The sequence below is a fragment of the Peromyscus leucopus genome, chromosome 13 (genome assembly GCF_004664715.2).
Source record: "Peromyscus leucopus breed LL Stock chromosome 13, UCI_PerLeu_2.1, whole genome shotgun sequence".
Classification (NCBI taxonomy): Eukaryota; Metazoa; Chordata; class Mammalia; order Rodentia; family Cricetidae; genus Peromyscus; species Peromyscus leucopus.
This window is the reverse complement of record NC_051074.1, coordinates 45,249,517-45,393,695: the sequence shown is the minus strand read 5'-3', so window position 1 is coordinate 45,393,695 and position 144,179 is coordinate 45,249,517. Positions and strand designations below refer to the sequence as shown.

Sequence of the window (144,179 nt, the reverse complement as noted above, 5' to 3'; positions counted from 1 at the left end):
CATTTTCAGATCTTGTCATCAGCAGAGTCTTCTTTTTAGGCATCTATAGTTTAGTGAATCCAAACCACTCATTATCTTCAACTTAAACATTCCATCAAAAGAGTCATATTGGAATATCTCAGTAAGACTTACTATAATATAATATTCATGGATAGGAAGGGTGTTTCCTTAAGGCAATTTAGTGACCTGCATCGGGCATGAAAAGGCTTAGCTAAAAGTTGGGCAAAAATGATCAAATTCATGAATAAAATGGGCTGTTACACTATTAAATCTAATCTGTTTTTATAATGTGTGGCATTATTGCATTCTTCAGATAGATGAGACACTTTGATATGGGATCATATTTGTGATAAATTCCAACTGCTTGCTTTCCTAAAATTTTATTGATCTTTAATAAAGTTAAAACTTATATTTTCTTCTATGCTCAAATATAAACTAAAATTATTCACTTGTATTCATAAAAGTCAAGTTCTTACGTTTTTTTAGGAATAATGAAACAACTGAACATTTTAGGACTCTATTGACCACGTCATGGGACCTACAGATCTCACTTTGCTTAATTTAGAAAGGAGGGAAACAAAAGACATAAACACTAGTTGATTATTATCAAATAAATGGTGGCATTAGAATTTAAATTAAAATGGCATAACTGAATCTGCCATTGCCTTTTGAAACCAGAATTGAATCTCTTTTCAAAAGTAGTTGTGCTGGCTTTACACACAGAAGACAGGAAGATAGACATCTTTGTTTCTCAAGTAAAGTAAGTTATTTTGTTCTGGCCTGCTGTCAAAGGTGTTCCATTAAGAGGTGGGAAGATTATAGTATTTGTCTTCTGTTGAGTTTTCAGTGTCTAAACGTACCCATAAAAGAGTTACTCTGGGTAAGTAAGTCTATACTGATGAACATTACATAAGTTAATCTAAGGAGGTAGGTATGAGCAGTAAAGTCAGCTGTTAATCCAAGTTCCAAAAACATCCAGCAGAACCACAAATGTTAACAAAAAAAGGTGATCTAGTGATAATTGCTAAAAGCACAGTAATAAGGCTGTGTTATTGACCATTGAGATACCTATTGGGATCATCTCAAAGAGGTCTTGTAGTGGAAGAGAAAGTCTGGGCTCAACTCTAAAATCATCATGAGAAAGTAGTAATTTATAGAAGAGGAGCAGTGTGGGATAGATACTGAGTCTAGAAAATCCATAGGAAAATATCATGAGTAAGAGGGTATTCCACTGACCTGAGTGGAGTCTTCTAAGGCACATCAGTACTATTAGATGTTTGTTACCTGGGGGATGCGAGACAATGAAGATGATTATAGTAAGGGAGATTAAGGATGCAGCATTTTGGCTGAACTGACTTAGCCAGGCTCTTTCTAAAGATGGATTTTATAAGGAAGTATATAGAAAGGATTAGCAGGAGGTTCAGATGCCCAATTCATGGTGGGTCAGACAAAGAATGTTGTCACAAACACCATCTCTCTTTGTTGGTAGTCAAACTTGAATTCAGTCTCTGCTGTATTAAATATTTAGTTGACAATCACCTCCTTTAGGACTAACTGGAGATTCTGTTAAAAATTCAGAGTCCTAAGTCAACCTTTGTGTCCCATACTTATAATCCAAGAATCTAGGACCATGAGATAGGAGGATTCCAAGTTCAAGACGAGGCTGGGCTATACCATGAAATCCTTTCTCAAAAAAAAAAAAAAAAAAAAAACAAAAAAACAAAAAACAAAAAAACAAAAAACAAAAAACCAACAGAAAAAAGTAGATTTCCAAGTCCAGTTACTGCAGTTCAAAGTCAGTCAAGACAATGGGTGTTTGTTTGTTTTTTTGAGACAGGGTTTCTCTGTGTAGTTTTGGTGCCTGTCCTGGATCTTGCTCTGTAGCCCAGGCTGGCCTCGAACTCACAGAGATCCTCCTGGCTCTGCCTCCCAAGTCCTGGGATTAGAGGCATGTGCCACCACCACCTGGCTAAGAATTTTATATTTTAACAACCATTCCTTATAGTTATTATATACAGTAAGTTTTTGAACTAGAGCTGCCTTTGCTAATACCAGGAAACTACCCTTTGAGAAAGCCTGGTTTGTATGTTTTAAAACATAACTGATAATGTTGTCCTACAAATGCCCCTCAAGTCAACAATGTAACAAAACGGCAAGGCCAGAAATGTCTCTGGGATGTAACTTGCATTTTCTGGTTTCTGATTTTGAAGCAATGATGACAAAAGGGATGAACTGTCTGCACGTTGAAAGATCATGGCCTGGGGGCATAAGGCCCTGGGGAATCAATTTTAGCCTTAGCAGGAAAAGACAGTGGGGGTAAAAAAAAATCTACGAACTTCGCAAAACAGATAATTCTGTTCATTTCATAAATTTGAACAACACTCTTCTGCCAGCCGTTTGCTCCTGTGGTTTCTATTTAGCATTGTGTAATGGCCTCTCAATTGTCAAGTGATTTCCTAGTTATTTTAGGCTTTCTATTTCTTTGGCACTTATCATTCTGTGCCTACTGAAAAAGTGAACAATAAAAGTAATCAATTGGGAACATTTTAATGAGGCAATCCAATCCAAAGCCTTGCATTCTCCCATTTGTTCAAATTGGAGGAGGTTATAGCTGCAAGCTCTATTTCACTTGGCCTAACCAAAGAGAAGAGATAAAGAGGAGAGTTTCTGCTAATGTTTTCTTGGTAATGTTTGGGCATTGAATCCAGGGCTTTGTAAACCATAAGCAAGTCTTTTCCCACTGAACCACACCCCCAGCACAGAAAACAGGTGGCCTGTTGAGGTAGAAGTCTGTAGTACAGTGGTCCTTGATTTCTTAAGTTATTTATAATTCACCAACAAAAAGACTTTGGGAGCAATGTTATAACTTGTTTGTAAAAGTTAAAGATCACTGGAACATTAAAATTTAAGCACAAGCTGATACCTGTGCCCTATTTGTGGCATATGGTTTCTAGAGTGCATAGTTCTTGTGAGATGGACACACTAAGACAATTCAGTTATTATTTACAGGGGAAATGTGTACCTCCATGTTGAGGTAGTAGTTTTGAGTTTGTAGGATAGTAGATGAAGATTTCCTGGTTGCTTAACTCAGAACTCTTTCCAAAAGCAGTATGGTTGTATGACCACCGAAAATCCCACAAGCATTTAGTATTTTTATTTAGCCATGCTTTGCATCATCTCAACATCTCTACATAGTACCTTCCACACAAAACCTCCTGGATCCAAGCACAAGCATTTCATCAGCAGTGTCTTGGTCACCAAGAACTCTAAGGCAATTTAGAGAGTGTTGAAAGAATCTTAGTGGACGATAAAAGACAGCCTCAGACTTAAATGTGATACAAAAAGATCTGCATTACTGCCAAAATTCAAGTGACAAAGTTAATTAATTTATTGACTAGAGAGTCATTTGGAGGGCAAGATATTACTTTGAAAGTATTAGATTAAAAATATTATGAAGAATAAAGATATATCTGGATAAAATTCTAAGTAAAAAGCTTTATATGTAGTATTTTAAAGTTCTCAATTGGTTTCTTGTTCTGAAATAATTGTGCTTATGTTCTGAAGTACATGTAGACATTTCTGTCTTCCTTCACTATTTCCTCTTAAAACTAAGGTGATGGCTTGAAGGAATACTTGGAAATGGTAGTTGATAGATATGTTGGCCTTTTAGAACTAAAGGTTACTAGATCAAGAAAGCCAAATGCCTTAGCTTCTTCATGTGGTTGTATGCTCATAATTCTGGTGTTTATAATGTTGTATTGTTCTATAGAATTAAATTTTTTAAGGTTGGATTTGAAATTATTTAAAATTTCTGTTTAGACGACAACACTATGAATAACATATAGGTCTGCCAATGAGTTTAATGTTAACAAAACAATCCCTATTTGTGGTGCATTGTAATTGGCAAACAGTTTTAGGAGTTGGATCAAATGTTAACTTGCAGTCCAAATAGGAGGAAGAACATGATGATTTGGATAGGATAAAGTTCGTGTGTGCGTGTGTGTGTGCGTGTGTGTGTGTGTGTGTGTGTGTGTGTGTGTGTGTGTGTGTGTGTAGACTAGAGGATACCATTCCTAAGAACTCCATTACTTCTTTTGTGATAGGGTTGCTCCCTGGGACCTGGGGCAAACCGATTAGGCTAGGCTGGATGGTAGGCAAGCCCCAAGGACTCTCCTGCTTCTGCTTTCCTAACTCTGGGATTGCAAGTGTGTGCCACTACTTCTGGCATTTTTGCCTTGGTTCTGGGGAATCAAATTCAGGTTCTCCTACTTGCAAGGTAAGTCCCTTCCTGACTGAGCCGTGCCCCTGTCCCCATGACTCAGTTTTAAGGAACTCCTTTTCTGGTGATTTGGGAGTCTTTTCGCCTAAGAAAAATCATTGTTATTATTGAGCTAACATATAGAATAGTGTAAGAAGTGGCCAATGAAATTGAGAAAAGCTTGGAAGAGCAATGCTAAGAAGTCACTGTTCAGACTCCTTTGGAGAGCTGTTTAACCATGAAAGACAGAGAACTGGTATCTGATGAGGCTTACCACCATCTTTCTCAGGTTATTTTGTATAGATGGGGCTCAGTGGAGGACACCATAAGATATGGAAAAGGTATTTGGTTTTCCATGTGCTGAAAGTTAGATATGAGGTTGAGACACTGCAATCTCATGAACAAAGGATCTTGAAAACTGCAAGGCTAACAATAGTAACAGTAAAGAGAAGCTAACGCTCTGTGGAATTTCTCATAAGTTAGGCAGAGTTGTATGCATGCTGTGCAGATTTCATTCATTTAGTCCTCACCGAGACCATGGTGTATGTAAGTTCTTTTTCTAATTATACAGACCAGGCACACTGAAGGCCATTAGGCAATTTTTCTAAGTTCTCGTATTTAATAAATGGGTGAACCAGGGTATACACTAAATAGTAATGCTCCTGAGGCTATGTTCTCTCTCTTTTATTGTGTGTATATATGTTGTTGTGTGTGCATATACATGTGGAAGCCAGATACAGATGTCAGGTATCTTTCTTAATGTCTTACTGTTACTCTTGCTGTGATGAAACAGTATGACCAAATCAACTCAGAAAGGAAAGGATTTACTTGGTTTATGCTCCACATTACCCTCATGGAAGAAAGTTAGGGCAGGAATTCAAACAGGGTAGGAACCTGGAGGCAGGAGCTGACACAGAGGCCATGGAGGAGTGCTGCTTCCTGGCTTACTGACCATGGCTTGCCCAGTCTGCTTTCTTATAGAACCGAAGACCATCTGCTCAGGGGTGGCCCCACCTGCAATGGGCTAGGTCCTCTCACACCAATCATTAGTTAAGAAAGTGCTGTATAGGCTTGGCTACAGCCCAGTTGGATGAAGACATTTTCTCAGCTGAGGTTCCCTCTTCTCCAATGACTCTAGCTTGTGTCAAGTTGACATAAAACTACCCAGCACACTCAAATGCCCTCCACTTTACTTTTTAGTGTTTCTTACAGATTCTGGAGCTTACTGATTCAGCTAGACTGGCTAGCCAGTGGTCCTCAGGAATCCTCCTGTTTCTGCCTCTCCAGCACTAAGATTATAGGCATGTGCCACCATGCCCAATTTTTGTGTGGAGATTCAAATTCAGGACCACCTCATACTTACATGGCAAGCACTTTCCTGACAGGCACCTCCCCAGATCAAGTTTCTTAAGATATGCATATATCAATTAAAGTTTTGCCCATCTAGATTCATTGTAGTGGACATGAAAGAACAGGTTTATATCAGCTCTTTGTAAAATAAATGCTGATTTTTAAAAAATTAATTACTTTTTTCTTGCTTGCAACTTGGGGGCTTCTTGGATGTTCTATATACATCTGCTTCTAGAAGAAAGCTCAGGGATCTTGTGACGGATAAGGGCTTGGTAAGGGAGATCGGCCAAATGATTATTAGTGAACCCTGGAAGTTATCTCATTTCAGGAAGCAATCATTCATTTTTCTTGTTCTTCAAGGAGAGTGGTTGAAGAACAGGTAACTAACCTTCAGCGCTTGCCCACCCCTGGTTTGATCAGACAGTAAACTGTTCAATTAAGCTTGTGTCCTTTGCTGTCTTTTTCTAGCTGCTCTTTGATCAGTGAAAGTGTAATTTGAGTGGTAGAGCCATGTTGGATGTTCCTGCCACATGTTCTGATGAGTTAGCACGCTGCTGTTGTCACACAGCTTCTTAAAGGAAGCATCATGCTATCCTGTGGGGAAATAAGCAGTGTTTTGATTGCAAATAGACTGCTCATGGAGGGGCTGCCCGTGGTTGCACATGTCGCTTAGGCACGCAGCCAGCCTGGGAGTGATTGATGGGTACTCTGCTCCCTCCAGGTGCACATTCGCTTGTGCTGGGAAAGGAATGAAGGGCACCTTTGGAAGAGGAGGGACTGTGGTAATCATTTCATCTTTCTTCTGCTCAATGCACACTCATTCTTGAAGCATATATGAATGCCCACTCTTGTAGCAACTCTCCTAGACCATTACTCTATATTGCAGGTTCAATTTGTTCATTTCTAGTACTGTTTCACAGTGACCATTATTGACTCTGGTATATCGCCTGATTGCATGCTTCTGTTAACTTGAAAGTGTATAAGAAGGATCAGAAAGTAAGGTTTCAGTGGGTGATGTTACCAGGGAATACACAAATGAGAAGTCATCATACTGGCTTCTGAATTTATGCTTGAAACTCATGGGGATCAGAGAGAGGCTGAGCTTTTCTGTCATTGAAGTTTGCCTGGTTGCCTGGAAATAGTCACCCTTGCCAGTCTGACTTGATTTAATTATGTTGGATTTGTTCGGTCCCATGCTAAGTTCTCTTCTTTGTCTCTTCTGTGATAATCTTCAGAGAAGATCATCTCAGTCACACATTGCCAGGTAGCACGAAGGCCACACTGGCACTCGGGGGAGTGAGCTATCCCTTTGGTCTCCTCTGCCTCTTCTGTTTTTTTTTTTTTTTTTTTTTTCTTCTGACTTTATTGAACCATCGAACTCCTCTTGCATCCTTTGAGCTTCAAAGTGAGCATCTGGCTGTGTTTTTTTGTGCATGGGAATTTGGCTAGGTTTCTGGATCTATATTATACCTCATAACCAAACTCTGGCTGGCTTTCATGGACACACCCTCTAAATACTCTCTTGTTTTTTTCTTTTTTTTTTTTTTTTTTTGGTTTTTTCGAGACAGGGTTTCTCTGCGTAGCTTTGTGCCTTTCCTGGAGCTCACTTGGTAGCCCAGGCTGGCCTCGAACTCACAGAGATCCGCCTGCCTCTGCCTCCCGAGTGCTGGGATTAAAGGCGTGCGCCACCACGGCCGGCTCTTGTTTTTTCTTAAGGATACTCAGGAGTTTGTGGTTGCTTTTGGTATAGACAGTGAACTCTGAACCTCCAAGAAACATTCCCTGGCTCATCTGTGCTGAGCTCTTGGGGTGGCTTTCCTGCTGTATTGCTCTGAAGCCATGTTGAACAAGCCTGTAGTATTCGCTGGCTGTACTTTGAGAAACAAAGCATTAGGTCCCTTCTCTAAGTGTGGGGGATGTCTCCAAATCTGGGAAGGGAAATGTGTACACAACAGTCATTATCTGCCCACATTAGCATGCGGCAATATACTGAACCTCTTCAACAGAGACTCAGTTCCTACTGCCCCTCCCCACAAAGGTTTTAAGCAGTTTTTAATATTGGACTCCTTTTTATTCTTGCTTCAAGTTTTGTTCTAAAAAATACCTTACTGAGTCACTGGAGTTCTGGCCAACTGGAATTTATAAACCCATTTTCTTATTTTACTGCCTGGAAGTCTTGCTTTCTATACTTTTTATCTAAGTTACTGGCTTTAAAGTGTCAGATTTTAATACCAAGGCCATGACATGACAATGTGGCTCTCTGCTGCATTTACACTGTCCAGGAAGTAAGTATTGCTGCTGTTTCATTTAGTGGGTAGGGTAGGAAACATGGCACTCACTGAGACTGAAACACATTTGCTACTATTTCAAAAATAGCATCCAGCTATAAAGCAGTCATTTTTTTTTACTACATACATTAGTAAAAAGAGTTGACTATTTCCCCTCATCCATCCATTCATTCATTCATTCATTCATTCATTCATTCATTCTCTCTCCCCCGCCCCCCCAGAGGAGACCTGAGATGTGCTCTTTTATAGCTCTCCATCTTATGATTTGGAGAGATTATGCTGAAGTTCACTCACCCTGGGACAAACGTATGTCGGTTGAAGCTACACTATCATCACCAGTGTAATTCTGTGTCCACCCTGAGGGAAGTTAACCACACACATCTTGAATATATCCCATGAGGGACAAGTTCCCACACAAGGGCTTTATGTGCACACAGTCTTTGAAAACGGCACATAACTTCCAAGTTTGAAAGAAATTCATTATTTAGTACTAAGAATCTCAATTTTTAAAAAATATCTATCTGTGTAGTCTGTTTTGGTACAAGTTCAATGGTTTAACAACCCAAAATGGGCCAGTGGGTCCCCAAAGACTACTGGGACCCAACTGCGGTTATCTTTTGTCACAGTGCTTTTGTAGCAAATAAATTAATTTGCTGAATAGATCTTGTATCCAACAGGCGAGAAATGAGAGTAAAAGAGAAAGAACACAGAAACAAATGACTGCCTGGGAACCTTGACTGATTTCTGGATTGCTTTGTGAACTAAAGCTAAAAAGCATGAGGCAAATGAACACAGGGAAACAAGCATTCATAAGGCGAGGTCTTTGCTTCATCGTTTCATGATAGAAATGATGGCTGTTGAAAGACTGTGGTAAGTTTAAATAAGATTGGTGAACACACCAGAAAACCAGAAAATTCCAACGTTCACCATTCTCACCAATGATACCAGAAGCATTTTGATGGGAATTTCTTCAGCTTTTGACCTTTGAAATGCTGATAAGCTGCCAAGGTGTATTACCTATTATCTAAAGGTGAATTATCAGTTTTGGATTTTTATTTCCTCAAGTCACCAAAAGGTTCAATTGTAGCACATTGCTAAGGGGTTAATTTTCAAACCAATGAGTGGTAGGAAGGGCTAGTGTTAAAAGAAAAAAAAAAGAAATTATAACTGATAAAAATCTTAACGTGAAAGCAATTATAACTGGCAAAAATCTTCATGTGTGAATGATTTTCTTTTACATTTCCTATGTATTCTGGAGGAATGGCAATTTCCTGGTTCAGTCTGGCGGGAGTGATAGGTAAACGCTGGTGAGCCTCTTGTAAAAGGAGCTGTCATGTTCCACCACTGCTGTCTGCCACACACAAATAACACAAATAACACCTACCAAAGCAGCTCTCTGAAGTCCTGAGTGTTGACACATCCTGCTCTCTAGGTGTTATAGCATCATTGTTCAATTGCAGTCTTAATCAAATAGGATACCTTGATTCAAAAGTGCGTGTCTATGTCACCAACTTGTGGTAAGCTGCCCCACTTCCCTAAACAATGTGGCATTTTATATAGGAATTATTAATCAGCTGTGATTATTTTAGAATCAGAAGTGGTGTGATTCATCAGCTCTTGTTTGCAGAGGATGTGCTTATGCTGAGTCTGGCCTTGCATGGAGACTAAAGTAATCCACCAGCCTATCAAACGCCTGCTGTTTCTTCTCCCATGCTGCTCCCCAGAACTACTCATCTCTTCTGGCTGAAATAACAACACATACATCTCTCTCTCTCTCTCTCTGTATATATATATATATATATATATATATATATATTATATATATATATATCTTTCTATCTCTCTATCATATATCTATCCATCTATCAATGTATGTATAAATCCTCAATCCATCCATTTATCTATCATCATGTATGAATATATATATATATATATATATATATCATCTACTTATATATCTATTCTATCATCTATCTATCTAACATCTGTCTGTCTGTCTGTCTGTCTATCAATCTATCTACCTACCTACCTACCTGTATCTCCTTGTTGTACAGAGCAGGCACAATTTTAAAATGTAAATGAATAACCTACTTAAGTGGCCTTTTTTTCTCTCTGAGCAATGGTGTTGTCATTCATTAGCTTTCACACATCAGTCATTTTTCTTTGTTTGTGCCAGGACTTAAAACAGGAATAAAGATCATGTAATTATATATCAAAATTAGTTTTGCAATTAGTGAGGTGACTTTTTTTAGGTTTCTTTCTTGTTGTAATAGATCATTCACATTTTAAAAGACATTTGAATTTTGTAAGAACTTATATTTAATAATTAAGCATTATCTTCATTTCTTTTCATTTTATGCATAAATTCACAATCATATCATTTCAACATATTCTGTTTTGTATGTTGCAGATTACATAGTAGAACCTATACAGAATGAGGGTGCAATCGCTCTTTATGAGAAATCAAAACTCTTGTTTTGAGACAGGGTTACTATGGAGTTCAGGCTAGCCTCAAATTCATGATCCTCTTGATTTAACTTCCCAAGTTTTGGGATGACAGGTATATACCACTGTTCTTCTTGATAAATTAGGAAACTATAATTCTATAATAGCAAAACTTAACTAATTCATTAAAGTGAGGCATATTTCTGTAATTAATTTTAGTAAATGACTCCCAATTCTTTTATTTTTAATGGAAATTATCTTGTCTATCATAACCACTTTGTGTTAATGTTCTTGAGATTGACATTGTTCCCTATTTAACTATTATCCTGTAATTATAAATCAATGGGAACCACTGGGAATTTTAGGGCAACACCATGGCATTATTTTTCAATAGCATCCAAATACTTCCCCATGTTTACATATAATTCTGTAATAAAACATTTAAATAAAGTATAAAATATTACTAATATCACCATACTCTTGGTTATCATATTTAGCATCATTTATTTTATCTGATTTTAGCCACATGAGCAGTACATTGCTATATTCTCCATGTGGAATAATTAAATTGTCAGAGCTAAGTTAAAAAATAAATCTTCCCATGAAACAATAATTCTTCCAAGTACAGAGGAAAACACGATTATCTTTAGCACATCTTTTTAGATTTTTTTCCTAGTCATTCACAGATAAAATTATAAAATGTGGGTATGTGTCTGAATGCTTTACTAATGTTATACCATGCACATAACTCTGTATAATTGCTTTTTTTTAAAAAAAAACTCATCAGTGTGCCTTAGAGATTGTTCCATTCAAGTTCTATCATAATAGATAGGGGAACCTTGAGAAGACAACTTAGCTGTGTCTCTGCTTCAGTTCCCTCATATGTATGTGTAGTGGGAATAACAATCGTGTCCACCTTGTCATATTATTGAAGCATAATACTAGTTAATGTCAACGAAACCCTCAGAACAGAGCTGCCATACATTAGTATTATGCCAGTGTTTAAGTCCAATCTGAATTTGTGATATGCTGCAGAACATTTCAGTGTGGTCCTATTATTATTTTTTTTTTTTCATAGAAACATCTCTATTGATTACTTTGAAGTAAGACTTGGAATTCCCTGCAGGTGGCTCAAATGAGCAATGAAGTTGTAGATTCTTAAATAATTTATCTGGTCTATTTCATCGACTAGAAACACATCTTTCATTTAACGTGCTAAATTCTCTTCTGGGGTGTAGTGCTGTGGTTCAAGAACTCTGCTTAGGTAACTCGCTCCCCCATTCCTCTTCATGACAGTCCCTTAGCTCATGCTGTTGGAAGGCAGAGAAGGGAAAGGCGCTGGGGACCATCGGCATCTGCTGGACCATCCATGATTTCTACAAAGAGATGAACGAGCTGTCAGGGACTCTGTATTGGTCCTCGGTGTGTTGTTCGCTGCTCAGTCTGTTTTTTTGGATTCTGGTTGGGCCGAGTGTTGCTTGTTTGAAGTGATCTGCCTCCAGGAGTCTTTTTATCTGGATTCCAGGCCTCTCCATTCCTCTTATTCTTTCTGAACTTCTCTGGTGTGACACTGAGGACTTGGATAATTCTGGGAGCTCCATTTGTTTCTTGGCCCTGGGCTGCCATGGGCATCAATCTCCACTATTGATGGTCTGTGGCCGTTGTTAACTTCATCTTTTACTTCTCTGAAGAGTGGTCCTTATTTGTGGGCTGGGTTCAGGAGTGTAAATAAAGGAACTAATCTGACACTTGTGTTTCCATTCTTCATATCCCTTCACTGCCTAGAAGTGGTGAATTTGGACCATGCTTCATTTATGCCATATCTCCTTCTACCCTCTACTCCAAGACCTTGCAATGGAAGTAGGAAGTAATTAACTAGCCTTTTAGTGATATGCAAGACTGCTAACTAATTTCAATCATCTAGGCTGGGTCAAGAGAAATTAACAACATTTAAGGTACAGAAAGTTCCTTCTCCCTGGACATGGCTGACTGTTTAGAACTATTGCCTTCTGGCTGAAATACCATTAGGAAACTAGAAGAGAAGCACAAACTGTTTTAGTCCTGTTTTTCAATGATAACAATCCTAAAGTAGCTCAAATAAATGAGTGTGCGGATGGACAAGGCCAGTAAGACTAGTTTCAAAACAGAAAAGAACATTAATACATTTAAATGTTATTTGCATGGAGTCATTGCTGGCACAATGCATATATATCCATATTGCATATACATTTATAATTTTGTGCACATATTTTTGTATCTCTTTAAGTTACATATTGAGAAGTATAATTGCCATAGGATATGCATATTTGATATTTTACTATATAATGGCGAATTACACTAGACCATTTTTTAAAATTTCATTTTATTTTGTAGTGTGTGTGTGTGTTACACATGTGGAGGTCAAAGGGCAGCTGTGGGCTTCCGGTCTCATCAAGTGGGTCCCAGGATCAAATTAGGGTTTTCAGACTTGGTGACAGGAACTTTGACCCACTGAACCAGCTCAGCAGCTGGGCTAGACCACTTCGATACTCTGTTTCTAAAAGAGTGTTGCTTGCTAATGTTAGACATTTCATATAATGTGTTCATACAGAAGTCCCCCAACAACCCTCCACAGCTGTGATCATCATATTCCCATTTTACATATTAACAAACAGAGGTTTGAGCAGCTTGCTGAAGGGTGACCAGTTTGGGAGGCTTTTCAAACCTAGCCTAAGAATTATACTAACTCTTCTTCATACAGGAAACAGGTTGTCACCTTGAGCAAATTCTCACAACCTCGACTGTTACTGTTTCCCTCACAACTTCATAATCTAAGATAAAAGTGGAAGATCATATTGTAAACAATGTCCTCCGTGAGCTCAGTTTAAATAGCTGTTTAGTGGTCAAGGGCAGGTTGTTGGCCGCACGTCCTTTTGGCCCACAGCCCTTCAGTACACAGGGAAAAGGCACAAAACTCAGTTGAATTGGGTGTGAGATGAGTTTCAGCACTAGGGACAGTGAGACCTCAGGCATTGTCCTGAAACTGGAATTGTGAGGGGTGTACTCTTGTCCCGAGGGACCCATATTGTTTGAAGTCAGCCTCACACACTAACTACTACAGGCATTTTTTTTTCTTTAAATTGAGACTGACAGAAGCCAATTCTTCAGATCAGAGAAAGAGAAAAACTCTTTGAACTGAGCTGTGATATTTAAAAATCTCTCCTTTCAGGTCTGTCGCCTGGCGCCTATCAAGCTCCTCCAGGAGTAAATTGTCGGCTGATGAAATGCACGTACTGTGGCCCGGAGTGTGTCCTATCTGCAGGGCTGCCTCCAGCCTGAGGCACACACATCTCTGGCTGCCTTTTTTTCTATCTATAAGTTAGAGCCGTGGCCTCTGCAGGCAGAACACCCTGTTCAGCAGCTGCAGCTCGTTATCGGCTTTATCCAGAATAACAAACAGAACAAACACGTTTTGCAAGGGTTCCTGCCCCCCCCCTTATGCAGAGAAGTAGGAATGAAGCAATCAGCGAAATGCTGATTGATCAGTGTGCTGACTTAGAGAAGTCCAAGGCCACATTAGTACTGTTAACCCCGTAAAATAAAAAAAAATAAAATAAAAAAATAAAAAAAAAAAACCACAAAAAATTTGCTTAGAACTTATTTAAGCTAATGTTTCTGTGAAGTTCAATTTTGTCCAAAGGGACAAAAAAATGAAGAAAAAAAAAATCTTTTGCTTCGTTTATTATAATCTACTCATGTGAATTGCCTTGTAGCTAGTTTTTATAAAGAGAATTTATAGTATTTGGCCAGTGTTGTTTGACCAGAGAGAAGTGGAATTGTGTAAAACGAACTGTATAATGAGAAAAGATTGTCAGTGAACCAGCTTAATCATGTCCCACCAACTCCCACAGGCACACCCTGACATCTTTACCAGAAACTGAGTCATCTTTAAAATCCAAACATCTTTATTCTCTCATCCCTTCCCCTATTTTTTGAACTCTTGTATTCACTGTATGGTTTCTTCAGATCTGCCTAAATAGTTCTTTGAGCATATTTTTGTGCATGGTGGGAAGGTTATGGGTGTGTGTGTGTGTGTGTGTGTGTGTGTGTGTGTGTGTGTGTGTGTGTTGTATATACAGACATGTGGAAGCCAGGTACGGATGCTGAGTGTCTTTTTCTATTGGCTTCCACTTTGCTTTTTAAGATAGTGTCTCTTATTGATTTTGTAGATCACCTATATGTTGTAGATCACCTATTTGGCAAGACTAGGCACTCAGCATGTGTTAAGGAGACTCCTGTCTCTGACTTTCTAGTGCTGAGATTTCAGGTGAGAACCACTACTTTTTTAAAAATTTTTTTGAGATAAGACTTCTTTGTGTAGCCTTGACTGTCCTGGAACCAGCTCTGTAGACCAGGCTGTAACTCAGAGATCTGTCTGCCTCTGCCTCCCTGGTGCTGCGATTATAGGCATGTGCCACCAGCATCTGGCTGCCATTTTTAAAATTTGCTTTTATTTTTTTTTAATGTGGGTGATGGGGATCTAAACTCTGGTCCTCATGTTTGGATGGCAAGGACTTTGCTGACTGAGACATCTCACCTTTGAGCAATCTTCTCATTTTTCTTAGAACTTAAAGTTTATTGTGGTTATTCTTTTCCTCCCATTTCACAGTCCCATTTGTTTCTGTCTAGCCAGGCAATGCTATTACCAATTACTCACTGGTGAGGAATATGCCATCTGCTAGGCTGCACACATGTCTTAGAAAATATCTGATGACAATCATGTTCATGGATATTCTGTCACGATCACCATGTCAGATGAAAATTTGATGCTATTGGGTCTTGCTGTCATACTGTAAGGAGCACAGGACCCTACTTTTCTGAGGAGTTTTCTTTTCTTTTTTTTACTGTTTGAGAATTTCAGGTATGCATATAATATGTTTTGATCTGTCTATCCCCATTCCCTTCCCTCCAACTCCTCCTCTATTTTTCCCATCACTAGTCCCTCCCAATGTCTTTTTTTTTTTTTTTAAACTTACTGAGTTTGCTCAGTGCTGCCAGTGTGTGCCTGAGTAGAGTCATCTACTGTACTCATGGGTAGCCTATCAGGGGCCACATCCTTCAAAAGAGTTTTCTTAGACCTTGCAACCGTCAATGGAAAAAGATATCATTCAAAAGTGGAAGCTGTAAGGTAGCCATGCTCTCTTCCTTACACTACTGAGTTTATCACTTCCAGCAAGGAGCAGTCATCTATGTCCTATATCCTCCAGTTATAACTAATGGAAATATACCCCACTTATCAGAAGTAGTCACTTTTCCCCCTGCTCTTCATATTTCCTGATCATTTTCCCTTCCTTGTTTGCCATCTTTCCGTCCCACCAAACAGTGCCTGGAAGGAGCCATCAACTTTTAGTTCAAACCCTTCACACATGATTTTTCTTCTAGTTGGGATGACTTCTTTTCCACAGTACCCACTTAATTTATATGTACCACCCCATTTCATCTGCCACTAGCCACTCAGATAAAATTTGTTCCCACTACTATTGTCTATCAAAACACCCCAATTTTTCTTGCTGTGTTTATAATCAAATATAATATGGGGTGTGACTGATTATTAAACTCTCTTAATGCACTGGCATCCCCATGTAACACTGTTTTCTATTTCTGTAACAAAATACCAGAGGTAGTTTATAAAATAATCATTTCCCTAATGGTTCAGGAGGTTTGAGAGTATGGCATCGATGTGGATTCTGTTGAGGTAGACACTACAGTGGGCATAAAAAGGAAGGACCATATTGTCAATAAAGAATCAGGGATGTGGAGAAGGGCTAGCACCAGCCTTCTAAACTTAACCTCTCATAGGTGAAGCTAAGATTGCAACATTGTAGACCAAGTTTCTAAACTATGAAACATGGAGAGATACACTTGCATCACATAATGTTCTGCTTCTGACCTCCCATGTTCGTGATCTCAAACAGCAAAATTCATTTTTTTTTTAAATCTCCACTATCCATAGTCATCAAAGTCTTACCTATCTGCACATCATTCAAAGGTACAAGTTTAGTGTCCCGTCTGAGGTTCAAGGAAAACTACTTTACCACAAATCTTTGTAAAACACAAAACCAATTTATATAAATACAAGAGGAAATGATGCAATGGGAACAGGAATGTCTGTTCCACAAGGGGGGCGTGGTCAAAGAGAGAAGAGTAAAATTGCCCCAGAAGCAAGACTGAAACCCAGCAGAGCAGACAGTAAATCCCTAAGTCTGCGATTGAGAACCCCGTGATGAAGAGTGGGTCCCCAGAGCCTCGGGAAACCCCACCCCTGTGGCTATGTGGGTTGCAGAATGTTCCATGACTGGAGCCTGTAGTAGGTTGCTGATGGTTCTCTTATTTTAGGGTCGCCATGGTCATGGCTCTGCTATGCATGATCCCATTGGGGACCCTCTGCAGGAGCTTTGACTCCATGGTAAGCTTCCACCTGGAAACTTTCTTTTGAAGTTAAAATGCAAGCTGGCATGCCCTCACGACTCTTGCCCCTTTAACCTGAAAAATCAGCACTGTATGGATGCCACCATGGTCTGTCACTCCACCAGTGCCTAGGCCTATTGGAACTATGGATATGTGGAACATTTTGTTGAAAACCCATGAGGTGTATCTTGAGGTAGCTCTGGACTGTGAGCCTGTGGAGGGCGCTTCAAGGCCATTTCCAGAAACAACTGTGCCCTGGACCTAGGATTGGAGTGGAACTTTGAAGATTTTGGAGATGCACTTGAGACCTTTTCCAGTTGTGCTGAAGGGAAGCTAATGACACCCATTTTTTTTTTTCTGGGAAAATTTCTTTAGCAAACAGGTTGCTGAGCTGACCATGGTTTTATTCTCCAGAACATACCATTTTCTCTTTCTCTGGTCAGGCTGTGAGTACTTCAGAGGTTTCTTTTCTGTTTTCTCTTGCTCCTGGAACTCATTACTTGTCTAACTAAACATGCTCAATAATACCAATGCTGATATCCAAGTGCTTTGTTGCCAATTCTGTTGGACAAAGTACTCTATGGCTTTTAAGCTTGGCTTTCTACAGAGTCTTTGGGCATGGTAACAATGCAGCTAAGTTATTCTTCAGTGGGCCTAATAAAGCTAGCCTCTTCCTCAGTTTTCAATAGGATCATTCTTTCTATGATCTGAGCTCTGCTACAGGTTTCAATCTTCCAAGTCTTCTACCCAGAATCTTTGTATTGCCTTTTCTAGTACTCTTCCAACTACTGCCCATCCCATTGCTCCATAGCCAATTCCAGATGTTTCAGGCATTGTAACAGTGATGACCTTACTTCTCAGTACCCATTTTCTTTTCTTTTCTTTTTTTTTGGTTTTTCGAGACAGGGTTTCTCTGTGTAGCTTTGCGCCTTTCCTGGAACTCACTTTGGAGACCAGGCTGGCCTCGAACTCACAGAGATCCGCCTGGCTCTGCCTCCCGAGTGCTGGGATTAAAGGTGTGCGCCACCACCACCCGGCTCAGTACCCATTTTCTATATAGCTTGGTTTTCTGTTACTGTAACAAAATACCCAAGATTGAATACTTTTATTACAAAAGTGGTTTATTTGGCGCATAGTTTTAGAAATTGATAGACATGGTACTGGCATTGGCTCTAGTGATATTCCCACAGTGGTTTGTATTACGGAGGGATCCAGAGTGATAGGAGCTGAGGTGGGGCTAGGAAGCACCTTTCCTCAGTGTCACGTGTTAAAGACCTCGCAGCTTCCCAACATTACCTAACCAGGGACAAGCTTATAGCATATGAATCTTTAGGTGATATACTCGAACCATGTCTGATCTCAGCACTCTGATTCACTTATACTTGTTAATACCCATGAGGTGGGAGGTATGAGAGCATGCCAATGTGTTTCTCCTTTGTATAATGGAATATCTGGTATACAGTAAAGGCTACTCAACTTTCTGGTTGAATGGATGTATGGATAAATAGAAATGAGAATGAATGAGTTAGACAAACAAAATAAGGGTTCAAAACTATTTATCTTCACTGATTATTCCTTAACAATAACAAGTCTATGAAGGAGTTCAACATAGATTGTACCAGGTGAGGTTTTATCAAATTAGTTTTTCTTGGGGTGGAGACACAGCTCAATGGTAAAGCACTGATCTAGCATGTGAGAGATGCTGCATTCAATCCTTAGCAACTCAAAAAATTGTTGTTTCTTTGATGTTTTCTCTCAAGATCACAGAAAATGATAGAGATTATCTCAGCAACTTATGTATCTCTGCCATTTTGTGACGTTGATTCGTTCAGATTCTAGAAAAGCTAGGCTCTGTGCTGATGAATTGATTTGGCTGAGAGTAGAATGGAGTCATGAGAGAGCCAGGGGTAGAGCTAACCTCTACTTTTTGACTAGCATACTATGCTGGCTTACTTACTAGTAGTCAAAAAAAAAAAAAGGACTGTGGGACTGACTTTATATTAAATTTGTGATACTGGCAGTTCCCTTCTGAAATGTGTGACTGTAACCATGCCTTCTCTCCACACCTAGATCTGGTGAGATTACCTTATGCCCCTGACTCTTTCTCCATGAACGTTGATCTTTCTCAGTTTTCCTACGAGAAGGTGATATATACAAAGGTTAAAGAACTCAACCACTGTAAGGGAATGAATTCATAGGAAAGCTCAGGTTTAGGATGTACTGTTGACTTGTGTAAGTACATGGTCATGCTTTTAACCCCCATTTTAAACATTTAATATTAAAAGCGCCTAACTCTACTGATCACCAAGATTTAATAATATCAAGGGAGATTAATGGAAACCAGGATGCCTTGCTTCCTGTAGGAGAAACATTTATGCATATTTTACTTAATTGAACATCATTTATACATGTACATGTTACTTAAAACATTTTAAGGCCATAAAAATGTTAATATTCAACCCCATCTAATTAGAATTCTTCTATTAGTATAAGAACATACATATTCCTTCAGATGAATTTTTTTTTTATCAGGTTTGAGATAAAGTTGCAAGTTGGAAAATATTTCTGCTGGTTAAATCATTCTGAAGCACACTTGATGTGCAGGCCAATAGTTGCCATTTAATAGTGACATTCTGTAAGACATCTGTGAGCATTTTCACTAAGGAAATATGCTAATTTTGGATTTTTTAATTGGATAAGTGTTGGGCACATTCCCTCCTCTGGTAATTGTAAGTCAGGTGATCCGACAAGGGCTCTGATCCTATTGGCACCTGCAATATGGCTTGTCTCCTGGACTTTGAAGCCATTTCTTTTCTCCAGATGAGATAAGGAAAAGTGTTTCATCTTAGGTCTGGAAGAAACACGGGAGCCCAGTATCCAGGTAGTGGAGTAGTTATTTTCCCAGACATAGCCCAGAGTTTCCAAGCCTGAAGAAAAAGATTAATCCGCTTTTAAAAAGGACTGTCCTGACTTGGGCCTGGACATGGCAGTCTTGTTTCCAGCCATCTTGAGTCTAAGCTTTAACAGTCAAAAATTTGCATGCTTTGACTTTGATGTGGCCCATCTTTTCTTAGCTGCTCACATTCAAGATTTGGAAAAGAAGGAACAGTGGTGAGCTGAGTACTTCATTAGATTCTGATGAGGAGTTCTTGAGAAATTTGATTATTACTGAGCTTACAAATCCTTATAACTTTAATATAACATTGGTATGAACCTTTATATTTCTCTATGTCTTTTGGTAATTATATTGTGGTGTATTTGTGGGTTGGAACAAGCGCTGAAGATTCATTTTTTTCATGAGTATTTGGGGTTTTATTTAAAGATTTGATGCTTTTTAAATGTTTTGACTCACGTGTTTCTAGCATTGAATATTAATCTAAATTCATACTGACATATACTTATCCTGGACTTATGTTTCATATACTTTTAGAAAACATCTGTTTTTTTAATTACTTATATGAGATTTCATTTTATATGTTGTCTTTTAGTCCTGCATATGCCAAAAGTTTAATTTGCCCAGTGTTGATAATCAGATTTTTTCAGCCACATTTGTCTGCTTACAAAATCTGGTTCTTTTTATTTTCTGAGAAGCTGTGGGATCTGAGGAGCTTCCTAGGGTGTGGGTCAAGTCCTTTGGGATGTGGGGTTTTTTGATTTTGTGAAGTGTACAGACATGTGCTCATACTTCATCTTCGCAGGGCCGCTGGAGAGGAATATTGATTTGGTCTGTTGTCCTTGGGTCTTGGGGGTCTTGAGCTTCTTAGGTTTGCAGTTCTCTTTTTCTTTCTTTATTGTTCTGTTGACACCAGAGAAGATGTGTCTGTTTCTGAGAATAAACTCTAAAGGCTCTTTGAGTGTGAGCTTTTGCAGGGGCAAGCCTATCTTCCATTCTCACTTTTATTCTCAGAATTTTTAGCACCACTCTTGGCCTGTAAAAAACTTTTAGTCAACACTGAAGGAAGGAGAGATTAAGGATTACCCCTCATGGCTCATAAGAAGTGATACATGCTACTATTTCCTATTTGTTGATGCTAAACAGAGGCAGGGAAAAGATTAATTTAGGATCACACAAACAAAATTTGGAAGAAATCAGACCAAAGCTTTGGAAAACTGGAACATCTTGCATTTCTTAGTTTTGCCCTGTAGTTAAAAAACAGCATGGAGATATTTATTAATTTTATTCAGGATAGTAGTGTTAGCATAGGACATATTGTTATAATGTGGTGACTGATATACACATGATGTTCATGAAGAACGTGTCTCAGAAAAAAAAAAAAGAGCACGATTTTGTAGGAATTTGAAAGTTTGATAGAATACAGGCAAACAGAGAAAGTCCACTATCGTTTAGCTTCAGATTTCCTCATAGGGCAAAGCATTGCATTAATTTATGTTGGCTAAGGGAGTCCCAGTCTGCTTTATTTGTCTTTCCTCTGTCAATTCCGTTTTGTACCGGGAAAACTTTAGCAAACACAAGTTGGATGGTTTTTGACACAGTGAGTGTCAAGTCCCGGTGAAGACTGAGTTATGTCTTTTATATGTGTTATTTTATAATCATGCGCTTTTCCTTGGACTTTTTTTTTCTTTCTTCTACTTGGTCTACCATGTCCTGAGTACTTTCTCTGGTGAAATTTGTGTGGCAAGAAGAGAAAAATATCATCCGGGATCTTGAGTACTAGGACAGATTGGAGTCCAGCCAGCTGCCCTAGTGGCAGGTGAAAGAATTCACAGAACTGGACCCTCCCTTGCCCTAGTCTCTGCCAGCAACCTGACTTAACAGTCATGCTGGAGAGCCATTTTGACTTGTCACCATCCCGGCCCACACCTAGACTATGAGCCCAAATTCTACTTACAAACTCTAAGGGCTGAAAAATAGCCACTTAAACAAAGGAATGATGCTAAATGAACATATTTGCCAGTTTTTTTTTATTGTATTATATAAGCATTTAGTTCAATGTAATCATTATTTAGGAGAGGGCTGCCTCTTTAAAACATGGACTTTCATGGCACTTAGTCTGGCCTCATAGTTAATTAGCTACAAGTGCAATTTGTATACGTAGACAATTTAGAACTTAATTCTGAGATAGTCTAGGTGTTTATTTCCATATTTGCAATTCCTGTTTCTCAGGTCACTACAGCATTTCGATTTGCTGTTAGTAAGACAAGTCGTGCTGTGTTTTTGCAGTAAGTAGCTGCTTTGTGTATTGAAGAGGAAACTAAAATGGAAGCCTAACAAACAACAAAGCTTTTATGTTGTGCTCAAAGAATCACTGAAATGTTTTGATTCACTCGTGAATAAAAATTACAGTCCTGAAAAGTACCTGGGCAAAGGCATGGGGTTTCCATTATGACTCAAGTTTTCTAGCCTTGTCCCCTAAAGAGCAAAAGAACAATGAAGTGTTAACAAGTGATTTAATTTAAAGTATGTTTGTCTTTTATTTAAAGGTTTGCCTATGGATCAGTCTGTCCACAGGGTCTACAGTTGTATGGACATTTGAGATTTAGAGTTAAGTTTGATCCATTTCTGAGAGATTCCTCAGTTTCTGTGAGAGTAACCATGGTTCATACCTGGACCTTTGCATTCTTATATTACAAGCCTTTCCCCCCAAAGTCCTCCATTTATCTTTGATTTAAACATATATAGATTGTAACAAGAGAAATGCTACCGAGTGAACAAATTACAAATGAATTGGTTAGAAAATAGTAGAAAACCAGACATGGCAAGTGACTTTTTGAGTCAGAACATTTAATTTTTGAAGAATGCATTCACCATTGTTAGGCTAGGTCTTACTCACACTTGAAAAACTTTTCTTTTTCCAAGCAACATTAATGAGCCATCTAGACTAACACAGTACTACTTAGTCTTTGATCACGCCATCTCTCCTACTCTTTAAAACTTGTCTAATTATTCTTTTTGTTGAACTTCCAGAACTACTGTTCAACCTCAGCATCTCATTACAGTCAATTACATTTATTTTTCTTTTTTGAGACAGGGTTTACTGCAGCACAGCCGGCCGTAAACTTCCTATGTAGCAGAGACTGGCCTTGAACTCCTGGCCTTCCCATCTCCCAAGTGTTAGGATTTTACAGGCACATTCCCAAATTCCAAGCTAGTTAGTTAACTTTTAAACATAACACTTTGAAATTTTTTCATAGTTTTTAACTTAAAAAAAAATGATTCCTTTGCTTTTGCAGATTCTGGAGTTTCTAAGAACACCCTTTATTTCCTAATCCAGGATCAATTGATGGAAATATATTTTCTTCTTTCTGAGCTGTAAATGATCTAAATGAAGACGAGCACAGGTTATGGATGAATGACATCAAGTAAACAACACCAGAGTAAAACACTTAATTCTCCAACATTCAGCCACACCAGGAATTGCCATTCAAGGAGGACGTTGACTAATTTCTATCAGTTAATAGAATTCAAAGATCAGCATGTTGGTTTCTCTTTTTTTCTCCTTTTGTTGCTATTCATCTCTGTGTTATTATCATTTTCCTTTCAGAACATTCATTTTCTAAAAAAAAAATTAGTCTCTATAAACAACAGTATCACCACCTCCACCTCCACCACCACCACCACCACCGCCACCAATGACAACACCACAATACTCAATGCTTTATAATAATACCATTCACAACCTACAAGACTGGAGGGAGAAATAATTGTACATTGCTTTCCTGGCGATCCACAATAACATTTTAGGATAATGGAACTTAAAGTTTGTGAAAGCATTCATCCAGTTTCCGAGAAGGTGAAACACATCTTCCTAGATTAAATTCCCTTGAAAGTAGGAGGCCTCAGAAGGTGTCAGATTTGATATATAAACTGACCTGTTGAATAGAGTGGAATAGAAATTTGCGTAGATGGCCTGTTTAAAAAGTCCTCAACGTCATTCTAAAGTAAATGGCTCTCTCTTGCTTCACTAAGTCGGTACCTTCAAGCCCATTACACAACATACTTCTAAGCTGTGATCATCACACATGTTTAGTTTAAAAGGGTCCAGTAGTGTCCTGGCACATGACCCGAATTACCACCTCTCCTCATGGTGAAGGTTGCTCTTTAGAGTCTTGCAAAATCATTTGTGTTTACTCTTGACAAGTTGAGAAAACAAGTCCTTCAGAGCAGTTTGTTCTGTTCAGCACATTATAAGATCGGAGGCTTTTGGCAATAATAATCATTGTGCAAAGAAGGCTGCTGATGAATTCATTTTTTTCTTTTTTTACATTTTCGTAGAAATATTTTACCAGTTAGAATAAGCACACATCCAATGATTTAGCCATTCTACTCTGTGAAATTTCCACTGTAAGCATGTTAAGGTCAAGTTTTAAGAAAATGCTTTGACCAAGATTAGCTCAACTGACGTAGTTATTATCATCTTTCCTCTTGCTATTTAGTATTAACACTACATATTCAAAACATTATTTTTATTTGAAATAATTATTCACAAAATTATTTTATTTAAAATGTGGCAACTATTTGGAGCTCAAGTCTACATTGACTCTTTTCAAAACTAAATTAAAAGCTTTTACTAAAGGCCTCAGTAATGAATAGCTCAAGAATAATGAAGTGACTATATATTTGCCTATATGTCAGTTTCTTAAATACACAAAATAGCCGGGCGATGGTGGTGCACGCCTTTAATCCCAGCACTCGGGAGGCAGAGCCAGGTGGATCTCTGTGAGTTCGAGGCCAGCCTGGGCTTCCAAGTGACTTTCAGGAAAGGCACAAAGCTACACAGAGAAACCCTGTCTCAAAAAACCAAAAAAAAAAAAAAAAAAACCCACAAAATAAAAGAACTAGAAAAAATATTTTAAAGGTTTCTTCTAGCTATATAAAGCTATCTATATAGTTTATACTTTTTGCCTTTAAGAATTCAGGTGAGGCACTTAAATGTCAACTTTCTTGAAATCATTTTTAGGTAAAGCCAATTCTATTTCCTGATATATATCGTTTGGTTATACTGGCACATTTTTTAACAAATACTTCTTGAATTGGTTATTTTTTGGTTATTCTACATCTTATTTCCAGATGAATATGAAAATTCAATGACACTAAATGACTCTAATTCTTTGGTTCTAGAATAAGGAATTACAAGCAATGAGCTATAAAATAGAAAACTACAGAACATGATTTGCGATTTTAGTTAAGTCTGGCCATGTTTCAGTCTGACCTGCTTGATCTGGATTGCAGAAGAAAGATTGTTAGTGTATTTCTCACACTATTCTCCTCAATTTAATATTTAAATGTAATATCCAGAGTCACAACTGCTTCATGCTCTCATGATCTGACTTTTATTGAAGTTGTATTATCTTCATTTCATGTGATGGTGTAAAGACTTCTGAGCTCCGAAGTCTGATTTTTTGCACTCCCACTCTTGGGCATGCGTTCTGTCTTGCTGGTTCTTGTCCAGCCTGCTCTCTCCAACTGCATTCTATGCTGTGATGCCTGCTTTCTCCAAGTACAACCAACACGGAGGGAGAGGATGAGCACTGGCTAAGAGCTGGATTCTGATGCTGGCTTTGCCACTGTTCGGTGCTGTTAGACAAACTGCTCACAATGCTAGGGCACACGGCTAGCTATAAAACAGGAACAGCAGTTGATGATTCCAGGAATTGCTTCTAAGCTTTACAGATAAGGTATGCAGGTGCCTAACAATGAGATAGATGGCAAATTGCTCAACATTATTCGTGACTGGAACTATTAAAGTAAATTTATTTAAATATGTATTTATACATACATATGCCCACCTCTTTACATAAATATGTGTGATATGCTAAAACACCGTAATCATAAACTCCAATGTTTTAGCTTCTTCTGTAATATCCTTTAAATTTATCATTGGATAATTTCCTTTTTTTCAGCATTAAGGAGGACTGAATTTGATTAGTAACCCTACATGCCTTGATTTTAACTTTTAATAGCCACTGTCAGAGTAGTAATTTTAAATTTTTATTCAATATTTAACTTTCCAATAAACTTTCAGTTTTGTTTCTTAAATTCTCTCTAGATTCTGTTTTCTAAATATGCTTTATGCAAGTATTGTCAGATATGACTAACTTAGGGCCTCTTGCTATTCAGTATTTACCATACACATGCCTTCTTTCCCCACATCAATCCTCTACAGCTTTTCTTTGCAGACATTTTCCTTCATCTTTTGCGATGACTTACATCTGACCCCACTTGGACTTCACTTCACTGTGTTTATGTTTTACTGTCTTTGTTTTGCCAAGGTTACTTGAGTTCCAAACCAACTTTCTAAGGAATTGTCTACTCTCTTTTCTTTTCACTTGTCCTTGATATACTTGGCTAACTCACTTGCAACAGCTATTTTTATACATTCTCTACAAATTGTACATGCACCCAATGTCAGCCTAGAATAAATCTGATACTCTTGTATTAAGGTAGATTGCATCTGATATTTTTATTTCAACTAACAATAATGACATTTAACACAATTATGAGTACAACAAAATTTATTGTTGTTAAATATAATTACATGTTGCATATGTGGATGAACTTGTTCTCTTTAAGGTGTTTTCAAACACTTGGGGGCTTATAAGTGATTGCTTTTTTATTATCTTAGGCTATAAATCACATGTACCTTGGGGTTTTATTGCGTGAAACCAATTTTACAAGGTCTCTTCTCTGAGTTCATTTTTCAACTTCTTTTATATCACTTCAACATTTATGTTATCAAATGTTAGATTGATAAACACATTCATCATAATTGGTTCCTTACTTTATAGCCCTCAACATGTCAATGGGATCTTAATGGACATGTTTTACTTGATTGAATTTCCAAAGACACTGGGTATTATAAAAAAAAAAAAAAACAAACCCTTCCTTAAACTACTTGATATCTGTCCATTGTCATTATCAACATCTGACATGTTAGCAAGCCACTAAAACAAGTTGAAATCTTCCTGCTTAAACTTGAGGGAACATTCTATCAGCATGCCCTCACTTCTGAGCAAAGAAAGTATGTGCCTTTTATGTGGGTATAGTTGTCATCTTTTTCTTTCAAAGCATAGCCTTCCTTGTCCACATCCTTACTGTGACTGTGGGCCTGCTGTGTTCTTTGGCTAATGAAGCCACAGACTTGACTTGGCCATTCTTCCTTGTGTATTTCATTTTCATGCATTCCCACTTAAACACAAGAGTGGGGATTTCTTCAGGGAGTTTTTACATCTCATTTACTTTGAATTTTTTGCCTTCCAGTCATGCCTTGCTTCTAACTAATTTTTTTTCTAAAGATACTTTTGTAAAACTAGAACTTTTTTTCTTTCCTGATTCCTAGTCATCGTTATTTCATCCTGGCTTTATTGATGTAAAATTTTGTTTGCTACTTCTCAAATAATCGTCACAGATCAGCCAGGAACTCAGTACATATAAATTCATCATCATTATTCATTCATTCATTCATTCATTCATTCATTCATTCATTCATTCATTCATCCAAGTCCCCGAAGTCTCTATTGCACAATTGCTATCTAGATGGCTTTTTTTTAAAAACAGAAGCTCTCTTTCTTAGAATTGTTTCTGATTCATTACCTGGCAAGTCATGCTTCAAGGACTGGCATGTGATAGTTTCTGTACACTTGAAGAAGAATTGCTAATACCATTATTTATTCTAAACCTTTGGTGTTAATTTTCCACAAGAAGTTGTTCACTTTTCTGATTGGTCGGAGGTCTCTTCTTTTGACAAATGAAGAAAAGACATGGTCAGCATCTATACTAAGGGTAGTGGTTGTGTGCTTTGAAAGGGGAACTTCATTTGCAATTGGTAAGTAAATGAACATATTTCCTTTGGAAAGAAACTTAACAATATTGATCAAAACGGCAATATTGATATGCAATGCATTAGCAATAAGAAAAAAATGAAAGCAGAACCATTGCACCCTTTTCAGGTTAAGACTTATAAAGGATTTTATAACAATAATAAACATGTTTTTGATATGATTTTGCTTCACAAAACACTATGTAACTTCACTGACGTCTTTGTAGCTTTGAAATTTACATAGACATAGATGTTATAAGAAAATATACAAAATTATTGATTGAGGTAATATTTGGGGTAAAACAGTTATTTTTCAAATTTCTTTAAATATAAAAATGAAAATAAATTAATCACAGTAATCAATATAATGCTATTACAATAACAGATACCCCAGGTGCAAATTTCTAAACTGAAATACTTTGGAAGACTGAATGCTTCTATTTTATAAAGAGATGATAAGTAATTGTATTATTCAATGATCATATGCACACATATGTATATTGTACACATATACTCTTATTTATTTGTGTGTGTGTGTGTTCCTGTGTGCTACAGTACATGAATAGAGGTCAGAAGACAATCTCACATGTTGGCCATTGCCTTCCACCTCGTTTGAGACAGGCTCTTGCTGCTTTTCACCATGTGTGCCAAGCTAGCTGATCCATGAGCTTCCTGGGATTCTCATGGCTCCATCTCCCATCTCACTGTTGGATCATTAGGGTTGTAGATGCAAGTTGTCCTGTCTGGCTTTAGATGGGTTCTGGGGATCCAAACTTAGGTACTCATGTGTGCACAGCAAACATTTTACCCATTGAACTGTCTGTCTTCCCCACCAGAAGGGAGAGGGAGGGAGGGAGGGAGGGAGAGAGAGAAAGAGAGAGAGAGAGAGAGAGAGAGAGAGAGAGAGAGAGAGAGAGAGAGAGAGAGAGAACATTTCAAGATTTTTTCTTTCAATTTATGGGAAGGAATAAAACACTTTTAAAGCATTAAATTAAAAGGTGCTAGAATGTTTCTAACTCTTTCAAATGTGAGAAGTGCCTTGATTTATTTTTTTCAATATGGGATTATATAGAAGAAAATAACTAAGCTGTAAACAGTGGCAGCTATGGTAAGTTCATAAATAAAAGAGGGAAAGTCCATGCAAAATAGTTTAGCTTTTGCAGACAAATAACTTATATAAGCTTAGAGGACCTGCCCACCATGACCCTGCTCATGAGGAGTAAATTTTCTAAAACAATTCCATTTACCCATGTCTGTGATGCACTCTGGTCAGCCCCCTCAGCTGAATGTAGGCAGCTTATGTGAAGAAATGATCATAAGAATGCAGTAAAGAAGAGGAGGAAATCAAAACCTGAAGAATGTCTTTTGTGAACGTGTACTATTTCTTTTAAAATTTCATTGCCTGACTTTCGTGATTCCCTACCCATCACCTGCTAAGCCCCACCCCTCTGACCTGCCCAAATGCAGGTTCCCTCCCTCATGCCATGGGGTTTGGCAGTTTGGTTGTAAATTCTATCCGTTGTGGGGCTTTCCAATCTAGAGAGGTTGGTTATAGAGTCACAACATACGAATTTAGCCTAAAGATGTTTATACATCCATGCATCAAGACAGAGGATTTAGTTTAAACTCTGTTTTGAGATTTATTTATTTATTTATAGACTTGTATTCCCCATTCCAGCATTGATACCATGTCAGTGGAATTGCCATATCTTTGTGTCATCATTTTCACCATGGAAATCCTAATGAATAAGTCTCCTGTGCTTTGCCTTCAAGTCTATCTGAGCATGATGCTGCTGGGCTTTCTGCTCTTTACAGACCTGGGCTTAAGTGAGATGCCTTGCCAGCCAATGTGACCCTTTGACTATCTATTTTTTACCTTTGGCTAAGGGATAGACTGAGTAATTTTATATAGGTCAAAACATGAACGCCCATTTTGGATTATTCCAGGTGACATTTTAATTACTAAATAATTAAGATGAGTGTTTATATTAAGTTATTTTCCATTGTTCCTTTCACGTTTTACAAGCTTGAGAGATTTAGAGTTATATAATAGAGTAGGTGCCTTTGCCCCAACTGTGTTCTGATTAATGTCATTGATAGCTTTAAAATCTGGTGAAGTAAGAAGAATATAATACACTACTTCACCAGTGCCCCTCTTCCCAAATAATCCAGATGGCATTCTTGTATATCTGTGGGAAAAGTTCATTTTGATGTTTTCTTTACTGTATGTGGTTTCCATCACCTTTTCCCAATCAGAAAATGTCTAGGGTTGGGTTTTCTTGAAATCCAAATATCTTCTGGGGTCAAATCTTACGTCACTTGCAACACAGAAAAGTGTTTGATCTTTCGCATTATTAGAAAGTTACTGCCCTTGGAGTGAGGGGGACAGCTAAGGCTGGTCATCTTATTCAGCTGCATAAGCAACTCCTTTGATGGGCTGGCTGGCTTGCTACAGCATTAGCATTATTTTCACAGGGGAAGGTTGCATTTGTGGTGTTGCAATTTGTATGACATGTCCTTTAGAACATCTCTGGACATCAGCTTGTGGGGAGGGGCTAAGGGGAGGAGGAGCTGTGGATAGGACATTTAATGGCAGAATGAATGGGAAGTCAAAGATCGCTGTGCAGTCAGCCTTCAGCCACGACTGCGTGGTCCCCCCCACAGCTTTCTTTCACATTGGCTAAGAACAAGTGGGATAACAAAAATCTCATGAAAATATTTGTGATTTAATTGTAGCCACAAAATCTCTTCAAAATGACGAGGATTTTGACAGCTTGCAAGGTGGTGAAGACACTGAAGGGTGGCTTTGGTTTTGCCAATGTGACTGCGAAGCGACAATGGGACTTCTCCAGACCTGGCATCAGGCTCCTCTCTGTGAAGGTAACCCCCCTGTTTGCTGTTTCTGATAACACCGCACAGGGCACAGTTTAGCAGTGAAGCCAGCGGGGGGGCTGACAGAGCAAGCACCGCTTCGAATACAGTTCCAAAGTGTTATTTATTAACAACTGCTTTGCCATAGCATCTATTGATTTAGCATGATTTTTATCTTCTCTGAGTAAAAGTACAGTCATCTTTACCAAATAGAGAATGACCCCAGTTCCTATGAGCATATAAAATATAACTGTGCTATAAAAAAACTTAAAAGTTATCATAGTTTGGTTTGTGCCTCGATTTTATTGTGACTTGAATGAATGGGGCAGTTCCTATGTACACAAGTTGAGCCCTCGCACACAACGTTAACGTTAAGCCTTTGTTATAAAATGGACCACTGGAAAAGTTTCTCAAGAGAGAAGCTTTTGAAGATTTTAAATATTTAGAAGGGAACTATCTATGGATTTTTAACTTTGGAAGTCAGTACAGGGAGAAACACAGCATTTCCATGTTCTTTCTTGACTTTCTTATCAGAGGACAAATTTATGATCTTCATTTTTGCAGAATCAGATTTTGAGGCAAACAGCAGCTGACACTCTGTCTGTGCAGGTGTATCTACAGCTAAGGGGTCAAGTCCAGAGTGGAACAGTGCATAGTTTCTCTCCTATCCACCGCCTCTAGTTATGAAATCCCTATAGGAACCTCCACCCTTTCCTATCACACTGTGAAACTATTTCTTACTGGAGAAGTCTGAATTACTTTGTGGGAACTTGGCCAATGAAGAGCTTCTTTATTGAATACAAAGTTTAACAAATCACAGTAGCTTCAACATACTGCTTTTTTAGTATAAGGAGCTGTAAAGAAAAAAGAAGTAGAAGAAAAATCCTCTTTCAATGTTGTGTAAAAACAGGTCAGAGTATCATAGGACATTCTGCTTACACTTCATATGCATAATAGGCTGATTTAAAAATTGTCCTGGTGCTCCTTACATTCTATTGCTTTACGTTGCTTTGGTCAGGATTCCAGGGGCTTTGGATTCTGGTACCTGCTGGGACAAGCAATTTCCATAGGTTCTTATAGTTTCTGGGGATAGGAGTTGGGCAGGAAAAGAAATAAAATGAAAGAGAGGGGGAGATATGGAGAGATAAGAAGAGAGGTGGGAGAGAAGAAAGAGGGAGGGAGGGAGGGAAGGAGGGAGAGAGAGAGAGAGAGGGAGAGGGAGAGAGAGAGAGAGGGAGAGAGAGAGAGAGAGAGAGAGAGAGAGAGAGAGAGAGAGAGAGAGAGAGAGAGAGAGCTGTATTCATATCAATGGTGTGGTTACAGCTTGAGCCTGCTACCCTGAGAAGATCCCAACAAAGCCTAAGAAATTACCATTTGGGATTCATTTGGATTATAGGATGGAAGCCAGAAAGGAGAATGGATGTTCTGAACCTCCAGCCAAGGCAGTGACTAGATACAGGCTGAGAGTAATGATTTGATTTTAGTTAAGTGTTTTCAGTGCCTTGGAGACAGTCACATGCCCCCTTGAAGAGAAGAGATTCTAAAGGCAGCAGTATCACCTACAGTTAAAGTGCTTTGTGGTATTTTAATATCGGGTCTCTTGGGACCCATTTTCTTCTCACAGAAGTGGGTAGGTAAGGATGAGCATGTCGCCGTTAGACACCCAAAAACAGAGCGATGAAGTGACCAGTTAAAATGGTAGGTGCAACGGGGATTAGAAAAGTCAGTCCCCCTCGGACTCAGCGAGCACTCTACACAGCCATAACCACACAACAACATGAGCTAATTATGTGCACAGACCCCTGGGAAAGCAGTTCTAGCTCGTGGTGGTAGATCTGTTTCAAGGGTCTTCCATAGTTCACAGCTAAGGATGACAAATTTGCAGGGGGAACAAGCCATCATTTCAAGGTGGACAAGCCATTACTCACAGGTCGTCATTACTGGCCGGAATTTTGGAGGAATGCCAGGCACGAAAAATGGAGGTTCTTAAGCTTCGCACTAGGGAATTAAAATCCCAACAGGTTCAAGGGGGGAACCTGTGTTATTATTCATTTATTTTGAAATAGTCCTCTAATTTTTTAACCTTCTTTTAAAAAACTTAGTTCTCTAAGAAATACATAACCAAATTTCTTCTTTTGAGATAGGCACAATATTTTAAAGACAGTTAAAAATCATGAGAAGGTATTTACATAATTGTCAGTGAAGGGCATAGGAGCAGTTTGGAAAGGCTGGTGACATGGCAGCTGGTTACAGATAGTAAATGGATTGTGAAAGACGCACGGACCAGACAGCAGTACCCTGTGAGCCAGGTTGCCTTTCCATTGTCAGTGGAGGTCATTTTTCCCCCTGTGGTGATAAAGGGAGGGAGTACAGCAGTCACACACTTGTATTTCTCTGTGACCCTTCCTTACATATTTGCATGTGGTTAATATTTGCAGAGTGAGTTTTGCCACTGGACACAACTGCATTTCACTCATAGGGAAGAAGAAAGAACTTCAAGGTGTTCCTTGTCTTAAAAGAAGTTGGTGTCAAGGGTATAAATGATCAACAACCATAACATATGAAAGTTTTAGAGACCATAATCTTTTTTCTATTAGTATTGAAAATGCCCAGTGCGCATTATTATACTCAGCCAGTTGTAACAGTATTGTAGAAGATACTGAGGCTGGGAAATAAAATAAAATATGGATTCTAGCCTCGGTTATACATTTCCTATTACTTTGACCTTGGTAATTCACTTATTCTCCAGACTTAAATTTTATCATAGGTAGTGTAGAAAGGGAATGCATGAGCACCATACAATACTAAAGCTTATAGGACACTAAAATGAAAGATGGATACTTAAAAATTATGTTCCATTCATTTTAGTAGTAGGACTTAGTACAGGGTTAGATGATGTCCTCATCAACTACAAATTATTTCAATGACATGATACCTGATAAGAACTTGTACGCATTTATGAAGATTATTTTGCTTTTGCTTAAATATTAAACTTATCCCTAAGAAGATGTTCCTTATAACGAATATGGCTCAAGGACCAAAAATGGTCATTTTTTTTATTATAAATAATGCAATATTAAAAGGCAGAATGTATACCAAAATGTCCAATTTTGTCCATCAATTTATCCTGTTATTAATTATTGGACAGATTACCAAATTATATAGAAGAATATATGTAATATAGAATAATATGTAGAATATATAATGTAGAAGAATATAGGAAGAGGAATAGGCAAAATCAGATGGTAATGAATGTATAGTCTCTGATTTCAATAAACTTAAAGGTTTAAGAATTCTGAATTCACATGTCTTAAAGAAACCAAGACTGAATCATTTTCCTTGTACTTATAAATCAATTTGGGAACCAAAGGTATTCAACTGAGGAGGCTAAGTTCCCTGTGAATAGGAAAAATGTACAATAAGTACCACTTATAACATTAATCTACCCACATTTAATCTACCCCAGGACCTGTGTTCTTTTAAGCCAGGCACCTAATATCTGAGTATTCTCTCTATAAATCTGGATGTGACAGAATTCTTTGAAGGGTATCATTTTGTAACACTATATTCTGATTCCAACACAGAAGCCCCTCTTTAGCTCAATCAGGAGGAGCCATTGTCATTTGAGTAGAAATTGGTAACTACAAATAGTCCTACAACTAGAATCATCTAGTTATTGTATAATTATCCTAAGGATCATCCATGAAAAATAAAATTTATTAATATATTGGAGCCTTTTGTACAATATTTGGGGAAAGGATCAAGAGAGGGGTAACTTATCATACATATTCAAGGTTTGCTATTTTATGAGGATCTTATTACATATATGTTAGGGATGGATTTCATCCACAGTAATGCAAATTTTGCAATAGAAATTATGTTCAAGCCCCAAGTAGGTATTGTCTAATTAGTTCAGAGGAGAGGTAACTTTATGTGTTTTTGATGCACACTTCTTCTGTAACTGGGAGGCATCCTCTCTTTTACATTCCTGTGTATGTTATCCACATTTCGTCTCCTTGCAGCATACGTTCTTTTGCTTATCTTTGACCATGTTTTGTCCATTTGAGCATCTTTGCATACAACCATTGGGAAAGTCACAAGACAGGGTAGTGAGTGAGACTCCAGGGGCAGAACTTCCGGGAGCAGGGGCTCTTTATTAGGATCACAGGGTGTTTCTCCTACTGCTGAGCCTTAGGTACCTCCTGGCCCTATCATCATTCTGGTCTGGATCAGGAGCTATGAATTCTGGTTTAAGAAGAGTCTAATGGTCTAGCCTGGTCTTGATCTATATGTTTCCTTAGCTTCTCTTCAAGGCCTCCTTTGCCCATGCTTGAGAAGGTTTCTTAATGGTTTATAGGTGAAGTGAGGTGGCTTAGCTGCTGTGGAAATGGAAATCATCTCTACACCATCACATCTCTATTAGACCATCTCTGTATTTCTGAACTTGAGATTGTGAGCTGCAGTGGTGCTATTGGTATCCCCTTCGCTAGATCTCTCTTTCAAGCCTCAGGAGGATGTCACCAGTATTTCCCAATGTCTATACAATTATGGGGCCTCAGAGAAGGCTACATGGGCCAGGGTCAAACTTGCTATGACTTTGTTGCCTAGAAATCTCTGCCCCACACTTGCTTTTCTTCATGTGCACAAACAAATTCAAAACATGATCATATTTTTGAGGCCACTCTCCCTTCTTTATTCTTTTCAACTTATTAAACACCATCTGGGAAGCTCTTAAATTTCTTTTTTTTTTTTTTTTTTTTTTTTTGGTTTTTTCGAGACAGGGTTTCTCTGTGTAGCTTTGCGCCTTTCCTGGAGCTCACTTGGTAGCCCAGGCTGGCCTCGAACTCACAAAGATCCGCCTGCCTCTGCCTCCCAAGTGCTGGGATTAAAGGCGTGCGCCACCACGCCCGGCCGCTCTTAAATTTCTTAAGCAAGCTACTTGGTGTCATCAATTGTCATTAATTAGTCAACAGGGATGGTACATGGTTACAGAATTTTACTGGCTATATTTCACCTAAGTTATAGAACTAAATATCCGACCATATTAATTTATAAACATAAGGTAAACATTTGCCAAAACTATTTTAGATCCTCCCAAATTCAAAACCATTTGCCCTATAGCATATACTCAGTCAGAGATTGTTAAAAACGTAACTTAGGAAGATTTGTAATGGAATCTTTATAAATACTATACTTTATGAGAAATACAATTAAAACAAAAAATATTTATGAATCTGGCTTTTTTGTTCATCAATGCCTGGAACATAGGGCTGTACAAAATTAACCTTGTGATTTTTATCTTCTACACTAGCTTATGTTTAACCAAAACCAAAGGACTTTGACGCTGGAAGTCTTAATTGATTGCTACAGCTACAATGTTCAGACATCTTGAAATGTTAAGCATTCATAAAGACAAAGAAGTACATCAAATATTTTAAAGATAGCAAATTGTGGTGTAATTATGAATTTAAATATTTATATTTTGAAAGCATAGCTCCAAGAATGAAAAGACATTCTTTCATTGGACAAGATTTCACTTGCCCAAAAGAAAACCTCCTGATCTTAAGTTTTTACTGTATTATTTACATAATAATTGTCTGAAAAAAAAATCTGGCTTTAGGCTTCCTATTTTCCAAAGCTTAGTTCAGATATATGTTTTAGGAAGCTGAGTACTGAAGTGAACTAATAGCTATGAAACATCAGGTAAGCCAGAAATCAAATATATTATATAGCTTGAGGCTGTGGTGAAAATGGAAATAAACACACAGGGCCTCCATTTTCTCTGATATGCAAATGACCTACTTAGATAAATGACTGAACAGCAATATAGTCAGATCCCCAGAGTAAATCATTTTCATTTCTCCTACTGGCTTAAGGCGATTATTAGCTCTATAATGCTTTATATCCAAATCTTTTGTGGACCGTATTACTCAGTTAGCTTAAAGCTTTACAGACAAAACATTTGCAAATACTAATGCGTAGAGGTAGCAGCTTCATCTCTCCTCCCATTTCACAGATGTGCAAGTACCAAAATTAACAAGATGGTTCTTGTTCACAGACTGAGATGTTCTTCAGAAAATGTGATTGGAACTTCAAGCAGACCCCAATCATCAGACAAATGTTTCCTCTTTGTTATTTCTCTTTCTAGACTAAAGTCTAACTGCACAGCTTCCCCCCTTCTCTTTCCTCCCCCTAGACAGATATTTTCAACCTAACATTTATCACATGCTTGTGTTTCTGGGGCTGCAGCCCTTGACGCCATCACCAGAACCTGTTGAATCAGTTTCCTTTCTGGGATTTTATTGTTTATGGGAGAGCCTCCACCTACCTCAATTTTATCCCAATAGCACATAAGTTTGCATTTTCCTTTCTTTTATTTTATTGGACGTGCAGAATAGGTTTAGATCAAAAAGTCAATAAGGGTTCCCACCCTACCTGGGTGTCAGAAATTATACAAATAGGGTGTTTCAGGACAGTGATCTTTAGAGTCGATAGTTCCCTTCCCCTTCAATGAAATCATTGTTGTGTGGCTGCAACAATATGTGCTGCTTTTCAGTTTCTAAATAGTTCCTTTTTAAAAATTCATCCAGTGTGCTCCCAAATGCAAAAGGCCAAGGCCATTTTCAAATACAAGAAAAGATTCATTCTACTTGTTTCCTGTGTCTTGAAATAAAGGATTCAAAACATCAACAAACCCACAAAGTACCTGATTCAAAGTAAAGGACCGATATCACCCTAACCAGTGGAACAGTACTGGGATGCACAACCTTGAAGGAGCATCCCTGGGTGATTATACACAACATTATAATGAATACCAAAAAAAAAAAAAAAACCAAAAAAAAAAAAAACAAAAACAAAAACAAAAAACACCCAGCAGTAATAAACATGAGGCTGATTGGAAATTTTATGGGCTAATTATAAGTTCTGTCTCAATTTAGTCTTCCTAGGACTAACCTCTCTAAATTATATTAGCATAATCTCAGGGACACTTTTGAGGAGTTTTTTGAAGGGAAATTTAACTGTGTGATTTCAATTGTTAGTTGTCACATTGTTCTTATTCTGGAAAATTCTTTGAAGCCTTGACTCTCTTAAAAGCCTTGACTCTGAGAACCTTAAAGTAAAGAATTCCAGCCAATAAGTTACTTCATGCAAAAATGAAAATGAACCTGTAAATGTAGTTTCAAAATGAATTTTAATTTTGAAAACAAATTAAAAGCCCTAAAGAGAAGAGTGGTTTGGGAGTAATGTGATAATATTTGCATAATCATACTTCAGAAAATTTCTTTAATGGAATTAAAATATTTTGTAGCATGGTAGAACAACACTGAAATCTGTGCAGACAAACCAAAAATAATGTGAAAAATGGAGTTACTAGCCATAGACAAATCTCTTGCACAAAATTACATTTTCATAAAAATTTCTTCTAAACGGTGAAAGAATTCCAAGGTTCACATTATTATAAGACACAGTATTAGACTTAGTATAGGATGTTCAACCTAAAGGTAATGTAAGAATGGGCATTATATGGATATTTATATAATACAGTTTCATGGAGATGAGTATTATATCAGGCAGGGGATTAAAATGGAGTAAAGTATTAGATATTACTTAAATTGCAGTGAAAAGGAGTCAAGTATTAGATGTGTAGAAAAACAGCTATAACTTCATGGAGAGTCCTACAAAAATTTGTAGTTAAACTAGCATTTAGCATTACTAGGCCGTGGAGAGTTTTGCATTTCTTCTTCAGCCTTTAAATTCCTATCAACAACAACAGAATGCAGGTTTCCTTCTGTGTGCATCCACACACAGCCTGGATCGTTGATTTGGTTGAAATGCCTCCTGTGAGTTAGGATCTCTGAGAAAGCCACTGGGATAATACTGAGGAGGCCGCTGTTGACTTGCTTCAGCGAATTGAAGTTTCTAGAAACAGCATTTTGTCAGAGACACACTGGGGGACAAGTGTGACAAAACCATTGTCCACCCAACAGGAAGCTGTCATCTGTCAGTTTCCCTCATTGAGTCTGCTCCTTGGTCCCCTGCCTGGCTCACTCTCCAGATATAAAAATCTTCAGGAAGGTCATGGGTTTCTGACTGCAGGAAGCAGTCCCCTGGCCTGGTTTCTCACAGCAGGCTAAGTCCTTACTGGGAGAAGGCCTGAGCCAGGGATGGGAGGGTGGGGGTGGGGACCCTACCTTCCTTAGTATCTGTGAGCCTAGCTGTCTTCAGAGCTTGAAAACTCAGGGTCTGGAGTCGGTATGAACAGTTCTTAAATCGCACTGAATCCTCCGACACTATAAGATGTAATCAACAACTGCCCACTTCACTCCGGCCGTTTACAGATTCAGACAGTCAATTCTTAGTTGGCCCCAGTCTTCTTTTGGCTTACTCACAGGAATTCTGAACTAAGGTTTCTTACAAATAGATTAGACTTTGTAATATAATTACTTTTAATCTCTTCTTAAAAAACAATAAAGCAAAAAGGGTAATAAGTAAGGCTGACTGGGCTAAAAAAAAATCACTGCTCCTCAATTACCAGTGTGATGATTTTCGTTTCCCTAAGGCTCTGTCTACTCAAGAGTAAAATGGAGATTTTCATGTTATCAACCACATTGTTTTTTCGTGAGGATTAGACGAGTAAATCCATGAGTAACTATAGAGGCACTGCTTTGCACATTCTTGCTAACCATCACCAGCTGTCTTAGGAGGGTCAGGGTGGAGCTCTGAGTGACACAAAATGCTCTCTCTCATACACTATTGCTCCAATAGGACATCATGACTCTGCTTCAAATTAGCTACCTTTGCCTGAACAGGAGGCACTTCGCTCTCAAATCTAAATTTTCAATTTGTTTGTGCAACTGCATACAGACATCAGTTAACATAGACAACTACATTCAGCAGATTTACGTTATACTAGCTTCTCATTAAAGCAGCGTAAGGTCTATAGTGATAGGTCAATTACCCTTAAAAGACACACTTAGGAAATGGTAAGCCTTTACTTTTCACAAGCCTTAAGAGGAGCCTCACGACACAGAATCTCACTGGAGAAAATTTCAAGTGTAGGTTTATTTCAGTCGCTATTTTAAAAACTAATTATGCAAATATTTATCAATGACAACATTGTCATTGTATCAAACACTCTGCATTGGCCTTGACAACAATAAAGATAAAGCCCCTGCAACTTCAATTCTAAATGGAATGAGAAAAAGGAACTAATTATTTGCTACTTAGAGACCTGGTGAAATGGAGACTATATATATAGCATGGAGGTCCCTAGGATGACTGTGGCTTATAATAAATTTTGGTTTTACTCAATTATTGAAAAAAATAGCCAAATGGATGGAAACACATGAACTATGAACCAAAGGCTGAGGGGCCACCAGTTGGATCAGGCCCTCTGAATAGGTGTGACAATTGATTGGCTTGATCAGTTTGGGAGGCAACTAGACAGTGGGACCAAGTCCTGTGCTCATTGCATGAGTTGGCTGTTTGAAACCTGGAGCTTATGCAGGGACATTTGGCTCAGCCTGGGAGGAAGGGACTGGACCTGCCTGGACTGAGTCTACCAGGTTGATCGCAGTCCTCAGGGGAGGATTTGCCCTGGAGGAGGAGGTGGGGATGGGGGGTGGGCTGGGGTAAGGGGAGGGGGTGGGAGGGGGGAGAATAGGGGAACCAGTGGCTGATATGTAGAACTGAATTGTATTGTAAAATAAAATAAATAAAATTATAAAAAAAGAGAAAAAAAAAGAAACCTGGTGAAGTAACAATATTTCAATATGAGACCTTTTTAGTGAATTAAAACAAAGATCCTTATGTATTTTATATAAAAAGTAGATAAAAGAATTTGGGTTATGTATACTGAATCCAGTTTTATTACTTTTGGCTAATGATGGAGCATTAGATTTCTAGGTAGAGTGGCTAGTTACCAATATTACCAGTGGAATCAAGTCATGGCAAAATATGAAAATAAGATTGAGAAATCTAGAATTTTCCTACAACTTTACCTATACTACACCTAGATGGTATGTAAAGCTGGTGTTACATGTAGTCAAGAGTTATCATCAGCCTCAATTCAGTCTTTCCTTTCCTTTTGTTGTTTAGTATCAGTCTATGTAGAATGTATGTTCTCATTCAAGTAAAGGTGAAGATTGACAGAAATAACCAGAATTCAATAGGCATCAAAATGACTTCAAAACATCATGTGTTAGCATTCTAATATCATAACATAGTACTCCAAATTCTATATATTTCCAAAGTTTGACTGCAACTTTATGTGAACCACAGTTAGGAAAGTAGCATTACAGTGTGGATTAGGTTGAGGTTTTCTGTTTTAAAAGTCACTAGGAAGTGGAATGCACACTTTAAACAACTATAAGACAAAGACACAGACACAGACACACATATACACACACAAAACACACATATGTATATGCACACACAACACATATGTGTACATGCATACACACACACACTAGCACACACATACACACCATTTACACACAGACACACACAGAGAACATAGTGAGCACAAGACAATTGGTGTTAATGCTGACTTGTGCAATCACTGGAGGCATAACCTGTACACTAGGAAGGACAACCCGGATATAAATGAAAAGCAAGTAGGCATTTACTCATGAAGGACTGAAAGAGGAAGAGCTGAGGTATTACATATAGAAGATGACCCAAGGAAGGGAACTTATATACTAATTAATTTGAAGACTGCTGTCCTCCAATAAATATTTGAGAAAGCCTTAACTGTCCTGGTAGGATAGGTAGAGGCAGGGAGGTATTGAAGGTAGGTTGAGCAATGGAGACACAATAGAATATGGAAAGGCTTTTCTCTTGGACAGTAGCATAACTTTATGCAATATAGAGTTAAGTGTAGAAGCAATGGGCCTTCCTAGGCTCAGTGTGCTGAGTTCTGCTGACTCCCCATGGGAGACCTCGATTTGGGGGATGTAGGTGGCTTGGGAAAGAGGGCTGGGGGGTGGGAGGAGGGAGGATCTGTGGATGATATATGGAGTGAGTAGAAACTTCTTAATAAAGAAAAATGAAAAAAAGTGTAGAAGGAAATGGGTGAATATTAGTTAGCTCTGGTTGTCATTATTATTAGTTTTTAGATATTAGGTGCCTAGTGCAACTTTTAATTGGTGTACTATTTAAGTGACTTTATTATTGAACCTATAGGACCAGATGTGGTTTGAAAGTGGCTCCTCCTGAGATGTTATGAAGAGATGATGAAGGCAGAGATTGCAGCTCTAAGACGTTGAATATCTTTGAGTTTGAAATATTAGCAACAATAACTACATCTGGAGGACATATGTAGCATTAGGCATTTCCCTTTGAAAGAACAATTTAGACAAGTGAATTAAGACTATGAAATGGCCGGGCGGTGGTGTCACATGCCTTTAATCCCAGCACTCTGGAGGCAGAGGCAGGTGGATCTCTGTGAGTTCGAGGCCAACCTGGTCTACAGAGTGAGATCCAGGACAGGCACCAAAACTACATAGAGAAACCCTGTCTCAAACAAACAAACAAACAAACAAACAAACAAACAAACAAACAAAAAACTATGAAATGCTGAAAGCAAGGACTAAGTATCATATGAAAAATAAATTTATAATGTTTTCAGCAATCAAATAGATGATCTGGTCGCTCATGAGTGAATACAACAGATACTGCACTTTGGTCAAATGAAGTTTACTTCCTCAGCTAGAACAAGACAGCAAACAAGGCATTGTACCGGCTTTTGGAAAGCAAGGAAAATCATGGTGAAACTGTTGGCCAAGGACACGAGGTGCTGAGAGGCAGATTGTAATTTTAAAAACAAAGATCAAGGGGGACCTACAAAAAGGTGATGCTAGAGCAAGGTCTTGAAGAACTTTTCGAATTTAAGACTTGAAATGCAAAATTTGCTAAGCATTTATTTATTGAAAGTTCTATTTGATTTCATCTCAAGCATGGGGAGGAAAACATGAATTCTTTTTTTTTTTTTTAAATTCCCCTTAAGAAAAGGATGCTATTTTATGTATCTGTATTTCCAAGCATTTCAGCAACACTTCCATGTTGTGTTTCTCAAGGTTTTCTGTTTTGCAATTCAGGAGAGTACCTAGATCTTTCACTCTAGGGAGAGTCTAGGGACACTCACTATGAATCTCTAGCTAGCTTGTGGTAGAGGCTCAGTGATGTTTTTGACTTGACTGTCTTAACAGTTTTATTGGCATATACATTTTTATTAAGCACAAAGGGACCATATCATTTAAAAGGTCCTCGATTTTTCTTAGCCTTCCATGACATTCTACAAGCACACAAACTTCCCTTAATTAAGATTTTTCTTCCCACATTTTCAAGGGATTAACATGCTCTGGTAGTAGGCATTTAAATTATAATTTAATAAATGGAAATTGAGTTCCTAGGCTATGCACCTCTGTTTGACAGGATGGATGCTCCAAAAGTATCTTATGGCGGTAAAAGGTGAATTCTCATGATGTCTCTGGAAGGAAACAGCATTTGGGGGACTGTTATCTAGGAGAGAGGACTCTAAATAGTAGCTCTTTGCTCAGAGTTCACCATCAATTCATAGATAAGTCAATTGGCACTCATCATTTTAGTCATTGGAGGCTAGTATAGTTAAGAGGAATATAAAGTGTACTACAGGCAATAAACAGAAGCCTTGTAACAATATAATGTGTAGTGGGAAAGAGAATTGGAAGATCTATAAAAACTGCCAAAAAAGAACAAAAAATATAATTAAGGGAGCAAAAGACATATTGAACACATTCTCAGGGACCATTTCAGAGAGCAGTAAATGTCTCTCCAAATGTGTCTTAGAAAAAGGAAGGCAGGGCAGGGAACTAGTTCCATGAAGAGAAGAGAAAAACAATATCAACTAGAACTGTAGGTAAAGATAATAAGAGTAGGATTTGCTTCTGTGAATTTTTATCTTTCTCTAAAATATTTAAGTGTCATCTAATCTGCAGATCAGACCGTCAGAAAGCCTTAGTTGAGAGTAGGTCAGAGGAAGGAAGAAGACATAAACCAAGGTGACATTGCAGGCAGACAAGCTCAAAGTAAGGCCAATAAATTGGGATATAGGCAATAGCTGAATTTGCAGTTCACAGCCAAGCTTTCCCAAGTCAAGTTATTTTAACTTACATATTATTTAAGAACATACTTCCTTTCTTTTGTTTTGTGATGGCATGTCAGTTACACACGAGTTCCTCAACAATAGAAAATAACATTTCTAGTAGAAAAAAAAATTTTGACAGTGAATTTTCATTACTTGGACCAAAGGGTTTCATCTAGTGAAACATGTCAGAGAGTTACCTGGGGAGTTTTGCCAATAAACACACCCCTGCTGAGACCCATCTCTGTGGAGTATCTTATACCAATCTTTGGAAATACACTGAACGCTATCACCCTTACTTCCTAAAATAATTAGCCACTGTCTTGAATTGTAATTGCACAAAAGTAATTAATAAATCAAAACAAATTATGGAATAATGACAATGTGTTATAAGATGTGACAGGGAGAGCTGATTTTCTAAGTACAGAGCAAAATTTGGATGTGTACTAAGCTAATCCCTGACAGAAAAATCTCATCATTACTGGTATCAGACAATGTCAATCATTGTGGTTTCCTTGCAGTGGGCAATTCCCAAACTTTCCTTAATGTAGTGTCTGGAAAGACAAAGTATAACCAACCAAATTTTCCATCCAATTTGTGACCCTTACTGCTCTCTCTCACACACATTTCCACATGCAAACATCTTTCCACTGAGCAGTTTAGAACATTTTCCATCTTTCTCAGGAAAACAAGCTTGAAATCCACATGTATTGTAGCCAGAAATTTCTTCAGTTCTGCCTTGCCCCGCAGTCTGGATGAATCTCTCCCACCTGCAGGTTCCACAGTTGCTTATAAAATAATCACTCAGAGGCTTAATATTATTTACAAACTGTATGGCCTATGACAGGCCTCTGGCTAGCTAGCTCTTATATTTTAAATTAACCCATTTTTTTAAACCAACTTCTTTTTTTTGTTTTATTTATTTATTTTGGTTTTTTCGAGACAGGGTTTCTCTGTGTAGCTTTGCTCCTGACATGGATCTCATGCTGTAGCCCTGGCTGGCCTTGAACTCATAGAGATCCTCCTGCCTCTGCCTCCCGAGTGCTGGGATTAAAGGCAGGCACCACCACCGCCCGGCAAATTAACCCATTTTTATTAATCTATGTTTTGCCATGTGTTCCGTGGCTTTACCAGTCTGCTGGGATGTTGCTCCTTGGGCTGCTGGCTCACATCTGTCCCCTACACTGCTTTCTTCTTGTTGTCTCTGTCTTGGATTTCCTGCATGGCTATAACCTGACTTGCCATAGGCCGGATCAGCTTCTTTATTAACCAATCACAGCAACACATAGTCACAGCATCAGAAAGACATACCACAGCATTATATTTTAACTTAAAGTAAATAAACTACCCATTTAAAAGAATGTGATTTTAATAGGAAACACTTAAATAGTTCTGTATATAACTATAATGTATATACACATTTATACATAATTGAAATTTAGAAGAATAGTGTTGGATGAAAGGCAATCAAAACCCTATTTTACATGCAAGAACAATCATTCTAATGACAAGAGACTTGAGTACTTTGGCTCTAAAAAAAGTCTCATATTTCTCCAGACACTATTATTGAAAAACATCAGGCTTCTGTATTTTAACACTTGTGAAGCTGAGTGTGTGCTACCAAGCTAGAGGAATATAGGAACAAAGGTCTTAACACCATCAATTATTCAAAACCTTATGGTGTGTATTTATGTGTGTGTGTGTGAGAGAGAGAGAGAGACAGAGAGAGAAAGAGAGAGACAGACAGACAGAGAGACAGGGAGAGAAAGAGAGAGAGACAGAGAGACAGAGAGAGACAGAGAGAGAGAGACAGAGAGAGAGAGAGAGAGAGCAGCAAGATATGGAGGGATTAGACACTATGACTCCAGCCCTAAACTGGAAAAGGGACAGAAAGTAGAGAATTGGTGGACTTCTCCCTCCAGTGACCTCACTTAACCTCACAGAAACGATAGCCTTTCTTCACCAAATTCAGTGCTTCATGTATAATTGTATCTATTTCTCTGACATAATTACTTGGGGCAAATTTCAGATACATTACTTTCTGACTTAATGTCTTAGTATGTATCTGTTAAAAGATACAGAACCTTAAAAACATAACCCTAATACTATCATTAATCCTAACAGAGATTCTATCTAATGTAACCAAGTACCAATTTGTCCTTCTGATTTCCTCAGTTGCTATGGAGTTTTTTATGACATGTATTACAGTGGGCTACAGTATCTCTTAGAGCTGTGGTTTAACACATTTTTTTCCCTCTTCCCTGCCCTGTAAGGAAATTGAGATTTAAATTGTTTCAACAACAGGATTATAGTATTTATGAGGAGTGGGTGATGTTTGCTTGCTTCTTAGGTAAGTTTCTCTAATTGTGCCTTCTTTTAGCCAAGAATTTTATAGAAGCTAGTTCAAAGATTAAGACAGCAAAGTAATTGAATTCAGGATGCCCATAGCCAGAAGCAAGAACCAGACATGGATATAATTAACTCTAATAAAAGGCAAAATACAATATGCTTTTAGAATGTTCCTCAGTGCTTGCTGTTGTATCAGTATTAAGAGAATGATACAGCTTTAGCTTCTCCAAGACCATAACACAGTGTGGAGAGGGCAGCCCTGGGGACAACCCCATCAAACACCAGAACTCTGCCGAGCATAATTTAATAGGTAATCTCGAGGATTCCTTCTAGCTCTAAACCTCTGAGTGAACACGAGCTGTGTGGTGTAATTCATGATGCCTTTGTAAGCTCACGGACTTCCCTTGAAGGTATACTTGAGCAAAGCTAGGGAATATTAAGGAGAAAAAGTCACCAACGGTAGCGTTTCAGCTAACTTGAAGTATTTCTGGCTTGTCAACAACTCTACAAGTAGACTTAGAATAGACAATGCATCGCCATGCTTCAGTTCCTCTTCCAAGCAAAACAAAACCAAATACCCACCAGCCACAAAAGTCATCCATTTTGAAGAAAAGTTGCAGGTGACACAGAACAAACAATTCAGTGCCTGGGTAGGAGAGTCTCAGTAAATCTGTTGTGCATTTGTTTATGCCTGGATACTTGATCTTCAGAATTTTTTTTTTCTCTGTGTGTCTGGTGTTTTGTATTTTGCTCCTGAGATTCATGCAACTGTTTCTTTAGGCACAGACAGCACACATTGTCCTGGAAGATGGAACTAAGATGAAAGGTTACTCCTTTGGCCATCCATCCTCTGTTGCTGGTGAAGTGGTTTTTAATACTGGCTTAGGAGGGTGAGTATGCTTCTGTCTGAATGCTTTATTTTTCCTCTATGTAGAAGAATACCTGAGTGATGTAACTCATGGCAACAGGTGGAAATCACCACATCATTGGATTATATATTGTGGTTACATGGGGCTTTGTGTATGGCCTGCTGTAGCCAGCCTGGAAGACAGGTATAGACACATACTTGCTGTTCCTGCAAAAGAAATATAACATGGAAGCTTCAGTGGCCCCTTAAACAAAACAGAAGAAAGCTAATCTTAGCATGTTGTGAATACATCAGTTAAGGGAGACTACCAAATGGGGAGGTATTGATCTGATGTTGGTGAAACCTGAAATATGGAAAAGACAAAGCATCACAATACAGGGCCATTATCTCAGTGAAGTAAAACCCTAATTCTGCACATTTAACAAGAAACACTTGAGTATTTTGTGTAATTTTGCCTTTGGATAGAAAAGATGAATTAAGACAGGCAAGGAGCGACAAGGCACACATATCTAATATTCCTTTAAAGACATTTCTTTTTATTATTTAAGCGTGTGTGTGTGTGTGTGTGTGTGTGTGTGTGTGTGTGTGTGTGTGTATGTGTGTGTGTGTGTGTGTGTGTGTAAAGGTGCCTACGGTAGCCAAAGAATGGAGAACGGATCTCTCTGGAGTTGGAGCTACAGGCAGTTTTGAGTCACTTAACATAGTTTCTGGGAACTGAACTTAGGTTTTCCACCAGAGCAGTAAGTGCTCCTAACCCCTGAGCCATCTCTCTATCCTCCCACCTAGTATTTTTAATAGTTATTCATTTTGACCCAATTTGGTGTTTAAGATTTACTAGCAAATGGGTGACAATGAGAAGGAGAATTGTTATATAATTCATGTGGTTGATCTTACTTAGACAACAAACATTTGTTCTGCTGGGGACCGGGCACCAGGAGGCTGGATTTCTGGTCTCGGGATGCAATAGCCGAGAATGGGATATTGAAACCTTCCTTAATCTTTCGGAGTTTCAGTTTTCCTGTTTAAAAAGTAAGGGGGCTAGATTACATAGAAATTGGCCTCTGGGGACTTAAACCCCATCTATCTCAGGAAAAACATGACTTGATTATTTTGAAAGGTTTCCTTTAGAGAGTCAGTCAGCTCACCTTTTGTGAGCGATTTTGATGAACACTTTGGGGACATTCCCATTAGCCTTGTAAGGAGGAAGGAGCATTGGGTTAGCTGATTCTGACTGTATTGATAGATCAAGCCTGTCATTATGTTATTAATGTGCCGCTTCCCTAAATCCTCACCTCCACATGTAAAATGAAGACTATTAGGTGGTTTTTAAATCAGCCCCGGTGGTGAGAACATTAAATTACAGCATATAAAACCTGTTTGCAAAGTTTTGCTTTGCCAGGCAATTATTTAAGCTTTTCGACAACACTAATTACTAGCTGTGTTAATATACCTGCCAACAAACAACTGTTTAATATAGATCAGAATGATGGAGGGCACTAGAGTTTTCTTCTTGGTGATAGATTAGGGGTAATAAATCTTGTCACATCACAAAAGTCAAACAGGACCTGATGGATTAATTTGCTTCCAACACTGTAGCTCTCTAGCACATGCTACATTTATGAACTCACTGGAGAGTACCATAAGCCTATGTTTAAGCGAAAGGCCAAGTCCCTTAAAGAAAGAAGCCAATGAAGATAAAGTTAATTCAATGCCTTTCTTGGTGTAGGAAAGACATCCATGTATTGGGTTAGTCCACAGACCTTATGTTTTATTGAAATATGTAGATTTCATCCATTGTCTGGCTCACTCAGTAACATGATTATAATTAAGTGTTTTTTTCGTCTTCAAGAAATACATTTATATTGTGTAGAAGCCTTGCTTAAAGAATTATCAGTTGCTGACAGGTGAGAGGCATCTGAGAAATAAGCTGATGGAAGCTTGAGTACTTGCATTTCCCTGGGGAACTGGAAGACAAAGTATTCTGTTGACAAAGTTAGTTCTAGGAGGACATAGTTCGGATGGAGTTGAGGTATTTATGTTGACTGCTATCTGAGCTGTACTGGATTGGTTTCAAGGCTGTCGATTCCGTCCTGCTCAGCACCTAAATTCACACTTTCAGTAGTAATCCACAAGAAAGATTTGGTTTAACTCTGTCTGCAGGAAGACAAAATGTAAGAGGGCAGGAAAGAAGAAATCAGCTATAGTGTCTTCAAGTGCATAGAAAAAGTGTTGCAAATGCCTACTATTTATTGGAAAATATCCCCCTTTCCACATAATGATTTAAACACACACACACACACACACACACACACACACACACACACATCTCCAACTTTAAAATTCTGCATTCCTTCCAAATTCCATTTTCAGTACTGTAAAATAGTTATTTAGAATCTTAATTTTTAAGCCAGTTATGTTGTAGGTAAGGGATATTTTTCCAAGTTCATAATAGCTATCAAATTTGTAAGCTTCATACTAATACTAAATGATCTTAAAATCAATATTCTTTCATGTGCATTAACTCCTTTGTTTAATTCTTTATAGAATTCTAATATGCATATGCACTCATGTGGCTATTTGTAACATGAGTTGCTAAATGGTCTTATTAATAAAAAAACCCAGAGCCAGACATTGGGGTGAAAACTGAGAGATCAGAGGAATAGAACAAGCCACAGGCAACCTCAACTTACCCACTCCTCAGCCTCCAGAGAGGGCCACTTCCTGTATACCCATGCCTGTATACCTTTCTGTGCCATGCCATCTTACTTCCTCTTTCTGCCCAGCTACATCACTTCCTCTTTCCGCCCAGCTCTATCACTTCTTGTCTGTCTGTACAGACCTCCAGACCTTTATGGTTAACTAGTACCGGGATTAAAGGCATGTGCCACCATGTCTGGCTCTGTTCTCAGTGTGGCCTTAAACTCACAGAGATCCAGATGAGTCTCTGCCTCCCAAATGCTAGGATTAAAGGCATGTGCTACCACTGCTTGACCTCTATATTTAATATAGTGGCTGCTTTTATCCTCTGATCCTAGGCAAGCTTTATTTGTTAGAACATAAATAAAATTTTACCAAAGCTATTACTGTCACAATGGGCTATTCTTAAGTATCTTAATGTATATTGAAAAACCATCTTTAGCTTTTTGATGGTTAATATGTTTGTGAAACTTTCAGTCTTTGACAGTAAGTATCACTTTTTTTTCTCAATATCTAGTAGATATGGAAGCTTTTAAAAATATCTGCAAATGTTAAATTGGCAACAAAGTATAGAAAAATTAAAATATTGGCCGGGCAGTGGTGGCATACACTTTTAATCCCAGCACTTGGGAGGCAGAAGCAGGCGGATCTTAGTGAGTTCAAGGGCAGCCTGGTCTACAAAGTGAGTTCCAGGACTGTGGAGGCCCACCAAGGTTTCCTCCTGAGATCTGAGCTTGCTTTATCCAGCAGAGCTGAATTAGAGGCTTGCTTGACCATGTGCATGGTAACCAGGTGATTGGAAGGGTCCGCACTTGGCTGTGCTGGGGGGAGGTCTTTGGCTCCACCCCTTGGCCTTTCTATAGAAAGCCCTTTAGAAGGGACAGAGAGGGCTGGTGGATAAGGATCCAGGCTCTCCTGAGCTATCCTATGTTCTGTTTCTCTCTCCTTTCTCCTTCTGTCTAAATCTCTTACCCCTCTCTCCTCAAGGGTACCCTGAAGTAAAATGTAGGAGCCGGTCTCCCAGTTGGGCACCCACACAGGACAGCCAGGGCTGCTACACAGAGAAACCCTGTCAAAAACAAAACGAAACAAAACAACCAAAAAAAAAAAAAAAAAAAAAAAAAACAAAAAAAAACCAAAAAAAACCCAAAAACCCCCCCCCAAAAAACCTCCAAAATTTAAAATATTATTAGAGAAATTCAACAAATTTCAAATGAAAAAATAAAAACATGAAAATTGTCTTTGCATCAGAGTCAGCTTTTCTGTTCATATTAGTTATATCATGGATAAAATTTGGCATTCTCGGGAAATTTCTTTAGAATTGCTGAAGCCTAGAGACAGATTATAGGAGCTTTACCTCATAGTCTTTTCATTCATTGGTTCAGTGACTCAGGATATGTACATACATAGTAGTTTTGCACTTACATGCATGTTTTACTAATAGACACTCTGCTGTGTCTACCCAGGTACCCGGAAGCACTTACTGATCCTGCCTACAAGGGGCAGATCCTCACCATGGCCAACCCTATTATTGGGAATGGCGGTGCCCCCGACACCACCGCACGAGATGAATTGGGACTTAACAAATACATGGAGTCTGATGGAATCAAGGTAGCACCCACAGTGACGTGTTAAGAGTCTCTGTTTGAAAATGTGCAATTGATTGATTTCTAGGGATCTAAGAAAGGCAAAGCTTTTCTCACAAAACCATGTATTAAACCCACATTTTCAACCTTATTCCTAAGAGCATGGGGATAATCTTCAGCTCGACAAGTTCAAGTTTTATTCATTTATTTGTTAACTATTTATTATGATAGTTTAGATTTTAGTGCCTTGGAGGAAACTTATTTTAATACATAAAATATTGCTACATGTCTAAATAATGAGACAATGAATGAGGAAGAATCATATTTTGAGATAAGTTTGATAATCAACTGTGTATTATTTATTGCCTTTTAATTTAAGTATTAACAAAAGGTAATTTATATGATGATTAGATAATTAGCATATACAGGTTCTCTAGTCAAGGATATTTGGGTATCATTTTAGACAATGGATCATATAAACAGTTTAAAATTTACATTCCTATTCCACTTCCTTTCCACTGTTCTGTTTTGGAGTGACTTGGGTTTCACATTTCTCACAATTTCTTCCTATTTTCTCACTCTTTTTTGCATACATGTTAAGAAGGTTATTTTTATCTATTATATACATTAAATAATGAATTGCAAACTATATTATTGATAAACTAAACAGTTGAAAAGCACAGTGTGTCTGGAAGAGACAGTCCCTTCATTTGGAGATCTGCCTGAAAGGTAAACCCACTGTCCCAAAGGACCATTAAGGAAACAATGATATACTTAAATACAAGTGTTGACAACCATTTCTTATCTTCTTTCTTATATCATGTCTTTAAAATTTTAAGACTCTTATCAATGGCTAAAATACATTTAAAAAAATACAAACTTAACCTTCCAATTGAGTCACAGGAAGTATATGTTTGGTGAACTACCCTTTAAAGCATCTGTCTGTCTTCCCAGGTGGCAGGTCTGCTGGTGCTGAATTACAGTGATGACTATAACCACTGGCTGGCTACCAAGAGTCTGGGGCAATGGCTGCAAGAGGAGAAGGTGAGAAGTGGGATTGGTTGCCTTTCTAGCATGACTAGTTACTGGGTCTATGGGAAACTGGGGAGGTCTTTAGATATTTTAAACTCAGAGGATGAGGACACTTGTGGAGCTCTGGATATCTCTACAGTAGATAAGGGTTTTTAACCACCACCACCACCACCACCACCACCACCACCACCACCACCACCACCACCACCACCACCACCACCACAAACCTGTATACTATGCAATCTTTCCAGAACTCAGTCATTGAATACATAGAACTACATATTTACATATTTTCAGTTTATCCACTAGGTGGTGCCCGCACATGAGTGGTAGTGTTTCTCATTTAGGAAACACAACAAGGAACATCTTAGAAATTCTTTTGAGCAATATTAGTCATCCCCACCATTTCATCTACAGTTTAGTTTTCTGGTCTGGGTTCTAGCACAAAGTCTACTCGGAGCTGTATGTGTAGGGTGTATAATTATTCCATCCAATATTTTTGCCATCTTTAATTCTTATCAGTACAAATAGATTCTCATTAAGTCTTTTGGGTTTTAAACATTATGATAAATTAATTCACTTAAAGTAATATGGAAAAAAGGTTAAACCTTGCAATCTTACCATAGTTTAAATGTTAATACTTCATCAGAGAATTCACCCCGATTGTTTGGAATTCTTAATCTTAACAGACCAGCTACATTTCGTTTCATCTTCACTGTTACTGCAGCTGGCTTTGTTCAAGTGCTGCTAATCTTGTACTTGGTAGACTACTATGCCCAGGAAATTCTGCTTCTCCAATGAGTATCCACCTATTGGGAATCAACATTACCCCTTTGTGACAAAATAAAAATCCAAAACAAAAATCTTGGTAATAGATTCTGAGGTCTCAGTTCCTAAAAATTAAGAGGCAAGAAGGCATTCTGCCATGTCCTGGGTCACCACTGATTTATTCTCAGCCATTAAGTCTTTATTTATCTTTATTTGGAAGATATCTAGTTTCTGTAATGGTTATTTAACACTCAATCTCCTCCTTTGTGTCCCTCTGTCTGTCTGTCTCCCTGTCTTTCTGTCTGTCTCTTGGTCTCCTTTTTTCCCACCTCCCTTCTTTTTTTCCTCCTCTTCTGTCCCCTAGTCTCCATTTCTCTCTCCCTTTCTCTGTCTCTCCTTCACACATACATGCACATGTACTCTTTGTGTTATCTAGCACATCTGATTTCCTTTATGTTAGAATTAATAATTTTAGTTTCAACCTTTTTAGAGTGTGCTTTCAATATATGAAGACCATGTCTATCATTATCCAACCTAGTTAAAAAAAAAGAAAAGAAAAGAAAACCAAAGGATGTATTACCACATTGATGAACAGGATGAACAAATATTAGGAAAACATGACTGTACAGCACAAGCCTTAAGAAAAAAATGTGTTGAGTACCTACTGTGTGCCAGGAATATTTGGGTCAAAACATATTCGTATGTTATTTCTTTTAAAGTTAACTGATTTGGCTCTTTAAAATACAGATTTTTTTAAAAAAATATGTTGTACCTAAAATACAAAATTATACGCATATTTCAAACAGTATATACGCACACACACATCTCATTTCAAAATGAATATTTGTATGGAATGTGACCTATTTAATATCTGGGGTTAAGCAGCAAAGCTGTTGCAGGGCATTGATGTGCAGAAGTGCTTGTTTTTTATTCTGAGGACAGTCTTGGGCAGTAGGAGGTTGGGTTTTAAGTAGAGCAGCAATTTCCCTGGAACTGACAGCACTGTCACCCTAGGTCAGGGAAAGGAAGGACTGGGGGAATTATTTACTGCTCAAGAAGATAGATGGGGCTACGTGTACAACTCGAAAACAATATGCTGTCTCTAATCTCTCTCCTTTCACTGCCACTATGATTTTTTTCTTACAGGTTCCTGCAATTTATGGAGTGGATACAAGAATGCTGACTAAAATAATCCGGGATAAGGTACGATCATCATCTTTAGCTGAATCGCTGTCGCTTCTCATTCTCCCCCAGTGCATGAAGGACTCAATAGTACGCAAAGGAGAAAACCTGGCCAGCTCTCTCTGCTCAGTTCTATGTCCCTTTCCTTTACTCTTCGGATGTGGTCTCCAGGACTGAATATTTGACTACCACGTTTGCAGTTGGGTGGACCTGAGATCGACTTCCCTGGCAGGAATTTATTGAGTGCCTACTATGTGTTGATTATGACAATGGGGCAAGACATTATAATTCTGCTCCCAAGACAGGCTGTAGTGGAACAAATAGAGAAAGTGTGTAGAGTGTGTAACAATTTGACCTAACCAGAATCCTCCATGCCGAAGAATGCAAAACAGAAACTAAGCAAACTGTTGTTTGCTCAGGTCTCCAAGAAGGGTTATTTGTGAAATTAGTGACTTTTATATCATGAGTGTGGGTTACCTCAGTTAGAGAGTTCTTCCTAAGATGGGATTAATAACCAGAGAGACTCAAGGCAAGGTTTTCTTTGCTGTCCTGTCTGAAGGCTACATCTGCTCCTCCCCACCCCATTTGAGAATATCATCACCAATTGCTTCCTTCTTCCTGCTGCTGTTTCTTTGCTACATGCATCTTCCTAACCCAGATCAGAAATAAACGTTCCCTCACCAGGGCTCACCAAATTCCCCCAATGCAACTGAGTTTTCTCACAAACGTTAACCCATTAAAAAGGAAACAGTATGATTTGGTAGTACACACTGACGCAGGTCCTTCCAGAAAATCGGTTGTGGATTCCTTGTTAGATTATAGTCAGTCCTCTGCATCTGTAAGTTTTGCACAAACTAGTAAAAAGTGCTTTTAAAATTTCTTATAAATATGTTATCAGTTTGCCTAAAAATACAGTGCAAGGGCTCGTCACATAATACGAGCATTGTATTAACTACTGTAAGTGACCTACAGTAGTTTAATGTGATTTAAAGTCATAGATACATGTAGGCCCAATGACAATGCTATTTTATATGATGGATCTGAGCACTGCAGATTTTAGTATTCAAGAAGGTTCCTAGAACCAGTACCCCAAGGATATCAAAGGCAAGCGTATTGACACAGGCTGTCTGTAAACAGAAAGGAGGAATGGTATTGAATGTGAGAGCATGGCAGCACCTGTGACCTGAAAGATGGCAGCGAGAGTTCATGTAGCCATCCTACTCTGCTTCTCATTATCCTTTCAGTGATTTTCTCGGGAAGATACTTCAGTGAGGTTATGTATTCCAAGTGGATTTTTGTGTTTTCTTTGCTTAATAGTGTGTGGGAGTTGTAAACAATGATGTAGCGTCTAGGACCAGAAGGAATTCAGAATGCAATTCAGGCTGCAGAACTGGCAGGCTAGATAGAATATATCCAGGCAGGCTGGATTGAATATAGCCAGGTCTCATGACTTGTGAGAACTCTTTCTAAGACCACCCTGCATCTTCTGTGTCGTGTGCTGGCCTCAGATGAACTCTATTTTTATTGCAGGGACTTCAAATTTTAAAATCTGGCTGAATAGCATAGAGCACGCGTGGGAGTCTGCCAGAGTCCAGATCTAACCTGCCCCCACCTTTTGAAGGGCTCTTGGGTAGAGGAGAGAGGAATGAGGAATATTAGGTAGAAGATAGTAAGAGACGATAAGAAAGACAGAGATACACGATAGCTTCGGGAGGGTCCTGGGTCAATACCCAGTCACCGAGAGGTTTATTCAAAAGGCTTTTTTATAATATACCAAGGGGAGAGGCAAAAGACCTCCCCTTTGCAAGATCAAAACACACCATACAGCCAAGTGTAGACCCTTCCAAACTCCTGGTAAACACGCTCTTGGCCAAATCCCATTTTGCAGCCCTGCTGGGTAAAGCAAGCCCAGATTCTCTGACCTTGAGTAAAATCTCACTAGGAAGCCTCTGTGGGCCCCCACAGGCACATAGCATCTGCTTGTGGCTGATACTCGCTTATTCTAAAAACACATATTATCGCTTTCACTTTCATCACTCATTGTTTGAAAACTCAAATTGAATTTCACACAGCATCAGGAGAAAAACAAGTTTCAGAATTTGGGATGCATGAGTATAGAAATGTGTAACTTGGATTTAAAAGTAGGTAAAAATCACCACACACTTCATTGTGAAAGTAAAAGGGGGTTACTTTTCCGAGGCTTTGATTCAGCACTGTAGTTGGTTGTTTTATTACTCTTTACTCTTTGTTTTTTCTCCTTCTATTTAGTCTCTTTGCCTGCCAACCCTACCTTTCCTGTCTCTGTCCAGCTACCAGCTGTTCAGCTCTTTATTAGACCAATCAGGTGTTTTAGACAGGCACAGTGACACAGCTTCACAGAGTTAAACAAATGTAATATAAAAAATGCAACACATCTTTGCATCATTAAACAAATATTTCACAGCATAGACAAATGTAACACATCTTAAAATAATATTGTACAACACAGTACCCTGGTTTTAACAATAGCACTAATATCCATGATGCTTCCATGGTATGCTGGAATTATGTATTCAAATAATGACTCTCTAAGGAATCAGCTTAAAAGGGAAATGAGCCTTTCATTTCCTTGAATGCAATACTATTGTAGGGAAAATCCTGATAAGTAGATATTGCATGGCATTTTCCTAATGTTTCAAAGCAGACTTCCTGACAAACAAATAAATCTCACTATGCAGCTGATAAAAAGAAGACAACATTGCCATGTCCAATCTTGCAAGGGTGATTGGGAAAAGTTTGCAGAGTTAAACACTCCTTACAGCTTAGGTAGTTTGGGACACTTGCATATTGAAATGTCTAACATAGTGAAATACTTTTATTGTGACTTCTAGAAATTTCTGACATATAAAATTTATTTTTTCTCCTTTTGAAGCTCAAATTTGTTATCAAGTTATATAATAGGTTCTTTTATTTTTTGGTAGTTTTAGATTTCATATTTTCTTTCTAATAGATTGTTTTGCCTACTTCTCCTGTGTAATAGTTTTAGGCCCAATGAACGAAGGTCTCTGGGTCTCTGATGAATCTCTGCTACTTTGGAACTTGTTGACCTGAATTCTGATGCCATTTAACATTACTCACAAAAGACAATGGCCTTAGCTCTAAAATAACTCCTCATAGGACTGGGGAGATAGTTCACTTGGTAAAATGCTTTCCTTGAAACTTTGAGGAACTGAGTTTGAGTCCCACCCATGTAAAAATTTTTGTACATGGTGATGCATAAGGCAGATCCCTATGGCTAAACCATCAGCTAGCCTAGCCTAGCCAGCCAGCTCCAGGCCCATGAAAGACCTGCTTCCAAGGTAGACAGCACCTGAGGAGTCACACCTGAGGTTGACACGTAGCCTCCATTTGCACATCCATACGAGCACCTGAACACACATGGACCTGTTCACCCTCCTCCACTCACAAAACAAACAAACAAACAAACAAAAAAAAAACAACCCGCTAATTTTACTTCCTTGAGCATTTCCTGAAATGCAGCTGCCAACTCCTTTCATTTGCATTTGAGAAAATGAAGAACCTGATAATGGTTATAAGTTGTTATAAAGACGTCTAAATGACAAGACAGTTGTACATAGTCTCCGTGGGTTTATCCTTTCAACATAACATTGTATATATATTTTTAATTCAATAGGGTCCCAGGCTTTACTTCAATAGAGTCCCACTGTATGTTTTAATTCAATAGGGTACCATGCTTGGGAAGATCGAATTTGATGGTCAGTCTGTGGATTTTGTGGACCCCAATAAGCAGAATTTGATTGCAGAGGTTTCAACTAAGGTGAGAAAATTTTCTTGTTACTTTATAGTTTTGCTTTATTCGCTGTAAGCCTAGTGGTTTTATAACATTACAATCTTTATCTTTACAGAGTTCATCTTCTATAAGGTAAAGGGGGGAAGTAGTCTTGCAGCAGCTGATACATATGCTTTCGAATCTTTGCTTGTGAAGTCAGTAGCCCTTTCTTACAGACATCCTTGGCCATCTCATGCCACCATTTAGAGACTTTCCCCTATAATTTTAGCTCTCCTCTCGTCTTTTACTTTTTCCTTAGTTTAATGCTTTTGACCACATCAAATAAAAAAGCATAAAACTGTTAAAAATAGACATAACACTGAGCAGGAGTCAGAGCTAAAAACCTCTAAACAGAAATGAGAGAATATTATACGTATTAAAGAAAATAATAGTCAGGTATGGTGGCACACTCCTTTAACTCCAGCACTTGGGAGGCAGAGGCAGGCAGATCTCCATGAGTTTGAGGCCAGCCTGGTCTACAGAGGGAGTTCCAGGACAGTCAGGGCTGTTATGCAGCGAAAACCTGTCTTGAAAAACCAAAAAAAAAAAAAAAAAAAAAAAAAAAAAGAAAAAAAAAGAATAAGAAGAACTAGAACTAGACAAGAAAATATCTCTTTATACAAAAAAAATATGTACTATATTTGGCTAAAGAATTAATGCTCACAATGATGTCTAAGTAACTCCAAAGTGAAGAATGCTGAGCTTTTGTTTATAAGAAGGTAGAGAATTTTAGAGCCATGCCTCTTGGTCTCGATTTAATGAAGACCTCTTGGTCTTTTAATGAAGGTGTGAATTAATCTTTTGTGCTACTCTATCTGACCTCAGAGACCATACAAGGTCTGGTGGGAGAAACAAGCAAGTCAGCAGGCATGTACAGAAGCCTGTGATAAAGGCTGTCCTTGGAATGTTCACAGGACACAGCAAGACCATTCATAGTGCAGCACTGAAATGAGACAGGTGTATCATAGAAAGTTGGTGGAGGTGGTAAGATTGACAGCGGCCGCAAAGAGCTAGCCGTTATAGATAGATAAACAGAAATCAAGCTGTTTCAGGCAGAGAGAATGGCATGTGTTGAAAGGCATGTTTGATGAGTTATACATATTTGATATGTGAAAATAAAATATTCAATATGTTGTTAATACATGTGGCCAGTGATGGATGGATGCCTACTAGATCTAGAAGGTTTTGGTATCGATGTATTGTTGACTGAAGAGCAGTACTGAGAACTATGGGAAATTGATTCAGCATCGTTTTGGGAGCAACGTGTAGGTGGATAAAATGTCAAGTAACTTGAAAATAAAATCATGGCATTTCCCCCCAAACATCAGGAACACTGGCTTAGAGAAATTCACCTTAAAAAAAAATCCTGTGGTCAACTGAAAACACTGTATGATACATTCATTTTCAGAACCCCAAGGAAACTTCACACATTTAGGTGTCTGTGATATTTTGTATAGCTTCTGACATTTAATATGGAAGGAATTTACAATTGACCCTCTATATCTGCAGGCTCCATGTCTGAGTATCTAACCAAATACAAGTCAAAAGTACTGAAAAATTGTTATATATAATATAAATGTGCACCTCTTTTTCCCCTTACCATTTTCCTAACAATGTAGTGCAGTGCAATGATTATTTACATGAAATTTACCTTTTATTGGTTACTGTAAGTCAAAGATCAGTTAAAGTGTGCAAGTTCTATGAAAATATTACATGGTTTTAGAAAAGAGGTCTTAGAATCTGTGGGTTTTGGTCCTCAGAGTGTCTGATACAATTTCCAGTGAGGATGGCTAGATGTGTAAAATGGGCTTAGGTAGAGAACAGTAGAAATTAGCATATTTACCTCTCTCTTTCCGTCCATCCATCCATCTATGTATGTATGTATGTATGTATGTATGTATCTATGTATCTATCTATCTATCTATCTATCATCTATGATTATCATTTATAATCTCTTCTAAAATGAATTCTTTTTATTTTTGTTATTATTATTGTTATTGGTGTGTGTGTGTGTGTGTGTGTGTGTGTGTGTGTGTGTGTGTGTGTGTACAACTTTGTAGAATTAAGTTTGTTTTCTCCTTACACTTTATGTGGGGGTCCAAATATTGAACTCAGGTCTTAAGGTTTTTACAGCAAGTGCCTTATTTACTAAGTCATCTTACCAGATCTGTATTTTTATCCTTATTAAAGAAAGGGAAAAATCATAGTGATGACAGCTGGTTCTGTTAATGCCTTTGCATTTGAATAATGTCATGACAGCTGTGATAAAATGTCTATTTGGATCAGGAAGTTACATAAATTTTGTGAGTTTTGTTTGATTATATGCCTTGGAAATGTTGACCATTTAATTCATTGTTATCTTACTGCAATTTGACAAAGCTACAACTAGCTAGTAACATTGTTTTACTCTATAGCAGGAGACCAAGGTTAAGAATGCATCAGTACTTTTACAAATTATCTGATGAGAGACTTTACTTGTGTCATTAATGATGGGTTCAGCAATAACTCCCTAGATTCAGTGTTTCCTCCCCAGAATAGCCACAGAAGGATAAAGTAAATGGTCAACATACTTTTTTATATCATTTCCTTAAGCACACTTTAAGAATTACAGATGTATGCTATATATAGGCTTTGTGGAGAGTAGACATTTCAGTGAAAGCAAATATTCTTTCAAATATTCAGGTTGAGTCATTCATCAAATACCTTTGACAAGTCATGGAGCCATTCTAAATTCAGAGCCTTCTGGCTCACTCTTGGAGCCAGGACCAGTGTGGCCACCAGATGCTCTAGGCTTCTTGCTTTCTCTTTTGTTCTTTTTTCTTTTATGACTGGAGAACTTCTTCTTGGGCAAATGCCTGTGAAAATCGATCTGCCTCCAAGCAGTACTTAAGATGTAGATAATGATTATGGTATGCTCTGGGATCTTTCTTATGAAGTCTACCATCTAAATGCAAACGACTACCTGGTAATCTAAAGGGACCAGGTGGTCTGTACTAGCTGAGGAATTCTTATGACTCTCATTGATTTTACCCATTCAGCCTGTCTCCATAAGCCTAATACACAGTGACTTAGTGGTATCCGATCTGATCTCTACTGCAATTTGATGATCAAGTGGCGTTTAAGGCATAATGTATCCATTACCTTGTCTGCCTCCTGCTGAATCAGGCTATAATATTTGAGACTTTTATTGCTAATGAGGCAAAACATGGCGACGATGTTTAACTATGGAAGCAGCTAACTTCTTAAAGATCTTTCTTATCACTGTAATGAATAGTTTATATAAAACACCAAAGTACTTTTTTTTCTCATAAAAAAGAGACAGTCTGTGGTATTTGCTGTGCTTTTCTTACAAATTGATTTTTAACTGCCAGTCACGCCCTAGCAGTTAGCAATCAATCTGTTACCCATCTAAGTACAAACACCCTCAGTGAATTTACGGTCTGGACCTGGTGTTTATGCTGGGAATCTTCCCTCAATGGCTGCTCTTTTAAATGGCAGGATGTCAAGGTATTTGGCAAAGGAAACCCCACCAAAGTGGTAGCTGTGGACTGCGGGATAAAAAACAATGTCATCCGCCTGCTGGTTAAGGTAAGTGATTCCCCCCTCTAGAAGCTGAGGTTTGTAGTGCTCATGTATTGTTTGTACCCTTTGTTTAAGAGAAGGCTTGCTTCAAAATGTCAGGAATCCCCTTTTTTCTTGCTGCCTTTGATCCACAAAACGACACATATATCCCTGTTCAAATTAAGGAACCATGTCCTTAAAAAAATCCTCAAGAACCAAAACCCATGGAAAAAAATGACTTTTCTTACCATTTGTTTCTTATTATTTAACTTACTCATTTTATCCTTTTAGTTAGCAAATGAAGAAAGAGGCTTTCTTATGGCATCTTGGTACATGCTTAGTTTGGGCTGCCCCCTCCTTCTCCTGATCCCCTCCTCACTTATTCCCTTACAATGCTAGTGTGCTTCTAATTTTGTGGTATGCTGTAGTTCTTTCCATATTCTACTCTTAAAAGCCACCTTTTCCCTCCTCATTGGCCTGTTTCTAGTTTTCTGACCTTTACCCACACTCATTCCAATACAAACACACACACACACACACACACACACACACACACACACACACACACACACACACACGAGGGGTTAAGATCCACACTTGAGAGAGAGCACATGCTATTCTTCTGAGCCTTGGTTACTTCACTGAAAGCATATTGACTTTCCTTATCAGTTATTCTGAGACAGTCCACATTCACTTTGAGATTTGGAAATGGAAGAAAGCCAGGGTTGGTCTGACAGTGCTTCTGTTGGACTACATTTATTATGCACCATACGTTTGCAAGGATTATGTCCTGAAATTGTAAGACTTCCATAGAGCATTATGCTGTTGGACTACATTTATTATGCACCATACGTTTGCAAGGATTATGTCCTGAAATTGTAAGACTTCCATAGAGCATTATGTAAACTTATAGAAAATCAATTAAACTTGAATCTTAAAGTCCTTGAGGACAATTTAACCATAATATACCAGTGTTTTTATTAAGTATTATTTTGGTAAAGTTTCTTCTTATAACCCTTACACCTTCAATTTCTCTCTGTCTCTCTGTCTCTGTCTGTCTGTCTGTCTGTCTGTCTCACGCACACACATATCCATCCCACACCTCCACAAATATATATGCATATACTTGTACATACTTGCATAACATCAAATTAGTGTGGCTACAAGGGAATTCTTGAACTCATCATCATTTTCTCATTGTGAGAAACTATCAGCAATATTGAAATATGATTTCAAATTATCGGTTTTATTAGCAAAATACTTCATGAAACTTTTGGTAGTAGATACATGAAGGATCTTTTCATATTCTCCTATTTTTGCCATTTTGATTCACATTGCCTGTTTTTAGCTGCAAGAATAAAAGATATTTTTGACTAAGGGACTTTGCTAGTTAGTTAGAGCCTGTTTGTCACCAGGAAATATATAGAACTTTCCCTAGAACTCTCCACAACCATTGACCACAGAGTCAGTGTGAAGTTCCTCTGCTTCAACTTCAGGCCTGGGTCATGTCTAAGTACTCAATGTCGGCTCCAGATTCCCCAAGGATCTCACACTCTGGTTGTCCACTGTGGTAACTGTTGTCTACTGTACTGGGGTGTCTTGTGGTGTCATTTCTCCATGCCATTTATATCTATTGGAAAAACCTTCTAAATAAACCTCCAAATTCTAATCTCAGGGAAAGCTAGGGGAACTTTCAAAGGTATAAAATAATTAGATTTTTTTTTTGCTGGAATTTTCTTTATACTCTATCTACCCTCCACTTCTCTTGGTCTGTGATCTTTCCTTTTTAAGTAAGATTTTTGCTCTTGGAAAGTTCTATTCATGTATACAATGTGTGCGGATTGGATTCACCCTCTGCTACCTCCTCTTCAACTGCCTCTTGTTTCCCCATCTCCATTCTGCTTCATGTCCTCTTTTTGATTATGTTTTTGTTGTCAATAACTTCTTCAGTCCAGTCAGTACTGATTATGCCCACATGAGTGTCTTCCTGTCCTTTGGGGTATGTCTACCTTCGGCTGACCAAAGGAGAGGGACTCTTCCTCCCTCAATAGCTGCCCATTAAATTTCCCAAAGCTCCTTTGATGGAGGCGGGTCCTCAGGGGCCCTCCCTCATCCGTACTGGAATTTTGACATTCCTGGAATTAGCTTGATCTTCTGCTGGTGTTATGTAGGTTATCATAGCTACTGTGAGTTGATGTATGCAACAGCTATGCCAAGCCCAGAAGTTAGTATTTCACAGCTCTCCTGACATCCATTGTCTCTTACAGTCTGTCCCTCTTCCACAAATGATAGAGGGAGGTTGGCATACATGACCCTCCTAGAGCTGAACACTGAGTGTTATTTACACTTGGCATTTTGAGGAGTGTTGAGTCTCTGCACTACCAACTACCCACTCCTGAAAGAAGCTTCTCTGACCAGAGTTTGAGAGCAGCACAGATCTATGGGATAAACATACATGTTTGAAATTGTGACTATTTAGCAAAAACAACAACAGTAAATTACTCCCTAGGGCCCATGATCATCAAGTCCTGAGACTTTGACCAGGTTTATACCAGTCACCAAAAATTCCTCTTGTAGAACAGGCCTCATCTCCAATCAGAAAGCAGTTGGTGAGCTCCATAATCTTAATGCCACTGTTTCAATAGTGGTTACATCTTGCCAGCCAGTCAACATTGTAGCATGCAAGGTCCAGCAGTGCTAGGTAATGCCACTGAGGACTTTGTTCTCCAGCAGCTTGCCTGGCAACTGTTGGCACTCCATAAACTAGCTAGAAGGACAGGAGTTTTCCTTTTCAAGGTCCCCACTTCTCTTTTGCCCTGTTTACTTTTATGAACAATCACTTTGATATCCCCCCACACACTCAGAATATAAATAGATTAGAAAATCCTAGGAAGGAAAGTTAAAATTTGTCAGACAGAAAAAGGAAAAAGTGTAAGGGTGAGATGTGGTCACACCTTTGCTGAGGCGGGGTTCGTTTGCTGTTCTGTGTCGCAGCTACCGAGGCAATACAAACCTTGCTGTCCTATCCTGGGGAGTTTCGGCCCTGAAGACACTCTTGTACAAGGGAGTGTGCCTCTTGCTTTTTCAAAAATAACAGTTCAATGCTTCTGATCAACCATTTGGTACCCCTATGTCATATAAATCACAATGAGCTACCAGAATAACATTTTATTCAGTGTTATTTGATTGCACACTCTTTTTAAAATTTCTTTCCGGGGCTAGTTCTTCAAAAGAAGACTGAGCAAAAACACACGTGAGCAAAGCAAGCAAGCATGAAGTTCACCTTTCTTGTCTTTCTTTTCCAGCGAGGAGCTGAAGTGCATTTGGTTCCTTGGAATCATGATTTCACGCAGATGGAGTATGATGGGCTTCTGATCGCTGGGGGGCCCGGGAACCCAGCCCTCGCACAACCACTAATTCAGAATGTGAAGAAGGTGCTGTGAGCCTGGGGGTTGAGTGTTAACTGCCTGGGAGGTGAAGGGCATCTGTTCTGTAGCTCAAAGAGGTTGTGTTTCATTTATTCATGTGTCTTCAGAACTTACGTTAGGACTTGGGAGGCAATTTTAGCATAAGTATTTTAGGGAGAAGCCAATGAGGACTTTGAGAAGTGTTGCTTCGCTCTGGAACAGAGGAACCTTGGCATGGCTTCCTTCACTAAAAGTGGCTGGATGGAGTCCAGTCTTCACCCATAACACCCCTCATAACTGAAAAATGACAACCCAGGCTCTTTACCTCGTCGATGCAGAACCCATAAGACCTTCAAGTTTTTAAAACGTTAAATTATATTTCGTTTAATCTGAATGGCAAGGACGTCTTAATGAATTCTAATGCTACAGATCCATCAATTGTGCCCCTCTTTATATTCTAACTGGCAAGTCTTTTCCTAGTTCCTTCACTTTGCTAATGAGGGATGGGGGATGCTTTGGTTTTCGTTGTTTCAGAGACAGTGTTTTTCATTATCTGTTATACTTGTTTGATAATTTTTCCCTGATGCAGATTTTGGACAGTGACCGCAAGGAGCCATTGTTCGGAATCAGTACAGGAAACATCATAACAGGGCTGGCTGCTGGTGCCAAGTCCTACAAGATGTCCATGGCCAACAGGTAAGGCAGTTATGAGATTGTTTGCAGTCAGACTACTTCTGAAATACCACCGGTAACCAAACACAAAAGGCTTAGAGAATTTACATACCATTTCTGCAGAGTAAACGACAGCCCTCCTATTACATAGTTCACAGTTGTCTGACCACCTGATACCCCTTTTATTACATTTTTCAGAGGCAGCCTTCTCTAACGATAACTTTGCCATAGTTTAAGGTTATTTTCCTTCTCTTGGCATGAATTGAAGTTATAATGCTCAATCAGATGGTATTCCAAAGGAAACTGCTCTGATTTCAAGCTTCATTTCAGAACACTGATAGCATCACTGTAAAGAGCTAGAATGACTTAAGATCGGAGGACACATCAGAGACTCAGTTTCACTTCTTTGCCCCCAACATCGCTGATTTACTCAGTGCCAGGTGCCCTCCCTCCCTCTACACAAGGAGCAACTCAGAATGATTCTGGTCCAGGAGCCGTCTATTTGTTAACTCTGAGAGTTCCCCTCTGGTTTTAAAATTACTGTAGCTCCTTGAAAATAAGCTGCTTATTTGTGTTTCTGTTAAACCAGTGTGCAATTCTTTTTGTTATGAGTGTCTTTCTAAAACTGATTATAGACGTTTAATAGACCTGCTACTTAAGACCCAACATAGCTTCTTGAATTGATTTTTTTATGTTGAAGCTGAAATTATTGGGATTAACAATCTGTGACTCTTTTCACAAAGCGTTTTTCACTAAAGTAGTTGAAAGGTCTGAATTTGACTTTATGAGTAACATTTACATTCTCTTCACTTTTCCTTTTCTCTCTTCTTGCTCTCCATCTCTCTCCAGAGGACAGAATCAACCTGTTTTGAATATCACAAACAGACAAGCTTTCATTACTGCACAGAATCATGGCTATGCTCTGGACAACACCCTCCCTGCTGGCTGGAAGCCACTGTTTGTGAATGTCAATGATCAAACAAACGAGGTAAGCGCTCTCAACAAAGCTGTTCAATTGGTAGTGAGAAATTAAGGGCTTTCCACAGTCTGTTATGTATACTCTTTTCCATGTTTATGGTGTGTGTGTGTGTGTGTGTGTGTGTGTGTGTGTGTGTGTATGTGTGTGTGTGTATGTGTGTGTTGCATGCAACTGTGCAGGTGTGTGCACATGGGGATCCTGGAGCAGTTCACCCCGCATCTTCTTGTATTGTTCACATGATTGTCTTATGACAGGACCACTCATTAACCTGGACAATTTTGGCTTGGCTGGCTGGCCAGTAAGTTCAGGAACCATCTAGCTCCACTCCTTAATGCTGAGGTTATAAGCACATGCATTGACAGGTCCAGCTTCTTTCATGGATGGACGATAGGCATTCAAACTCAGGTCCCTCTTGCTTGTAGACTAAGTGTTTTAATCCATGGGATGATCGCTCCAGCCAGGCTGTCATTTCAAAAAAGTAATTGCTTTCTCACTTTCTTATTAGTTGACTTGTTAGGACCTAGCACTTCTGCCCTCCTTCAGAATGCACCTTATATATAATTCATCGTTATTAGGGATCATTTGATGCACATCCGTTTGTGCCCAGCCCTGGGTGTGTCCTTGAGTCTCACTCAGTACTGGAGTGGCCTTTAAGACCTTTGGGGAAGTCATTTAAGAGTTGGACATGAGAATTTTATTTTATTTTGAAGAGTGCCCAGAAGGGCCCCAAAGGTTCTGGGCCAAATCTGTTTGTTTTTATGATCTTATGGGACCTTCATCCAGCTTCCTCTTTGTCGGGCTGTTCTTTTTTCTATTCTTACTTAAATAGTCCAATGAATCCTTAATGTCTCCCATCATGTTACTTAATAGTACTGGGAATTTTCCAGAACTTTATTAAGCACTTAACTTGGTTTCCTATTGGAACTTTATTATCTACTGAATAATACATGGCCATATTTGACATTTGTTGTCAGAGAAGGAATATCTCCCTGTTTCTTCTCCCTTTAGGGGATTATGCACGAGAGCAAACCCTTCTTCGCTGTGCAGTTCCATCCAGAGGTCAGCCCGGGGCCAACAGACACTGAGGTATGCCAGCCAGACAATGTCTGTTCTATACTTGAAAAAAAAAAAAAAAGTCAGAGACGTTTGTGGGTGAACACTCAAGAAACCAAAATAATTGATGCACAATATTCTCAAGGAGTGTGTTTCGGTGTCAGGCATTTTGTATTAAATTCCCTCATGAAGATCATGAAGAAAATTTTAATCTTTTCTTAAATTTAAAGTGGGCAAACCCATAAGAAACTTGAAGCAACGATACAATGCTATTTTTACTTAGAGGCATTATCATTCTAATATATTTAGTCCTGAAATTTACAATTGTTGTGCTATGCAAATGAATTCCCTCTTGCTCTTTCCGTCTCATAACTGAAATGAAATTTTAATCCCCCATCTGTGAGTTAAAAAAAATCCCTATGGCAACTGGTTGTGTAGCCACAGAAGGAAAAATAAACAGCAGTAGGGGCAGGAGAGGGGGCAGTGGGGGAGGGCAGAGGCAGCCTGCTTGGTCACATGATTTATATGATTTTTAAAGAAGGACCCAGAGGAATGCTTAGAGCACTGTGTTTCTAACCTCGATATTTTTTTCTTCTTTTTTTTAAAATGTGAGCTCTGGGTTCAGTATTCAAGCACATCTTTCCAACCAAAGCTCACAATGACTCCCAGAAAAGCCTGCATGTCTGCAGTGACCCCTCTCCTCCTGCAGCCAGGAGCCTCCAGGGGCAGGGCTGTTTATCCCTGTCAGCAGACCCTCCCAGAAAAGGTGCCCAGGCAAAAGGAGTAGGAGAACAAGAGTTTCTTTTAGAAATTCCTGCTCTTTCATCTGGGAGTGGCTTCTTAGATACATGCATGACAGTTTTTGTTTTGCTCTTACTTGGAAGTATCAGTTCAGAATAGTCAAAACCAATATGGTTTTAAATACTCATGATGAACCTGAAAAACAAAACAAAACAAACCAATCCACGAGTTACTGTCTTCATGTAATTCATGCTAAGCATTTTCTTTTGATTTAAATTTAACTGGTTAGACTCTGCTAGCACTTCATATTAGGAAAGATATGATTAGTATATATAATCGAAGCCCTGTGACTTGCTGTTTTATTTTTCAGTCCTGCCAAATAATTGCAAAATGAGTACTTTTTTGACATTTGCCATTGTCTAGTGAAGCAAGAAAAGAAAGCTCACTGGTAAAGTTTAACAATAATCTTTAGGGGTCATTTTTTAGCACCAACAGAAATGAGAGAACACTGTTTCTGACTCTAAAGTGCGTGTGCAGTAGCTTCAAGTTTTGTTCAACTAGAATTTGATTCATACGGATGATATACAATGAAGGAATTAAAAACTTGATATTCTCAAAAGGCAGCATGGGACGTGTTTATTGTCTATGGAAAATGTCTCATCTTATAGGACTTGAGGTGAACAGAGCCCAGAAGGTTAGAGGCCAGACTTGTATTTTTCTTTTTCTTTTTATTGTGTTATGGAACCATCATCCAGTTGACTCTTTTCTAGTTATCTCTGAACTATTTATTTGGATTAATTAGGTATGAGTAGACATTTAGTTATTGGACAAATCCCAAAACTCATACTGAAACCACTAAGTATCAATACTCCCAATATTCATGGAGGAAGTTACAGCAAAAACAGACAAACAAACAAACAAACAAAGAGTTCTTTTTCTGAAGCTCCCACTCAATGTGTTCGGAGGCCTTGTGAGTTTAGAAGTGTCTAACTTGTTGGTTCTATTCTTTTTTCTAGTACCTGTTTGATTCCTTTTTCTCCCTGATAAAGAAGGGAAAAGGCACCACCATTACCTCAGTTCTGCCAAAGCCAGCGTTGGTTGCGTCTCGAGTTGAGGTCAGTAGATGCGGACTCTGTTTTGGTTTGTGTATCACATATTTTCTCTAATATGTGATGACTTTTTAAAAAAGAAAATGATAAAAATTTCATGAATATCTATGAAAAATGAATGCCAAATGTATGTTTTTATTATCCGCTCTTGGATAATTCATTGGAATTTACATTAAAACATTTAAAGTATTTGCATTAATTCCTTGAGAATTTCGTAGTGTATTTTATTCATAATGACACACCTCAACTAACTTCCTCCAGATCCACCCTCTTTCCCTACCCACCCAGCTTTGTGTCCTCATTTGTTTTTTCTCTTAAACCTGCCAAGAACAATTTGTGGTGCCCATATGTTCTTGAGTGTAAGGCCCTCCTTTTAGGGTGGCCCCCTTAAAGTAAGTAGAGTTTCCTTCTCCTTGAAGCTAATTCCCAATAGCTCTTCTACTAAAGGTGGGACTCTGTGTCCACTTCCTCTCTCTATTCTGGAATTCTGTCTCTCCTGAGCTTGCCCAGGTCTTGTGTATACTGTCAGCAATACCACGAGTTCATACGTGCAACTGCCCTGATGTGTCTATGAAATGGTGGTGACTGTAGTCACCCCCTCCCTCTGGCTTTTACTGCCTTTCTGCCCCTCTTCCATAATGACCCATAAACCTTAGGAGGAATGTGTTACATAGATATCATTTAGGGCTGAGTATTCCCCGTCTCCCACTCTCTGCACAGAACCTCTGTCTAGACAAATCACAGGACCTAGGGGAGAACCTACTATTATTATTCTGCTAAATGGACATAGTATTGAACCCTTTTCCAATGACTTATTTTTATAGCCACAGATTAGTGCACTTCTTAGCCCTAATCAGAGTAGCCTCTTTGCAACAGATGGCAATTAACACACAGAGATGCTCACACCTGGTCAAGTTGCAGAGAATAAGAAATTTTCATTTAAAATACTGTCTTATAAAATTTCCTTCTAATAGACTACTTAATAAAAATAGTGTTACCTTTGATTTATAATTTGGTATTTTTCCATTACCCATCCCAAACCATAGTCTTTTGTAATCCTGAGATATACTGTAGATTACTGTATCACTGCAGTTGATAGAATTCATTTTTTAAAAATTAGATGAATCATCATTCAGTATAGTAAACAAAATTTTATTATTTACCTCTAAAGGCAAGTGGGTAAAGATTAATGTGTATAAGATCCAAATCATTATATATTTAAATTTTTATGTTGATATGATAAAGCTTCTCTCTATTTCTTTTTAATTATATAAATCTTAGAAGAATGCATTTGTTTTTTTTTCAAAAAAATGTGCAGAGATATATGGAAATATGTTTACATCCAAATATTTTCTATAGAGAAAATGCATTTGGTATTTGCATATTCTTAAGTCAAATATCAGCTTCTTTCTTTCTTTCTTTTTTTTTTTTTTGCCTAAATAAAAAAAATGCTAATGAACTTTGGAAAGGGCTTTGAATCTAGATATGTTTCAGTTGTTAATCTTTTTTCTTTGAGATAGGCGTATAAACTCACACAACAGAGCCTGACTATTCTCTTGCAAATGCCTTATGTTCATCACTTAGAAATGACAGCAATGTTTCTTTCTTATTGTCTATAGGTTTCCAAAGTCCTCATCCTAGGATCCGGAGGTCTGTCCATTGGTCAGGCAGGTGAATTTGATTACTCGGGATCTCAAGCTGTAAAAGCCATGAAGGTGAGAGAGCATGAGTTTCCCTAGGATTAATATACTCTCCTTAATGAGTCTAATTAGTATTTTGTAATTTAGATTTATGATGCCTCTTTCAAAGTCACTATAATTATTTTCCTTAGCTATTATTAGAACTCTGTAGTAAAAGTTTGGTCAAAACCAAAAATTTTAAATGTTTCAAATGTGCACATTAGCCAAGCGAAACATTGGGAATTATTTATGTTATTGTCTTTTCACACTGAAGACATAAATTTATTTTTCGTTTCTACAGGGAGTTGCAATGTATACTGTGTTTGATGTGAAGGAGGGAGTTTGGGCTTTAGGCTACTTCACATCCCGTGTTAGATGCTTCAAGCATCTTTGTAGTGGAAGTGGAATGTCCTAGCTGAGTGAGCAAGGGTAACAATACATTTGTTCAAGCATAAGACGTTAGCACCAGTCACTCAGGAATCCTATCCCTTTATTGCTGACTTGCAAAACTGGATGATACATCTGTATTTTCAAGTGGGAAAGATGATTTAATACTCATGTTGGGAAAGGTAAACTTGTATCTTCAATTCCTCCAGGTCCCCATTGTCATTATAGCAAAATCAACCTTTAGAGAAATTACCTTGTGTGTGTGTGTGTGTGTGTGTGTGTGTGTGTGTGTGTGTTTAAGATGTTCCACTGCCAAGATAACTTGCTCTCTCTTTAATTCTATTTCCCACAAGCTCTACATCTTGGTGATGTATTAGGGCATGCAGAGGTAGTGGCTCTGTGACCCTGCCTCAGGCATTGCAGTGTAAAAACCATCCAATAGAGACCTGGCTAGCACAGAGTAGCACTGAGATGTCAGAGTGAGAGCGGGACAGCAAACATCAGGAAACAGCTGGCTAAAGTTTTCCTATGGCCCAAGATTTTCCCTGATAAGTGTCTGTTGAAAAGAGCTTTAATACAGCCCTGATGCCTAATTCTTCTTCCCAACTTCCCTCCCCTTTCCTCCGCTCCTCTTCCCTCCTCTTCTCTCCTTTCCTTTCCTCTCCTCTCCCCTCCTCTCCTCTTCCCCCCATCTCCTCCCCTCTCCTCCCTCCCTTTCCCTCTTACCTGGTCTCTTCTCATTTATTCATGGATGATCTTATATGTGCACATATTTTTTTTTTACCTATCTAAAATTAATAAAAATATTGAATCATTTCATTATATTATGATCCAGATTCTTATTTATTGATTAGAGGTTTTCAACACTTTAGCTTGATTAGGACAATGTTACTATGTTCAGGATTTAGAATTCTTTTCAGCAGTATACATTTTCTTTGGAAATTTTGTAAAGATTTATTTCTTCATAGTTTTAATTTAATATGTTCTATATTCATTTGTAACTGAAAAATAGGAATTAGGTAATAACATATGATTAATTATGAGATTAATAGATAAACTCAAGCTAAAACACATTAAAAACCATGATGTGATATATATAATATATATTATATATTATGGAAAGAATTAGGACAAAATTCATGCAAAATTAATTAAAATTGGTGAGGATTTTTAAATGAATTTTAAAAATGATTAGCATGTATGCATGATATTTTTCTGCAAAATTCATAAAAGTTGTTATATTTGCTATATATAGCATGTTCTAGGTATTCTAAAGTTTGTTAGTACCTCAGGAGTGAACTTTTCTTCATACCTTTGTTAATGACATGTTTACAGTTTAGATTCAATTATTTCAATTACAACTTATATCCAAAATACATTCACTTAACTGTATGTATCTTTCTGACACTTTGTTAATAATAAGACTCTTGTTCTGAATAATTTCTTAAAATCTTGACTGACAACTCATACTGAGGACGGAGAAAAGTGCATCTGGGTGGTCTTATGTAGATAGAGTCCAATGTCGTGTGTCAGCTGTGTGACCTTTAATAACCCTTGTAACCTCATTAAATCTCAGTTTTTTCAACTTAAAAACGGATATCTCTCTTATTGGATTAGCACACCAAAATACATTAATAATTATTATACTATGTGCCATTTAAAATAGCACAGACCGTATTTATCTTTATTTGAGAGCTTCCTTGAAGGAAAAATTTGGCTTTCGAGGGTGAGTTTTAGACTTTCATCTGAATATTTTGCTGATTTTTTTTTAGAAGAAATTGAAATCTACACAATAATTTGTTAAATAATATGAACTATCTAGCCATATTTAATACTTTATTTTGCTACGGTTCACTCATCCTGATTAGGAAAAAACGTTATTCTTAGTAAGTGAAGATCATTTTAAAAGAAATCTCTCCAGATGTAAGCAATGAGATAAGATTACAAATACCCTTGCACATGAGCACACACATACATGCCTACCTGCACATAGACACAGGTTTGTATTTTAATTTGTTTCCACATGGTAATTTTTATTATATATATATTACACATATGTGTGTGTGCTTACTCATTTTAAGTTTTTAGGGGAGCGTTTCTTTCTTTTAAGATCAATTGAGCCCTAAAGTTTAGCAGATGATCTCTAGACTGTCTGTCTAGAAACAATTTCCAGTTTGACTTGCCACTGCCTGCAAAGGAATCATGGTGATGATCTCGATGAAGTTGTTTGTTTTTCTCATTTGCATTATTTTAAAGCATTTTCCTCCTTCATTGGGCCTGATGCCTGATTTTTCCTTTGATTTCCTCATCTAAAAGCTTTGCTATCCAACGAGTCTTCATTTGAGTGTTATTGCCATTGTCTTCTGTAGACCATAACTTCAGACACTTAATTTGTCTGCTTCCTTCCAGGAAGAAAACGTCAAAACGGTCCTGATGAACCCAAACATTGCATCAGTGCAGACCAACGAGGTGGGATTGAAGCAGGCCGATGCGGTCTACTTTCTCCCCATCACCCCCCAGTTCGTCACAGAAGTTATCAAAGCTGAACGACCTGATGGGTTAATTCTGGGAATGGGTGGCCAGACAGCTCTGAACTGCGGTGAGTTCTTTTCCATCCAGGTATAGATTATTTTGCCTAGGCACCAATGTGAAATGCGTGTTGCTTGTAGTCATCTAACAGTTGTGTTCTGTGTGTTCATAAAGTTTTTATCTTAATATAGAAGGAAACAGCAAATGAAAGCCTTCAATACCACGTAGTAAATTGTACTAGTTTATGTCACAAAATAGTAGAGACACAAATAAATTTTCACTTTAAGGTTCTGGAGTGGCCAAATGGATTTAAAAGATTTTCTTCTCCATCTTAGGACATTGTTAACATTGAAACTCTTAACTGTTATTTACAAAAAAATGAGAATTAATGATCATGCTCATGAGTCAACTCTGTGGCATTTGCTTTTCACATGGCGGTAGAGACTTGACTTTACTGCTCTATTATTGACTGTTATGACTCTTTGGATGCATTCTTAAGAGTTTTTAAAAAAATTTTTAGATGTAATTATTTTATATATATGGGTAATTTTGCCTGCATGTGTGTATATATACCACACGAGTACCTGGTACCCTAGGATTTCAGAAGGCAGCATTAGATACCCTTAGAACTATAGTTGCTGGTCATTGTTATCTATCTTGTGGGTCTTGAGTCTTCTGCAAGAGAAGCCAGTGCTCTTAACTTCTGAGCCATTTCTCTAGCTTTCAGATATTTTTTTGTTTGTAAACAATATCTTCAGTGTCTGTTAAGAAGATATAAGGTTTGAGATTATAAAAACCATATGTTTGACTCTTCTGTAGGAGTGGAGTTATTCAAGAGGGGTGTGCTCAAGGAATATGGTGTGAAGGTCCTGGGAACATCAGTTGAGTCCATTATGGCCACAGAAGACAGGCAGCTTTTCTCAGACAAGCTGAATGAGATCAATGAGAAGATTGCTCCCAGTTTTGCTGTGGAATCAGTAAGAAACTTTGTCCTTGGGATATGGGGGCATTACTCATCTCGGGCTGAGGAAGAAGGGTTTATCATGCCTGATAACTGTATCTAAAATCTTTATGCTTGTATATGTTTTCTTCAGAAATATTTTAGCATCACAGAGACATTCATTATGTATTATTGGCAGCAGTCAGTGATAAAATTTTAGAAATAGGTATTGATGTTTCACTCTGTGCAGTGGAAAATACAAACCCAGAGGGGAATCCTTAAAGCACCCATGATCTCTGGAACCAAAAATCCGATGATACTGACTTCTGATAGCAAAATTATTTTTGCCTTTTGCCTTCTCTTCATCTTGGGTCTTCGTGGGATAAGTCACATATGTTGAGTGTGAGTCTTAATACCCTAAAAATTGGATTCTTGGAATGAAATAAACATCTAAGAGTGAAATGAATTTAGTCAGCAAGACTCATCCTGGATGCATATATTTTTGGTACAGATCTGGGTTGACTTTTTCTATACTCATTTTCCATTATACATTATTCCTATTTTTAGGATATTACCAATCAACAAGAAAAATTCAACTCGCTGTGTTTTTTTTTTTCCCCGCCCTGACTTTATTTTTGATTTCAGACATATATTTGGTGAGGTGGAAGCTTTAAACACAATCTCTCTATTGTAGAAATAGGCAAAGTCTTAGGGGAGAGGTGAGTAATTCTGAGATGACTAAAACTGGGTGTATCTGCCTCAGAAAAGATGCTACCAAGTACATACCAGACTACAAAGCTGTCAGTCAAGAACAATCCCACATGAGCTCCCCTGAATGCTTTGGGAAGCTCTTGCCGTACATTCATACTTTCATTGCCAGATATAATTATGTCCTTGCATCCCCATGATAAGAAACAGGCATATGGGAAAGGTGTAATTACATCCCCATTGGTGGTGTAATAATATTCCACGACAGAAAAATATAGCCACCATATGTTGTATTTGGTAAGTTAAAAAATTCCAAGCTGCAGAGACTATTCTGAGAATAAATTTGATAAATAAAATATCTCCTTTTATATAGTATTCCTAATGGCAGGTTGTTTTATCACCACGTTAGACTCTCGAATAGAAAAATCACATCTTTTTCTTTAAATGGTAGACTTTCAAACTGAAGCTAAAACTGTTATTCTGTGTACCTTTCATTCTAAACTAAATGATGCTTATTTCTACTTTGACCATGGCGTAGTGTTTAGAAAACAACTTAAAATTTACCCAATAAACATGAAAAAAATCACACCCGCTAGAATAACTTTTGTTCAGCAACATTATTTTTCAGAAGTACCTTAGGGGATAATAGAACATGTTCCCTTCTCTGAAATTCAACTAATTAACCTAGGTGTCTGGGCTCTTGTAGTGTGGTTCTGTGTGTCCCTCGTGTGTGTGTGTGTGTGTGTGTGTGTGTGTGTGTGTGTGTGTGTGTGTGTGAGAGAGAGAGAGAGAGAGAGAGAGAGAGAGAGAGAGAGAGAGAGAGGAGGGGGTTTGGTTTTCAGCTTCAACATCCTTGCTTTGTTCACAGATGGAGGATGCCTTGAAGGCAGCAGACACCATTGGCTACCCTGTGATGATCCGGTCTGCATATGCACTGGGTGGGCTAGGCTCTGGCATTTGTCCCAATAAAGAGACCTTAGTGGACCTTGGCACAAAGGTAAGTGTTTTTCTGAGCAATACTCTTACCAACCAAAGAAGCCGGTTTGATGAACCTATTCGCTTAGAGGAAGTTCTGACCATTCCCCTATCCCTGTCAAGCATCCTCAAATGGCCCTGCCATTGAGAGGTAAACAAGCACAAATCCTTGCACTAGAACACAGCATAACCCGTATGACTTGCGATAAACAAGTGGTCACTCTACCTATCCGTCCATTTTCATTGTGCTACTGAATTCACATTAAATCCACCTCTACCTCCCTCTATTTCAGTCTACTCTAAAACACCCAGATTGCTAAAATATGTTTTACTGGCTAAGAGAAGGGCAGAATAAAATGCCTCATTTTTCACACTACTTTTGAGAAAATTTGGTAAGGACACAGTCTCTCCTCAAAGTGCAGGTGTCAAAATACAAAGGGGATCAGCCTCTCAGTTTAAAAAAGTGAGTGAAGACACGCAAGTCAGAGTGGAATACTTAGAGTTTGCAAAAGCACATTCATGCATCACTAGATGCATTTTGAGAGATTTAATAAAACTACCTTGACTAAAAAAAATAGATATTCTCCATGAAACAGAGATTAGCACACAGAACCCTGCTTCAGACAGAAAGGTTTGTCTGTATTCTGCTTCCTAGAGAGCTGTATCTGGTTACACAGGGTACTCAGAAATGATGTTGAATGAGGAGATGCGTTGTACTTGGGAAATCGGCACAGTGTGGGGCTGAATTTGACATAGTTATTGTGTAGCCATTTGGAGGGGGTCTTCATCTCACACAATTTCTAGCCTTTCACTTCTTACTTTTGAACTAAAACAAAGTAAGATTTTTGAGTTTTTGACATTGAAATTTGAAAGCAGATAAATACAATTAAATAGTCTCAAATACTCGTAGTGACAAGCTTACAAGCTAACAACTTAGATCGTTCTTGAAAGTTGCCCAAATTATACATGCAAAAGACAACACATTTAATACGAAAGGTTTTTTCCCATTCTGGACTTCAGAGTTATTCATTTAAGGCAAAAATATGTTTATGTAGTTATAAAATATATTTACATGTTATGAGTATTCTTAATATTAGCAATATATTTAGTGACAGTGAGCATACATTTCTCCTGTATTAAATATATTTTCTCCATAAAATGAAGCATTCTGAATTACCAATTTTTATATAAAGCATTTACAGTCTGAAGACAGTTTTTGGAATGAAATATTTTCAATTATTTCTATTCTGGTAAAATAATCAGTGGTTGTTGAATACTTTTCCTTGTTGAAAAACCTTTATTTTTCCCCCTTGAGATTAATTAGTCATATCATTACATCTTAATCTGTCCTTTTATTCACTTGAGGTTCTAATTAGAGCCACTAGATGCTGTGCTGCATCATTTAGGTACTTAAGTTAACTTTGGAGTAAAATTGGAGACTTGAAAAACTTAAAATCAAGGCTAGGAGCTGGGTTGAAATGATGCTAATTTTCCTTGTATTTAAATATCTGTCATAGTTTACTAGAATACACGACTTATTCCCCCTGCCTCAGGGTTTTCTTCTTTTTGAAAACAACCCAAATGACAAATTAAATCATTACTCATTTGTTAACAGTAGCTGCAGAGTGTCCTAAGAGCTTTGAGAACCTCATCATGGGCAGATGCAGTGACAACAGAGTTGCGTTTTCAGTTGCATGTGTTGAAGTCTATGGTGACAACTGAGGCTGCAGAAACCCCTGTGCTGAGCTACCTTACAGAAAATTTAATTGAGCTGTCACTTCATCATACAGCCTACTAATAATCTAAAATAAAATGAAAGTTCTTTCCATTTTACTGACAGCCAAAATTAAATATTATGAGATAAAGGGATTTTTATTTTTATTTTTGTCTTCAATTGTCAGTCTCCACATGTCTTAAGGTCAGAGATGGCCTCTTTCATATTTTGAGTTCAGCATTCTACCACACTGTGGGTATGCAGTAAATATGAAATGGTAATTACACTAATTCATATCTGTCTAATCAGCCATGTAAGATATACGACTCAGAGTATTTAAGCACTTAGGCAGTGATTAGCCATAATAATAGCTGCATATGATTCTTCTAATTCCCAAGTTGCATATGCCATCTTGGCTAACTGTTTACAGCCATCATCATCTTGCTTCTCTTCCTCATCAACACCAACTAACTTTTATTGTGTGTGCCACTGTACAAAGTACCCTCAGTCATTTTAGAGAAAACCAGAGTCTTTAGACTTATTTTTCCACATTTATTTGTACTTATCACATTTTCTGGCTTCACAGAAGCTTAGTTACTGAAATAATTTCATTTCCCTCTGCCTGATTGCTCAATTATTTTCTCTTTTTCCCAAATTAGTTTGATTTAATGTCATATCAGCACTTTGAATGGCAAGCCTCAATAACCCAAATCAAGCATATTCACTGCAGGATACTATTCCTGGTCTCACTGATTTTCTGACACCCTACGCCTTCTGGAAGGTGGGGGAGAATGGAGATGGGTTTAAGACTTTAGTGCTGACCAGGATTTGGGTCAGAGCACTTTCTTTGATGTCCTTGTTTAAACTAGTGCCTTTCCTTAACTCTTGGGTATCTGTGTCATCAATTTCCAGGCGTTCGCTATGACCAACCAGATTCTGGTGGAGAGGTCAGTGACAGGTTGGAAAGAAATAGAATATGAAGTTGTCCGAGATGCGGATGATAACTGTGTTACTGTCTGTAACATGGAAAATGTTGATGCCATGGGTGTTCACACAGGTAGGCAAAGAATCTATAAGAATTATGCCTTTGGCTCAAGACTCTGATCACCATAGCAACCTCCATAAAGTACCACTCTTAGCTGATGGACTAATGATAACACTTAACATTTTACAGAGTATTTTATAGCATTGCACATAGTCTCATTTTTAGTTTGGAATTTACACAATCCCTCTTCAGTAAGGCGGATATTATTTTCCTGAGTTTAACTGGGGAAAGTCAGATAAGCAATGAATTTGAGTGAAAGCTATGACAGTGTTTGAAAGTAAAGACAGCCCGCAAAGCCTTAAACCACACTGATGTGCTAGTCTCCCAGTGCTTGAGAAAATAGTCTCCACAATGATGAAAACAGGTTTTAAACTATAGAAGACAAAGATGATGACTTATATTCCAGAAATGCTAAGTTGAAGATGTGGTAGGAACTTTGGAGAAAGGAGTTGGGACTCTAGAATGGGATACATGAGAATACAGAAATTAGAAAGTTGACACAAAGTCACTGGAAATCATTTAGTGTAGAAGAAATGATTGAAACTAGACACACACACACACACACACACCCTTTTAAGGATATAGGCATAGAAAGAGGTGAGAAGAGGGTCAAATTTTGATAAGATGGAAAACAATTCAATTTCTAGGGCAGGATAAAAAGAGAATTAGTGTTGAAGCAAGGGGGATAAATAGAAAGCTAGAAGGAAATTTAGCTGGAATAATATCATGTAGGGCAATGTAAGAACTTATTTTTACAAAAGAGCTTTCTTTGTGGAAGTATTAATTCCTATGCTAGGTCAAGAATGAAGATTTAATTTGGGTTTTTAGAAGTTCAAGAAGAAAAATTAGATACCTCAAGTTTTGGAACCCATATGGAATGGGATTATATGATAAGGAGGGATATGAAACTTGACAAACTTTCAAGATGTTTAGTGATGAGGAGAATGAAAAGTTTGTGTGTCTGACAAAGTTGGGAATGGGTTTCTTGAGGAGAGGATTACTGAGTATATCTGCATGCAGAAGGTGGGAGAACAGGACGCTGGGACTGAAGATTCAAAGGCCTCATGTTTGAGAATGAGAATGGGAAGAGAAAAAAGAGAGATGCAAGGAGAGAATATTTTATGGAAGGAAAAACTTGAGAGACAATTTGAGATGAAAAAGCAGCTGAAGGGACTAATAAAAATCTAGTAAGCTGATAATTAAGCTTTACCATTTAGATGAATGTGGCTGAAGTTAGGCGGGTTTCCATAAGTAAGGTGTCAACCACATAGGCAAAACAAGAATTATGGAGAATACCTGATGTCTCACTCATATGAATGTGAATATTAATTTTAAACCTTTCTTCAAATCTTCAGCTTACTCTGTGCCCTCTATCATTTTAGTGGATTAAGTCATTCAAGTTGGTCATTAAAATATGCCACTAAGTAATGAATACTGCTTGTGTTAACAGGTGACTCAGTTGTCGTGGCCCCTGCCCAGACACTCTCCAATGCAGAGTTCCAGATGCTGAGACGCACATCAGTCAATGTTGTTCGCCACTTGGGCATTGTGGGCGAGTGTAACATTCAGTTTGCTCTTCATCCTACTTCCATGGAGTACTGCATCATTGAAGTGAATGCCAGGCTGTCCCGGAGCTCTGCCCTGGCTTCCAAGGCCACTGGGTAAGACCAGAATGATTGATCACAGGTTTGCAATTTCTTTGCAGGTAGAAATGGGAAATTGACTGCTAGTGGAAGACTATTCTGTAAAACATACCCCCACCACTTCCTGTGTGCTAGCTCCAGAACATTTAGAGAATCCCAAAGACATGGTTATTAATGAGCTCACTGCTGGATTGAGACAAATGATATTGCTAGCTGACTTTGTTTGCTGGCTAATCATAAACCAATCAAAATCTGGCTGGTCAAAGCAGGTTGTGAAAAATATGCTTCTTAATTGCACTTTGCAGATGTTGTTACAAAGTGAACATTGATCTTTAATTTTAGTTTTCAACTGCTTATACAAGTGGTTGATAAAATATACTTTATTTAACTCAAGACTTCAGCGTAGATTATTTTGATTTTGGAAATCTACACAACAAAATATACAAAATTATCTATCAACTTATAATTAACAATTTAAAAAAAATCATACAAGAATAAACAATGTAGGATCTTTCCATGGATGAATGTTACAACCAAATGAGTAAGTTCGATGTCCATTTAATGGAGGCTAGCCAGTATAATTGGGAAGGAAAGTAAATAAAGCCTCTTGTTTCTAATGCTATTTTTTAACCTCTGGCTTTTAAGTTTTATGACATTTAAATGAAGAAAATATTTGCTTCCTTAGTATTTTATGTAGCTATACAGTGGTGCAAGGTTGTAGTGCTCTGTGCATGAGTCAGAAGACCCGACTTCTTCCTTGATTCATCAACTGACATGAGTTTGGGCATAGCACTTACCTCCTTCAGTTTTCCTCCTGTTAGATATGAACTTGTACTAAATAACTCATATCTAGTTCTACGAGTTACTTTTATCAAATAAAATCATCTAAACTGACATGCCAGAGAACAGCCATGTTTCTAGAGGGTTAGTTTTTTACAAGAGCCCAAAGTTAAATTTTTGGAGATAGAACCAGGGCTCAAACTTGTGAGTCCATATTTCCTATGCACCCTAGCTCCAGTTGTCTACTTAGATACAGGTAGCTATGTGTATTTTCTCAGAGAACATTTTGCAGATTCTAATCTGAGTGGATGTTGAACGCAGGTAGAGGAGGTGAAATCTTATTTATCAAGAAACCTATTGATTTTGTGTTGAAGGGATGAAAGCTGGAGTCTGTAGTTATACAAACTGGGCTTAAGAGTGAATTCTCTACTGCTGTATGCTTTATCATCCATCAAATTATTTTCTAAGTGGCTAGTAAATATTTATACAGGGCCAAAATCACATGTGCCTTATACCTTGAAGTAGACTAATGCCAGAATTTTAAAGGATTTGTTCATGTTTGGAGTTGTTTCAGTACTTATTGCTCAAATTAAAAAAAAAAAAAAGAAAAAGAAAACAGAGATAAAATATCTATGTCTCCTGCATCACAGCTATCCACTGGCATTCATTGCGGCAAAGATTGCTCTAGGAATCCCACTTCCAGAAATCAAGAATGTGGTATCTGGGAAGACATCAGCCTGCTTCGAGCCCAGCCTGGATTACATGGTGACCAAGATTCCTCGCTGGGATCTTGACCGTTTTCATGGAACATCCAGCCGAATTGGTAGCTCAATGAAAAGTGTAGGCGAGGTGAGTCCAGGACTTAGTATTCCACTCACATTATATTCGGTTTCAGTAATCTTGTCAGCTCCTTAATACCACTGAAAGTCATAGGGTTAACTGGGTTCCTGGCCAGAGAATATGTAGGAGTTTCATCTCCTCTTTAGTGTTTTAATATCTCTCTTTTTGAGATTTAGTATGTTCTTTATTACATGGTATTTTTGTGGATTCAGAGTTCCACACAAGGGTAATTATGTATATATATGTATATATATGTATATATATGTATATATATTATATGCAGCTGAGATGAAATTTGTTTTTTAACCAAATCTAGAAATAAAACAGTATAAAAGATAATATAAGGGCTGGGCAGATAGTTAGTGGGTAAAACAGTTTTTGCACAAGGAGGAAGATCTGATTTGGGTCCTCAGCACCCACAAAATGTCAGGTGTGATGGTGTGTACACCTAATTCCATTACTGGGTAGGATAGTGTTGGGAAGAAGGAGGGAGGGTGGAGACAGGCAGATTGGCTGTCCCCTGGCCAGAGGCTCCCTGCCCACCCAATTCAGCTAAATGGCAAGCTCCAGGTTCAGTGAGAGATCCTGTATCAAACACTAATATGGAGAAGCAATTGTGAGTCATCTCAATATCAAGCTCTGGCATCCACAGCACATGGATCAGCAAGTACACGCCACACACCTACAAGCTAATGCATAAATATACGGTACATACAAACACCACACAACAAAAGGTGCAGTGTTCCAAAACCACAACTGGTTTGAAGTCAGTGACTTGACTTTAGTCCATTCATGGGAACTGTGGCTTTCATTTTCTTATACTGCACCTTTTTCCATCTGTATAGGAGACAGGCAGACTCCATTTGCTCTCACAAGCCTTCAAGGGCGACAATTCCAAACTGAGCAAGCACAGTGGAATATTGATCTCCTTCCCCTGAACTGAAAGGTCCTGATACTTTGTTTACCCATGCTCTCAGGAATCTCCCCTTACTTCTAATTACATTTGCTACAGTGGAACAAAGGTTGTTTGCTGGGAATTAGTGATATTTGAATACGTATTTTTTCACATAGTTGTCACAACAATTTCCCAATCTATCATTAATGTGATAATCATGAAAGCTTACTGAAGGAAGTGTTATAACCACTGATATTTTAAACTGGAACCGAAAATCACATAGCAATCTACTGTCCCAGGGAGAGATTCAAAGACTGTTCATTCACTAACATAACTTGGTAGGTTGAAAGGTCAGATTAAATTATTATTTTTTTGTACCAATTGGTTCAGACTAAATTATCCCATTTTTTTGATACAATTAGCTATAAAGACTGTAAAAAGACATAGAAAATTTGTCATGGTGGAATTTATTCTCCACCTACATTTAAAAATTGTAACCTATCTGTGTTATGATTCTTAGTGGTCTACTAATATTAATACTTACCTATAGAAAAGCCAAGCTATCATGGATCCTGACTGATACTCTTAAAATAAGCTGTTTTTGCATTAATGTGTTTCTTTTCTCCGTATTTGCTCTCTATTCTGAAGAACTTATGGTCTTTTAAGGGTAGTGTCCCTATGCCTGGGCCATTTGTTCCCCATTTTAATACTATTATGTTTCAGAACAGGCACAGGCAATATTTTCCTTACTCTCAGGAAATACAGCTACATTCACTGGCTGCTAAAAACAAAAACAAAAACAAAAACAAAAAAAACCAACCGAACAAACAAACAAAAAAACCTAGTAAAATGTTAAAGATTCATTACATCAAAAAGCATGGGGAAAGGGAAGAGGAAATAAGAAACAGAACCTCAAAATCTACCAATACTCTCAGAATCTTTTTGCGGTTGTCAAGTTTTTGGAAAATATCGCACTCCTAATTTAGTCAGAAGTTAAAAATATGCGAGCTTGTTCTTTCAATATAAGCTCTTTCATGTGTATTCCAGGTCATGGCCATTGGTCGTACCTTTGAGGAAAGTTTCCAGAAGGCTTTGAGGATGTGCCACCCATCGGTGGATGGGTTCACTCCCCGTCTCCCAATGAATAAGGAATGGCCAGCAAACCTGGATCTCAGGAAAGAGCTGTCTGAAGCCTCCAGCACCCGCATCTACGCCATTGCTAAGGTAATATGGGAAGAGGTTCCTGGAATGGCCTGGAAATTTGGTCAGCTTGGCAAACAGTTGCAAAGTGTCTTCTGGCCTCTCTATCACACATCTGTGCTTGTATGCGTTCACTCTCACATACATATAAACACACCTCTCTCTGATCTCACACACACCCTCTGAATTTCATCAGACATTCTTCTAATTAAGTAATAAAATGTGTATATATTTTTTAAATTTAGTTTGAAGCTTAGACCTAAGGGCACATTGCACTTTTAAAAGAAAACCACACAGGCAAAAATGGCCCATCCTTTTAGTATACACAGCACCGGTTCTTTAAGATTTTATAGTACTGATTTGTCTTTTCTTGTAACCTTTATCAATGTTCCTTGAAAATGCATGCAACTGTATTTAGAGAGGAGATCCATACATTGGTATCATATAGCACATCCGACCAAAGACCCTGCCTGACAATAATCCCTTTTGTTTTTTTCTGTGTTTAAACATCAGGCTATCTAGACTACAACAGTAGGCTTTTCCAAGTAATTATCTTATTCGTGTTACTTTTAGAACAAAAAGCCCTGCGTTTCTCACTTCCATCCCCTAGTTCCTTTTCATGCAAATAAGGTGCCACTTTAATCTCCATTCATATTTACTGTGCTTAGAGTTTTGAAGTTTCAGTTCACCTGATTTTATGAAAGGTGACTTGGGCAGCTGGAATCTGTCTGGTCAGAAATCCCTCAATGGCTTTTTGACATTTAAGGAAGCACAGGCATTAATCCTCCAACAGTGTCAAACCACACTGGGTCCACAAAGCTCCCTTGGCCATTATCTGTGTGTGTACACGTGGGATGAGCTAGTGAAAACATGAATTTTATCTTTAAAGAAGAAATCTGACTTACAGAATGCCTTTGTAGTAACAGAAAAAAATGCAGTTTATGATTTGAAATCACTGCAACTCAGGAGCATTTAGGGACAGTCCTGCAGAGAGCTGATGAGCTAGGGATATTTCTCTCATAGCATCTGATATACCTCTCCTCATTCTTATAGTTTCTACTTGTAAAATAGTTAAGTCTTGTTGAACTTCTGGGAGAGACTACTATCTTTGATATATACTTTCTAGTCTTGAATTTCAAAACTGATGTTTTTCGGGAGTGTTGGGGTGCAACAACAAAGTGAGATTTTTCTAGAAGGCCATTTGACTTTATTTATTGTTCCTTTTTTAGTCTTTTATTTAAAAAGCAATCCATGACATTCATATGTGTGGGTGTGGATGTGTAAATTCATATCTATATATCTATATATAGATATTCATTTTTCCCCTGGGGAAGAACAGTAAATGGATTTTTTTTCTTGAGTCTAGCAATCATGTTTCTGTTACTTCAAGCAGATGAAAAAGGAAAGCATTTCCTAGTTCCCAGCCAGGCTGTAAAACTCAGGGAAATCTCTCATTCTTTCCTAACAGACTTACAAAGGATGGGAACGCAGGGCAAATGTGTGGAGGTTCATTCTGCACAGAGCACACTGTGTACAAGCCCTAAGTGCAGACTTGGGGATATAAATTATTGTCTGCCGGAGTGCTGGGACAAGGAACTGATTTCTGTTTGTTAGAGGCCATCATTACTGTTCATAGCCACAGCAACCAGGAACTTGGTGATTTTGACAAAGATTGTAAGGACAGTGCAGGGCTGAAAGGGAAAAAGAATGAAGGGCGGGTGTAAATCCCCACCTGCGTTCGTGATTCTCCAAAAAGGGCAACACATTCTGAGGTCTGGCTTCTGCAGCAGTCTTATTTCAGGATGACTGGATCATTACCTCTTTTGATTTGGGGAGAATTCAGGGCATTAGTTTTGATTTGGGGGAATATTTGAGCATCCTCACCTGTGTTTGGGGTCATCGTACACTTCATTGCAGTGGGGTGAGACCGCATAGTTGCAGTGTGAAAAGATGAAGTCAGGCTTGCTTCTTGATGGAAGCAGAGTCTGACTGTAGACTCTCCTTCCTCAGAGGAAAAAGGGTATCAGATTCTAGGCCCTTGTTCATTTCGCATCATCAGGTGTAATCTTTATTTGATCTGTAAAAGGTATGAGTGACTTACTTTCTATGCACCTTATATTATTAATGGCTGGCAGCTTTTAACCTCTTAGGAAACATGACCAATGTAGATCTTAATGATATGGCTGTGATTTTTGTGAACTACTAAGAGTAATAGGAATAAAGTTAAAAAATGAACATGACTTTGAGTGTTTTCATTAAATGTTATTATGTTCTAATCAAGTGTATTGAGAATCATGCTATAGCTTAAAGCTTACAGTCATGGACTTTCTGACTTAGAAAACTAAGATTTGCTCATTTGAATGTAACAGCAGAGTTACTAGTTACATGCATTTCTCTTCTGAGTTTAAAAATAGTGTCACTCTAAAATAGTCTTGAAGTAGATATTAGATGTTATTACTTTTCACAGGGTATACATACATTTGTATAAATATAAATAATAACAATGGGCACATTTTGAGTATGAAAGATTTGGTCTTGAGAGTTATCTATTTTTATTCAATAAGTAGTTAGCATTTTACTTTTGAGAAATTGTTAAAGTGAGCTTAAGAAAATGGTGGGAGCTGCCAGTAGAGTTAGGATTATGATGTCATTTGATCCTTCTTAATTACAAATAGTTTAGGAAATAATAATCTCGTCAACTAAGTAGGAGGCAACAGAACTTTTCAAGACTGTTCTGAGCACACACTATTTTTGTGACTCCAAGTATTGCCCCTGTATGCCACTTGTGGGTGCAGATAACAGCACCCCAAGTTTATGTCAAGGAACACCAATGATTCAGTCTCATATCTCAGTTGATAGCTTGGCCCCAGGCTCTGTAAGTAACATGGAAAGGAACAGCTCTTATGTTTCTAACTGAATAAGATTTTTAGAAAACGATTGCCAAAGAAAATGTTTGCTCTTCTTTCTGGCAGGCCTTGGAAAACAACATGTCCCTCGATGAAATTGTGAAGCTCACATCCATTGACAAGTGGTTTTTGTACAAGATGCGAGACATTTTAAACATGGACAAGACCCTGAAAGGACTCAACAGGTAAGAGGAGTGTTTCGAACCAGTATACATATTTCTGGTGCACTTGTTGAGTGGTCCTCTTATACAGTTAGTCAAAAGTCTGCTTCAGACATTAGGAAATGGTGGCTATTGCCAATAGACTATGGGTGGCTTCTCATATATGTTTTGAAAGTCATTTATTAGTATTTTGAGTCACTTCTACTTTCATTGTTGACATCAGTGTAATTTCTTAACTAAATCTTTTGAGCTCAGAATAATTAGTATACATTTATAAATGTGTGTTAATTTACATATTGTTAATCAGAAATTCAACAAGCAATATTTCCTTTTCTTTTTTTTTCTTTTTCTTTTTCTTTTTTTGGTTTTTCGAGACAGGGTTTCTCTGTGTAGCTTTGTGCCTTTCCTGGAACTCACTTGGTAGCCCAGGCTGGCCTCGAACTCACAGAGATCCGCCTGCCTCTGCCTCCCGAGTGCTGGGATTAAAGGCGTGCGCCACCACCGCCCGGCTGCAATATTTCCTTTTTATGTACATTTTCTTTTCAGTTTTGAAGCCTAGTTCTGTTTTTAATATTAACCTACAAATTGCTATGTATTGATAGAGAATTTCTTCCTCTTGCATTCTACTGATATTTTTAACATGAGGGCTTTCATTTCAGCATATAAATTAGCCACACTCATGTGTCTGTCAACAGTCTCTTTACCTCTGACTAGTTTTCAATTTTTATTTCCTCATGGCCAGTTATTTACAAATTTTATTTCATGTTAAGAATATTCTGACAATGTCAGATATTTAAAATTTATTCTTTTATTTATTTTTTATTTGAAGACTGCGCATGGGTTAGACAAATTTTACACATACATCTTTGAAAAGAGGAACATCTAGTAACAAATTAAGATGTAAGGTCATTTTTGGCTTCTTTCTCTAATACACCAAAACATACTAATATTAGAAAGAAATGATCTCCAAGCCTAGCGATATATTTAGAGACAGAGGATTTGGTGGTATAAATTCTTTTCAAATGACTTGGGGGAAATGCACACAATTTAACTGTATAAAATGTTGAGGACAATAGGAGACCCAGAAGGTGGGTTGCTCATTTGTTTAGCAAGGACAACAGATAGCAGGGTTGTTACATTGCCTAATTGAAGGGTTCACATAACAGCAGGCAGTGAAACACCCGATTTTCTTTTGGAGTAAATAACATTAGTCTTTGAAAAAAAAATCTATGTAATAATTATCCATGTTAAAATTCTCGATTTTGTACACGGGTTTTGCCAAACGAAGGTGAGACCAGCCACTGTTGCTGGTAGCTGTCCTTTGAAGAGCTTGCGTAAAATGAACGGCAGTCAGCAAATTTGACAGAACGGAGCCTATACATTTGTCTAAAGGTTTTGCTGACTTAGGGTTTCTTTGCTTGGTTTACGACACCAGTAGAACCTCTATGTTGAGCTATATACACCCTGTTTCACTGTTCTGTTTTAGACAGATTTCAAAAGCATACGCAAGCACTCCAGTGAAGCCACACGGGGGTGCTAGAAACTCACAGTATGCCAAACAGACTTCGGGGGAGACTCCAGATATTGTGATCGAAGTGTGAACTTGATAGGTAGTCTGATTTGGGGGCAAATTTAATGTTTTAACTGAATAGTTTTTGTTCCAGCCAGAACTCAGGTTAAGATTCCAACGAAGGAGAAATAGGTGGATATTGATAGAAAACAGGTGTTTGGAGGAGAAGAACTAGCTCACTGCCCTAGGCGACTTAAAGCTTATCATCTTTGACTTCAGATTCTGTTGCAGATTCTTGCTGTCAAGTTGACATTTTTAGTTTCCATTTTCTGACATAAGCACATTAGTAATTAAATATTCTTTCCTTTGTGCATAATGATCTGCATAAAGTTATAGAGCTTTTAAAATAATTTTAAAGGTTCTAAAACATTATCATTGTGTAAATATGTTTTGATACTTACTATAGCTTGAGACTCAAAACACAGTAAGCCCAAATTTTGTGTTAATTATTGGAGACGGTTCACTTTCTTTTTGAGTTCCACTGACTTAACACATAGCAATGTGGTGATTGTTAGAAATGTTTCATAAATAAGAAGACTGGATGGCCACTGAGGCTATCTGTCTCAATTCTTCTATGGAATATAAGGGTCTGAAGTCAAAAGGATATTAAAGTTGACTGATTCTAAGTATTTGAGACTCAAGTTGTCTGGCCCTGTTTTGATTGTTCTTAGCATTGTGGTCTTTTATTTCCTTAGAAGCTATTAAATGTCCAGAAAGTTTTAGTTCTCGAATTATGCATAATCCCCAAAACAACAGAAACACCTTATCGCCAGTTGACATCAAGGAGTAGACTGACACGTTGCCAGTTTGGATAAGGGTTAGAAAGACCAGTTGTTCTTTTATGTTTTCATTTGTTCATGGTTTACTTTGTTTTAAAATCTTAACTGTTCCCATGTTGGAAATCTGACTTTGGATGAGGGCCCAGGAGGTATTTATTTATTTGATGTATGTTGAGAGGACTCCAAAATTTTCCTGCCTCTGCATATCTCTGGTGCCCACGTGCACAAAGCCTTTTGCAATTTTTACGTAGATTTCTGGTGAAATAGACAGCAAGGGTCTCTCACATGGGAGAAGAGAAGAGACATGAACAGGGGATAAATATAGAATACTTGACATGGGTTTTTAACCTTATTCTTACGTATCAAAGACATCCAGGCTGTGGGGCCGTATAGATTAGCTTACTATACTATCTACCTACTGAGGAATTATGGGTTCACTACTTACTCTGGATTCATATTCTCCCTGCTAACGTATGCATAATAGTTTTGGCCGTGAAGCTCAAATAATAAAAGAATCAAGGTTTCCTGGCACATGTCAAGTGCCCAAGGAGGGTTTTTCTTTTTCCTCTTGAAATAACAACTGTAAATGACTTTAGAATATATGCATTTAAAGGTTCATTTTTAAGAGATACACTTGGAATTTGCTGATGTAGTCTACCATGTGTCATTCATTCTTTAATTTTGTTTCTGATACATTGCCCTCTGTTTTAACAATAGACCTATTTTTAAGGAAGCCATGTTGGTGATACAAACACAATCATCACCAAGAGCCAAACCATTATGATGAGAAGCCCAAATTCGTTTCTATAGTTAGTCATGCTGTAAAGTTCTAAAGTCCAATAAACAAATTTACTAGGAGAGGACAACAAACATACTCAAACTTGTGGGCAGTCTTTGCCTTACATTCTTTACATGGTCTTCTAAAATGGAATTTGGAATGTCACTCACTCTCCAAAGCAGTGTACTCATGAATTTAGAATATGTGTGGATGCCCGCCGAGAGGGATGAGGGCCAAGTGACTGAAGCAAGGTGGGAGTTATAGAAATAAGTAATATGAGGATGATAGCAAGGGATCCTCCTTCCATGAAGGGTAGTGCGAAACATGGGATGTGAAGTCTAAGCCTTCATCAGTGTCGTCATTTGAGGTGAAATGTGTTGTGGTAATGGATTCGGTGTCTTTTCCCCAGATCTTAATTTTATTTTTTTTCCTTTTCCTTCTCTGTCTCTCTGTCTCTGTCTCTGTCTCTCACCTATTCTTCTATCATATATTATATCCCAACTGCAGTTTCCCCTCCCTCCTATACTCCCAATTCCTTCTATCCCCTTTCCCACATTCCCTCTCCCCCAGATCCTCTCCTTCTTTCCTTTCAGAAAAGGGTAGTCCTTCTGGGGAGATCAACCAAACATGGCATGTCAAGTTATAATAAAACTAGGCACATCTCCTCATATTGAGGTTGGATGAAGCAACCCAGTAGGAGGAAAAGGGTCCCCAAAGCAGACAGAAGAGTCAGAGATAGTCCCTGCTCCCTCTGTTAGGAGTCCCACAGAAATGTCAAGCTACACAACCATAACATATATGCGGAGGACATAAGTCAGAACCATACAGGCCCCCGTGATTGCTGTTTCAGTCTCTGTGAGCCCCTCGAGCCCTTGTTAGTTGACTCTGTGGAGCTGTTCTTGTGGTGTCTTGACCCTTTGGGCTCAGTGTCTTAACCCTAAGTGTTTACCTTATCAGTACTCAGTTCCAATCATTGTAATCAATCCATGAGCATAGAAATGATGACATATATGCTACTTTGAAAACAATATCCATGTTTACTAATCAAGATGACAGCCATTATTTAGACCCCTTCAGCTCAAATTTCCCCTTTTCCACTTCTCTTCACTGACTTTCATTTTGCCTTTAATTGTTCATTGCTGCTGAAGAAGATGTTAGGGAAGTTTATCAAATTAACAAATGGTACACTGACATTAATCAGCACAAGGCAACACCATTGATGTGAATTATTTGTTTAGACTTTGAGTGGTTTCTCTTTACTGAATGTGCTATGAATTATGTCATGTAGGATGCACCCCCCACCGACCTCCCATCCCCCCACACGCATGAATATGCATTTGAATTGTAGTATGGAGGTCTAGTTCTCCTCAAATATACCTATATTAACTGCACATTGATAGATCATTGATAGAAGGATAGATTACTTGCAAGGAATTTGAGAAGTTAAGACTTTTTGAATTTCTAGTGAAATTAAACATGCACACACAGACAAAGACGCACATATGTTTATGGCTATGAACAGGTGTGTTAGGTACCATCTGGAATAACTAAGACTACATGCAATAAAAACCTCCAGCAGAGTTACATTTGCCAATAAAGGCATAGTAGTTATCACCATAAACCAGCACCTATGATAATTATTTTAATTGTATTAGCAATGACTAGATAAACATAGTCTCAAAGCTCACTTAGCTGGAATGACATTGCTATAACTAAAGAAGAAAGAGAAATATAAGAAGCCTCATTTGTGAGCAGGAACTATTTTAGGACTTTATTGCCCCAAACATTTTATTTATAGCATCAAATTGAATTGGACAATTTTTGGTTAAAAGGCAATCATACCATTTATATAAATATATACAGGTCAGAAAAAAATAAGCCCTTCCCTATCCTCTGTCTGCTGCTCTAAAATTGTGTGGTTTCAAGCATTATTCTTTTGGACTCATTAGCTATTTCTAATATAAGCTCTTCAAGGATGTTATTTCACCTGCCTAAGTTAAAGAATGTTACATTAATAAAAGCTGGCTATAACAGAGCTGCATTAAGCCTTACAGTTTTTCAAGTGAGTGTTTTAAAGGAGAGATAGCCTGTCCATGTTACATCACCAGATGGAAGGTGTCACATAATTTATGGCGATTGCAGTTTTCCTGGAATGGTCCATTTTTTCCCTCTGGCTTTAATGTCATGGTTAGAGATAACCGTTTAAAGGAATTTGTTTTCCACCACTTTTAGATGTTCAAAAATAGTGTATAGACCCAGTGAGATATATTTTAGACCATGCAAACTTTAGAAGCTAAGATTTGGATTTATTTTTCTATAAAAGATTGATGTAACATTTCCTGGAAAATACGGACATTACTTTTATTCACTATTCTATGGGCTTCTATGATTTTTCATGCTAAGCCAATTCTGATAATATGAATATTCTCTTTCCCTTTCATCTCATCGCCCCTTACTGCTATAGTCAAGTTACTAAAGAAGGGGAAAGCACAATTTTCAAGGGTCCAGTTTTCATCTGAACTTTACTATGTTTGCGTGATAAAGTATATCCATTGGTAGGTGCTGAAAAATCACAGGCATGCCTATTGCTTAGGGAGACAATCTCGGGCCAGCCTAGTAAGTTCTGCTTGGGCATTCAAGTGCTAAATTGAGCTCAGTAAAGTTGGCCCTTTCCCTGCAGCCACAAACTTCTGGCTGATGTAATAATGCAGGTGTCACCTTAGCCGGAACAGTCCCTTTGAATGCCCTCTCCTACACATGCTAGTTTCTATTGACTTTTTATTTAACTTGCTCACAAGGCATGGCAAAATCAGACAGGAACACTTTGTGCTTACATTTGATTGAACTTTTCAAGGGAAAGTGTCACCCAAGCGTTGTTATTACTTAGACATAAGAATGAGAATGTCTCTACTCTAGATCCTGGTGTTAATTTGTAATTTCTGGGTTAAAATATTAAATATAGAAGTAATTCAGGGAAACATATATAAATATAACATACTTGCCTGTATAATTTGTATATTTTAGAATGACATCCACTTATAATACTATTTATTCTTTTGGATGTAGAACAGGATGTGAGCGATAGGATACTTTAGTGCAAACCCCTGATTTGGTTCCCAGGAAAAATGTCCCTTCACAGTAGTACCAACTTACTGTATTTCTTAGTTTAATCCTAATTATAGAAAATGCTCCTTTCTTATTGTACTAGGCTGAAATACAAGTTGCTGAATATGTAACAATTTGTGTTAAACATGACAGGAAATCCACTTTTCCAGTCATGACGTATTACTATTCTGTGTCTTTCCTCTTCATATTCCTAGATACCTATATGATGAACTTTTAAAAAAAAATTTTTCCTTTGTTCTTTTGATTTTCTGAGACAGTATTGCAGGAAGCCTTGGCTTGCTTTGAACTCACTAGGTGGCTGAGGGTGGCCTTGATCTGACACTCCTGCCTCTGCCTCCAAGGTACTGGGATTACAGGTGTGTGCCATCTTGCCTGGTTATGATAAAGTTCTTTGAGAATAATAAATTTGAAGAAAGAATATTTTTCTTTAAAACAGGAATATTGCTATGGGAAATTTTATGTCTCAAAACTAATACAAAAATGCATTATATTTTTACCTTGCTTTTATATTTTATGTGGTGAGATAGGCTATTTTAAGTGATCTCATTAAAATAATATGACTCTCTTAATTTTAACTGAGTCTATTTAATTACACATGATACAAAAATTTACACAAAATATTTAATGTCCTGAGAAAAACCTCATTTATTAGTTAAATAGTAATTTCATAGTTTTGATAATAATTGTGAAATTTTCAAGTGTAGAGGCATTCTTATGATTCTGGCAAGGACAAGATGTTTTACTTAAAAGCTTTTCATAGTGATAGTCAGATAATCCATGAAATTCATATTATGTTATATATGTATTTCTGTATATTAATCTTACATATCTGAAAAATATAAAACTTTAAGTTGATTTAAAAGCACATATACTAGGGGTGTAAAAGTACAAATATTAATAATTACTAGATTATCTATATCGTCAGTGTGTCTAATGGCAGCATGATAGATTGGGCATTTACTTAATGCCCTTTTCCTTTATTAGTAATTATGTTTATCTATTAGTATTTATTCATAAATATTTATTTAGTACCTACTCTTTGTGAAGCCTTGCACTAAGTCCAGTATCTTTTGATGAAGAATAATTTTGTCATTAGCCTGTCTTCAGAGGGCTTACAGTCTGTATAGATAACTACACATAGATAGACTTCATTGATGGGCATATTAAAAATTAAAACATTAGTTCAGGGAAATTTAATGAAGGTTAAAACTTAGAGGCCCAATACTCTTGTATGCACATCTCATATTCCAACATGAGTGGTCTGAGAAAGATTCATCTCTATTTTATTCTATATACGAGGGCCGCTGAATGCTCTACTTGATCCTCCAAGGTTTCTCAAGTGGTTCATGCTGAAGTCAACTCTGAGTCCAAAGGAAGTATGCTTTCCTTTAAAATACCCTACTGCCAGGACAACAGCTTGAAGAGAGGATTTACTACAAAATAAATCAATAGGAAGACCCTTTCAACAGTCTGATTCAGCAGAGAGAGAGGGGGGCAGGGAGAGAAGAGCGGAAGACAATTCAGTCTACCAAGGTTGATTACGGGGGGGGGGGTGTGGTGTGGTGGTGGTTAGGAGGGAAGCCATAGGTACATAGTGAGCAGCCTGCAGTGGGGCAGTGCAGGGATTCTGCTCAGCAAGTGGAACATCAAGGTTGCTGCTATTTTCTATGTTAAGTGTAATGAAAGTGAGAATCTTAACTATTCAGCGAAGACAGTGTAAGAGGAGAAGTTAAACTGAATGTCGTCTAACCATCTAACTATTTGACCATCGGTTGTAATAGTTAAAACTACACAGTATCATTGTTCTATATTTATTATATGCATAGCAGCATCCTCCAAAGTTAAATCACCAGTTCCACTAGGGATAATAGTAAACATGCAGATAGTAAACATTTTAAGTTAAAAGTTTACTCTCTCTCTCTCTCTCTCTCTCTCTCTCTCTCTCTGTGTGTGTGTGTGTGTGTGTGTGTGTGTGTGTAGAGGCACATGCTATGGCGTGTGTAGTTAGAGGACATCTTTTGGGAGTCAGTTCCCTCTTTCCATTTTGGATTCTGGGACTGAGCTCAGGTCTTCAAGGTTTCTGTGGCAAGCCCCTTTACCTGCTGAGCCATCCCATTTGCTTAATATACTTTTGCACTAGTCTTTCATAGTAAGAACTTCTCTTAATTTGTTAGAGCATAAAATAGAATTCACCATTCTGAGGAAGAGCATAAGTCCTGGAATGTATACAAATGATTTGCAGTCATCTATTTTTTTTTTTATTTTCTTGGGGATCAGCTTAAAGCAAGCACTTAGTAAAATTTATATGATAGCATAACCATTAAATAAAGAAAAATTACTGGTCTTCATGAAAATCAGAATTTCTCAGTTATAGTAAAGAAAGGAGAAAGAAATAAAACACATGATTCATGGTTGCTTAAAAGGACCAACTAAGTTACTAATTGCAAGATTGGTGGTCTAAGAAATAAATGAGTGAGGCAGAAGACAGTATAAATCAACATCGTCAGGTTCTTATTTTTTTCCTAATTATCTAGGAGGGCCCTAAATTAGCTGTTTACTAATAAAAGAAGCTTTATCTAATTATTTTATATTGTTAAACAGAGATTATATACACCTAACTGCCAAGCACTAGAATGCAGAATAAAGGTTTTATTACTTATTGAAAACAGGTGTTTTTATACTTTTCCAGAAAAAAAAATCTGTACCTTCAAACACGTGCATTTTTGAAGTTTTGACAAGAAATTTTTATAAATATTTTCAGTTGTAATGAAGGATCTAGTTTACTTGGTAAGGAAGGTTAAGGCAATACCCAGCGATTATAATGAAGACAACTGTATTTTCTCTTTAGACTTTAAAGCACATTTGTATTATGTATGATACAGTTGGGAAATAGCATGGTCCGATTCATTACAGACGGTGAAACTGAGTCACAGTGGGGTGTGTGCCATCCTTTTGTGTCATGTCAGTCGGGGAAGTCAGGGACTCAATCTCAGTACCTCTGCCTGCATTTCTAGTTGCCAATCCTTTTCAAAAGCTTTTTCGAGACATGCCTTTTAAACAGACAGTTGGAGATCAGGTCTCCTTAGCTGTCATGTTGTGAGCTGCATGTTTTCCTGCCTGCATAGTTGACCTCACTTAGAGCAGAAGTATTGTAATGAACATGACCTTTCTAGAGCTCTTCTGGGGGAACGTACAGGGAGCCTGACAGGGAAAAAGCCCCAAAGGCCACATTTAGAAGAACAAAAATTTTAAAGGCATAGTGATCTCAGGATAATCTTTAAAACATTTGTTCTATTAATAGTAAGTTCTAACATATCTATTTATACATATATATTTAAAATAGTGCATGAGTCTTCTCTCGGATGTTGTTGTGTGAGTAAAATAATAAAGGGAAAATGAAAATTAAACAGGGAAAATAGGCACGATTTCAGAGTGTTGACCTCTAGGATGTTCTTAGTTGGTAAATAATGCCTGAGACTCAACTGCAGTACATGAAGTCACAGAGGTTGAGTATGGGAATGGCCATGCCTCATGCTGGTACTCAAAATGCCTGGGAGCATTCCCTTCAGAATTTCAATGTCCATTTTCAAGGACAGTCTCAAGGACTGGATACAAGAATGCTACCTAGGATAGGAAGGGACAAAGGTGGCTGAAGTGTGGCCCGGATCTGGTGACTTTCCAGTTTGTGCTAATGAGGTCCTTGTGCTTTCCTTCCTCCTCCTCCTCCTCTCCCGGGTCCTCTGGCTTCCCTTCCTTTTCTCCTTGGATTTACCTCCGTGAACCACTTAGGACCTGGTTAGTGAATGTGCATTGTTTGGTCTCTGGGGCTTTTTCTTCCTTTTTTTTTTTTCCTTAGCAGGGTTGAGAGTGGCGGTGAGATTGGGCTAGTTTCCAGAAGTCAATGAGAATCATGTACGCATTGAAGTTATAGATTTGTTGCTCAGTGGGACATATGTGGTATTTGAAAAGGCCCTCTGTTGAAATAATACCTAGTTTTTCACAAAGACAACAGATCTTCAAATAGACTTATCATTGAAACTATAGATTATAACATCAAAAAATGCCAGGTCTTAGAATGCTCCCTTTTTATCTGAGATATATAAATTTGAAACTTATGTTCCTGTAAAACTTATGATTTTTATTTACCTATTTTTTTTCTTTTGGGGGGAATAGTATGGATTTAAAATTATAAATAAATTTGTTAATTGGAAGCAAAGTAGGACTTCATTCATATGCCTTCTGCTTCCATTGACTCAGGTGAAACCCATCAGAAGTCTGCTTCATTGAACAGAGCAGAACCATTTAGCTACACTCAGATGTATGATGTACTTTTTTGCTGCTTTTTACTTGATGTCTGTAACATGAATCTTAAAAGGTCTTATTAAATAAAAAAACCTGAAGCCGGATATTGGGGTGAAAAGCTGAGAGATCAGAAAAGCAGAAAGAAACCAGGCACTTTCTTACCCGCTTGGAGATCCTCCACCAAAATGACCTACTTCCTGTATACCCAAACTTATATGCCTTTCTGTTCTGCCATCTCATTTCCTTTCTGCCCAACTACATCACTTCCTGTCTGTATGTACAGATCTCCAGACCTTTATGGTTAGTGCTGGGATTTAAGGCATGTGCCACCATGCCTGGCTCTGTTCCCAGTGTGGACTTGAACTCACAGAAATCCAGACATATCCCTGCCTCCTGAGTGATAGGATTAAAGGTGTGTGCTACCGTTGCCTGATTCCTCTGTTTACTATAGTGGCTGGCTTTTTCCTCTGATCCTCAGAGAAACTTTATTGGGGGATACAGATAAAATATCACCACAGATTTTCATCTTTATTGAATTATAGACAGAGACAAAAAGAGTTCAATTAATAATCACTGACAAATAAAATGTGACTTATTAAGGATCAGAATTACAATAATCTATACTGGGACATTTTTCCATAATTAGTAATTTATATGTAATTATTTTTTGATACAGGATCTCTCTATTTTGTAGTCATGGCTGTTCTGGAAGTCATTGTGTAGACCAGGTTGGCCTCAAACTCACAGAGGTCCACCTGCTTCTATCTCCCTGTAACTAAAGGTATGCACCACCACACCTGGCCATAATTAGTATTTTGGTATTAATATTCATAGGAAACTATACTATTAAATTTGATAGAATATTAGTGGCCCTAATAGATCATAATTAATATCACAGTATTATAAATAACCAGGTATTATAAAGTTTATTTAAAAATGAACATAGGGCTGGGAATGTAAACTAGTGAGCATATACTTATCTAGCATGCCCAAGACATTAGATTCAATCCCCAGCATCACAAAAATAAACAAAAAACTGTAAAAAGGAAGACAGGCAATTATATAGAATAGAGAAATTAGATACAGACTATTTAAAGCATCTATAGTATCAATTTCTCATCAAGTGTTGGAGTTGTTAGTGCAGTTTGTGTTTTTCAAGCTGAAGTGCAATTTCACGTTGAGAACCAGTACTTCTGATACGATGGCATCATTGATGCCAGCTAGATGTAGATGCCAATAGATCATTTTCAAGATTCTGTACTTTCTCATGGACACTGCTATGGCTCCCATCTGCCCTGTGTATGACATACAAGGATGAAGGTGTTATCTTCCTTGATTGACCCCATTGCTGCGCAGGAACACACCATGATGAGATCAGAAAAGAAAAGAGGTTAATAACATTCGCTTAGCTGTATCCTCTTTTAATTTTTTGCTTTTCTGAATACCACTTATGATTTTGCAAAATATCTTCTGCAGTTCTCTTAATGATAAAGGCATGGGCTCTTTCCCCAAAGGTAAAAAGATGAGAAGAGACATAATCTTTCCAACAGTGGAACTAGTATGATTGTAGCATGGTATTAATATGCTGAGATGCCAAAAATTATTAGCAATGTTGTGCAAACTCAATGGAGAAGGCGAGGATTTGGAGGGTGAGAACATGATACTCAGTTCTCTTTTCTTATTAAACCTGGGGTCGCTCACTGAGCACTGGGACTAGAGTGCTTTTCTGCCTTTTGTTTTTTGTAAGATAAAGGACAACAATAAAATTGTAGGTCCATTCCATAATTGTAGGCTTAGTAGAGTATTATTTCCACATTAGAGCTTGTGCAATATGGAGGGAAATTTGTTTAGTATGACTTGTGAGTTGGTAGATCAGATAAAAGCAGTCAAGTGGCAGAGAGAACCCCGTGAGTGCACAGCTCCCCTGGTAATTTCGAGGCTGCAGGCGCTTCTCCAGTCTGTTAATAGATTTCCCTAGCTCCTCTGAGCCAGGTGAAAATTTCCTCATTAAGGAGAACTTATTCCATTTCCTTTCATCATTTATTATTGAAGACCAAGTGTGAGTGGAGGAAGTTTCCAAGATGACAGGATAGAATTTTAAACAACAACAACAAAATCCACACTGGGAATCCGAGAGAGAAAGAAAAACTTGTATTGTTTATAACCTAGAGAACACACAAGAGGCTCCCTGCCGGAGAAGCTGAGCCACGCTGTCTAACCAGCAAAAGATTATAGCAGAGTGTGTAAAACTCCCATTGTCTTGGCATAAGATCTTTTATCTCCCTTCTAAAATTTCACTCTTTCATTCTGTGCTGCTGAGTAGAGAGGAGGAAGAGATTTTTGAGTGGGCCATGGCCCTTCCACGAGGTGTGTCTTTGTTTTATTCTGTAGATTGTTCTATGAGGTGATGAGACTCCAATCTTTGAAGGGTTTACCCTTGAACTCTGAAAAGAAAAGCTGATTGGGCAAGCCAAAATTGTATCGGTAGCATACTTTAGAAGATGTAGCTCTCTAATGTAGATTTAATGTCTATGTTTAGAGGAGAGAAAGTAAACTGGATACCAGCACACACATACATATCAAATAACAGAAGGATCGTTTACTGCACACATTTTAAAACCCTGTGCTTCAGTGCAGTGTGTTCCCTTCAGCTGATCACTCTCCTAGCTTGGTATAATGCTCCCTTGATTTATAATAAATATAACATAAATGGAGCATCCCCCACTGAGGTTTCAAAACACAGTTTTGAATACAAATTCAGCATTTATATTTCTTTTTAGCAATTATTGTGCTTTGTGTATGTTCCGAATGAAGATTTTCATTTTCCTTGGGAAAAAATAAAATTGTTACATTACCTTTCCCTAAAATACAATCCTAACTAGTTTGGAAACACACACACAAAAAAACCCAAAATGAAAAAACTAACTTTTTTTTTTTTTGTGTGTGTGTGATGGTGGTGGAAGCTCTGTTCAGCAGATAGAATGTAGGTGTGGGCAGAAAGGAAGGAGGGGCAGTGCCTCTGAGGCTGGTCCACCAGGCCGGTGTTCATCTAAGATGGTGGTTCTCTACCTTCCAATATTCCTCATGTTGTGGTGACTCTCAACCACAGAATTATTTTCATTGCTGCTTCGTAACTACAATTTTGCTACTGGTATGAAACATAATGGAAATACCTGTCTTTTCCAATGATCTTAGGTGACCCCCCAGGGAAAGAGTCATTTACCACCCCCATCCAGGGGTTGTGGCCCACAGGTTGAGAAACCTCAGTTTAGAATTATTCATACTGAATTTGAACTTTAACCTTATCTGATTCACTGGCCCTAAGCTAATGAATCAGACTTTAAGCCGTCTCTTCTCTTACGTTATTGTAACGGGGTACAGAATTTTTTTTTTTTTATCAGAACAGGTTGGGAACAGTCAGTTTTATTCTGAGTGCAATGACATGCCAGGCAGCCTTGTTTTGCACATAAGAGAGAGCAGTGGGAGACAGGGCTATCCTGCTCTCTTTCTTGGGGTTGGAGACAGGGCTATCCTGCTCTCTTTCTTGGGGGTTGGGCAACTTGCAAACAGGCAACTTGCAACTTAGGAAGGGATCCAACCTAACGCTGTCTGTCTTTGTAACCACTACCATGGGTCAGAATTAGCATCTACTTCTCATTGAAGAGGACTGTGTTGCTGGAGAGCCTTTTTCTCTGCATCCCATCAAGTCCCACCAGTGCCGGAGCCCACTTATAAAATAAACACACAGATGCTTACATTATTTAAACTGTTTGGCCATTAGCTCAGGCCTATCATTGTCTAGCTCTTACTCTTATATTTAGCCCATTTCTATTAATCTTTACTTTGCCACGTGGCTCGTGGCTTACCAGTACTTTACATCTTCCTTGTCCTGGCGGCGGCTCCAGGCAGTTTTCTCTTTCCTTCCTCCTTCCTCAATTCTCCTCTCCCCTTGTCCCACCTATACTTCCTGTCTGGGCACTGGCCAATCAGTGCTTTATTTATATAGCGCGATATCCACAGAAGGACTGAAAATTGTATTATGATGTTTCATGTCTAAAAGCAGAAATTAACACCAGAGAGGCCATGAGTGAAATCCTATAAAAATCCTTCCTGAACATCATATGAGCACACTCAGTATTTGCATCCATTTAAGGTATGAACACAGATGTAGTAATATGCCAGTCTGTCTGGATGAGCTCTAATTTTTCAAGACATGCCAAAGTATCTTGTCTGTTGTCGATCCAGTTACAGAACAGTCAATGTTAAAATAGCTCGTTTTCTTACTATGAAATTATTCTAAGAATCAGCTTAAAACATGCACTGTGCAGTTCTAGTTTGATATATTCGTTTCAAAATTCTCACCTGATACAGTATGTGGGGGTTCCTTTTGGAATAGCTCCTGTATAGTACAGGAGCACTGATGGCTGTTTGTCCATCTCTAACACACTGTGACCTCTTTGAATGTAGAAATGTTGGATTTTTATCTCCTGTCATTCATTCCTGAAACACGCGCAGGTTCACCAAGCATGGAAGCCCCAATGACAGAACAACAAGGAACTTGATTTGCTGTCCCCGTTCAGGTTCCCACGCACTCTCCACCCAAGATGCCCAGTATTTCCATATTTCAAATACAGTTATAACTGATTTCTGCTTGTAGACATTCTCTAGTCAGTTTAGAGGGTGGTCTGCAAGATATAAGGATGCAAACTTATGCAATACAAAGTATCTAGACGTGGCTCTCTTTTGGACTTAACCCACTCACCTGCGGTAGAGGATGAAATATATACTGACAAGTACCAACTTTCTGTAGAACACTGTATGGGCACTGGAAACAATACACAGAAGGGAGGTATGGGTACTAGCTTCAATAGCTCACATGCGTCCTGGGGACATAGAGCATATGTTTCAGGTTAAAATGCACAGTACAGATAGGACATACACAAACTGTCCACAATTTTGTTCAGTGTCCCTATTTCAACCCACTGCATTTGTGGCATGTATTACAATTGTTTATTAATAACATTTTTATATGTTGCACAAGGTTTTAAATGATGTACTTCAATTTTGGGTATATATTACTACCTTGCCACTTGAAATGATTTGCTTTTAAAAATATTTAAACTTTTTATTCTTTGATAATTTCAAATATTATGTAGTACATGTTGATAATTTTTTTTACCCCACCCATGACCCTCTCTTATCCCCTCCCACTCTTGTTGACCCGTTTCTTCCCCCATTTTTCCCTTTCAGGTATATTTTAAAAATTACTTACTTTGATTCTATGTGTATGAGTGTTTTGCGTGCATGTATGTATTTGCATTCCGAGTGTGCCTGCCCGGTACCCAAGGAAGTCAGCTTGATCATGAGTGTGCCTGGCTGGTGCCTGAGGGAGTCAGAAGACAGCATTGGATCCCCTGCGACTAGAGTTACACACTGTTTTGAGCCTCCATGTGTCCTGGAACTGAACCCAGGGCCTCTGAAAGGACACAGTGTTCTTAATGCTCTTAGCCTCTGAGCTATCTCTCTAACTACATGTTGAGTTTTTTTTTCCTTAAGGGGTTTATTTATGGTTGCTTGCATGAATTTGAACTGGGGCCATTTACTGGAACCTGGGAAGTTTACCAGTGGCTATCATACTAAAGAAGATAACTTCCTCCTCAACTATATCCTAATAGAGTTTTGCAATAATGCTTTATTTAGCATGAGTTAGAGCTTCTGTTATCACAGCTCTATGTTTCAGTTTTCATTGTATTGACTGGCAAAGTGTTGTAATTTAATTTTATTGTATCAGATATTGCTGGGAGCAGCCCTCAGGTATTGGGCAATAGATGATTTCCAGTAGCGTTTTTATTTTTTATGCACCTTAGCTCTTTACCAATTATTTTTCTATTGGTTTTGAAATTTAGGTAAGAGGTGGCTTTAATCACTCTTGTGACTTTTCTGCTACACAGAAAATTACACTTATAACTTCATTTGTTTGATAAACATTTGCTAAGTACTGTCTGTGGGCCAGATAATGTGCTAGGTTTGGGGAAAAATCTGATGAGTGAGCTGTTTATGGAGAGAATGTGCAGTCTTGTGTAATGTTGGAATACCCGGGTCAGGTAGACTTCCGTTTCACACACATGGAGACTTAGGTTGAAGTTAGATATTGGAAAGAAGCCACAGACGTAGGAATCACGCAGCTGGGCTAATGGGTCTCACGACAGTGGTTAAATGTACAGAAGGAGAGAATGTGGTCTGACCGGAGTAGGTGTCAGAGGGCAGGGCTTTAACAAAAAGTTACAGCAGCTGCAGTGGATAGAAAAATAGGGTGAGAGGGGATGGAGAGATGCCAAGGGTTAATTAAGAGCCCTGGCCGCTCTTCCATAGGTCCTGAGTTCAATTCCCAGCAACCACAAGGTGGCTCCCAACCATCAATAATAGGGTCTGATGCCCTCTTCTGGCATGCAGGCATACATGCAGAGCACTCATACTTAAAACAAAACAAAACAAAACAAAACAAAACAAAACAAAACAAAACAAAACAAAACAAAACAAAACAAAACAGGGTGAGATGCTGCTTAATAGAAGGTAAACTTGGTCTCACTGTGAAGAATTGTGTGTCAGAAGGGTGAAGTGATGAAGTTGGGCACCAGGAAAGTACGTCTGACTTTATAAAAGGAAGTCCCTAATTATTCCTGAACAGGAAAATTCATTAGAACAGTAAATATAAGATTTTAAAGAGATCGGGGGAGAGGGGTGTGTGTGAAGGCTGGAGTTTACAGAGATGTCATCATTGCTAAATGTCTGTGGCCTCACAAGGGCTGGAAGAATTATGGATTATATATTTATGTATTTTTGAAAGATAAAGAGACATGAATGTGCTTGAAGATAGTATAAAAGAGGACTTTTAGTGCATTTGAAATGAAACAGTATGCTGGTTCGTATTGTGCTTGTGTGTTCGGTCTAATCTTGAACCTTTCTTTTCCATTAAATCCCAGTGAATCTGTTACAGAAGAAACCTTGAGAAAGGCCAAGGAGATTGGGTTCTCAGACAAGCAGATTTCCAAATGTTTAGGACTGACTGAAGCCCAGACAAGGGAACTGAGGTTAAAGAAAAACATCCACCCTTGGGTTAAACAGGTAATGTGAAAATCCCTCTCTATCAAGGATTTCTATTTTGAAATATAGGTATCATTTCAAAATCATTAACAAACAGTGCTTAGAAAATGACTCCAATTATCTGATGCCCATGACATTGTTAGGTTTACTCAGCACGGGGTTGACTCGTCCATCATGTGAAAAGGGATGAAAGGGCAGTGGGATGTAAAGAAAATACGATTTCTATGCTTTAAATAAAATGACCAAAATTATCTCTGCTTTTGCCCTATATCCAAACATATATGTAGTGACAGAAATTCTTGGTGTAATAATATATGGATCAGCACATGGGCTGAGCCTCTGGGAAAAAAAATCATTATCTCTTCGGGCACTAACTTTTTAAAGGGCAATACTTTATTTTAAGTGCCCCATCATTATAGTTCATTCAGTATTCATCGTGATGGGGCTAGGCATAATGATCTCATCTAGTATTCATGACAATCACACATGAACATTCATAGGTATGCCATTTGGTTGGCTTTTTTTTTTCTTCTTTTAATGGAAGGAGTGTCTTGGCTTAAAGTACCACCAGCTGCTTTTTGTCCTTTAGAATCATTGACTTTTCTCTGTGGGGCTTAAGGCGCACATGTAAGCCCTTAGGTCACAAGCTGGATTCTAAGTATTTTCTGCTCAGCGATTATTACCTTTCTTCTTTCTTACCAGCTGCACCAGCTTGCCCTGTCAGCCCCAAATTCTTGCTCACTAAGCGGAGCTAGTGGCCCCTGAGAGTAGAATTGATTTTACCTTTTCCAATTCTGTCCAATGAGATCCAGTTTCCCATTGCCTGCTTGTGCTTTATGGTATTTATGCCACCCATTAGTGCTATTACTAACTTGAATCCTATATGTTAATTTGCAAAGTAAAGACATCTTCCCTTATAGTTTAGTTTGGTCTGACTTAGGTTTTATACATAGCTGCTTCAGGTCAGGTGAGTTGAGTAAGCAGTCCTGGTGACTTATAAACATTTTATGTGGGTGGTACTACTGCATAGATCCAAGATGCACTGAGAAAGGTCCAAATATGTACTGCTCAAGTGACCACTAGATTATATTGTTTTTTTCTTTTGTCTCTTTTGTTTTCAGAATCAGTAAGTGATTTGATTGCACATAGCTTTTCCTGTCTTTATGTTTGACAGTCGTAGACATTGAAGAAATATGAAAGCAGCACAAAAAAATCCGAGTCTTTAAAAATAGTGATGGGAAGAGTAAAATCCTTGTGAAGTAATGCATTTTCTCTTGCAGATTGATACATTGGCTGCAGAGTACCCATCAGTTACAAACTACCTCTATGTTACCTACAACGGCCAGGTAGGAACTACATAAGTGTCACATGTAGAGAGCTCTGGGCTTAGGGGGTAGCCCACATTAGGGAATGCATATTTTTACCTCTGATTATCTGCTGACCTTGGTAGCAGATGTGGCACCATGTGGGACAGCTGCCATGAGGAGTTTCTGTACCCATTCTGTTTGGAATTGCCTTAACAGTGAAACCAAGCAAGCAAGAGAAGACGTTCTCAAGACTAAGTTGCAATTATTGAGCAGATCAACTTAGAAATAAGTAGAGCTTCTGTGAGATTTTGTAACACTTAAGAGTTAGGGATTTATTTTATTTTATCTTTTTTTAAGATTTATTTATTTATTATTTATTATGTGTACAATGCTTCTTTAAGATTTATTTATTTATTATGTGTACAATGTTCGGCATGTCTGCCTGCAGGCCAAAAGAGGGCACCAGATCTCATTGTAGGTGGTTGTGAGCCTCCATGTGGTTGCTGGGAATTGAACTCAGGACCTTTGGAAGAGCAGACAGTGCTCTTAACCTCTGAGCCATCTCTCCAGCCCTTATTTTATCTTTTAAAATTTTTCTTTATTAAGAAATTTTCTACTCACTCCACATAGTATCCATAGATCCCCCCTTCTCCCTCCCCCACCTCCCCAGCCCTCTGTCCTAAGCCACCCCACTTCTTAAGACTAGTAGAGGTGCATGTGAGAAAGACATACTTAGAGATGGGGCAAGTACTTTAGTTAGATGGTATAATAACAATATAATTTCAATATTTCCTATTTTTCCTCTCAGGAGCATGATATCAAATTCGATGAACATGGATTGATGGTGCTGGGCTGTGGTCCATATCACATTGGTAATGTGATAAGATGTTTACATATGGCTTTACAGTTTTTCTAGTACCCTTTATAAATATTGATTCCACTATTCTGAGAGTTCACCAAACAAATGTTATTATAAAAATGCTTTGCAATTTAGGAAACTGAGATCCAGAGAAATAATATTCAAACTTATGAAGTGATTTAATGGTGAAAAGCACAAGTCTCAACTATAAATTCTGTCTCCTTTTGTATCATCATATTATATCTTAATTTTCTGTCTTATTAAGAAAGAAGGGCATAAAGGAATCAAACTCCCTCCCAAGGCTGATCCTAAAGCATGAATCGAATCCTAAGGGTGCCACTTTCCAAAGGCCCCACCTCCAAACACTGCTGTGTAAGGGATTGTGTTTCCAACATGTCGATGTAAACATCACCTATTTGTAACACAATACTTGGCTTATGGCTGTACAACCTGAAAACCTTCTTGGGCGTCTAAGCTCTTCTCTTTGGAACTTTTCAACCTTTACATTTTATGTGATTCATGTACTACCACCACTTTACGCAGTGGTTCAGAGAAGAATAGCCGAGCTGAGGATCACGTGTATACTTACTTGCCACTGAGAAGGAGCATGATGCTACTTGTGGATATTTTGATAAGACTTTTTAGAAGAGACTGTCCTAATGCAAAGAGTTAGTACATGTACTTTGGTTCCTATGGCATCCCAGCAGAGTGATATTTTGAGTACTTTAGGTTTTTATTATGCCTCAGATTAGTTCATAGAAGGTCACTCACTCTTAGAAAGGACAGGACTCTTCAATCAATGAAGGAATGTCAAAGCTGCAAGTCACCTCAGGGACTGCCGGGTTAGCCCCCTAAGAGTCATTTAGTGGAAGGACTAAGGGAAGACTTTGAGTGTTCTAATTCCAGGCTGAGCCGTGTAGCACACCAAGGCCAGTGTTTTCACTCTGAATTTCCTTCAGTAAACGAAGGTTATTATTTTTTTACAGTTAATAATATTTCCCATTGACCTTTAGGCCCTGGTTTCTTCAAACATAGAGATACCTATTACTAAGCTTAAGTATTAACAAAGCCAGCATTTCATTATTGTCTAATTAGTCCCCAATTCTCTTATTAGTAATAGAGCTTGTAAACAGGTCTAAAGTTTTATTTTAAAATTTTAATTGAGAGCCATTGACTCCCTTAGCCTGGACTGACTGGAGAAATATTTCTTTTCCTCTCACTTCTTTCCCCGATACCCTTGTCTCCGCAGGCAGCAGTGTGGAATTTGATTGGTGTGCTGTCTCCAGCATCCGCACACTGAGGCAGCTTGGCAAGAAGACAGTGGTGGTGAACTGCAACCCCGAGACCGTGAGCACTGACTTCGATGAGTGTGACAAGCTGTACTTTGAAGAGCTGTCTTTGGAGAGAATCCTAGACATCTACCACCAGGAGGTAAAAAAGGGAGAAAAGTAAAAACAGAGAGAGAGAGAGAGAGAGAGAGAGAGAGAGAGAGAGAGAGAGAGAGAGAGAGAGAGAAGAGAGAGAGAGATGGAGAGAGGCAGAGAGACAGAGAGACAGAGACAGAGGAGAGAGAGATTCAGTGCATAGTTTATGTATAATTATATTCACGTGTGTAATTATATTTAATTACATTATAGCTTTTCTTTTAGGAAATATCACCAATTTCTTCCATTGCCTAATTTTATAGTGAGATTCTGAGGAAACAAATGCCCTGGCTTTTTATTTTTGAGGTCTTTGGCAGAGAATGATCATTTTCGTGCAATATTCCCCATTTAGTTTGCATGCATTCCAACTAGAGTGAAAACGTTACTTGGTAACACATACCAGTCACATATTAACTAGCATAAAGGGCTCTCCATAAATACTTTTGGGAATGATATGAGGTCATATCTACATATAATAAATGTGGTTTAATGATGAACAGTTTTCAGAGGAGACAGATCAGTTGGTTGCCAATGACCAGTTCATTCCTTACCCAATCATATGAATCATCATTACCCTTCAGTTTGAGATCAGCGAGTCTTTTCCAAATGATTCTGGTTCCTGTAAGGCTTTCTCTTACAGTCATTGACCCATCCTCGTGCCAATATTATTGAATGTTATTCTCCATGGACTAGTGATTTAAAGTTACTGTAAGTCTGTAGAGCAGGTTATCTTATAGTTATATAAATAGTTATTGGAAAATTCCATAGTGATATCCAATAGCTGGGTCTGGATATCATTCTCGTTAATTCCTCACCACAAAGAAACAGCCTTTTATGTGGGAAAAAAGACACTGAATCAGAGCCACAGTATTGAATTCTAGTTTTGACTGAGAACCTCACTGTCTTGTGTGAGTTTCTTAAAAAATCACTGTGAACCATCTTTTTGTTAATGAATAATATGAGGATGAAGGCACAACATATGCACTCACTATGAAAGTGAGGTGGAATTATGGATGATACGGCACTGTAGAGTATAATGTATAGAGCTGAAGCGACGTGATAACTTTATGTTTATAAAGAAAAATAGATAAATTTAGGACCTATGTATAGTCATAGGTGTCTGCTTAGGTCTGACTTACTTGTCTGACATTCATATATGGTCACATTCACCCATGACGTACAAGAGGTTTTAGCCCTTTCAACTGATAAAGGTTTTCTAGATGACTCCTTTATATTCTCAGATAGATAGGTGAGCATCAAAAGAAGTACATTATGCAAATGCTTCTTTATAATTATACAAGGAAAGATATGTCTTAGGGTTCTCTTGCTGTGATAAAACATCCTAACCAAGGCCAACATGTAGGTGGAGGGGGAAAGGATTTATTTCCACCTTACTCTTCCAAATAACAGTTATCATTGAGGGAAGTCAAAGCAGAAACTCAAGGCAGGAACCTGGACTGATGCAGAGGCCTTGAAAGAGTGCTGCTTACTGGCTTGCTCTCCAAGGCTTGCTCAGTTTGCTTTCTTATACCACCCAGGACCACTCACCCAGGGGTGGCACCACTGTGGGGTGGGCACACCACATCAATCGTCAATCAAGAAAATACATCACAGGTTTGACTGTGGGCCAATCTGTTGGGGGGAATTTCTTCAGTTGAGGTTTTGTCTTTCAAAATGACTTAAGCCTGTGTCAAGTTGATATAAAAAACTAGCCAGCACAGACATTCTACCTCCAAGGCATTAATATTAAAACTGGGATCCATGATCTATCATGAAAAATCAAACACTTCTTTAAAAAGTATTAAAAAGCTTCATAGGCAATATCATCATATAAATTTTACACCATTTCCTTGTGCAATGGTTTAAGGAATAATTAGAAACTTCTATACCACTTTTAAATGTACTTATACATGACTTTTAGTGAAATTCTGAATGTATCTGAAGAATTGTAGAATGAATACATTGGCTCTTCACTGAAATTTACTGGCATCTAAAATAAATAGCACCATATCAGATTATAATATTATGTTGGGGAACAGATGAACAACATCCCACTGATATGTTCTCTAAGTCATCCTAGAGGGTGTGTCACGTAACATATACAAAGATGTACATATGAGTGATTATTCTCATGATATTGTTGCCTTTCCTTACTGCAGGCTCCACAATGTTGCTTTACCACATCTTATAATGGATGTATCTCCACTGCAGATTGCCCTTACCCTGCCTTGAGATGCTGAATGTCTTAGCATATTCCACAGCATATTTTTCTTTAAAGAAAATTGAAAACATGTCTAACAATTTTCAGAAATATGGCACTTAAGGCATTTCTAAAGGAAATGACTCTCCCAGGAATGCATAGTTACTGGGGTAGTAACAAATATGACAGGTCTCTTAGTTTTGTTTTCAACCATGGCTGAACTTCTAAAATAAAACATTAAGAAGTGACCTGCCCAGTGAATAAAGCAGGCTGCCACTGAGGAGGTTTTTACCCCAGGATTTGAGGGAAGTTCTGACATCCACTCTCCACTAGTCTTTAATATCCTTTTTTCCTAGAAACGATTCTCTTAATATAGCCCTTTGACTGAGGACATCACTCATGGGTATATCACCCATTTTTCAGGAAAGGAACACTGATTCTACAGATTGACCAAGAATACCAGTCATTTATTTCTTCTGATTTTGTGCCAAGGTTCTGTTGGAGGAGAGATCTGAATTTTGATAGTGTACTTGTTTGCTTGCTAACAACAGTGTGAATGCCAAGGGTCAAGGAAAGAAGATGCCAATGTTCACCACTGACACAGCTTCACTAGGTGGCATCTTTCCTAGTGTACAACTTTGCTTAGACCACTCCCTATAAGGGAAAAACCATTCTTAAATTATCTTGAAGTAAGCGACTTGAAATTGTCACATTGTTAGAATTAAGAACATGCACTATGCTTCTCTTTACTAGATCTATTTGCATGGAGCAGATTATTATTATTATTGTAAATCCTTACAATAAATAAGTCATAGAAATCTGGGCTTAAATTCATACATCTCTTTATTTTGCACTAGATTTATATTTGAAAAGTATAAATGAAAAACTGAGATTAGTTATGTCTCAATCCCATTTAAGAGTCTTTCTTCAATTCTTTTTATATTTGTTCATTTAACAACGTGTGTGTGTGTGTGTGTGTGTGTGTGTGTGTGTGTGTGTGTGTGTGATATTAGGATGCAGCTGTGCTCTCAGATTCTTAGAGAAATGAAGTAGAAAAGACAAGTTGAATCCATGAGGTTAAGACCAGCCTGGAAAACATATAAAGACTCAATCTCAACACACAAACACACAGAAACAGACACATGCATGAACACTCATGTGCACATGTACACACACTTAGATTTGCATGCACTCCAGATTCCATCTGAAAATACAAGACAATACCTTTGATCACTGATAGTTTGAGTCTTCCTTGGCTATTTTTTCTCATTTCCATAATGCATACTTTGCTGGACTGTACTTTGTAAAAATGTGCTCTGCCTAGTGGTTAAATTGTATTAGTTTTAACACTATAGGTCTAGACAATGGTACTTCTCTAATATAAAAAGTTAAATGGATGACTTACAAACATTAATTAGTAATGAACAGTATACATTAGAATACGAAAGACTTTAAACAACTCATTTTTAGCATTGATTTAGTTGTAGTTAAATATGATGCCAAGGTATCATAAAGTGCATACTGCATACACTGCATAAAGTGTAACATGTTATCTAAAATAAAAAGTATCAAAATATAAGGCATAATATTTCTCATTGGTATATACAGTGTAATTTTGTAAATTGGAGATAACCATGAAATTGTAGAAATCAAGACCATTTTTAATTAGGCAAAAGCTATTTCTATTAATAAGATAAGTTACATTTTCTCATATTGTATTATGCCTGAATTATAGCATTTAATCAGTACTGACCAAAATGATTAATGGTTAGAAGAAATTAAAAAGTTCTCAAATAAATTTGAAGCAGTTTCTTCCAATTCGTTAGGGTTTTAAAATAAATTTCTGGTGTGATTGTAGTTTGGATAATGTTTAGAAATGTCCTCATGTTACCTTAACCTAGGGAAATCAAGTTTTAAAGTAGAAAATGAAGCTGAAAATAAAGTTGAGGGACTAGAGATGTAGCTAAGTGTAATGTGTTTGCCCCATGTGCTTCATGGTTCAAGTCCAATCTTCAGTGCAGAGGAACTTGGAGGGCCTGTTGGATTGTTTTGGCACTAAATAATTTATAACTATGTGAAATACTGTCTTAACTTTAGATCATTATATTCCAGGATATTACTTGTGGGTATTTAGGTAAAAGTGACCATGAAGAAGATGATGGCTAACCTGTGTAGAGTGCCATGATTCTATGTCTATATCTACAATTCCTGTACTTAGAGTCAGGAATGATCTAAGACAGTGGGTGTCAACTTTCCTAATGCTGTGACTTTTTAATACACTTCCTCATCTCGTAGAGACCCCCAACCATATAGTTTTATTGCTACTTCAGAACTTTAATTTTGTTACTATTATGGATTGTTATGTGAATATCTGATAGGCAGGGTATCTGATAAGCAACTCCTGTGAAAGGGTTGTTCAACTCCTCGGCTCTTTCTCACCAGTCCAAAAACAGTGTTAGGAAGCCTTAAGAATTAGTGAGATATATATCTATACATATGTGTGTGCTTATAAACCAGGTAGGCAGAAAATTGGGACTAAAATGCATTGTTGAGTACAGGGAAGAGATGTCAATGTATCAGCCAAAGAAAGGAGATGGTCTTTAGGATGTCAGAGGAGAGGTGAGAAGTAGATGGACTTGAACATAGAGTTGGTTAGAGGCTAAATAACTGAGGGCATAAAAAGAGACCAACAGCCTGAGAGGTTTTGGTGGTGTCAAGAATTTGGTAGTAGTAACATACATAGTTGTAGATAATGAATAGAGTAATCTCACTAGGTTGAGTGGACCAATGATGGGTAAGAGTGGGAAGTATTAAATGGTAGGAGTGTGTCCTTTATTCTCTAGGTATAGGGAGCTTTGCAAGAACTCTGAGTAAAGGAGCAAATTGAAAAATAGGTGTTTATTTAGGGAATGGCAAGAGTGTCCCAGGAAATCATGGATTATAGTGGATTATTAGTTGTCCATGGATAATAGTGACAAGCGCATGATGCAGCTCCTCTATTTGATTAAAAGAATGTCCATGTAAATGTCTCACGTGATATTTGTGTATAGTTCTGTGGAGCTTTTGCATAGATTTTAGGCTGCAAATTTCTGCAAAGTCAAAAGAAGTTATACTTATCCATTGTGTTAGAATCTATAATATTCTTCCCCCTTGGTAAACTGGATGAGACTCTCACCATTGTGATAAATATTTTAGTGAGGAAATGCTGTCAATATTATTAGCACAGCTGTCCATTCCTGCTCAGGTTAACCAGTGGCCGATACCGTGGATTGTCTCTTCCAGGCGTGTAATGGCTGCATCATATCCGTCGGAGGCCAGATTCCAAACAACTTGGCGGTCCCCCTGTACAAGAATGGTGTCAAGATCATGGGCACCAGCCCTCTGCAGATTGATAGGGCTGAGGACCGCTCCATCTTCTCAGCTGTCTTGGATGAGCTAAAGGTGGCCCAGGCTCCATGGAAAGCTGTTAACACATTGGTAAGGAGGGGAACAATGTCTCATTTTAATGTTCTCTTTTGAAGAGTCCTAACCTGAGTGTTAACTACTAGCGAAGTTAACTAGAGGGCGGGTGGAATGCGCGCCAGGCTTAGTGAACTTACTGTAAAGTAGCTGTTTCCATGATTGCACTTAAATGCTGATTATAAATAGACAGCAGCATTCTCATTAAGATTCAGACAATGAAAAGGAGTTCAAACTATTTTTGAACTAGATTTGATATTTAGAATGAGAAACTAGGAATTTTATGTATCTCGGTGTCCAATTTACATTTTAATGGAGTCTTTTGAGAGGAGGAATAAAAAGAGTTAGGTTACCCCTTGATCTAATGATACAAGTCTGCATTTTTATTGCATATTTTAAACTATTCATACCCTCTGTGTTGTTTTTTTTTCCTATGAATTAGAACGAAGCACTGGAATTTGCAAACTCTGTGGGCTATCCCTGCTTACTGAGACCTTCCTATGTTTTGAGGTAATATATTGTTTTCCAGAACAGCGATTCAAAAGCCGGGAGATACAGAAATGCATGCTGCATGCTAAGAATATTAGGCTTTGGTGTGCAGTAATTTGTTAATCCTGCCACAATCTCTAAAGCAACACAGAAAGTTTGAGGACAAATGTTCAGTTTTTCAGCTTAACTTTTCTTCAGGGATTGATAACAAAGAGACACTACCATCTTCATCTAGAAGCAACACAGCTAAAAGCATTTCCTTCCCAAACTAAAAAGGGTTAGTTTTACTTAGAAAATATTAAAACACATACTGGGACATCTCTTGGCATCATCTATTTTTGGTAGTCAGAACTGATAGCATTTTTTACTATCATCATCACCTTTGGATAGTGCCTTTGTTTTGAATTTTTTGAGTTTTTTGAGATCAGGTTTTTCTAATAGATGAATTATGATGGCGAGGAACATGGGCAGTGAGGATCTTTTATATTAAACGTTGAAACTAAGTTCTATCATCAAAGGGAAAGTTGTGAATTATCACTTAGTCTCTTCAGATGTTACCACATGTAAGGAATCACTTCTCTGAACAGGGGATAATAAGAGAAACACAATTTGCTGTGCACAATTTGGAAGTGTGAATGGAATTTCAGATGGGATCCTTTCAAATAATGAAAAGTTTCAAAAGAAGAGGAAAAGTGCCCTTTTATTGAAATGACATTTTGTGTAAACCAGTTTAATAATACTACTTTGAAGAATTAATGTAATTTAATTTAAACAACAGGCATGTGTTTAAAGAGGGTTGGAAGAAAGTCTTTGAAAATTGCACATCATATCTGTCTTCCACTTTCCTGTGCTGAAATCCTCAGCCTCAATTGCTTTAGCCAACCCCGCACAAGCCATAGAGCAATGGCTTCGTGTGGAACTTTATAGTAATTAGAGAAGAGCAAGAAAACATTACCTTTTCAAGGAGGAGGGAAGTCATTTTTCTCCCTTACTCCAATGCTTGTCCTTTCCTCCTTTTCCATCTCATTTTGAAAGTGTCAAAATTTCAGAGTAAATCTATTTACGATAGCATTGTCTCTTAGCTATGTAGAAGGAAGGACACACGTGAATACATTTCAGTCAGAGATTGCATATTGTTTTTGCAAATGTTACTGAAGAATTGGTTCTATTGTTATAGAGGCTAAAAAATGACCTGCCTTGCAGAGTGCCAATAGGTTAAGATTAGCTGTGGATCAAAACCACAGAAGAAACAGGGTGAGAGAAATTGTGTTCTTGACTGAATCCTGTTAATCATCAAGGTCTACCTGGAACTAGGAAATTATTGACTCTGTGAATCAGGCAGCATAATTCTGATGCTTTACACCTGCTAGGAGTAGCAGGGTTTGGAGGGGGCACTCCAAAAGTTCTTTGACTTTTTACTTTGATTTATTGAGCATGTGATTACATGGAATAAAAACTCAGTTTAGAAAAAAGATATCTTTCTTTCTTCTACCATATTGGAATTAGACATTGCTTGGACTTGTTCAATAAACTGTAATATACCTTACTTCTGAACTGGTAAAGAAAACTCACCTGCTTTTCTCTCCACTCTTTCCAGTGGGTCTGCCATGAATGTGGTGTTCTCTGAGGATGAGATGAAAAGATTCCTTGAGGAAGCCACTCGAGTCTCTCAGGTACTGTCCCATTTCCTCTCACTGACTCTGACCAATTGGTGCATAGTTTTCTACACAGATTTTGTGTTCACACAAAGTTGGTAAGGTCACTTTCCATTCTTCTCCTCTCTGTGTACTTGTTTCTTACACATACGAATGAAAAACTAAAAAGGAAAAAAAGGCTTTAGGTGATGACTCAATTCTTAGAATGAGTGGATAAAAGGAAGACCTGTGAGTCTTTGATCACCCAGATTAATTTGTTTGGAGACTCTGAGAGTGTGAATGGCTGAGCACCCATGCTGGATGCTTAATAGGTATCTTGTCTTTTTTTGTGAGTTTCAAGCTGGTCAAGTTATTCCTGGGACTCCCAGTCTCCAGGACTATACAGACATGTTTACCATTATCTGGTGAAAGATTCCTTGGATTTTAATTCTCACACCTGGGGATTGGCCTTAATCAACCATTCAACTTTATTAGTAAGTCCTCTCGCTCACCTATTGATTTTTTCTTCCATTCTAGCACACTGCATCTGTGAGTTAATGAAAATGTTTATAATTTTGTAGTGGCTGAGACACCTTTCTTAACTGCCCCAAGCTTTTACTCCCTCCTTTGGTTTTACCTTGGTGTGCTGCATTTAAGATTTACCCAGCAGGTTTTATTGATTTGCAGACCTTGCACCATGGAGGATGAAAGTAATGTTTTCCTTTAAAAAGCTTTCAAAGTCTAGTTGGGTTAAAAAAAAAAAAGAACAATTCAGAGGTGAGTTTGATGTTAGGCAAGTGGAATTTGAAGGGAGCCGAAGAATGAAGTCAGAGGCATTTCAAAGTGGGAAAGGAGCATAGATTGTTCTGAACCCAAAAACCTGGGCCCTTTTCCTCTATGGTAGCTGTTCATCAAGCATGCCTGGCCATGGAGAATGTGGAGAAAGATAATGAGTGAGAAAAGGTAAAATCTAAAGAAAGGAAATCAATGGTGTTAGAACTTACATTTGTATGGAAGTCAGTATCTTAAGGACATCTCTGCAATGGGTCACTTAACTAACTTTTATACTTTAATATCTGTCCAAGATCCCACTATGTTCCTTTTCAGAGAGGCCAGCAACTACAACGTATATTTGAGGAATGGGATAAGGTTCTTTTTTTTTTCTCTGCCAGGAATATTTCAGCCTCAGAGGACTGCCACTCAGTAGAAGACTTAATTTTATTTTTCTGTCAACATATCAAATGAACCCAAACAGGGCCACAGTTTTGTAATAGAGATGCCCTTATGGAATCTATTCTAGTTCAAGGCTCTCAATCATGTTACAACAGAACCTATGATATTCAACTCTACATATTTAGAGTAAAATTAATGTTATACATTATTTCTTTATTTGTTTACTCATTCATATGTAGTAGCTAAAAGATATTGTTTTGTTCTCACTATCAAAGAATATTCTCATGTAAAGATAATCTAATAATTCATCTGTATTTATCTCTATATATTTACACATATATGTATACATATACACATATAAACACATACACCATATTTGTGGTTACACCCCCCCCCACATATACATACACTATCTGCACTCACAGATTTTCTTTGCTTGTAACATCAAAGTATGAAATAATTATAATTTGATACAAGCATTGCAATAGAGAAGAGGTGGGATGCTGAGGGAGACTAAAAATTTTGCTGTTCAATTCTTGAGGAGGGATTTTTAAAGTTAATGTCTGATGACTGATTCAGAGTTAATCGGGTTAAAGTCTATTGTGTGAGTAGAAAGAGAAAGCATATGTAAAAGGTTGAAGGTGAAAAAGACCATAGGTTTTCTAAAATATGGATAAAGCATTCATTACATATCTAGGACATAAAATATGGCACCGACTGTACTGCTGTAGTATGGAAAGGATGAATTACAGAGCAAAATTGAATTCATGGAAAAGGGTTAGCGAGCTTCTCTGGCAGTTCAGGGTGGAGATGGCAGTGCTTTGGAATGACATGGAGAATAATATTGAAGGTATTCATTGAAGAGAATTGGTGAATGGGCAGAGGGTAGTGTTGAAAGGTTATGAGAATACAGAGTTTCTGACCCCGACAACAGGGATAGAGAACCGTGACATGGCTGAGATAACAAATGCTAGAGAAGGAGACAGCTTAGTAGAAGAAATGTATTTCATGGTAGAAATGTATTTCATTTGAATGGGACAGCCTGAGAGGAACCCAGATGGTGATCATGTGAGGGCAGAGAGAAGTGCATATTTAGAACTGAGGATGAGGAGATGGGTTAGTGAGGCCTGAGAGATGGCTTAGTGATAAAGAATATGTATGTATGTATGTATGTATGTATGTATGTATATATATATATATATATATATATATATATATATATATATATATATATAAATGTATGTATATAATGCTCTTCAGGAAGACTTGAGTTTGGTTTCCTGCATCCATGTTGGGGAGCTTCATAGGGATCTATCACCTTTGGCCTCCACAGGCATGACTATTTTATGCACATACCCCCACACAGACCCACATACATACACATATTAATATAAGGTAAAATTTAAAGGAAAGAGGATGAGTAGACATGACAGACATAGAGATATAAATATTGACTTTGAAGTTAATAGCTTATCCTTTAAAGTGAAGCTTTGGAAATGGAGACAATCACTGACAGAGTAAGTACAGGAGATGGGGGCAGCTAAGACAGACACTAGATGGGTACCAGCATTCTAGGGCTTAGTGGAAAATAAGGGATGATGAGAAGCCCGGGGAAAGAAGTGTGAAATGTACCTTAAAATTTAAATTCTATTTACAGTGTTCAAGGAGCTACGTCAAATTTAACACATGCATACGATGATGAATTTTAGCATAGTGGCCAGAAGGGCCGAAAGAAATCTTCAAGAAGGTAGCATCTGGCCTAGGCTTTGAAGGTGTGCTGAAATATGAAAGATGACATTGAGGAGAAAAGATGAAGGGCACATAGGGAAGATAGGCATGGAGACAGGTAAATGCAACAAGTGGTCCAGAATGCAGAATCCCAGAGCATAGGGGAGGAGACACATAGATTGGCAAGGTCATCGGGCATCCTCTTCATTGAGTCGGGAGGAAGCAGTGGCAATCTGGATATGGAGGGGCACCTCAGCATTGCCCTGGGGCAACGGGGTACAGGAAGCAACTCAAGATTGAAAAGCAGTCCAGAATACTGCCCAAAGAAGCACATGCTAAGGTTGATAAAGAAGTAGATTTGATTTGATATCCAGTTGCCATAGTCACACTCTAAAAGCAGGATGAGACTTTTCAACTTCAGACAAAGGATTTCGTCTTCACACTGAAAACAAACCAACAAACAAAACTGAACGCTGTTACTTTCTTTTAAGTTTATTTGCATTTCTTAAACATTTAATTCACATTTTGACTAGGAAGTTGTAGCGTTGCAGAAACAAATAGGGACAGAAAGAATCTAACCCAATAATAACCTACAGGTACAGAATAAGTAGATGTGTACTGATGATTCTCATAGAAGGGAAAGATGCTGCATTTGTCTCATCCTCTTTTCTCAAACTGGCTCAGAAACCAATATGTGGGATTTCAGGATTCATTTTCAGTTTGTTGTGCCCTCAGAGTTGCAGAAAAACATTTGCTCCTACTGTAAGCAGAACATGACCTCGTTCTTACAAAACAGACTGGCTAATGAGCTTCTGTTGTATGTTTGGCCTTAAGTTTTCTGCAAGTACTGCCTTGTTATTTACTCTAGCTACACAGTTACCTGATATAATGCATGGAATTTGTACTCAAGGTTTTTTATTTATTTGTTGTTGTTGTTGTTGACAGGAGCACCCAGTGGTGTTGACTAAGTTTGTCGAGGGGGCCCGGGAAGTGGAGATGGATGCCGTTGGCAAAGAAGGACGGGTAGGTACTCTCTCTCCCTTTTCCTGTCTTCGTCTTTTCATCTTGAAACATTCACAGGTTAGAATTCTAAAAGTCATATGTCTGAACATAGTGGGGAAGCTGTTCAATCAAAACCACCACCACCACCACCACCACCACCACCACCACCATCACCACCATCACCACGCTGCCTCATCCCCACCACCCACCTCCCTAATAACAACAACAACAACAACAAAAACCAGCCCTAAAACCCAACTCTTGAAGTCCCTGAAGACTGAGTGGAAGTGTCATAGATCTCTCCTTCCTCGAATTTCAAACTGTTAGCATTTCTCTTTGATGATATTCAGTATCAATTATCATCCCACACTTATCATTCTTTTTGAATAGATCTTTCATTCTCATTTTCTTTTGTCTGTGGCATTCCTTTTATGTTTCAATGAGTGTTATATAAAAACACCCAAATACTTTGCTTTCTAAAATTTATAATTGAATCTCTGATTTTCTTCTCTTATTTTCCACTCTTCTCCCCCCTTTCTTTGGATTAATAAGGGCAACCAAACAGAATTTTGTAGATGAACAATAACATAAAATTAGCTTACCATATCACATCTGGAATAGCTGCAACACTGAATGCCTCTCTGTCTTCAAGAAAGGGAACTGGAAGAGGGTTTCACTTCAGTTTGCTGGTTGTCTTAATAAAGCATTTGTGATTTATCTTGAATTGTAGTACTTTATGTTTTAGAGAAGGCATGTCATTTTATTTGCCTCAAGGATAAAGTAAAAAAAATTGGCCTTCATCTTTTGTTTTGCAAATAATTCAAAACACTGCCAAATATATCAAATCGTTTTTTCCCTAACAGATTAGCAGTCCAGAGTAGAGTTTTTTTTATTTTCTTTTAAACTCATAATAGTTTCTACTAACCATAGAATCTCATAATCCTGATTTGAAGCATTCAGAGATAACATTTCCAGTCTCCTGTCTGCAAGGATAGAAATTTTGGCTGAAACATCTTCAGAGGGTGTTCATCTGGTTCTTTTAACTCTTTGTTGACAAAGAGCACAGATTCCTTTAAGATTACATATGGTTTTTGCCTTGATTTTTATTCAGATCTTAGGACCTGGAAGATGCTAGGCAAGTGCTCTGCCACCAAGCCACACCCTCAGAACTGTTAGCTTCTATATTGGAGTCTTTTTGTTTGAGGAAGAACATCTCACACATCATCCATCTTGAGATAATCTTTTCTTTCCTAGAACTCTCAGGCCTAATCTCCTGTTTTAGTAGATTTCACTTTCTTTCCACCTTTAATATTTGAAGCTAGAGATAGAAAGCAGGAGGTACGTGATTGTACACCTATGGAAGTGGAGGATGGGGACTGTCCTGGAAACGGGAGTACTTGTTCCTTCACTGTGCTCCCAATGGAGCCCATGCTAGCTCATTGACTTGGTTTTGCTCTGGGGTCTGGGATGTGTACTAGGATTTTCCCTGCAATGCATTGCACATTGTGCCATAATCTGTCTTTTGGGAATATTTCAGGTTACTCGCACAACTTTAACATTTATTCCCTGAAATGGACATATCACTTAGACTTATCGTAATGCTCCTCAGTTCAGCCAGATGATTGTTCCTGTTTCCTAGATAACCCCCCCTTCAAACATGTGCACCTACGCATTCACATACCCATACTAACACATACCCTCTCACACATAGACTTATACACACAAAAATGCACATACTTTTGGGCTCATTCATATGTATTCTTTGTTTTACAAGGCTTCTGTGAAGATAAGCATAATTGTTAGTTCCCTTTCATTAGAAACCAATGCCACACAGCCTTGCCTAGGTCCCAGAGTTCAAAAGTGACATCAGAAGAATGGAAACTCAATGTCACTCTTATTTAAGCCTTTTATAAATGTGATGAGTAAATAAATCTATGTGCTTTACCACAGTCTTATTATATAGCCATGGAATTATTCTCTTTACACTAAGCCTCATAAGTTCCTGAGCAATATATCCTATTAACGTATAGACTAAAGTGATTGAGGTTATAGGCCTCAGAATCTGACAATCAAGGGTTTGAGTTTCTATCAATCTCACTGTGACACAAACTTGGTCATTCATCCTTACATTCCCTTTGCTTCCTTATTATAGAGAAGGACAAGAATATTTTCTTGTCTCTCAAACTTCACTTTAAAGATCTCTGCATCAAATCTTCGATCTTTCTCTCTAATCCACCAAAATTCGTGGGTGTGTGATATGTGATGTATGATGGCATTCACCTCACATTCACCTCTCTTGTCTTCTTCTCCAGTGTCTAAAAGATAAATCTGCTTCCACTGTAGTTTACTATCCCCATCTCACTAGTTAGTGTGAGCTGACTTAGTCTTCTTCTGTTGACACCCTTGGTAATCAGTGGGGAGGAAAAAATAACAGTCTCTTTGTCCCTTTCTGTTCCCTCTAGAGGTTACTTATCACCTTACATTGATGCCCAGACAGTAGGGCAGTTCTTTCTCCTTCTCTTAATGGGAGTTTAGCAGAGTAATTCACTAATGGTTCCAGAACTGGTTAAGTGTCAAAGTGGGTAGGTGATGGAGTGGTGCCTGGAAATAGGTGTCTCACAACTTTAAAAAAAAAAATCTTCTTTTGACAGGTCATCTCCCATGCCATCTCCGAACATGTTGAAGATGCAGGTGTTCACTCAGGGGATGCCACACTGATGCTGCCTACACAAACCATCAGCCAAGGAGCCATTGAAAAGGTCAGCATTTATAAATGGAAGCAGAAAGGAAATGGCAAAAGATGAAAACTACCACCATAGCAATAGAAAATTCCTTAGATTTTCAAAAACACTAGGTAGTGATGTAAGGCATACTCCAGCTTAAATTTAACAAGGAACATCCTTGCCCTTAATCAGCTGAGTGTCTTAGAGATGTTCTCTTTCACTGTGGTTAGAGCCTTATTGGTTATGTGCTTGGTTCAACTTTTTAATGTACATCTAGACCATCCAGGTGAAATACCTGCTAAAATACCGGCCTCCACTCTAAGTTTCTGATGCCATGATTCTGGAAACCTCTCTGAACCTTTAGTTTGAGCAAATCTTCTAGAGTTACTAGTACCACGAGTCTGGGGACCAGGTGGAGAGAGTGGATGCCATTGGTGATTCTGATAGCCGAGAGCCACTTACTAAGAACCCCAAGAAGTGACGCTTTTGAGCAGCGTAGAAGTAGGTGTGCCGCAGCCACTTGGCAACCTCTGGAACCTGAGCTTTCACTCTTCACTCTGAGTCCCACTCCAAGCCAGAACTTTGTGCTATTTCTCTTGACCACTCTTTGAGAGCAGTTCCTGTAAAGAATACACAATATGACTGCCTCAGCACCCCACGTGCATGACAGGGTATCCATGTAGAGCCTGCTATTTTAAGTCACTCTTGACAACTTAAGTGAGGTCAAGTTGACTTGGCCTTTAAAGGAAGCTTTTCCTGCTATTCTGTCATAAGAATTTGTGCTGGCCTGTACATTTGCTTTGGGTGTATTCTGAAGATTTTTTGCTCTAGATTATGGAGGCAATAGAATGCTTATACTAGCAACAGCATAGAAGTTTAAAAAGTTCCTAGATTTAACATATGACTCATTTTCTCATGTCAGGGTAAATAAACACAAATCGGAGATTTTCTTAAGTCTTTCAGAATGGACATGCCAAAGACCATTGGTTCTCAATTTGTGGGTTGTGACCCCCTTGGAGGTCAAATGACCATTTCACAGGGGTCACCTAAGGCCATAAGAATACACAGATATTTATGTTATAATTCCTAACAGTAGCAAAATTACAGTTATGAAGTAGCAATGAAAATGTTTTTATGATTGGGGGTCACCACAATGTGAGGAACTATATTAAAGGGTCACAGCATTAGGAGGGTTGAGAACCATGGCCATAGACTGTGCTTCCTTTCATACTCAATTAAGTTGTTGACCCACTCCTGTACCTGTCATGAGTGGGTAGTTCTTGCTTCCTGTCATCATTGCCCCTCTTGACATGGGAACCTGTTTCTAAGTATAGGGGTTCCAACCTGTGACATACAGATATACAAAGCTTCCCTGCAGGCAAGCTTTATTTCTTTCTGCCCATACTATCTACTCTTGTAGAGTTTAGGGTAACAGAAAAGCAACATAAAATAAATATCCCTGGCTACTTTGAAGGGCCATGTGTTTGGGGAACCTGCCCTTCTCTGCTAGTAGGTCATTAGATTAATGTATGGTTTGAACTACAGTTTCTGGTGCTGGAGGAAGAAGACCGGAAAGAATTCATTTAGCCTTCAGTGTAAGAACAGAGTACATAATTGTAAGAGATAGTACTTTATGGATGACAGATTCTCTTGTAAAATTATCTGTTTCTCGATGTTTAATATTACCCATTATTGCTATTGACTAACATTGTTAATAGAGATACAGATTTCTGCAAAGAGAAATTAAGGCCCTCTAGATATAATTCTGCATCTCTTTAAACCACCACTATGCTCTTTATCATAGTGACTTTGTCTTTTTCCGCTCTAGGTGAAGGATGCAACCCGAAAGATTGCGAAGGCTTTTGCCATCTCTGGACCTTTCAATGTCCAGTTCCTTGTCAAAGGAAATGATGTCTTGGTAAGAAATACTAAATGACCTTGGAGGACTTTGCCATCTTGTATGGTTATGTTGGGTCATGTTGGCTTGTGCCTCACCCTGGTAATCTCTGTGACCTGGCAGCTACTTCTGTCTGAGAGGGATGTTGCAGTGTGTAATGTCTCTCCTGTTTGAAGGCAAGGGCTCTCAGTGGCACTGATATGTCACTCACAACATTATGAAGTACTTGATGAACTGAAAGATCACCATATTCCATTCACAGTGGAGTACAGATGAATGTGTGCATATCTTACAGTTAACAGCATGTGCATTTATAAGTTCCTTCCTTGAAGTTTGACTTGCTTCTTACCTAGAGAACCAAGTTGTTTTGCAACCATCTTGAAAAGACAAAATATAATTTAGATCAATTAGATTGTTTTTACTTATTTTATTTTATTCAAACTATTAGTAACCCAAATCTGTTCACTATAAATGATGGAGTCAAGTGGTGATTACAATGATGTATGAGGCATATTTTCCACCTGCAGATACTCTCACTTAATGAGGACTGGGAGGAAAATGAACTCAGATAACTAGAAGTATATTCATAGCTTTAGTAGTTACTAGATGGTGTGCAAATGTCTTTGGAGTTGAACAGGAAGATCATATTTGCCAGGATGCACACACACATGTATAAACATATACACATATGTATACACATATACATATACATATGTATGAGTATATTTACACACACACTCACACACACACACACATATATATTTATATTGAACACATATTTGAATATCATGTCTTGCCTGGAGAAAATAATGAAAGGCTTCAAGAAAAATTTTATATTGTAACTTAGAGTTTACAGAATATCTGGGATTTTGGTAGGTTGAAGGTAGAGAGGGTGTTACACATAGTTATAAGATCATCTACAACAGGGAATAACTAGTACATTTGGGGAAATATGAATTTATTATCTTTATGTTTAGAGAAAGTATTTCCTTTCTGAGTGAGGACTGGAACTGAATCTTGTAAAGTAGAACTTGGGCCAGTAAATTGGTATCAGATAAGAGATATGCATTGAAGCAGGAAGGCAGAAGGTTTCCACCAGCCAGGTTTTAATATGAAGCCACCAGGATTCCAGTGGGGACTTCTCAGTTAGGGGTGTGACATTATCCAAACTCTGCATTAACTGAAATGTATCAGAAATATGCAGGGATTGAACTGGGGAAATGGGATGGAAAAGAGTCAAAGTTCAAAGATAATGTCCTCAAAGAAGCCAGTTAGTCAAAAATCTGAGCAGTGGGGATAAAGGGATGGGATTAGGAAATGAACAAATAACAGAAGGAAACCAAGGGACAAAATGAACATGAGGATTGTTGTTACTGGCACTCATCATCTCTCCCCTTTTGGACTTATCTTTCTAGGTGATTGAGTGCAACCTGAGAGCATCTCGATCCTTCCCCTTTGTTTCCAAGACTCTCGGGGTGGACTTCATCGATGTGGCTACAAAGGTGATGATTGGAGAGAACATTGATGAGCGGCATCTTCCCACACTGGAGCAGCCCATCATCCCTGCTGACTATGTTGCCATTAAGGTAACATTTTACAATATGTGTCATTTTATGAGCAGAGATGAAATGAAAGGAAACCATTGCCACAAAATTTCTGGGACTTAACAGACCTGCTGGACTGATGATCATCTTCCTTTTAGAACGTGCTGAGGTCGTGCGGCAAGCAACCTCATGTGAACTATTTGCATTTGCAGAAACATTGACAGCCATCAAGGATAACCTGACCTCAACATCAGCTAGCCCAGTGAATTATAACCCATGTTTCTGCAGCTGACACATGGTGCTGGTTTAGTTAGAAAATTAAAATTCTGGGCCAACTTGTTTAGGACAAAGCTGAGCTGGGAAAAGTCTCTAGGAATTCACGAGTCTCATAAAAGTGGTTACCCTGAGGGGCTGGTTAAATTCTTACCACCCTAGCTGCTTTTGCTTAGTGTGTATTTTCTTCCATGGCACAGATTTTCCATTCGAAAAATTAAAATAATAGTTTGTAGTGGAGCTACAAGGCTGATGGAATTGAAATTATATTTCAATAGTACATTAATCATAAAGCCACTATAGTCCTTTAGTGGAAACTGAGCATACTCAATAATATGACCATGAACCACTTTGATGGACAGACATGAACATTCATGAAGAATACAAATACATTTTAATTTCTTAGATGAAGCACAGACAGTGACATTAATTTATATTGTGCAATAGTTATGTAACACTGACATAGTTTGGATGTCTTTAAAGCAGTGGTTCTCAACCTATGGGTTGCAATCCCTTTGTGGGTCAAATTACTCTTTCATAGTGATTGCATATCAGATAGCCCACATATCAGATATTTATGTTACAATTCATTACAGTAGCAAATTATGGTTATGAAGTAGCAATGAAAATAATTTTATGGTTGGGTTCACCACAACATGAGGAACTGTATTAAAGGGTCCCAGCATTAGGGAGAACCACTGCTTTAAAAGGATTCTGTTCTTATAGGTACTGGTGGCTCCAACCATAAATCTGCTTCTGTGAGATTCCGACTCCTGACTTTTGTTGTAGGTGTTTAAGTAGTACCAAGGATTCAAAAATGTAAAGCCAATAACTTAGGATTCCTTAGATTGTATAGTGTGTTGGGGCAGAATCTTATTTTTTTTCATTTTTAATTTTTTTAATGGTTGCAGATATAGAACACACATTATATCAGAAGGCAGTAGTCAACAAAAATGTTTCCACTGTAGACACTATTTATTATTATTATTATTATTATTATTATTATTAATTCTTCTCTCATACAATAGATCCCAGCCACAGACCCCTTGCCCCCACTTCTCCCAGTTCCCCCATACTCTTTCCCAGATCCACTGCTCCTCTGTTTCCCTTCACTAAACAGCAGGCCTCCCAGTGACAGCAATAGATCATGGCATAACCAGATGCAATAAAACAAGACACAAACCCTCATATCAAGGCTGGACAAGGCAACCCAGCAGTAGATATTTTAAATTCTTTTATTAATAAACATAAGAAATGCATTTATTTTTACAAATTTATATATATGTGTGTTATAATTCTGACTAAATGTAAATCTCAAAATTCACTGCATTTTACATATTCCCTTCATAATTGTCACTATATATGATATGAATATTAAATTTTTTCAAGGTACCTATTTGTTGTCAATTTGAGAAGACCTAGTATGGCTGATGGGAAAGAGCAGACAGCAGAACAGGAAAGCTGGAGGACAGGAGCACATGATAACATCATTAACACAACCCAATAAAATGACCACAAGCTCTTTTTCCCATAACTTAGAAGTGCCAGTATCAGTGGAAGGGCCGTCTAGACCAGATGAATAGGCATATGTAAGAAAGAAGAACTTGGTCTTTATGAGTCACGCTGATAAAATAATTGAAAAAGGAAGCACTGCAGTGTTCCTGCTGGTATGAAAAAAGACAGGAAAAATGTTTCCAAGCAGAATGTTTTCCAAAGCTTTTAAGAGGTGTCAACAACACTCTAATGTCTCAGAAGTCAGCTTACAGACAGCCATGTCTGGCAAGGTGGCTTGCTGCAAGTTCAAATGAACAGAACAAGAAGAGGAATGTTCCAAAAGCCTATCAAGGGGAAAATGTGTTTGAACTCTGTGTTTGGAAGACTAATGCCCAGTAGATGTTGTTTGAAATAACTCCAATAAGAATATGTGCAGGCCAGATTAGAAGTACTGGTCTAGACTGGTCACATGGGATCTATTTACAGAAATCATTTGTGATTACTTAACCCAACTTTTGGACCAGGAGTACAACATATTCTTGGAACAGAATTTGAAAGCTATTTTTCAAGTCAGAGTTTTGGGCCAGAGAGAATTTATTGTTTTCTGTTCACCACGGCCTAATGAACCCTGTGGGAGGTGATTCATCAAGTGTGCTTACCTCTCTTCTCTTTTTATCCTTTATCTCATGTTTTCCCTCCTTCTTACATCGGACAGGCTCCAATGTTTTCCTGGCCCAGACTGAGGGATGCTGATCCTATTCTGAGGTGTGAGATGGCTTCCACTGGAGAGGTAAGTAGTTAACGATACATGAATACTTTGGTTAAATTTACTTGGAAGTCTATGGTTCTATGATCTGAATATGGTCTTGTACATAAAGTAGTAAGTGGGTAGAGAAACTCAAACTTCACAAGCTTTTCCTTTCTCAGGGGATCTCAAAGGTTTAGGAAGTTTGAATTAAAGAAAAATCTTCTACCTCTTTTTGTAGCACATTACCCACCGTGAACAACAGTCATATATTTCTGAAGACATCTGAGTATGTCCTGTGTCAATCTTTTTAAGGTTCTCACATACTCCAGTAAAAACAGTTCATTCCCTGCTTTGCTATGATTGAAGCAGATCTGCCCATCTTTACTAGAAATATGTAGAATGACAGCATTAAAAAGGTCATAGATAAGAACAGTGGAAACCACAAATATGTAAGAAATCCCAAGCCCACTTCTGAGGCAGCTTGAACCTCTTGAGGCTGATCTGAAAACGATAATGGGACTGGCCACTGGATGTCCCTCTTCTCTTGTGTTGGAATTGTGTCAAGTGAAGGTTTCTTTAAGAATGCGAAACGTGTTTTCTCATAGAGAGCTGTCAGATTCTAGAAAGTTCTCTACATGTCAGTGTCAGGACATTTTATGAATCACCTAGCCCTTGACAGACATACTCGCTACAACCTTCAGATACTCATCAGTGCACACTGGAGTGGCAACATCAGACTGTAAGGCATCATTGTCTCTCTTGGTATTAAGGAAAAAAATCTACAGAGGAGAATATTTAATTGCAGCGAATACGTGGGGTTTTATATGGTTGCTTGGTTACAAGCTTGAGCTCTGATGAGAAGCCAACAGAGACTGGGATGCAGACGGTGAGGAACAAACGACTCTGGTGTTGGAGTTGCACTTGTAGAAAGTGGCTCTTGACCCTTCTGCTGCTTCTTTTGATTTAGTTGGAAAGCAAGCTTCGCTGTGAACGATGGGAGCTATATTATTCCCAGTTAAAGGATGCTGTCTTCAGGTTCATCCCCATTCCAGGATTCTGTTTTCGGCTGGCCAAGAGTCCTGTGGATCAGGGAGCGGCCTCTTTCTCTTAAACTGCTTCTCTAGCGTGGCAAGTTGTTTTCAGAGTCTAGTCCTCTTTGTTTCACACAGAGATGATAATACGAACAACTTAGAAGTTGCTCCTAATGGTTGTCTCCTTTTCTAAACTATAAAAAGGAAGAGTTCTTCTAGCATTAAAGTCATATTTCCAAGTGTCATCAAGTATGATGTTTTAAATTCTGTTTCACAACTGAAATCAGAATAATAAATCCAGTTTAGAAATCTCAACTACGCTTCAAAGCGACTTTTACAGTGGCTTGTTGTAGGGCTGTGTAAGCACCTCGCTTCTTACCTAATTCAGGGGAATTTTATTTTACATCAGTCAAGTGAGGATGTCATCCTCATATGCATAGAACTATTTGACTGGTTATTTTTTGTTTTGTTTTGTTTTTAATGGCCAGGCAGAAAATTGTTGGGACCTCTTTTGGGTACCTGCATTTCTGATCAGACTGCAGGGTTCCTTTCAGTGAAAGTGAGACTCATTAACTTCTGTTGACATTGCTCAAGTTGATTGGCCAGTATTTAACTGATTAAAATGTTCAACTGTGGAGTGAAAAGCAGGCATGTACTTGTGGTCAGCTGAAGGTTACACTCACAAGAACTTTCTTTGCCCAGCTAGAGAGTCATTTGCTTAAAGAATGAATTCAGGCGTCAGCATTATTTACTATAATGGTGACTCTGAACGTGTGCCAGATGATGATGTGCAGAACTGACTTCTATCGTGTTAAAACACACCACTTGTCCTCCAGTAATGGTGGCTGTTTGACTTGTAATTACAGTGTGCAGCAGTTACCCTAGAGGAAATCTCCATAGACCCTACCAATTTGTGTTAGCTTGGCATCTTTCCTCCCCCCCCTCTTCTTTTATACATGGCTTGGGTTTCCAGGATGAGTGGCAGAATATTTTGGTTCAGTTTCTAAAATTGATAAAAGGGAATAAACTCTTTTGAGATTTTTCACGTACTTATTGGCACCTCTTAGGCAGCCTTCTCTTAAAGGGGGCTGAGAGGATTTAGAACGAGCATGTCAGCAGTTTGTCATTTTTTTTTAATCACTCCCCACCCTGGATTTCATGCACTACTGCATGGTACACATGATGTATACCGTGATTTAAACATTAACTCATACTAATTTTTGGATACTCACCACATGACACACCAGAAGCTGTGATTTGTATCCAAATAACGTGCAGCACAATCCAGTATGTCGTACCACTGAGTGTTGTTGAGTAGAGAAGAAATTGCTTATTCATTCATTATGCTTAATTAAAAACATAAGACACATCTGTCCTGGCCAGCCATTTAATCCTTGGATTCAGATTGCTTGGTCTTTGGGGAATACTGATAAAATCTAGGGAAAGAGTTTATCAGTACATTGCTCTCCATTTTTTCCCTTTCTCCCCCCCTTTTTTTTGTGTAAGGGTATTTGACTATTCTTCCCTTCCTTGATTTTATATTTTTCATTTAATCCTAAACAGGTGGCGTGCTTTGGTGAGGGTATTCACACAGCCTTCCTAAAGGCAATGCTGTCAACAGGGTTTAAGATACCACAGAAAGGCATTCTGATTGGAATCCAGGTGAGTGGCATGTGGCTATGCACATTCTCAGGTAGCACACTGTTAGTGGCCAGGATGTCAACTGTGGTGTAGAAGAGAGGGGGCTTGTTTGCATGCCTTGGAAAATGGTAATTTATGAGAATGGCCACGGTACATTCTGATTGCTCCCTTAGTCTTCTGCTGCTGCAGCAGCAGACACAAAAGTAAAAATGAAAGAAAAAGAAAAGTCTCTATTGAGAGACTATTTGTTTTTAAAGGGACTATTTTAGAAAAGCAATGCTCTCTATTCCTTGATTAGACCTTTTATATACATTTTTCTCATTTTTAAAATTTATTTAGAATTTTCTACAATGTACTTCAATGGAGCATATCATCTACCCCCCTGTCCTTCCAGATCCATCCCTCCTTTTCTACCCACCTAACTTGATGTCCTGTATCTTTTTAAATCCACTGTTTGTGCTGTCCACATACTCATAGATGTGTGGCCTTCACTTGATGGTGGTCAACCCAACCCAACTGCATTCTTCCAGCAAATTAGCACTCTTTTCCAGCTAAGAGTTACCATTAATTTTTTAGCTAGGGTTGGAGCTTTATGCCTATTTCCTTTCTTCATGTTGGGATTTTGTCTGGCTTGAGCTTGTACAAGCCTTGTGCATTCTTTTTATGTATATAGACCAAAGTAAGATGAGATGACTATAAATCAATATTACCACAATAAAAAGAACATGATTGGTTTATTGTTGCAAGTAAATAAATCTTAGGGTAAAGTTTTGGACGTAAAATGTCTTTAACTCCTTGAAATAATTGTTGTAACAGTGCATACATGTTTTGTTTCTAATTTCCTGAAAAATAATTGTATATGCTTCTCAAATGGTCATTCATTTTGACTTGAGATTAGCGATTCTTATATCCTTTAAAAACAATGAGTGGTCATATATAGCCCCCCCCACTGTGACTTTAATAAGCTCAAACCCTGCATGTCTTCACAAAAATCAATAAAAACATAATTAGAAGAGAATCAGGTATTCTCAAGCCAGTGGGTGATTATTATAAATGCTGCCTCATTAGGGTGTCTCAATATTAGCAAATTAGGTTCCAGAGACTGGACAGGTAGTCACTTTGAAGAAGTTTCTGGAAAGAGTAACTTGAGGTTTTGCTTTATGAAGGTGGCAGAAGGGTGATGGTAAGGATTTAGAGCAAAGGCTAACAAGATGGCTTGCTACACGAGGCTTAATGGCAGTTTAGAGACAAATCACATCATATGAGTGACTCATCACGTTACAAATGGGTACTAAGTATTATTAAGTCCCAACCAGGAGAATATTGGCCCATCTTCCAGTGATGGCTTAAAGTTTAATGTGAGACCTGGGGACATTCAGAGGAGACCATGCCCTTAGCCCTCATCTTCACAACTAATCAAAACACTGCTAACATTTTCAAATAGCAGTTTAAGAAGGCAGTGATGTATAAAATTGTGGCTTGTTTGGTTCCAGTGCTGCAGGGAAATGTGCCACAAAATTAATTTGTTCCTATGAAATATTTGTGGGATTTGGGCATCAGTGAACAGAATTTTGCTTTGTAGGGAAAAAGGAGACCTTATGGATTGGGGAACAATATTTTCAAAGCAACGAGCTTTTATCAGTTAAAATTCTACCTTTGAATGCATTATTTTTAAAACAATCTTTTAGCAGTTACATGAGTTGTTGCAAAAATATATTGTGTATATATGAGTGGCAATCATTAGTGATTTAAAAATATTTTTTAATACAATGTTAAATGTAGTTTAAAATTATTAATAACGTTATAGTTACTGACATCTACAACTCAGGAAAATTGATCAGTAGAATTGTAAGCCTCTAGAAACAGAAGGAATATAATTCATGACTTATTTTATATAAGGCAAAGAACACCTGCCATTCCCAACATTTAATGTTTATATACTCTCTCCATTCCATTCATTCTAATTTTAAAAAGTGCTTAGTCTGATAACTTATGCTGAAGTTATGACGGGGTAGACTAGGTAGAGCGTCAATAGCTTTAAGTCTTGGAGGCTCTATCTCAGCTAGAAAAGGATCCATTCTAAACTCAGTTTTCAGCCAGATTAACAGCAGCATGGATGACGTCATCTTTTTTACCCAGCATTCTCAGTAGTCTGGATGTAGTCATCTTATTACCCAGCATTCACAGCAGCATAAAGTCATCTTTTTACCCAGCATTCACAGAAGCATGGATGAAGTCATCTTTTTACCCAGCATTCACAGCAGCGTGGATGCAGTCATCTTTTTACCCAGCATTCACAGCAGCATGGATGCAGTCATCTTTTTACCCAGAATTCACAGCAGCATAGATAAAGTCATCTTTTTACCCAGCATTCTCAGTAGTCTGGATGCTGTCATCTTTTTACCCAGAATTCACAGCAGCATAAAGTCATCTTTTTACCCAGCATTCACAGCAGCATGGATGCTGTCATCTTTTTACCCAGAATTCACAGCAGCGTGGATGACGTCAACTGTGTTTCTGTATTGCAGTACACACTTTGAGAAATTACATGCTATCACTGGGTCAGAAGGATTCATCATAACTCCTTTAAACATATAATCAGAATTGAAAGAGACTTAACAGAGGACTAATATAGAAATGAAGGCCAGCGCTAGAAACTATGTCTGAAAGCATCTATCTGGTTGGGGGAGTTATTTAATCAATTTATGAGAGAGGAGTTCACGTTTGTATCTTAGCTTCTTACGGTGGTCATCCACATCGTATGATGCTGCCATAGGCTATCTAGAACCCTGAGAGCCGTATCATTACCCTGAATTTCCTCTATAATTCCTTCCTGGAACAATGGAGAGGAGGCTCAGTATCCACCCTATTTGTAGTGACAGTCTTCGTCCTCCTTCTCCACATTCCCTGAGTTAAGTACATGCTCTGAGTAGAAAGATTTAATGAAGACACTTAGACTCATTCATCGTCCACAACAGGTTCCAAGAGAAAACTGAGGGAAAAGAGAGACACGGAGTAGAGGACAAGGTGACTCTGAGCTGGAAAACTTCTTCACTTAGTGTCACAGGCTGAAAATAAGCATTTATTACCAGCAGCTTTTTTTTTCTTTAATATGTAGAAAGTTTGCGTGTGTTCACATGCACATGCTTGCCTGTATGTGGCTTTCTGGCTAAACCTGTGTTTCTCATCCCCATTGTAATCCTTTACTCATGCAATCTCTTTGTGCACTTCTTATGTCAGATCCCAGAGCCAAATCACTCAGGAAGTTTGAAATATTTGTACCATCAATCTTGTGTACCCAGGACTTAGGAGAGAGGAAGAGCCAGGATGCAGATTTTAACAAAACACCTTTGTTAGCTTAATTGCTATGTGTACTGCGTCTTTACCAAGAAGCCTTCCACAGTCTAGGGCATTTGTAATGTAAGAAGCATAATACGGGTTTATGAGGCAACAGAATCACCCTTGATTTCCCTGCCGTCGTTCCAGCCACCTTTCATCCTGTCAGGATGTATTTTTAGTTGCTATGAGAAGGCAATCTGCCTTGTTTTGAGGTTTTCTAGAACACCCTTTAACAATGAGTGATTTACTCTAGAGGAGATGGAGAGCACTTTCTGTGTTTCCCCCTCTGATTGGGCTATTCAGTGATCCCGGTGAAGTGGCAGGCACCAGCCTGACATCTGGCCTTCAGCATTGCTCAGAAACACAAAGCAAGCGTTTATTTGAAGAGACGACGCCAAGTGACATGAATAACCTTTTATCTTCAAAGGGGCATCATTAGGAACAACCACACAGTTGTCAATCCAGGCGACCCTGGAGCATCCTCAGACATCACTTAGTGTTAACTTGGCTTTCTCTTCTGCAGCCGGAAGTTGGCTTAGTGTGAAAAAGATCACTGAAGGGAATAGATATTTATTCCACTTTTAAAAAAACTTTCCCCCCCTTATAAACATTTCCCAGAGCATAAACTAACTTGTACTTTTCACCTCTACTACTAAGGAATGGATTCTTATACAGGTCTTTTCAATCGGCTTTTAAATCTGAGGTTACTCAGATGCGAGCTGACAGCGGTAATTTCTTTTTGCAGAGAGGCTGTTTTATGTGTCACAAGTGTTCAATACATGTTTGATAGAAGTTCATAATGTGTCTATGGAAGCCAACACCCCACACCAGAAGGCAGCGTGGTCCCCTAGCTGGGAATTGCCAATACTGTCATGTTGGATATTTATCTTTTCCACTTGGGGGAGAGCAGTGAAACAGCTCCGTAATAAGGTTCTGCCTGGTATCTCCAGGTCTTAGAGGACTCGCTGACTTATTTTATTTTAAAATGGCAAAGAAAAAAATTGCATTATGGTGCTCCTCCCTCAACATTTTTCATTGTGACTTTGGTCAAGGTTAATACATCTTGACCTCAAATTGCAAAATGAGTGAAGGATAGCTCTTCCAGCCTCATTCATTTCCATTTCTAAAGTGAGTGTCCATCAGAAGGACCTGAGGGTTTTAAAACTATATATGACTGGGATACCCACCTGATGCAATCCATCTGGGTGCAGCCTAAAGTTTCCTACGTTTAGTAAGTTCAGATGATGCTGATGCTATTGCTTTGGGACATCTGGGAACACCTTATTTGTGGTAGTTCATTATCACCATGTCCTCAGTGACTTCTTGCTAAAGTGATGTTTAAGAGATTGAGAGTCATTAGTTAAGTGCGTGACTAATGCACCAATTATCCAGGCATTAACTGAGACCTCTCCTGTCATTTAGTACAAACCTAAGTCTGTTCTGTGTTTATCAGAAAGTCCAAATGTAATGTTTCATATGAGGGGGATTTAACAAAATGCAGAGATTCATTTTGCATGTTTCATGCATGTTTCTTATCAAGGAACCTTCAGCTATGAGGCAAATATAATGGGTTATCTCATCTGGCCCCTTGCTTCCTAAGCAGCATCACACTTAAGCATATTAGTGTCTTATTCTGCCTGGTGTATATGTTAAGACATTGCTGCATACTGCTTTAAATTGTCTTAATGTCAGTGAGTAATAATTATTCTGTTTTCTGTATTATAGTTTATAATATTATTTAGAGTCATAAACTGATGATATCTAAACTCATTTATTCCTGTTTAGTCCTGAGTGGAAATAGAAGGCTACTACCCTGGGGAGCTTACAATTCATGTTATAGCAGGCTGTCTTGAATAGGCCCTGTGCCTGTCTTGGCTCAGATTCATTCCATTGCATTTATCTTTTCTATTTGCCAGTGTTTTCCTCTCATAAAACTGAAGTTCTAGGATTGAGAGGGCCAGAATCTAAAAAGAGTTTATATTTGAACACAGTCTTTGGAGTCATTGCTTAGGATTTAGATCTGTTCTCAGAGAACCTTTGCATGTAAATATTAGGAAACTTTATGGGGGCCAAGCATTATAAAAATTGTACAAGGATCTGGATATGTTTTTGATCACAATTCTTAGTTTGGGGACAAGAAACAGGATCATATTCATGTTTTTTTTTTTCAAACATCACCAGTGTGATTTCCAAATCAATCACAGGACATTTATAGAAACAACCACATTATATCATCAGTTGAACAAAACCTTTTAGAGGAAAGTCCAGCAAAATGATCTCATTTAAAGGAGAACAGATATGCTTTTAAGCATATATGATTTTAAATAGCTTAGGGACTTAGACATTCGTGATAATAAGGTCAAAGGGAGAATTTAATCTTTGGTCAGATCACTCATCTTTGTTGTGTGTCTTCCTGAACATTGTCTTGAAAACACAAAGCTCTTAAACACAGGGAATCTTTAGAAGTGCTGAACCCCTGATGACAATGGGCAGGAATCCAGGGAAATCACGTCCAGCTGGGGTCCTAGGAAGTATACAACAACAGACTGATAGAAACTGTCATCTATGCGAGGACATTAAAAAAAACTGTATGGAAATGGGTGTAAATACTGAGAAAGATGGTTTGAATTATAATAAATGGTAGAATAACCCAGGATTCAATACTGGGTTACAGGGACAGGAATCTAGTGTCTGGGGAGCTGGAAAAAAAAACCAGCACCTGTCTTAATGATACTAATCAATATTTCTTGAGAACTGTTATTAGCCCAGAAACTGCTGATATGGAGTAGTAACCTCTGTAGTGATTGCAAATAAATTAACCTACTGGACAATCACAATGACCCAATACCACAAGTATCATTACTACTGCACTGAAGGGGTGAAGAGACTACCTCAGAGAAAAACTAAATCACCTGGGAAAACACAAACTAGTGAGCTGTGAAGCCTCAAGAGGCAGGAGCATTATCATCTCTCGTTTAGAAGTGAAGAAGTGAGGCCAAGGGTATTAAGTTTTCTGAGCATACACTTCTCGTGAATGATAAAGCTAGGATTTGAAAAGGAACTTAATACTCTAGGGATTCTTAGCAAATGATCTTCTAGGACCGTGAGTGAGTTATTAAAGGTAGTGAAAAATTAGAACTGGCCAACAAGAGCAGATTGTTTGGAATAGCAAAACAGCCAGGTGCCAGCAAGGTTGACTTGATGTTCTGATCTCAGCCTTAGTGTCTCCCTAACCAGGCAAAGAAACCATGCACACAAAGAAATAGTGTGGTTCTAAACAATGGGCTCAATGTGAATGAAAGGTCTTAGAGATGGGTAGAAGGCAGAAAACAAAATAACATAAATGGAATTTCATCTATATTGGAAAATAAACAACATATTAAGTAAAAAAGAACATATGGGATTTTCTTTTGCAAAGGTGGGTGGGACATCATATTGAATGCGTCTAAACAGAGACAATGTGTATCTAGAAAGTGAATTCTGTTACATTCTTTTTCAGCAATCATTCCGTCCAAGATTCCTTGGTGTGGCTGAGCAGTTACACAATGAGGGATTCAAGGTATACTCTCTCAGTTCTTCTTCTTCTTTTTTTTTTTAAGTAGCTTTCTTTCAGCATGCAAATTCGTCCATGAAACAAATACTGCACAAACAGGAAACCTGCCCTTTTAATTTGGAAGGCTTAACTAACTTGATCATTTCAAAACTTCCCCAGAGGATTATTGGTAGTTAATGATCGTTGGGGGAGGAGAGTGTCCCTTACTTCAGTATTGTAGCTGCTGGTAAGCTGTCCTGTCTATAGTAAATACCTTCCATTCACCCCGCAGCAAAGATGCTCTAAATTCAGTGGGTCACACACAGAAGAAGACATGAAAATAATTTGTTGAGAAGAAGGGCTCTAGTGAGGGACGGGGGTGAAAACAATGAAAATTGGTTATATAAACACTCGAACCTGCCAAACCATGGAAGTTAAAAAAAAATAAGCTTTACACAGAATAAAATAATTAGGAAGACTAGGTTTAACAAAGTAACTACAAAATCAATAGTAGGTAGCTTAAAATCTTGGAAACTATAGTTGAAGCATAATTAGGATGCTCTGCAGTGTATTTCTGACTCTTTTCCTCTTCTTGATTCTGTATGAGGTCATAGTTTCCAGCTGTTACAGTTACAGGCAAAGTGTCTTTGTAGCAAATTGCTCTGCACACAGCCTAGTTCAGAAAAAAAAATAAAGTTACTCCCACAGCTCAGATTGGGCCTGTGGCCATGGACTTTGTTGACCTCATAAAAATAATTTCTAAGCTATGACTAATTCTTTTACAAAAGCCGTTACAGCAGAGGCTCTGACGTGTTTCCTCACTGAAAAGATTTAAAAACATTTGAGGTACCTCTGCCCTAGATTCTGAGTTTGAGTGGCTACCCTTGGCACCATGCTTCTTCCATGTTCCTTCCCCTTCCTTCTGTTGTAAGTGATTCCTACGCCTCTTCATTAACAAAGGCTTCTCCTTTATATTTTAACCGAGTTTTCTATTCTAAACGCAGCTGTTTGCCACGGAAGCCACATCAGATTGGCTCAACGCCAACAATGTCCCTGCCACCCCTGTGGCATGGCCATCTCAGGAAGGACAGAATCCCAGCCTCTCTTCCATCAGAAAGTAAGAACTGAATAGTCTCTTTTCTGAATTGGGGGAAAAAAAAACAAAAACTAAAAGAAAAGCAGAAGGTAAATAGTGGGAGCTAGTACAGTATGAAGCTTATACCTCATTTGTTTTCAAATCTTTTCCAAAGGTTGGTTAACAAATTTACAAATGAACACACTTATGGGTGATAGTTTCATTCTTATAAAAAGTGAATTACCACATGTGTGCACCTGTCCACATGTTCAAAAACACCTCTCAGATATTTCTGTTAAAAGTGCTTGACAGATAAAATAAAACTATGGAGAATTTAATGCAGTGCTTCCTATATGATGTCATATATGTATACACACAAAGTGCGTGTATGCATATATACTTGATTAATCATCTACATTTCACTGAGGATGTGCATCATTGGGTCCGTCAAATTTATTGAGCACTTGCTGCATAGAGAAAACCAGAGTAAGCATTTTGATAATGTTTTTAACTAAATGGTTCTTTCTTAGGCCATCACTACCTGATTTTGTAAGACCTACTCTGTGAGGCTTCAGGAACTGCAGGGTGTCTGTTGGTACAAAGCTACATGGGATGAATACACTGTGGATCCTTCTCAGTTACTCTTGAATGTTCTAGTTTACACAATAGTTACAACCTACCAAATCCTCTGCAGTATGCTATTTATTAAAAGTTGTTCAGAAATCATTATGAAATGAAGGGAAGAATGTCATCCCATGCAGACCTTAGAAACTTTCCACTGATGCTATGAGCACCCTGCTTAAGAGTTTTATAAAATGAAAACCTGATCAAATTCATGCTTTTGGCATTTGAAGGTCTCTTAGGGAATGTTGAGTCAGTCCAACAGTAGAATGTGACACAGGTTAATTCACAACCAGGTAGTCTCCTGCTCTCTTCTGCCAAGCAGTGGGAAGCAAGCAGAGATAGATGCAGAGTGTGGAAAGAAGCCTGGAGGGGCTTCAACGCTGGAGGGATCACCTCTCTATAAAAACAAAGTGACTATCTATCAAATTGTCCATTCTTGCTATGTTGGGTGGTATCGTCAAGAGAAAACAATACTTTGCATCCTGTTAGACTTTTTACCAGAGTTCTTCCAAAACCACAATAAAAAATTATAATTCCCCAGTGAGTGCAACTTGAACATCAACTTAGAAGTAGAAAAGAGCATGCTGCAGGTGGCTCAGTAATAGCGTTGGTTTAAAAGGCAGAGAGAAGAATTTGTGTTAGTCATTTTGAAACTAATTATAAAATAGATGTTGTCAACTGTGAGTTTTCATTTATTTCTTTTTAGATTGATTAGAGATGGAAGCATTGACCTCGTGATTAACCTCCCCAACAACAACACCAAATTTGTCCATGATAATTACGTGATTCGGAGGACAGCAGTGGACAGTGGGATTGCTCTCCTCACTAATTTCCAGGTATGTTTTTCCCTTTAAATATGAGCCATGTGTAGGTTTTATTTCTGGGTCTCCCTTCATGTGTGTTAATCACTCCCTGTATCCCTTCCCCCTCCTCTCCCCTCTCTCTTTCTCTCTCACTCGCTTTCTGTGGAGCATTCAGAACAGAGGAATTTTTAATAGAATCTAAAACAATAGTGTTAATATGATAGATGGTGTCCTACTTGAAGAGGTGGAGATTAAACAATTGGTAAAATCAAAAGCCAGGAAAAGGACCGTTTCTTTTGTGACCCATTCAATCATCCTGTGAGTACAAAGACACAGTATAGAAGGGAGCGAAGATTGGGAGTTCTGTTTCCTCATCTCCAAGTGAAAGCCACTGCATGAAAGCAATAGTTTATTGATCAAAGGTGCAGATGTAACACACATGCTGGACCACATCACAAAAAAAAAAAAGACTGTATGAAGCGCATTCAATTTCATTAGGCTATGAGCCACCAGTCATCACAGAAGGAGTTATATATCTGACATTCACTAATGATCTGTGTGTCCTTTTTTTTTCCTCTCCTAAGTTAGTTTGAATCCTTATTGGGGGTGGGGTAAGTTTATTCATGGTGAGTCTGAGACAGGGGGAAAGTCCCTGAGGGAAAAAAAAATCACATCTTTCATTCCATCCCCCTTTGAAAATAGGGAGCAGATCCTTGGGTTTTCACTTCTGATCTGTTCTCCATTCTCTTTCATCTCTTGTAGGCTGCTCACATTCTTGACATTCTCTTCCAGGTGACCAAACTTTTTGCGGAAGCTGTGCAGAAGTCTCGCACTGTGGACTCCAAGAGTCTGTTCCACTACAGGCAGCACAGTGCTGGAAAGGCAGCCTAGAGCAGTGAATTCATCCTTGTGTCGGCACGGGCCACCCCGCTCCAAAAGGACCGTCCCCAGCCTATCCCCAGAAATGGATGCTGTTGCCAAACTTTATTTTGGGTTCCCCTGTCTTGATAGTCTGTATCTTTGACCATGACATTGTTGTCAGTCACTGTTTCAAAGCCACCAAGTTCTCCCTAGTCACTTGTTCTTCACAAGGAATTCAACCATTCATGCCTTGTTTTTTTTTGTGGACTTACTTTTAACATTTCATGGTGCTGATGAATAGTGATCAAAGCAGAAAAAGCTGTTGCCCTATCTCCTTAACTCTATACCCTAAACATACTCTTGTTTCTAAAGCAATGTCTGCCACACCGAGTCCACCAACAGGGCAGATTACCATGAAAATTTGTTAATGTGAAATTTGGATTTAATTTATGAATGGCATCATGTTTGTGTAGTGTTTCTTTTTTGACAATGATTCTCACTTATTTAGCCAATCTAGGAATATCGTTTCTTCTCCCCATGATACACAATGTGAGATTGGATTTCTTTGATGGATACTTGCTTGGAGTTTTGGAGGATGTCAGCAGTTGGTAGAGAACACAAAGGGGGTTATATTTCTGATAGTCTTGCTGGATTTTAATATAAGCAAAGTGGAATGTCCACAGAGTTATGACATTCACCCTCCGGTTAAATTTTGGAACACTTTAGAAGTCTCTATTCCTTTTGTATGATGGAGTCTGGGGATCAGCTGAGTCTCACCCTGCATTCTGTATTCCACACATATTAAACATGGGACCCCCATTCCTTTACGTACAAGATTTCTTTTCTTTCAGGGTAGCCTTTGTTGCTTTTAAGTGTTTTGGTTATTACAGTGCTTTAATTGTGAACTTTTAAATAAAATACTATTAAGTGAAATTCAGTTGAATTATTTTTATTTAAAAAATAAAATATAATACAATAAAACAAAGTGATCACATTGAAGTTGAACAAGGCAAACCAAGGGAAGGAAAAGAGCCCTGAATTAAGGCACATGAATCAGAGACACACTCATTTAGACATTTAGGAGTCCAATGAAAATACTAAACTGAAAGCCATAATATATGCAGAGGACCTGGTACAGACCCATGTAGGCCCTGTACTTGCTGCTTCAGTCTCTGTGAGTTCGTATAAGCCTTACTCAGTTAATTTAGAGGGTCTTGTTCTGGTGTCCTCTATCCCCTCTAGCTCTTACACCCTTTCCCTGCCTCTTCCATGGGGTTCCCTGAGCTCTGAGTGGAGACATCCTATTTAGAGCTGTGTATTCCAATGCCTCCCTCCATCCCCCCTCTGTGTATGTGTGTGTGTGTTGTGTGTGTAAAGTCTGGCTGTAATTCTCTATATTGGTTCCCATTTGCTGTAGGAAGAAACTTCTCTAATGATGGCTGAGCAAACAACTGATCTATGAGTATAGCAGAAAATAATTAGGAGTCATTTTATTTATTTATTTATTTATTTATTTATTTATTTATTTATTTATTTATTTATTTTGTTAGACCAGTAGTATTTGTCTAAACCCTAGGTGTCTCTGAGCTATTTAGTTTCTGGTTCTTGGTCACACAAGTAGTGATGAATATGGGTCCCATCGCATGGAGTGGGCCCCAGTTCAAATCAGACATTGGTTGGTTACTCAAACAAGCTCTGTGCCACCATTGCACTAGTGTATTTTCCAGGCAGGACAGCATTGCACATCAAAGGGTTTGTGGTTGGGTTGCTCTCTCTCTCTCTCTCTCTCTCTCTCTCTCTCTCTCTCTCTCTCTCTCTCTCTCTCTCTCTCTCTCTCTCTCTCTCTCTTTCTCCTTTTTTGTAGC

The 144,179-nt window shown here is 38.2% G+C and overlaps 1 protein-coding gene across 1 annotated transcript; it reads left to right on the top strand.

Moving 5' to 3' along the window:
• Positions 1-30,172: 30,172 nt before the first annotated feature.
• Positions 30,173-143,247, top strand: Cps1 (carbamoyl-phosphate synthase 1). The gene is made up of 38 exons (XM_028870048.2): positions 30,173-30,446; positions 46,690-46,799; positions 50,941-51,085; positions 52,015-52,104; positions 54,007-54,063; positions 57,767-57,859; positions 61,370-61,459; positions 64,738-64,866; positions 65,429-65,535; positions 66,361-66,499; positions 67,499-67,576; positions 69,301-69,399; positions 71,013-71,108; positions 73,869-74,058; positions 74,808-74,965; positions 76,505-76,633; positions 79,238-79,382; positions 80,821-81,031; positions 82,444-82,642; positions 84,576-84,752; positions 87,701-87,819; positions 105,334-105,475; positions 106,735-106,800; positions 107,570-107,633; positions 108,870-109,051; positions 114,527-114,721; positions 115,146-115,213; positions 116,790-116,865; positions 120,673-120,750; positions 123,381-123,488; positions 125,281-125,370; positions 126,765-126,935; positions 129,376-129,450; positions 132,003-132,101; positions 138,919-138,978; positions 139,956-140,068; positions 141,357-141,486; positions 142,246-143,247. Exons 1-38 carry the CDS (start codon positions 30,321-30,323, stop codon positions 142,342-142,344), a joined length of 4,503 nt encoding a protein of 1,500 aa, XP_028725881.1. The 5' UTR covers positions 30,173-30,320; the 3' UTR covers positions 142,345-143,247.
• The last annotated feature ends 932 nt before the right edge of the window (positions 143,248-144,179 follow it).

Coding starts and splice junctions, on each gene's coding strand:
- Cps1 (XM_028870048.2), top strand. CDS start 30,321: ATGACGAGGATTTTGACAGCTTGCAAGGTGGTGAAGACACTGAAGGGT. Junction 74,059..74,807: donor CCAGACAGCTCTGAACTGCG/GTGAGTTCTTTT, acceptor ACTCTTCTGTAG/GAGTGGAGTTATTCAAGAGG. Junction 141,487..142,245: donor CTCTCCTCACTAATTTCCAG/GTATGTTTTTCC, acceptor ATTCTCTTCCAG/GTGACCAAACTTTTTGCGGA.